The sequence below is a fragment of the Oncorhynchus mykiss genome, chromosome 25 (assembly GCF_013265735.2).
Source record: "Oncorhynchus mykiss isolate Arlee chromosome 25, USDA_OmykA_1.1, whole genome shotgun sequence".
Taxonomy (NCBI): Eukaryota; Metazoa; Chordata; class Actinopteri; order Salmoniformes; family Salmonidae; genus Oncorhynchus; species Oncorhynchus mykiss.
In genome coordinates, this window is record NC_048589.1 from 20424588 (window position 1) to 20565012 (window position 140425).

At 42.9% G+C, this 140425-nt stretch overlaps 9 protein-coding genes and 1 long non-coding RNA gene across 21 annotated transcripts; 7 read left to right on the plus strand and 3 right to left on the minus strand.

Annotated features, from left to right (window-relative positions):
• The first annotated feature begins 1256 nt into the window (after positions 1-1256).
• LOC110505558 (C-type lectin domain family 10 member A) lies at positions 1257-3305 on the plus strand. 2 transcript variants are annotated; one of them, XM_021584855.2, is made up of 6 exons: positions 1257-1422; positions 1749-1865; positions 2055-2318; positions 2404-2567; positions 2786-2925; positions 3045-3305. In XM_021584855.2, exons 1-6 carry the CDS (start codon positions 1266-1268, stop codon positions 3208-3210), a joined length of 1008 nt encoding a protein of 335 aa, XP_021440530.2. In that variant the 5' UTR covers positions 1257-1265; the 3' UTR covers positions 3211-3305. The 2 variants fall into 2 exon arrangements, with proteins under 2 accessions (XP_021440530.2, XP_021440531.2); XM_021584856.2 differs by having other exon boundaries at positions 3056-3305.
• Positions 3306-3402: 97 nt separating this feature from the next.
• Positions 3403-5800, plus strand: LOC110505557 (C-type lectin domain family 4 member K). Its single transcript, XM_021584854.2, has 6 exons — positions 3403-3656; positions 3840-3956; positions 4058-4321; positions 4528-4691; positions 5182-5321; positions 5517-5800. Exons 1-6 carry the CDS (start codon positions 3530-3532, stop codon positions 5683-5685), a joined length of 981 nt encoding a protein of 326 aa, XP_021440529.2. The 5' UTR covers positions 3403-3529; the 3' UTR covers positions 5686-5800.
• Positions 5801-8033: 2233 nt separating this feature from the next.
• LOC118944247 lies at positions 8034-10401 on the plus strand. Of its 2 annotated transcripts, XR_005039539.1 has the most exons (3): positions 8034-8466; positions 9277-9413; positions 9596-10401. It is a non-coding gene; the product is annotated as an uncharacterized LOC118944247 (long non-coding RNA). The 2 variants fall into 2 exon arrangements; XR_005039540.1 differs by lacking the exon at positions 8034-8466 and having other exon boundaries at positions 8970-9413; positions 9548-10401.
• LOC110505556 (tetratricopeptide repeat protein 8) lies at positions 9726-15946 on the minus strand. Of its 2 annotated transcripts, XM_021584853.2 has the most exons (14): positions 15631-15946; positions 15194-15223; positions 14884-15004; positions 14600-14663; positions 14170-14419; positions 13983-14027; positions 13678-13763; positions 13495-13582; positions 12657-12767; positions 12263-12402; positions 11909-12083; positions 11596-11718; positions 11219-11302; positions 9726-11064 (listed from the first exon to the last, which is right to left on the minus strand). In XM_021584853.2, exons 1-14 carry the CDS (start codon positions 15742-15744, stop codon positions 10948-10950), a joined length of 1548 nt encoding a protein of 515 aa, XP_021440528.2. In that variant the 5' UTR covers positions 15745-15946; the 3' UTR covers positions 9726-10947. The 2 variants fall into 2 exon arrangements, with proteins under 2 accessions (XP_021440528.2, XP_036818574.1); XM_036962679.1 differs by lacking the exon at positions 15194-15223 and having other exon boundaries at positions 15631-15942.
• A 685-nt stretch (positions 15947-16631) lies between these two features.
• LOC110505559 (echinoderm microtubule-associated protein-like 5) lies at positions 16632-75852 on the plus strand. The gene is made up of 44 exons (XM_021584857.2): positions 16632-17163; positions 35042-35201; positions 39808-39906; positions 40329-40397; positions 46901-47086; positions 50155-50290; positions 50921-51122; positions 54008-54145; positions 54362-54618; positions 55533-55745; positions 55841-56008; positions 56667-56773; positions 56917-57035; positions 57226-57412; positions 57670-57775; positions 58195-58288; positions 60453-60553; positions 60653-60846; positions 61118-61229; positions 61429-61556; positions 62320-62461; positions 62584-62736; positions 63258-63389; positions 65569-65657; positions 66015-66191; positions 66634-66835; positions 67160-67286; positions 67664-67678; positions 68166-68174; positions 68377-68455; positions 68754-68883; positions 69102-69200; positions 69642-69662; positions 70540-70713; positions 70844-71052; positions 71485-71642; positions 71840-71954; positions 72070-72258; positions 72403-72575; positions 72710-72872; positions 72983-73086; positions 73735-73888; positions 74416-74516; positions 74721-75852. The coding sequence occupies exons 1-44, from the start codon at positions 16967-16969 to the stop codon at positions 74755-74757; spliced, it is 5925 nt and encodes a 1974-aa protein (XP_021440532.2). The 5' UTR covers positions 16632-16966; the 3' UTR covers positions 74758-75852.
• Positions 75853-81637: 5785 nt separating this feature from the next.
• Positions 81638-86385, minus strand: LOC110505560 (iron-sulfur cluster assembly 2 homolog, mitochondrial). Its single transcript, XM_021584858.2, has 4 exons — positions 86255-86385; positions 83600-83774; positions 83272-83387; positions 81638-82238 (listed from the first exon to the last, which is right to left on the minus strand). Exons 1-4 carry the CDS (start codon positions 86356-86358, stop codon positions 82064-82066), a joined length of 570 nt encoding a protein of 189 aa, XP_021440533.2. The 5' UTR covers positions 86359-86385; the 3' UTR covers positions 81638-82063.
• Positions 86386-98477: 12092 nt separating this feature from the next.
• LOC110505561 (autophagy-related protein 2 homolog B) lies at positions 98478-117602 on the plus strand. Of its 5 annotated transcripts, none has more exons than XM_021584862.2 (43): positions 98478-98580; positions 99549-99930; positions 100043-100205; positions 100362-100514; positions 100614-100716; positions 100862-101024; positions 101113-101292; positions 101402-101498; positions 101598-101759; positions 101895-102046; positions 102142-102253; positions 102347-102590; positions 102681-102843; positions 103018-103110; positions 103350-103538; positions 103668-103941; positions 104043-104151; positions 104259-104466; positions 104590-104732; positions 104847-105010; positions 105246-105421; positions 105537-105687; positions 105827-106020; positions 106173-106253; positions 106377-106483; positions 108976-109068; positions 109152-109222; positions 109326-109402; positions 109496-109666; positions 109963-110095; positions 110188-110387; positions 110492-110721; positions 110897-111014; positions 111112-111303; positions 111403-111504; positions 111677-111755; positions 111893-112112; positions 114432-114501; positions 114729-114811; positions 114983-115104; positions 116423-116577; positions 116697-116846; positions 116987-117602. In XM_021584862.2, exons 2-43 carry the CDS (start codon positions 99769-99771, stop codon positions 117215-117217), a joined length of 6240 nt encoding a protein of 2079 aa, XP_021440537.2. In that variant the 5' UTR covers positions 98478-98580; positions 99549-99768; the 3' UTR covers positions 117218-117602. The 5 variants fall into 5 exon arrangements, with proteins under 5 accessions (XP_021440537.2, XP_021440534.2, XP_021440535.2 ...); XM_021584859.2 differs by lacking the exon at positions 98478-98580 and adding an exon at positions 98608-98909; XM_021584860.2 differs by lacking the exon at positions 98478-98580 and adding an exon at positions 98608-98900.
• Positions 117603-122766: 5164 nt separating this feature from the next.
• tmed8 (transmembrane p24 trafficking protein 8) lies at positions 122767-124995 on the plus strand. 2 transcript variants are annotated; one of them, XM_036962765.1, is made up of 5 exons: positions 122767-123153; positions 123374-123452; positions 123536-123632; positions 123852-124163; positions 124331-124995. In XM_036962765.1, exons 2-5 carry the CDS (start codon positions 123426-123428, stop codon positions 124546-124548), a joined length of 654 nt encoding a protein of 217 aa, XP_036818660.1. In that variant the 5' UTR covers positions 122767-123153; positions 123374-123425; the 3' UTR covers positions 124549-124995. The 2 variants fall into 2 exon arrangements, with proteins under 2 accessions (XP_036818660.1, XP_021438782.1); XM_021583107.2 differs by having other exon boundaries at positions 122773-123153; positions 123870-124163.
• An 8439-nt stretch (positions 124996-133434) lies between these two features.
• On the plus strand, positions 133435-137683 carry zgc:163014 (uncharacterized protein LOC100038766 homolog). Of its 3 annotated transcripts, XM_021584864.2 has the most exons (13): positions 133438-133651; positions 133795-133971; positions 134049-134154; positions 134350-134463; positions 134596-134712; positions 134807-134975; positions 135073-135195; positions 135330-135517; positions 135623-135819; positions 135935-136026; positions 136119-136173; positions 136441-136538; positions 136645-137683. In XM_021584864.2, the coding sequence occupies exons 1-13, from the start codon at positions 133590-133592 to the stop codon at positions 136869-136871; spliced, it is 1725 nt and encodes a 574-aa protein (XP_021440539.2). In that variant the 5' UTR covers positions 133438-133589; the 3' UTR covers positions 136872-137683. The 3 variants fall into 3 exon arrangements, with proteins under 3 accessions (XP_021440541.1, XP_021440540.1, XP_021440539.2); XM_021584865.2 differs by lacking the exon at positions 134596-134712 and having other exon boundaries at positions 133436-133651; XM_021584866.2 differs by lacking the exons at positions 134350-134463; positions 134596-134712 and having other exon boundaries at positions 133435-133651.
• Positions 137339-139707, minus strand: LOC110505563 (maleylacetoacetate isomerase). Of its 2 annotated transcripts, none has more exons than XM_036962949.1 (9): positions 139538-139707; positions 139175-139226; positions 138996-139063; positions 138831-138911; positions 138571-138696; positions 138293-138368; positions 138156-138208; positions 138022-138071; positions 137339-137917 (listed from the first exon to the last, which is right to left on the minus strand). In XM_036962949.1, exons 1-9 carry the CDS (start codon positions 139565-139567, stop codon positions 137791-137793), a joined length of 663 nt encoding a protein of 220 aa, XP_036818844.1. In that variant the 5' UTR covers positions 139568-139707; the 3' UTR covers positions 137339-137790. The 2 variants fall into 2 exon arrangements, with proteins under 2 accessions (XP_036818844.1, XP_021440542.2); XM_021584867.2 differs by lacking the exon at positions 139538-139707 and adding an exon at positions 139305-139472.
• Positions 139708-140425: the final 718 nt, after the last annotated feature.

The following is a 140425-nucleotide window of genomic DNA, read 5'->3' on the forward strand; positions in this document are numbered from 1 at the left end:
AAGGCGAGGTCAGTACAGGTGCATCAAAGCTGGGACCGAGAGACTGAAAAACAGCTTCTATCTCAAGGCCATCAGACTGCTAAATAGCAATCACTAACTCAGAGAGGCTGCTGCCTACATTGAGACCCAATCACTGGCCACTTAAATAAATAGATCACTAGTCACTTTATACAATGCCACTCTAAATAATGCCACTTGAATAATGTTTACATATGTGTATCTTGCATTACTCATATAACATGTATATACTATATTTTATACCATCTATTGCACCTTGCCTATGCCGCTCGGCCATCGCTCATCCATATACTTACATGTACATATTTTAATTCACCCCTTTAGATATGTGTGTATTAGGTAGTTGTTGGGGAATTATTAGATTACCTGTTAGATATTATTGCACCGTCGGAACTAGAAGCACAAGCATTTCGCTTCACTCACATTAACATCTGCTAACCATGTGTATGTGACAAATACAATGTGATTTGAATTGATTTCCCATACCGTACCTTTGAAGCGCCCAAAAAACTTTGGAGCACTAGTGGGTGCATGGTATTGTTGTTTCTGGCTCATTGACATATTTTGAGTCATCCCTTGTAAGAGGCTATATTTTTTTGCACCCATTAATGAGAATGCTGTACTTATTTAACTCCTATGTGGTTATAGCGCCCCGTCAATTTAAAATGTATAGGAGACAGATTGGAGAGGCAGCAAGTCTTAAACCTTAAATGGTTGAGCATTTTGCCATGTCCTTTTGGTCTGTTTTTCACTGTAGTCGCTGCCAGTTTGGAAGCCTTTGTTATGGCCTCTAGAAGTGCAAGTGATATAAAACACAAAATATTCATTCATATGCTTTAATGTTTGTAAACATTTTACCTAGCAGCCAACCTGCTTGCAACAATCCCTTGTAATTACAATAAAATACTGTGGAATACAAACCTCTGCCATCAATGGATTTCATTCATTTTGATTACGGTAGCATTTACTTTTTTACAGTATTATAATACAGTACGGTATTGTACTCTGTGTCACTACACAGTACTTGCTTTGATACTGTATTCATATTACAGTAGGTGTGTTTTAATATGAAATATAGAATTTTACTTGCCACCGAGATGCCTGTAAGCTACTGTCAAAATCACGTAACCCCTTTCTACAATCACTGTATCTCTGAAGTCAATCCTGTCATTGCGCAAATAGACATGTCCACACACTCACACACACACACACACAAACAAGCACACACACTATATTGACACAGTCCAATGTTTGAACAAACTCCACAGAGAGATACGACCATCCCCACTGACTGGAACATTTTTAACAGGGCAGACAATTCAATGGAGAATTACGAGAAATATACCGAAAATGGGTTTGACACAGATGAAGCTCCCTTCTATCATAGCCAAGACCAGAAACCAGGTACCATAAACAAATACAATTTTCAAGTATAAAATAATAGGATTTAGATATTAAGTCAATGTGTTAACCTTTTTCTTCAGCGTAATGTGACTGTACATTTTTGTTTTAGTGTGTTTTTGAATTGGCTTTAGAAAAGCTCTTTGAGACAATGTGGACTTTGACACTGCCCATCTCTAAAAGTGTAACCCTGATCCAGTTTGTGCAAATCATACCTTTTAGTAAGCTGTCTAGAATGTTTCACTGAAGTCGTTCAGTGAAAACATGACTATTTTGTGGACCGTTTATAACCTCGACACTCTGATACTGACGGAAATGATCCCTTTCAGTATCTACATTCACAGTACGAGATGGGCCCAGTTTTCCACATTACCGATTGATTACAATATGTTTGGGGCCACTTAGTGCTCTTCTACTGGTTGTTGCCATTGTCCTGGGAGTATTCTGTGAGTATAACCATGTCCAAAGACAAGACTCAACACTAAGTATAGTAATCTCTCACTCTCGATGTACATGTCAATGCAGCATGCATGTCCTGTTGTTTACATAGAAAAAAACTTAAACGTACTACTTTGTTTATGAAAGGCGTTTTTGTCTCTCCCTAGTGATATTGGGTTCCTCTTTGATCCCCACAGGTAATAAAGTCAGTGAGAGTCATCTTCCACTCTATCAGAATTTGACACAGATCAGCAGTGAGCTGGAGCACTTCAGAGCTGTCCAGAACAATGTGATTCACGATAAAGAGGAGACCCAGAGAAAGTTACACAGAGAGCTCACTAGCCTCCACCAACTAGAGATAGCATTACAGCAACAGACGGCCAGCAACGATAACTTTCAGGCGCAGATTGAGAGCCTTCGCAAGGACAAGACGCAGCTGCAGTCCCAAATATCGTCGCTTGGTGAGATAACTTTTTGTGAGGCACCCAATTTAGGATTTGATCTACTGACTAGTCAAAAAACAAAACATCCAATGTGTCTTTACAGAGGTAAGCTGTGGCCTATGTTTGCCAGGATGGGATCTGCTGAACTCAACATGTTACTACTTTGCCATTTCTGATGCCATTGAGTCTAGAAGCTGGGGAGAGGCCAGAAAAGACTGTTTAAGTTATGGAGCTGACCTGGTTGTGTTAGATAGCTGGGAGAAGCAGGTAAGGCATGGACCGGCAGTGCGGATCTTGTTCCTGTAACTGGGAGCGTGATGTTTACTATCATATTTTGTGTGACTCTGAGGGCATTGTATTGGGAAAGTGAGTACTGTTCCAAACTTGGCATTATTGATAATTTAACCAACCTAGTTCAACAGCTTGTTTGTGCATGACTCTCTCTCGTTGTCTGTGTTTGTTTGTGTGTGTGTGTGTTTTCTCAGGACTTTATGAGTAAGGCGATACAAGCATTAAGATACAGTTCAATAGTCAGGTACAACACAGGGTTCTGGATTGGACTGAAGGAAGAAGAGGACACAGAGGGGAGCTGGACATGGCTGGATGGGACTGAACTGACTCAGGGGTAAGCACTGCACAAGTCATTGGAATTGGTTTGTTCAGTAGCTAGTGTTACCATTGTCTATTACTACTGTCTTATTACCTATTACATAGTCTAAAAATGAACCTTGACCTTTGTTCAAGGTACTGGGCAGATGGGGAGCCGAATGATTATAAGAAAGCCGAGGACTGTGCAGCCATTTACTCCAAAACCTATCCCAGGAAGACTTGGAACGATGCCCCATGTACACATGCACTGAAATGGATATGTGAAATGAAAGCAAAGGCAGCCCAGGAATTAAAGTTGTAATAATTTGTCTCATGAGTGTTGTCATATACAAAGACACTACATGTTAAATGAAAATGTATATAACAAAAGTAAATTAAATTAATATTGGGCAATTATAATACATCTCTGATTGTTTGAGGATCTTTCTGTCACACACACACACACACACACACACACACACAAACAAACACTCCTCCCTCCACTCAAACCACCAATGGCTTCACAGTATTCACATGAAGCATTGACATAGGGCAATGACTAAACAAATCATCCACAGGCAGAGAGAATGAGTAGACAGTTGTTTTAGTTCAATATTGGCAGACAGCAGACAGACAAGTCAATGGAGAATTCTGACATATCAAACAATGTGTTGAAAGGATTCAAGGGAACATATAATGAGCTGATATGTCAGGATGATTTCAGCACAGATGGACATCCTCTCCATAACAGACAAGACCAACAACAAGGTACAGTGACCTTTTTCGGAAAATCAAGAGACTAACTGCTCTCCTATAAAATATCAATCCAGGAGCTTGGTGACAGATTGTAGATTTGAGAATGTAATTCTGAATACAGGTATGTCACAAAAATCCTGTGGATTAACCCAAAGCTTATTGCGGTAATACTTGATAAAATTGTCCCTTGTCCAGTGTCCATATTCATGGTGAGAGATGGGCAGAGTTTTCAATTCTATCGATTGGTTGCAGTGAGTCTGGGCATGCTCAGTGCTCTTCTACTGGTCGTTGACATTGGTCTAGGGGTCCAATGTGAGTAGTGTCCTTTATCATTTCACTCTGCTTTAAATAATTAAATGAATAATTCTGTCCTCTTCCTCTAGTGATGTTAGGTCTCTCTTTGGTCCCCACAGACAGCAAAGTCAGTGAGAAGTACGGTCCACTATATCAGAACTTGACACATATCAGCAGTGAGCTGGAGCAACTCAGAGCCACCCACAGTAACATGATCCATGCCAAAGAGGAGGCCTTGACATTGTTGCAGAAAGAGCTCCAAAACGTGTACAAAACCAGCGGGCAGCTAGGGAGTGCCAAACACACTGGCATGGAGTTACAGAGGCAGGTTGAAAGCCTTCAGGGACAGAAGGTGGCGTTGCAGTCCAGCGTCACTGAATTTGGTGAGACTTTTGTATCCTATGCAATATTGTATCTAGAAGAGACATTGAGGAATGTATTATTGGTAGATGTTCATAACAAAATAATTGCTTTGATAATATCCCACTCTGGAGATCTGAAACAGCAGTGCATGCTTATATGGGGGCCTGCATTTGTCACGTTACAACAAAAGTCATGTTTCAATATTTTCCATCTCATTTTATAACAGTGGAAAGCTGTGGCCGTTGTTTGCCAGGATGGAAATTGCTCAACTCGGTGTGTTACTACTTTCCCTTGTCGAACTCCATTCCTCTGAAAACGTGGGACAGAAGCAGAGATAGCTGCATTAAAAAAGGAGCTGACCTGGCAATAATAAATAGTGAAGAGAAGCAGGTAAGTTATTTGGATATATTCCGTATTTCTCCGGATAGGCGCAGCGGTCTAAGACACTGCATCTCAGTGCAAGACGTGTCACTGCAGTACCTGATTCAAATCCAGGCTGCATCACATCCGGCTGTGAGTGGGAGTCCCATAGGGTGGCGTACAATTGGCCCAGCGTCGTCCAGGTTTGGCCGGGGTAGGCCATCATTGTAAATAAGAATTTGTTCTTAACTGACTTGCCTAGTTAAATGAAGGTTAAATATTTTTTTTTTTTAAATATGGTGTAACTTCCACAATGTGTTAAAGAAAATATACAGTACATACCAGGTTAGCATAGATTGAGTAGAACATTCTAGCATTCTCATCAGTTCTATGGAATGTCTCTCTAAGTGAAATTATGTTAATGTCCCACTCCATGGAATAGACCCCTTTACATGGTAAAGGTTTGACACTCTCTCTCTCTCTCTCTCTCTCTCTGTATGTGTGGTGTGTGTCTGCTCAGGAGTTTATCAATAAGGCAATACAAGCATTACGATACAGCTCAGGATCCTGGCACCTAACAGGGTTCTGGATTGGACTGAAGGAGGAAGAGGATAAAGAGGGAACCTGGGCATGGCTTGATGGGACTGAACTGACTCAGGGGTAAGAGCTACACAAGTTATTGGAATTGGTTTGTTTAGTAGCTAGTATTACCATTGACTATTACTACTGTCCTATTACCTATTAATTAATATCAGAGCCATGTAGACTCTGATTAACATAAGTTTAACGTATCTGCTATGGCATGGTATGGAGATAGACAAATTGTATAAAAATGTACCTTGACCTTTGTTCAAGATACTGGGCAGATGGGGAGCCTAACGACGATATGAATAACGAGGACTGTGCAGCCATTTACTCCAAAAACCATCCCAAGGCGACTTGGGATGCCATGAAGACTTGGAACGATGCCCCATGTAGATATGCACTGAAATGGATATGTGAAATGAAAGCAAAGGCAACCTAGGAATTAAAGTTGTAATAATTTGTCTCATGAGTGTTGTCATATGCAAAGACACTACATGTTAAATGAAAATGTTTATAACAAAAGTAAATTCAATTAATATTGGGCAATTATAATACATCACTGGCTGTTTGAGGATATTTCTGTCACACACACACACCTCCCTCCACTCAAACCACCAATGGCTTCACAGTATTCACATGAAGCATTGACATAGGGCAATGACAAAACAAATCATCCACAGGCAGAGAGAATGAGTAGACAGTTGTTTTAGTTCAATATTGGCAGACAGCAGACAGACAAGTCAATGGAGAATTCTGACATATCAGATGATCTGTTTAAGGGAATCTGTTGCTACAAGCAAACCCGGATCCGGGATCCTATTTATAGCCTCAAGCTCATTACCATAACGCAACGTTAACTATTCATGAAAATCGCAAATGAAATGAAATAAATATATTAGCTCTCAAGCTTAGCCTTTTGTTAACAACACTGTCATCTCAGATGTTCAAAATGTGCTTTTGAACCATAGCTAAACAAGCATTTGTGTAAGGGTATTGATAGCTAGCATACCATTAAGCCTGGCATTCAGCATGCAACATTTTCACAAAAACAAGAAAAGCATTCAAATAAAATAATTTACCTTTGAAGAACTTCAGATGTTTTCAATGAGGAGACTCTCAGTTAGAGAGCAAATGTTCAGTTTTTCCAAAAAGATTATTTGTGTAGAAGAAATCGCTCTGCTTTGTTCTTCACGTTTGGCTGAGAAAAAAACCCGAAAATTCAGTCATAACAATGCAAACTTTTTTCCAAATTAACTCCATAATATCGACAGAAACATGGCAAACGTTGTTTAGAATCAATCCTCAATGTGTTTTTCACATATCTATTCGATGATAAGTCACTCCTGACAGTTTGGTTTCTCCTCTGTTCAAAATGGAAAAATGCTCGCACCTGGAGATTGCGCAATAGTTTCGATGGAGGACACCTGGTAAATGTAGTCTCTTATGGTCAATTTTCCAATGATATGCCTACAAATACGTCACAATGCTGCAAACACCTTGGGGAAACGACAGAAAGTGTAGGCTCTCTCCTAGCGCATTCACAGCCATATAAGGAGACATTGGCACACAGCGCCTCAAAAATCTGTCTTACTTCCTGTATGAAATTTCATCTTGGTTTCGCCTGTAGCATTAGTTCTGTGGCACTCACAGACAATATCTTTGCAGTTTTGGAAACGTCAGAGTGTTTTCTTTCCAAAGCTGTCAATTATATGCATAGTCGAGCATCTTTTCGTGACAAAATATCTTGTTTAAAACGGGAACGTTTTTCATCCAAAAATGAAATACTGCCCCCAGAGTTTCATGAGGGATTCAAGGGAACATATAATGAGCTGATGTCAGGATGATTTCAGCACAGATGGACATCCTCTCCATAACAGACAAGACCAACAACAAGGTACCGCAAGGAAAACGTGACCTTTTCGGAAAATCAAGAGACTAACTGCTGTCATTTAAAATATCAATCCAGGAGCTTGGTGACAGATTGTAGATTTGAGAATGTAATTCTGAATACAGGTATGTCACAACAATCCTGTGGATTAACCCAAAGCTTATTGCGGTAATACTTGATAAAAATTGTCCCTTGTCCAGTGTCCATATTCATGGTGAGAGATGAGCAGAGTTCTCGATTCTACTGATTGGTTGCAGTGAGTCTGGGCATGCTCAGTGCTCTTCTACTGGTCATTGATATTGGTCTAGGGGTCCAATGTGAGTAGTGTCCTTCATCATTTCACTCTGCTTTAAATCATTAATTGAAAGATCTTCTGTCATCTTCCTCAAGTGATGTTAGGTCTCTCTTTGGTCCCCACAGACAGCAAAGTCAGTGAGAATTACAGTCCACTATATCAGAACTTGACACAGAGCAGCAGTGAGCTGGAGCAACTCAGAGCCACCCACAGCAATATGATCCATGCCAAAGAGGAGGTCCTGACAGGTTGCAACCTGGTCTAAGAGAGTTTCATACTATTCTGTATGTAAATCTGAGACATCCGATTTAGTTTGATATGTTACATTTCATTTGGTATTGTAATGATCTAACTAGATCATAAAGGAACAATTGTCCAGACAGAGGATTGAGTTTAAGAATTTACGGTTCATTAACCCAAAATCACACAGGCTACTGTTTGGCTGTAGCCCACACCAAATAAACAAAGGATACCCCTATAAAACAACCGTGACCTTCTCTTGTGAAGGCCAGATGTAAGAGAGAGAACAATGGCTAAACCTGGTCTTAACTTCCAATGCTCCATCCAAATTCTAGCTAGGTGGCTAATGGTAGCAACTCGCTAGCGTTAGCTAGGCTAGGGTTTAGGGGCTATGGTTAAAGGGTTAAGGTTAGGGTTAGCTAAAAGGGTTAAGGTTAGGGGAAGGGTTAGCTAACATGCTAAGTAGTAGCAATGTTGCTAATTAGAGATTCAAACAAGCAATTTATGGCTTGCTTGATGTTCGTGTTATCCACCCACCTCGATTAACCATCCTCCTTTCGTTTTTGCCGTAAGTAACCATCTGTTTTATGAAACCATGCCAAATTTAACATATCATTCTAAATGGAGTGCCCCGGTTTTAGGTACAGAATACGAAATGCTCTGAGACCAGGTTGCGAGAGCTCCAAAAGGTGAACAAAACCAGCAGGCAGCGCCAAACACACTGGCATGGAGTTAGAGGCAGGTTGAAAGCCTTCAGGAACAGAAGGTGGCATTGCAGTCCAGCGTCACTGAAGTTGGTGAGACTTTTGGTACTCTTTTGTATGCAGAACAGACATTGATAAATGTAAATTCTTAGGAGTCGATTGACTCGTCTGTTTAAGCTGGAGATATGTTTTTGTATGGGGTGAGTCTGAATCCACCGTATACGCCTAGGTCTGCCTTCCGCACCTGCAATGGAAAATGGCAGATCTACAGCGCTGTTTGCCAGACCAGGAGACATCCCAAAAATCAGTCTTCTCAAAAAATGACTGTAGCGTCCGAACGATACGGTTTGTCCTACAAACTAATATGACCACACTATGGAAAGCGGACTCTCACGAGTCTTCTCCACAAGTGTTGTCTGAAAGTAACCCAGTACTGGTTAAACAAATTCATGAACGTATAGAAGTTTTGTGCCAACAAAAAGAGGGTTTAATATGTGTCCCCCAAAAAATATATACAATATTTCCTGAGCTTTCGTAAATATCTCCTAGATATAGGACAGACACTTCAAAACCTTATTCCTTATGATTTATTCTTTGACTGTTTGTTTTTCCATTTATATATAAAATAACTACAGGGGTCCTAAAATTCAAAATCAAATAGCTAAATGATCCATGACCATGTCAAAACAATTCCATATGTTAGCTTAGTAGAACCCCCTCCCCCAACATTTCCATCAGTTCTATGCAATGTCTCTCTATGTGGAATACTGTAAGTGCTCTTCTCCATGGAGTAGGCCCATTTACATTGTAATGGTTTGAGAGCACTATAAGAGAAAGATTGTCCAAAATTCAGTTACCACTGATTAAATAAGCTTATTTCCTGCCTTGTGTTTGTTTGCTCAGGCATTTATAAGTTGATGCACACAGTGCAGTTTAACTCCGAACCCATGCACATAAAAAGGGTTCTGGATAGGACTGAAGGAGGAAGAGGATACAGAGGGCACCTGGACATGGCTTGATGGGACTGATCTGACTCAGGGGTAAGAGCTGCACAAGTCTTTGGACTGGATACAGGTTTAATCATGATATTCTATGTATTTGTATAGACCAACATGTTAAGCAGTTCTTGGTTAAATGTTTCCACTGCCTGTGACACTGTACCATTATCATTCAGGATAATACCAGAACGTCTAGAAAGTAACCTTTAACTTGGTTTAAAAAGGTACTGGGAAGACAGAGAGCCCAATGACCACTATGGAATGGAGGACTTTGCGGCCATCAAAATAAATCCCATGAAGTTCTGGAATGGTGCTACTTGTACAAGTGAAATGCAATCAAGGAAGGCTTATAAATGACTGTAAAATGTCCATTATTTAATTAAGTAAATACATACATTGAAAATAGGCATTGGAATCAAATGTAAATTGAAGTTGTACATAGCATAAGATTGTATCTGTTGAAATAAATTGTCATACTGTAAAGTTAAACACATAGAAATGAATGAGTTCTGTATCTTTGATTATAACGAGTAATCAAAAACAAACAAGACTACAAATTGTTGTCACATCTGCTCCTGCCACGCCCTCTAGTGCTCATCCGGTGTCTCCTTGACCTGCCAACACTCCCCCAGTGCTCTCTCCCTCTCCGTGTGTGTGCGTGTGTGATTGTGTGGGCGGAGACAGGTGTGCTGGAGTCAGAGCAGATCCCCACCAGCTGCAACCTGTTTCATAATCAAGACCTCTACAAATACTCAGTCCTGCCACTTCCTCACTGCCAGATCGTAATCTCTGCTCATTATGCCTGCTCTGACTCTGGTCCGTCTCCAGTCCAACATCTCGTCATCCTGCTACTCTGTCCTGGATTCCCCACTTTACTAGTCCCTTGGATTCCCCTCCGGACCTGCTCACCCTGTCTCAACCCCTCTCGCTCCAGCCTCAGGCTCCGCATTTGTTTTCCAGCAACCTGCCAGAGCTTCCCCTGACCTGCACTCCATCTCCCCATGTTTCAATAAATACCTTGGTTACTTCATCCCAGTCTCCTCATCTGAGTCTGCTCTAGGGTTCCCCTGTTCCACTCCGCGTAACAATTGTGACAAGAGGAATGGTAGTACAAAAATACACTATAAAAAGATAGCCATATAAATACATTTACTATAAATATTTGTTTCTTCCATGTTCATACTTGACTATGTACATTTACTAATCAGTGCTTAAAAGTACCTTACACTATTCTACAAGCCTGTGAACCAACCATTGAAGAGAAAAACAAGCACATAAAACACTTAAATTACAACTAACAAGACCTACATTGGGCTAGGCAGTTGTAAACTACTGTTTTACAATAATTTATGTGCAGTGAGTTGCCCAAGCCAGATTGCCCTTGGTATCACTTAGCCTGTATAATGTCACCATCAAGTAACAGTTGTGTCCCTGCAGGAAAAATATTTGTCTGTAGATCGTGAAGATGTCTAACCATTACATGAGGAGGCCAGTCACTGTTTAATAGCAACACTCTGACAAGTGAGCTATCGCACAGGTAGACTGGACTTTCAGGTCAGGTGTGTTGGTCAGTAGCTCACAGCACAGCAAAGTGCTGGCGCAGGTGTTTCAAAATCTCTTGGGTATCTACATGCTCAGGGAAGGCATCCTCTGACCTCTGGGCAGCAGTATAGCTACTCTGCAGATCTCCAATCTGGACACAGCAGAAGACAACAGCACATCAATTAATATGATCCCTCATGACTAAAAACGGTCTGTCCTTTTAATTTAAAACAATGCTATGAATGTGCAGGCTGCATGTCAATAGTTAAGTAGATTTAAAAAGTGCTGATGAAGTGTCTCGTTACCTTGTCTGACAGAGTGGAGTAGTTAAAGTGTGGTTCATACATGTGAGGGGCGAGTGATGCAGCGGTCTGGAGGAACGCTTTGGACTGTGAGAAAAAGGAGGAAATCAAAAACAACCATTCTGAATTAGACTATATCAAAACATGATAAACAGTCGACTACTGTAGATGTTCCTAAAGACTTTTTACATAACGTGTTGTACTATATGGAAGACAACCACTGGGTATAATGCCTTAGAAGAGCAAGCCTGGAAGAAGCTTCCACCAGTTGGAAAGAAGGTATGTCATTTATAACAGATTTACTCTCTCAATTATCTTACCAAAACTAACATTTGATAAATATGATATATTTTAGGATCTAGAAATCACAGTTCACTCACCTGCTCAACGTGTCCCTTGCGTAGCTCCAGCACCGCCAGGTTATTATAGGCCTCAGCATGGTCGTTGTTGAAGGCCAAGGCCAGTTTAAAACACTGGTATGCCAGAGTCAGGTCTCCTATTCCCTGTGGGGAGAAACATAAGATGCATGTAACATAAACAGAAATGTGAAGAAGTGATAGCATGCTATATGTTCTAAGCACGCAGCCAGAGTTTGGATCCTGTCCAAGAGAAACCAGTAAGCATACAGAAGAGGGTGCTGTAGAGTAACTTCATGCAGTAACAATAACATCTGTGTGTGCCAAGCTAACGCACCACAGCTACGTGTCCAATGTTGTACCAGACGTCAGCCTGCTCCTCATCGTTGGCCACTAGGGCCAGAGCCCTCTCGAAGGAGGAGAGGGTCATGTCATACTGCTGGGCATAGAAGCAGCACAGTCCAAGGTTGTTATACAGCTGGCAATTATATACTCCCATCTGCAGCAGCCGTCTACAGGAAGGGAGGGTTAGAAGGAAAAACAACTGTAAAGTCAACGCAACCACACAAGGCATGTGTATCCACTGACATGATCAACATTCTTTAATATCGCACTGGCATAGCCATAATAATCAGAGTAAAATGAGGGAATTAAAGGGAGTGGTGTGTGTGTGTGTGTGTGCGTGACTAACCTGTAAAAGCGCAGGGCGACCTCAGGCTGGTCCGTGTAGAAGTGATTGCTGCCTATGCAGGCGATAGCCTCAACGTGAGTGTTGTCCTGCTTCAGGACATCTTTGTAGTACTCTGTGGCTGAGGTGAAGTTATTCATCTCCTGTGAGAGACGCAGATAACAGATACTATTAAAGACAGATTTTGGACCTCCTGATCAACCTGCATCTGTTCTCTCAATTGACAGTAGAATTATTCAATAGCTACTAGAGATGCAAAACAATTAGGCTCCAAATTCCAGGGCAATCAGCTGATAATTTCAGATTACACATCTGACATGCCTATTTCAACTGGTGCTTTCTTTAAGCAAAAGAACGCTTCACAAACAAACAACAGAAAAGGAATCATGTCACGTGCCTCGTGAATGCGAGCAATTCCTGCTAAGAGAGTGACCTCCCCAGGAAAGTGGTCCAGACCTTGCTTGAAGAGGTTCAGTGCAGTTATAGGCTGATCAAGCCGCTGATACACCTGTTTTAGTGGCAAAACAGAACAATAAGTATTTTTATATAATTTGTGACAAATATAGGGTAGTAGATCGCTGTAGCTCGATGTTCTGCCTGTGGCTATGGAACCCTGACCTGTTCAACGGACGTGCTACCTGTCCCAGACCTGCTGTTTTCAACTCTCTAGAGACAGCAGGAGAGGTAGAGATACTCTCAATGATCGGCTATGAAAAGCCAACTGACATTTACTCCTGGGGTGCTGACCTGTTGCACCCTCGACAACCACAACCACGTATTATTATTTGACCCTGCAGGTCATCTATGAACATTTGAACATCTTGGCCATGTTCTGTTATAATCTCCACCCGGCACAGCCAGAAGAGAACTGGCCACCCCTCATAGCCTGGTTCCTCTCTAGGTTTCTTCCTAGGTTTTGGCCTTTCTAGGGAGTTTTTCCTAGCCACCGTGCTTCTACACCTGCATTGCTTGCAGTTTGGAGTTTTAGGCTGGGTTTCTGTACAGCACTTTGATATATCAGCTGATGTAAGAAGGGCTATATGAATACATTTGATAAAAAACAAAAACCTATTTGGACTTATAGAAACAACTCGCCGTTGAGTGACGCACCACGTGCTATCTGCTACAGAGAAGCTTCGTGTCATGGTTAATCCATACTGTACACACAGTGGTTTTACACTTGTAGCTACACAGTATTTACAGTGTTCGGGACATTGTAGGTTGTATGTTGTTACCTTGGCCAGATAGAGGTACGTGTCCACCACCTCCTGATGATTGAGAGCAGATCGGAACTGTTTTTCTGATTCCCGGTGTAAACCAAGTCTGTCAATGAAAGCAGTCACAATGTAGTAGAATTGTAGTGGTAGTATAGTATAATAACAGTTGTATGAGATCTAAGTAATTATCTAAAGCTTTACCTGTAGTAGCATTTCCCCAGCTGGACTTTCCACCACCAGTCTTTAAACTGAGCATTCTCAGTGGCCAGAGCAGCCAGGTCTAAAGCCTGTACACAAACAAAAGGTACAAATGGCTTTAGAGTGAAACTTACAAACAAAAGCAACATGGAAAGCCAAAGACACACGCTAATAGAGTGGGTTTAACAAGTGACATCAATAGGTGATCCTAGCTTTCATCTTGATTCACCTGGTCAGTCTATGTCATGGAAAGAGCAGGTGTTCCTAATGTTTTGTAAACTCAGTGTATATCTGTATTGGTAACTCACATTTTTAACATCATTTTCATGATGGAAGATGTACTCAAATAAGGTCTGGGGGCAGAAAAAAAAAAAAACACAGAAATTGTCATAACATGTATTGAACCCAAATAACCCAAATAAATACAAGTACAATGACAAAAATATTTTTGGAGAGACAATGTTCATTGCCTTACATTCATAAAAATACTCTTACCTTGGATAAATTGGGCTTCTGGGCATATTTAGCTAAGTTGAGTCTAGATAAGTTTATAAATGGTCCCTCAGGATTGGTCAACATGGAGGCTGTTCCCAGCCGGACAAATCTCCCAGACGCACTAGTGACAGGACGGGCAGTGTGTGCCGTGCGAGGGGTCCTGATGGCTTGTTCCATCGTCCCTGGTCTGCCAGACTGAGTACTGGGCCTCACAAACCCTGTGATAGGACGTCCCGATTGGGTCATGGGCCTAGAGTCAGGACAAAAAAAGCTCAGTTCAGAACTAATCTGATGCTTTTCAAGGAACATAAGGCTCCCCATGACTCAATTTCAGAAACATTGTTACAGTAATTACACAATTTCAGTAGGGGAAATGCTTTGGGATACTTAACACATACAAGATAGTTGTGAATTCTCAAATGTCACATACCTGATGGCTGGAGTAGGTCCACCTCCATGGCTTGTTCCTGGAAGCCTCAGTGATGTCCCAGGGCCTGAAAGAAAGCCTCATTACAGTACATTCAAAGAGCTGAGAACATTTTGGACAGATTTTACCAGATCAGAATGGTAATATATTTTTCTGATTGAGACAGACTGAGATTCAGTAGGCTGTACTGTGGGTATGGTCAAGAGTTTTTCCTGACCAATTGGCCTGACCAGAAAAAAAAAAAATAAACTCTTGGCCCTCTGGGACAGTTCAGAGTTCAGACTTACGAGCAACCTGTGCGATGGAGCTCTCATCCAGCAACATCTCAGCGATCCCCTCCTGGTCCACCTCCACCTCATCAATGTACACCATCTCTGTCAGAGCACGGGTCTTCAGACTCCATGCAGCCTGTCAAAGAAGTAACAGGCGTGTTTAGAAGGCATATTTACAGTGATTCAGATTTTATTTTACAATGTGATGTTACAAGGTATGGAACTCCAGTACAGATGTACTACAGATATTTCATTCATTTAGCTATCCATTCTATTTGTATTTCAACATGCCAGGTTAGAATCAGCATGGCAAGGAAGAGGTTACCTCAGAGATATATGATGATGAGTCAGGTTCCTTTTAATACAGCAGTGAGTGAAATTATGAGAGAAGAGGTGAATACAGATTTGATGCATACATTATAGAAATCACATTTCAAGAAAAAGGAAGCTAAGAGTAGCTAGATTAACTAAAAGTGAGATGAAATTGACAGCGGGGCACTAGCTAAGGTCTCTAAATTTGCCGTACATTATAGCAAGGCTAGCTAGCTAGTTAACAAGTAGATTTTTCTTGCAACCAATACTACCTAGCTAGCTAACAATGTGCTAGCAAAACAGCTAGTTAGCCAGCAAGCAAGCAATGGCAGATTTTGCAAGCATGCTATCAACATTAGCTTGCTACTGCTAGTTAAATTGGATTAATGCTTGGAGCTGGCTAGCAGAGCTAAACTAACTAGCTAGCTAGCAAGTTCAGTTTATAATTACCTGGTCGTATGGACTGTCCTCCAATATCTTCGAACAAATATTGGAACATGGTTGGAACTTCCGTCTTCTAAAGTAGCTCCATGCAAGAAACAAGGGATCCATAGGTATCTCCATTTTGTCTTAACTGCTTGTAGTGCTAAAATTAATGAAGAGGTAGCTAGTTAGCTAGCTAGGTAAATTAGAGCTTAGATATCAACACTAAGCTTGTTGCTTGAGCAGCAAGTGTCCTGTCACTCCCAGCAACGGAGGAGAGGGGAGGTCCTCTTGTATGTGCACTTGATTGAGCTCGCTCAGCATGCCGGATGGAGGTGTGCACTGGCACTGCTTTTAAGACCATCCCATCCAGTATAGCACGAACTCTCCCCACCCGGTGCATTGATTTTTTTTAGGTATTTACCGCGAGAACAAATAGTATTCTCTAAAGTGAAGCATGTTCAATGGTTTTCCTCAAAAACCTTTCGAGCGCTTTTTTGTATTCAAGTTTCATTCGCTAAAATGTGACCTTTATTTAAGCACCCACTGAGTAGACAGCGACTTTATTTAAAGTAGAAGCTGTGAGGATAGGAGGCAAAAGTATCATAATGTGAACCTGAATGCGTGTTTTATTTAAAAAAAATCCAGTTAATGTTTTGAATGTCACTTTCAACAGCATTGATATAGTCTCTGAAACATATAAGTATACCTACTTCCCGTGGGATAGAGCCTTTGCATAGATAGAAAAACTACTGCAGAATGTTGAAGAAATGTGCAATGGGGTAAAATATTAAACGGTGACGCCATATACTTGGATTGACAGCTGTCAAAATCTTCCTGTCATTGACCTCACAACATGGTTAGAGCACATTCTTTATGGAAGGAAGTTCATGTCCAATTATAATGATTGCCATTGGTCCGTGAACATCCCTTCAAACGCTAAATAGATATTTGGGAATGTGATTGGACAGATTGTTGATCTATCACCAATGTAGATAACATTTGGGGGAGGTGCTTGTAAGTAAACGCGAAAACTCCATCTTTATAGGATTTGACAAGAGCTTCGACCTGCCTCGACTCTCAAGAGAGGCAGCTAGCCTAAGGCTGAAGTAGAGGTAGATATATGGTTTTCACTATGAAAAGGATGGCATAGTTAACCATTTTAATTAAAGATAAGCATATAATCTCGAAGTAAAACTAGATTCAGTTAGACTATTATGCACATGGCACTCGAATGCCCGCTGTTACCGCTTGTACCGGATACGATGCATTTCCAGTGGAACTAAGGGATACGGGATTGAATGAAATCCGTCTTGGTGAATGAAGAAATATAAAAAACTCTCGACAAAAAAGAAATACGGACATGGCTGACAGGACCGCTCCGAATTGTCACCTGCGACTAGAGTGGGTTTACGGGTATCGTGGACATCAGTGCCGCAACAACCTGTACTACACAGCGGCCAAGGAAATTGTCTACTTCGTCGCCGGTGTCGGAGTAGTGTACAACACACGGGAACACAAGCAAAAATTTTACTTGGGACACAACGATGACATAATCAGGTAATCCCATTTGCAGAAACTCATTCATCCACAGATATACCGAGATTAAAAATAAAACGCGACGACATGGCCAACAAAAAACACACGAAAATGATCAAGTTTATATTTCTGGCGAGGAGATACTTTGCCTAAGTATCTAATGAATCGAGGTTATGAGTAGTAATATGTGACTAACGTTATACACTTTCAAAGAGTGAAAATGTTATAGTTTATGAAAATATCAGAGTCCTAACTTGTGAGCTAACTAACCTCTTTCAGCACCTACTGGATGGACAGCCACTTCATTAAAAGTAGCTTTCGTTTCAGCACCTATTGAGCGACTTTGATCAAAGTAGAGGCTTTGGGGAGGGAGTAATGATTTCAACGTGTTAGTTGTCTTGAAGGATGCAGTTGCTGTATCATATCTCTGATACCGTTGTTTTTTTTAGGAGGAAAAGGTGAGACATTTTATCAAAGGATTCTGAACAGGATTCCAATTCCATGTACAATATGTTACGAATTTGCTAAATATATGATATGTTACGAATTTACAAAACGTATGCTATGTTACGAATTCTAGCTAGGCTAAGGGTTAAGTTTAGGAGTTAGCTAAAAAGCTTAAGGTTCGGGTGAAGGGTTAGCTAACATGCTAAGTAGTTGCACATGTAACAGTATAGCTTCCGTCCCTCTCCTCACCCCAACCTGGGCTCCTCTGCACACATCAACCACAGTCACTCACGAAGCATCGTTACCCATCGCGCCACAAAAGCCGCGGCCCTTGCAGAGCAAGGGGAACAACTACGTCTAGGTCTCAGAGCGAGTGACGTCACCGACTGAAACACTCTTAGCGCGCACCACCGCTAACTAGCTAGCCATTTCACATCAGCCACACAAAGTAGATAAAAAGTAGTAAGTAGTTGAAAAGTTGCTAATTAGCTAAAATTCTAATGTTGTCCGTGATGAGATTCGAACTCACAACCTTTGGGTTGCGAGACATTCACATTATACAACCACCCATCCACCTGTCATAACCATCTGTCTCATGTAACAATACGAAATGTAACATATCATAGGATGATCTCTGCATGTGTGATTCCCACCATGAAGCATGGAGGAGGAGTTGTGATGGTGTGGAGGTGCTTTGCTGGTGACACTATCTGGGATTTATTTAGAACTCTAGGCACACTTAACCAGCATGGCTACCACAGTATTCTGCAGTGATACGCCACCCCATTTGGTTTGCGCTTAGTGGAACAGTCATTCGTTTTTCAACAGGACAATGACCCAAAACACACCTCAAGGCTGTGTAAGGGCTATTTGACCAAGGACAGTGATGGTGCTGCATCAGATAACCTGGCCTCCACAATCACCTGACCTCAACCCAATTGAGATGGTTTGGGATGAGTTGGACCGCAGAGTGAAGGAAAAGCAGCCAACAAGTGCTCAGCATATGTGAGAAGTCCTTCAAGATGGTTTCAAAATCATTCCTCATGAAGCCAAGAGTGCAAAGCAGTCAAGGCGAAGGTTGGCTACTTTGAAGAATCTCAAATCTAAAATATATTTAGATTGAACACTTTTTTGGTTACTACATGATTCCATATGTGTTATTTCCTATTTTGGAGGATTTCACTATTATTCTACGATATAAAAAATAAGACAAAACCCATGAATTAGTAGGTGTGTCCAAACTTTTGACTGGTACTGTATCAGAAGCATATGTGTAGTGGAGGTAGTTCAGTGAATCTCATGCCATGAGTGTTCTTGTCTGAGACCTGAGGACTTGTGTTGGCTCTCCATGCTTAGACTTTAGCTTGGTGAGCTAATACAGTCTTGTGGTGTGCAGATTACTGTTTCGGGTTACCTCAGAGGTAGGGCTCAGGGGAAGCAGTGCGGAGCAGGCACAGAAGACAGAACTGCAGCTGTTTGGCGGGCAGCTCTCGCTCACGCTGCACGAAGTCATGTGAAAAAGATGCAGCCGCCTCAAATAGCAGTAGGAGGTGCAGTCATCTCCCTCCTCACTGTGCTGTGATTACATTTTCTATGACGAAACAGCCACAGAGGAAAGCTCTCTGCAGTGAATGGAGTCTAACTTTCATTTCTTAGAGTCAGTCTGTGTTTTATTCAGTCAGAGTCAGACTTTATTCAGTTCTTCAGTTTGTCTTGTAACTATGTTTAGATTTGTTAGTGTTTTGTGTGCTGGATGAATTCATTCCTATCCTAATATATCACCCTGCTGATGTTATTTTGCCCTGTGGCGTTCTCAGTTTGCCAGTTTTCCAGTCTGACTGTCTGACTGACCGAGGAGAGCTAGTTAATGGCCAGGTTAGGAACATGAATGAAAGACCATTTCATTGGACTGACTAGGACCTGTTCATTCTCATTGAGTCGCGCCCAGCATTGTACTTTGTGGTACTGTCTTGTCTATCCACTCCACTACAGTGTCATGGCTGTCCACGAGAATCCAATTAGGTCAGATCAGGTTTGCAATGAATAACTTCATTCGGGGGGGGGGGGGGGGGGGAGAGAAAGAACTGGTGGGGGTTAACAACTCATGCCCTGTTGTAAATCAAGGAGAGAACATTCAGCTCTCCCTCTCTAAGGTTCACCCTAGGACACAAGGAATGTCCTTTGTTTCATCAGACCTTTTCCCGCTGAAACTCTAACACGTTCAAAAGCGAATACTGGAACAATATTTCTAACGTAGAACGTGGGGAATGGTCAGAGGTGATCTATAGAACACTCATGTCATTTTCTTTGTTATTTTGTGATGTCATACAAAAATGTATAAAGGAAATACTGTAACTTGGAAAGTATACCCATTACATGTATGAAGTGTCCATCCTATGCGTTGTGCATGAAATATGAAACGTTATGAAAGTGTTTTTGTTAAGAGAGGGATGTGATTTCTGAAGCTATAAGAGATAATTGTTTTACATAAGCTTTGCACAGTGACAAGTCACGCCCCTGAGTGAGGTCAGAGAGCGTGTCAGCCTGACGGAACCGCCCCTTTTGAACAAATTGTTTAAAATGATGGGTTAAGAAAAAAACACATCAGACCAGAGAGACGTAGAGCTGCAGGTTACGTTTAAAGTTGTCTGAACTCTGAATCTCAACACGAGGTTGAAACGATGAACTCACCTCCCGGACAATCACTAGTACGGCTGATTAGCTGTCCTAATTTAAGTGGGACCATTCTACTACTCTGTTCAAACCATCTTATTACGCTACTCTTACTGGGAACCATCAACACGGCTGGCTAGCTTATCTTCAAAGAAGCATCTTCCAGAGATAATGGATGGAGAATAAACTCTGTAGTTCTGTTCAGGACTACACGACAAATCACTGGATACCATACGACTGCAGAGGAGAACAACAGTAGAAGACTCCCTTTTGGACAATCAAAGGCTTACAAGCGTGCCGCAAAAAGGCCCAACCCCCTTTCCAAAGCAGCCCGGTTCCGAAAGAGATACACGGCGAACCAAGGCATTTCACATAAATACATTCATGATTTCTTACTCCAAGCAGGCAGCGGTTCATGTGCAATTATAAGATTAATATTTTTATTTTACCTTTATTTAACTAGGCAAGTCAGTTAAGAACAAATTCTTATTTACAATGACAGCCTACCCCAGCCAAACCCAGACAATGCTGGGCCAATTGTACGCCACCCTATGGGACTCCCACTCACAGCCGGATGTGATGCAGCCTGGATTCGAACCAGGTACTGCAGAGATGCCTCTTGCACTGAAATGCAGTGTCTTAGACCACTGCGTCACTTGGGAGACCACTGCGTCACTATAAGTGAGTAGCTTCTAAATGTACCAACGTTAAGTGTCTCTGTCCCTCTTTCTCGCCCTTTCCATGTCTTTTGTAACAAGCAGCCATATTGTATCAGTCCGCTAGGGACCTGTTTCTAATGTATTAAGTGTGTATGTTTATCCTGTGTTCCCATTTAATTAGATAGTAAATAAATAATTAAACCAATTTGTGTAGTACTGACTCACGTTTTTGCAGATGCAAGGAAGTTATGACGGTTCAGAATGATGATACAAGGTTATGATTAAAAAGTTGACTGTTTAAAGGTCTTTAACTATCACATCTGTGTAGTTTAATTCAGGAGATGGTAACTCTTCAAAGAACTGCTCTCGCAGGGCCCCAGATCCTAATGAGTTAATTGTTCCATGATTCATTTAATCGGTAACAATTAAACCTATTTAGGTAACTAGATAAATAAGTCTTCAGATTCATGTTAAAGTCAAGTCATGACAACAGTATGTGTTTTCTGTCCTCTAGTCTGCAGTAACTACAGTATAAGTGTTGTCTGTCCTCTAGTCTGCAGTAACTACAGTATGTGTTTTCTGTCCTCTAGTCTACAGTAACTACAGTATAAGTGTTGTCTGTCCTCTAGTCTACAGTAACTACAGTATGTGTTTTCTGTCCTCTAGTCTGCAGTAACTACAGTATGTGTTTTCTGTCCTCTAGTCTACAGTAACTACAGTATAAGTGTTTTCTGTCCTCTCGTCTACAGTAACTACAGTATGTGTTTTCTGTCCTCTAGTCTGCAGTAACTACAGTATAAGTGTTTTCTGTCCTCTCGTCTACAGTAACTACAGTATGTGTTTTCTGTCCTCTAGTCTGCAGTAACTACAGTATGTGTTTTCTGTCTACAGTAACTACAGTATATGTGTTTTCTGTCCTCTAGTCTACAGTAACTACAGTATAAATGTTGTCTGTCCTCTAGTCTACAGTAACTACAGTATGTGTTTTCTGTCCTCTAGTCTGCAGTAACTACAGTATGTGTTTTCTGTCCTCTAGTCTACAGTAACTACAGTATGTGTTTTCTGTCCTCTCGTCTACAGTAACTACAGTATGTGTTTTCTGTCCTCTAGTCTGCAGTAACTACAGTATGTGTTTTCTGTCCTCTAGTCTGCAGTAACTACAGTATGTTTTCTGTCTACAGTAACTACAGTATGTGTTTTCTGTCCTCTAGTCTACAGTAACTACAGTATGTGTTTTCTGTCCTCTAGTCTACAGTAACTACAGTATGTTTTCTGTCTACAGTAACTACACTATGTGTTTTCTGTCCTCTAGTCTGCAGTAACTACAGTATGTGTTTTCTGTCCTCTAGTCTACAGTAACTACAGTATGTTTTCTGTCTACAGTAACTACAGTATGTGTTTTCTGTCCTCTAGTCTACAGTAACTACAGTATGTTTTCTGTCTACAGTAACTACACTATGTGTTTTCTGTCCTCTAGTCTACAGTAACTACAGTATGTGTTTTCTGTCCTCTAGTCTACAGTAACAACAGTATGTGTTTTCTGTCCTCTAGTCTGCAGTAACTACAGTATGTGTTTTCTGTCCTCTAGTCTACAGTAACTACAGTATGTTTTCTGTCTACAGTAACTACAGTATGTGTTTTCTGTCCTCTAGTCTACAGTAACTACAGTATAAGTATTTTCTGTCCTCTAGTCTACAGTAACTACAGTATGTTTTCTGTCTACAGTAACTACAGTATGTGTTTTCTGTCATCTAGTCTACAGTAACTACAGTATAAGTATTTGCTGTCCTCTAGTCTACAGTAACTACAGTATGTGTTTTCTGTCCTCTAGTCTACAGTAACTACAGTGTAAGTATTTGCTGTCCTCTAGTCTACAGTATGTTTTCTGTCTACAGTAACTACAGTATGTGTTTTCTGTCGGACGATCTGCCCAGACTATCCTCATTGACCCCTCTTTGCGCTAACTCTTTTGACTCATACATATGCTGCTGCTACTGCTTATTATATATCCTGTTGCATAGTCACTTTACCTCTACCCACATGTACATATCTACCTCAATTACCTCATACCCCTGCACATAGACTAGATACAGGTACCCTCTATATAGGAAAGTTGTAGTTATTTTGGAGTTATTCCGCGTGTTATTATATTTATTTTATTATTTTTCACAATTTTACTATGCCTTGTTGGGAAGGGCCAGTAAAAAAGCATTTCACTGTTAGTTTACACCTATTGTTTACGAAGCAGGTGTCAAATAACCTTTGATTTGAAATACATCGTTACAGTTGTTGGTTAGCTCCCTTGCCTTGGATGTTCCTCGGTCAGTAACTAAAATGGTTGATACTAAATTATTTAACTTCATATGGAGGAATAAACCTCATTATTTAAGAAAAGCGGTAATATGCAGCACCCAAGGTGAGGGAGGGCTGAATGCTCTGGATTTAAAACCTCTAATATAATATTTTAGATTAAATGGATACAAAACTACATGAATTTGTGCCTGAGGCAGATGCGGTGCGACTCGAGTTTCGCCATCAGGTGGAAGTCCTCTCTCTGGTCAGTCTCATCGGAGGAAAGAAAGGAGAGAGCAGGGACGATGAGAGGCGGACCCTGTGCTGCTCTGTCCCTCCCACCACTGAGACTAATGCCGTGTTCAGAACAACTGGGAACTCAAAAATCTCCAACTTCAATGCGTTCAAGACAACTGGGAACTCTGAAAAAAACGAGATCAGACTGGGTAAAATTGTTTTGAACGGTCATCCAACTCGGAAACTCGGGCATATTTTTAGAGCTCCGACTTTCCGAACTGAAGTTCACTGACATCATGATTTGATCTCGTTTTTGCCAAGTTCCCAGTTGTCTTGAAAACACCATTACCATCATATGCAGGTACCATCAGTCCAATCAAATAAAACAGCAAATTATTTCAATTTCTGCTCAGCTGTGCCTTGTAAGTGCTACACCAACTGATCTATTTTGTTGTCAAAGCTAATAATGGTCTGAGAAGAACAATATTGGCAGGCCAGTCATATAGCCAATATGCTGTGATTATGTATTAGGCCTACGGCACAAACCTCATTCCTACAGAACCATTTTTATTAGGTTAATGTTTTTACGTCATGATGGCTAACCCTGGAGATGCCTTCAATTTCCACCGAGTTAGGTAAATTTGCTTCTTTTTTTTGTGCCTCTCATGTGGAATGATCTCCAAAACTCTTTCAAGTTGGTGGAGTTGGTTCCTCCAGGGCAATTCAGGTGGATGTTAGAGGGCCTTTTTACTGAAGAATGGGTTTGTTTCTATGAGGGATTTTCCGGTGCATGTGATGTGCATCTCAGAATGGTGAGCACAATCAGTGTGGGCTTGGGGGGAGGCCATTGTGTGTGTGTGTGTGTGACTGGGCCATTGTGGGCTTGAGGGAGGCCTTTGCCTAGTCCTGTGGGTGTCCTTGGGCATACACCTGCATTTTGAATGTCTGTATTTTTTCATGTGTCATTGCTATGGTTACGCCACCAATATCATTAATGCCCTGAAGTATGTGCCAAGAAGGGGAAGAGAAACCAAGTAAAGATGGTCGTAGACAGACGAAGTAATATTAGGAAAAAATAAGTGGCAGAATACCAAAATACGGGGATCATATACATAAAGAGGATGACTATGTATGTTGTGTCAAACTGAAACGGTATATAAAGGGATCTCTTAGTCTGGGACCAACAGTTGTTCCATGGTCCAGCTCGGCTTGTTACTTTGTAATAAAGTCTAGATTGAATTTACAAGCTCCGGTGTCTAAGAGATATTTTTAAGAAGTATTTTCACGACATTTCATATGATTGTGTTTTTCTGTTTTTGTGTTTGCCATTCATGTATTGTGTAATTGATTTATATATATATATATATATACAGTGCCTTGCGAAAGTATTCGGCCCCCTTGAACTTTGTGACCTTTTGCCACATTTCAGGCTTCAAACATAAAGATATAAAACTGTATTTTTTTGTGAAGAATCAACAACAAGTGGGACACAATCATGAAGTGGAACGACATTTATTGGATAATTCAAACTTTTTTAACAAATCAAAAACTGAAAATTTGGACGTGCAAAATTATTCAGCCCCCTTAAGTTAATACTTTGTAGCGCCACCTTTTGCTGCGATTACAGCTGTAAGTCGCTTGGGGTATGTCTCTATCAGTTTTGCACATCGAGAGACTGACATTTTTTCCCATTCCTCCTTGCAAAACAGCTCGAGCTCAGTGAGGTTGGATGGAGAGCATTTGTGAACAGCAGTTTTCAGTTCTTTCCACAGATTCTCGATTGGATTCAGGTCTGGACTTTGACTTGGCCATTCTAACACCTGGATATGTTTATTTTTGAACCATTCCATTGTAGATTTTGCTTTATGTTTTGGATCATTGTCTTGTTGGAAGACAAATCTCCGTCCCAGTCTCAGGTCTTTTGCAGACTCCATCAGGTCTTCTTCCAGAATGGTCCTGTATTTGGCTCCATCCATCTTCCCATCAATTTTAACCATCTTCCCTGTCCCTGCTGAAGAAAAGCAGGCCCAAACCATGATGCTGCCACCACCATGTTTGACAGTGGGGATGGTGTGTTCAGGGTGATGAGCTGTGTTGCTTTTACGCCAAACATAACGTTTTGCATTGTTGCCAAAAAGTTCAATTTTGGTTTCCTCTGACCAGAGCACCTTCTTCCACATGTTTGGTGTGTCTCCCAGGTGGCTGTGGCAAACTTTAAACGACACTTTTTATGGATATCTTTAAGAAATGGCTTTCTTCTTGCCACTCTTCCATAAAGGCCAGATTTGTGCAATATACGACTGATTGTTGTCCTATGGACAGAGTCTCCCACCTCAGCTGTAGATCTCTGCAGTTCATCCAGAGTGATCATGGGCCTCTTGGCTGCATCTCTGATCAGTCTTCTCCTTGTATGAGCTGAAAGTTTAGAGGGACGGCCAGGTCTTGGTAGATTTGCAGTGGTCTGATACTCCTTCCATTTCAATATTATCGCTTGCACAGTGCTCCTTGGGATGTTTTAAAGCTTGGGAAATCTTTTTGTATCCAAATCCGGCTTTAAACTTCTTCACAACAGTATCTCGGACCTGCCTGGTGTGTTCTTTGTTCTTCATGATGCTCTCTGCGCTTTTAACGGACCTCTGAGACTATCACAGTGCAGGTGCATTTATACGGAGACTTGATTACACACAGGTGGATTGTATTTATCATCATTAGTCATTTAGGTCAACATTGGATCATTCAGAGATCCTCACTGAACTTCTGGAGAGAGTTTGCTGCACTGAAAGTAAAGGGGCTGAATAATTTTGCACGCCCAATTTTTCAGTTTTTGATTTGTTAAAAAAGTTTGAAATATCCAATAAATGTCGTTCCACTTCATGATTGTGTCCCACTTTTTGTTGATTCTTCACAAAAAATACAGTTTTATATCTTTATGTTTGAAGCCTGAAATGTGGCAAAAGGTCGCAAAGTTCAAGGGGGCCGAATACTTTCGCAAGGCACTGTATATTAGTGTCATTGTTGATTATTGTCCTCTGAGTTGAACTCTGATGGTAACTTGTATCTGTACAAGGTGAACTTAAATTAAAATATAAAATCAAATTATATTGTCATATGCGCCGAATACAACAGGTGTAGTAGATCTTACCGTGAAAGTCCTTAACCAACAATTCAGTTTTAAGAAAATAGAGTTAAGAAAATATTTACTAAATAAACTAAAGTAAAAAAAGAACACAATAAAAAAACAATAATGAGGCTATATGCAGGGGGTACCGGTACTGAGTCAATGTGCAGGGGGTACCGGTACTGAGTCAATGTGCAGGGGGTACCGGTACTGAGTCAATGTGCAGGGGGTACCGGTACTGAGTCAATGTGCAGGGGGTACTGGTACTGAGTCAATGTGCAGGGGGTACCGGTACTGAGTCAATGTATGGGGGTACCGGTACTGAGTCAATGTGCATGGGTACAGGCTAGTCGAGGCTATTTGTATATGTAGGTAGGGGTAAAGTGACTATGCATAGATAATAAACAGTGAGTAGGGGGGGGGGGGGATTCAATGTAAATAGTCTGGGTAGCCATTTGATTAGTTGTTCAGCAGTCTTATGGCTTGGGGGTAGAAGCTGTTATGGATCCTTTTGGACCTAGACTTGGTGCACCGGTACCGCTTGCCATGTGGTAGCAGAGAGAACAGTCTATGACTTGGGTGACTGGGGTCTTTGACAATTTTTTGGGGCCATCCTCTGACACCACCTAGTATATAGGTCCTGGATGGCAGGAAGCTTGGCCCCAGTGATGCACTGGGCCGTATGCACTACCCTCTGTAGCGCCTTGCGGTCGAATGCCGAGCAGTTGCCATACCAGGCGGTGACGCAACCAGTCAGGATGTTCTTGATGGTGCAGCTGTAGAACTTTTTGAGGATCTGGGGACCCATGCCAAATCCTTTCAGTCTCTGAGGGGAAAAAGGTGTTGTCGTGCCCTCTTCACGACTGTCTTGGTGTGTTTGGACCATGATAGTTTGTTGGTGATGTGGACACCACATCTTATTTACATTGGTCTAATCAAGCACACAGGCCTTTAGATGCTGTGACACCGTGGGGAGATTGGGCGTGGGTGATTAGGTTACTGTAAACTTAGTATCGTTTGATTGGTCAATGGTGGTTGGTTTTACACCTTCAGATATGAAGGGCTGTTGTTCTCTCTTGTATCCTGTCCATGGAGGAAGGTTGTATGATCAATTCTCATTTCCTAGACTTCTAGTTCTCTGGTCTAATAGGCATGTCTTTGTCCATACTTTGTCTTGTAAGTTAACCTTGGGATCTACAGAATATGCCTATAAGTATGCTTTGTTAATGTTAGTATTGCCTTGTAACTTAATCTTCGGGATCGGTGTCCCGTCCAAGGGAGGGTTGAGCTAACGTAGGCTAATGCAATTAGCATGATTAAGTAAGTAACAAGAAAATTTCCCTGGACATAGATCAATCTGATATTGGCAGAAGCTTAAATTCTTGTTAATCTAACGCATTGGTCCAATTTATAGTAGCTATTACAGTGAAAGAATACCATGCTATTGTTTGAGGAGAGTGCACAGTTTTGAACATGAAAAGTTATTAATTTTGAACAGAAATGCAATGGTTCACTGGATCAGTCTAAAACTTTGCACATACACTGCTGCCATCTAGTGGCCAAAATCTAAATTGCAGCTGGGATGGGAATAATACATTATGGCCTTTCTCTTGCATTTCAAAGATGATGGTACATAAAAAGACAAAATAACATTGTTTAAAAAAATAATATTTTACCAGATCTATTGTGTTATATTCTCCTACATTCCTTTCACATTTCCACAAACCTCAGACTGTTTCCTTTCAAATGGTAACAATAATATGCATATCCTTAAAATGGAGTCAGGTATGTGGTGTACACAGTTGAAGTCAGAAGTTTACATACACCTTAGCCAAATACATTTAAACTCAGTTTTTCACAATTCCTGACATTTAATCCTAGTAAAAATTCCCTGTCTTAGGTTAGACAGGATCACCACTTTATTTTAAGAATGTGAAATGTCAGAATAATGTCAGAGAGAATTATTTATTTCAGCTTTTATTTCTTTCATCACATTAGTGGGTCAGAAGTTTACATACACTCAATTAGTATTTGGTAGCATTGCCTTTTAAATTGTTTAAGTTAGGTAAAATGTTTTGGGTAGGCTTCCACAAGCTTCCCACAATAAGTTGGGTGAATTTTGGCCCATTCCTCCTGACAGAGCTGGTGTAACTGAGTCCGGTTTGTAGGCCCCCTACTCGCACAGGCTTTTTCAGTTCTGCCCACAAATTATCTATAGGTTTGAGGGCTTTGTGATGAGCACTCCAATACCTTGACTTTGTTGTCCTTAAGCCATTTTGCCACAACTTTGGAAGTATGCTTGGGGTCATTGTCCATTTAGAAGACCCATTTGCGACCAAGCTTTAACTTCCAGACTGATGTCTTGATGTTGCTTCAATATATCCACATCATTTTCCTACCTGATGATGCAATCTATTTTGTGAAGTGCACCAGTCCCTCCTGCAGCACAGCACCCCCACAACATGATGCTGCCACCCCCGTGCTTCACAGTTGGGATGGTGTTCTTCGGCTGGCAAGCCTCCCCCTTTTCCTCCAAACATATGATGGTCAGTATGGCCAAACAGTTCTATTTTTGTTTCATCAGACCAGAGGACATTTCTCCAAAAAGTACGATCTTTGTCCCCATGTGCAGTTGCAAACTGTAGTCTGGCTTTTTTATGGCGGTTTTGGACCAGTGGCTACTTCCTCGCTGAGTGGCCTTTCAGGTTATGTCAATATAGGACTCGTTTTACTGTGGATATAGATACTTTTGTACCTGTTTCCTCCAGCATCTTCACAAGATCCTTTGCTGTTGTTCTGGGATTGATTTGCACTTTTCGCACCAAAGTACGTTCAACTTTAGGAGAGCGGTCTGACGGCTGCGTGGTCCCATGGTGTTTATACTAGCGTTCTTTTGTTTGTACAGATGAACGTGGTACCTTCAGGCATTTGTAAATTGCTCCCAAGGATGAACCTGACTTGTGGCGGTCCACAATTTATTTTCTGAGGTCTTGGCTGATTTCTTTTGATTTTCCCATGATGTCAAGCAAAGAGGCACTGATTTTGAAGGTACACCTCCAATTGACTCAAATTATGTCAATTAGCCTATCAGAAGCTTCTAAAGCCATGACATAATTTTCTGGAATTTTCCAAGCTGTTTAAAAGCACAGTCAACTTAGTGTATGTAAACCTCTGACCCACTGTAATTGTGATACAGTGAATTATACATGAAATAATGTGTCTGTAAACAATTGTGGTAAAAATGACTTGTGTCATGCACAAAGTAGATGTCCGAACCGACTTGCCAAAACTATAGTTTGTTAACAAGAAATTTGTGGAGTGGTTGAAAAACAAGTTTTAATGACTCCAACCTAAGTGTATGTAAAGTTCCGACATCAACTGTATATAATATGAATATTTGTTGAATATTACCCTATTACATCAGCATGACCCCCAGCTTAAATGAAGTTTCAAAACAAATCACCACTGTTACTTGTTGTCTTTCTGTCTTGTCTTGCTGTAATTCTTCCTCTCTTTCTCTCTACGTTCCTATTCATCCCTACTCTCTGTGCTCTGTGTGGCCATGTCCATATGTAAACCATGTGCACCTGGATTCACTAGTTTCTCATGTAACACCAAATCTGTGTTGATTCGTGATGTTCTTTATTCTAATAGTATCAATGAGAGGGTGCAGCAGGACTGCTTGCGTCTGTCTGAGGATGTGTAGTATTTATAGCCTTTCTAAGCAACCTACTCACTCTCGCTTTGCCTCATTTCTCTGTTTCACCAAACCAGCGATCTATTTCAACTCTTCTGGAATCCCTGATCTTATTAGCAGGACTTTGCGTGAGGCTGTTCCCTCCTTTTGACGCAAGCGTTCGCTTGAAAGCAGGAATGTCTGACACATCTGTCTAACACTTCTCTCTGACTTCAGATGGGTTGTCCCTGTTATTGATATGATGAGATGCAGATTTTAAGTATGCTCACACAGTGACAGTTGATCCAGCCACACTCGATTTCGTGCACTCTGAGACATTTGCTTGCTGTGCTCTTTTAAGATGAGGTCCCTAGTCTTCATTGGTAATGAATGTGCACTGTGTTGTATCTAGGTTATAGAGATGTAGTTGTGCAGTAGAAATGTAATGTGTTATTAGGGTTGGTGTGCTATATATATATATATATATAGATATATTACACACACACACACACAAACCACACATCCAAGAAAACAGGGGACCATGACACATCTCCTGACGTTCCGGGGACGTCTTATTGATACCTTTTGTTTGCAGGGCATAGTGTGTGTGTAACATGTGGTGAACCTATGCTCGGTCAAACACGGCATGAACATGTTGTCAGTGTGAAGTCATGCATGCGGTTTAGCTTATTACTGTGACGATAATAGCTGGGGATAAGCCTTTTGCTCATGGTTTTCCAGCACACACTCATCAGCTTGGCTATTCATTTCTGCATCCTGGTTGGCACACTCCTGTTCAAAATCCCAATGAGTACACTAGTACTACAGTCATCCATTCATTCATTATCCAAAGCTGCTTATCTTGGTTAGTGCTGCTACAAAGCTCAAATATGGTCTTGGTTCCAGATAACAGCATAACAAACTGTGATCTCAATTAATAGGAAAAACTCAATTTTGCCACTTTTGTATTTATAGGTTGGAGCTGCCTCGCCACTGACAGACAGGTGCAGTACATTGGCTGTGTTTACACAGGCAGCCAAAATCTGATATTTGTTCTACTAATTGGTCTGTTGACCAATCACATCCGATCTTTTCACAGCAGATCTTTTTTTGTGCTGATCTAATTGGTCAAAAGACCAATTAGGGGAACAAATATTAGAATTGGGCTGCCTGTGTAAACACAGCCATGGTGTAATATTGGCGGACAGATTAAATAAGCTTTCTAAAAGCCAAGAAAGATAAATACTTTTTAAAAATGTGCTAATCTTATACTTCCTTATAATCCTGAACAAGAGCAGACAAGGTGACTGCTGCATTAGTGTGGATCAAAACTGACTTGGAAGCTAGCCATGTTGTGACAAGTGATGTGTCTGTGAGTGAGTGTGTGTGTGTGTGTGTTTGGCTGTGAAACGTCATCATATCCCTTTTTAATAGACCTTTAATATGCATTTTCTACTCTATCAATCAAGAGACAAATATGTTTGTATTTGATTTTTTTGTTGTTGAGTGAAGTCATTACAAATGTAGGGACTTGGATTCAAGAAAGATAGGCTGATGTAGTTGCCGATTTTTGAAAGCATAATTTGTTCCTTTATTAGCCATGTCAATATAATTGAGTTGCAACAATTCTTGTTTGAGAGGGATCAATTAAGATTTATACAATTATCAGACTTACTGTGAAACGAAATAAACACACACGCATGCAAGCACGCACACCAGGCTTCAGTGAAACGCTTTTTCCTAATGACTCCATTGATCGAACACTTTAGTTAAATGGTTCCATGTCTTTGCCCTGAATGACGTTTCTCCTGCCATGGCTCTGTCACCATGATGATGGGCCATAATCCATGCCAAGTCCCTGAGCCACTGTCCCTGTCCCTGGGCTTTACATTGCTTCATCTGAACATGCCCAATTCACTTCCTCTTCCCAACAGTACAGATGTACGATCTTAATTTGATCAACAGGAAATGTGAATTATTATGTGGATTATAATTAATGGAAATTCTTGTAGGGGTTTAGTTTTTTTTTTTTTTTTGGGGGGGGGGGGGGGTCAAATCAAGTCTGAAATTTCAAAGTGGAAATTACAAACTTTAGAAGCCTTTTTAAAACTTAAATACACTACACTTTTGCATTTCTTGCCTAGCAGGAAAATTCTTAGCAACAAAATGAAGATCCTACATCTGTATAGCAGTGGCATCCAGCACCACCCTCCATGACTGCAGAGTTATCCAGCCCAACACGCCTGCCTGCCAGGACTCCGAGTGCTCTTGGCAGGTGGAAGCCAGCCACATCAAACAGCCGTTTATCAAACCAGAGCACCGCAGCACCCCTCCAGCCCAGAGATTTCCCAATCTCATTAGCTGATAGAAATGTAATAGAAGCAGTGACGTCATTGTGACGGAAGGACTGGGAGGAGTGTTGCTATTTTACTGTCTGTAGTTGTTTGTCACATTATGTCAGTACAGGAAAAGGAAAACTCCAAGAGAGAGGTTTGACTGGACATCGAGTAAAGAAAAAAACTGACTCTACGAGTCGAGAGATGTACTATCTTTATAAACTAGTAGAGCGGCCCTAGTAGAGCGGCTGAGTCTTGATTGATGTGGTGTGCCCCAGCTTAGCCCTGCCTTCACGGGCTTGAGTTGAGAGGAGGAGAGGTTAATGCCCTTGTCTCAACCCTCACTGTCACTGTTAATGAAAAAGTAAACGGGTTCCCCATCTCTCCACACACTCTCCAGCTGCTCTGAGGAGAACACAGACCACTGCTTGGAATTTCCTTAATAAGGATGTTTCTCTACCCTCGGATTTAGAAAGGAAAGTCCCCTGTCCCTGCAGCTGGCATTCTCTGAGTCTGTTGTGTACAAAGACAGTAAAATTCATAGTGCTATTTGGCTAGAGTAATGCAACCTCTCTGCAGGAAATGTAGAGTTTATTCTGAGTCACAGTCAAATGTTTTTTGTCTGTTTCTGACCTGCACAGAGTTTGTACTCAGCAATGCAAAGTGCAATGTTTATACAAAGGTTCATTGATCCGATGTCCTTCTCGTTGTTTCATCTGTGTACTGAATAAAGCTGCTGAATGTATGCTATTGGTATCAGTGTGCTCTTGACCTGATGACTATTACACAGTTTGAAAAGCATTTTCATCTCCTCTATCCCAAGGAGCACCAATCATATTCTCTTCCTCTGACTACTATTTTTAGCTGCTTGGATATGATTATGTAATTCATACAAGAGGTGATGAGAAGTTGGGGAGGGGAGATGACAGGGAGGGCGAGGGGTGAGATAAAGAGTAAACCTCTCGTGAGTGAGTGAAGGCGACGTGGAGATGTGGGGCGATAGCCCTGTTCTTCAAGCCTATTAGCCCATCTCAGACTTACAGATAGATGTATGATCTTAATTTGAACTACACTGAGTGTACAAAACATTAGGAACACCTTCCTAATATTGAGTTTACAACCCTTCAGCCCTCAGAAAAGCCTCAATTCGTCGGGGCATGGACTCTACAAGGTGTCGAAAGTGTTCAACAGGGATGCTAGCCCATATTGACTTCAATGCTACCCACAGTTGTGTCAAGTTGGCTGGATGTCTTTTGGATGGTGGACCATTTTTGATACATACTGGAAACATTTGAGCATGAAAAACCCAGCAGCATTGCAGTTCTTGACACACTCAAACTGGTGCGCCTGACATCTACTATCATACCCCAACGTGCAATACTGTCACTATCACCATGTGTTAGTGTGGGTTTTCAGTGAATTTATGTAAATCACAAAGCTCATCTGTATTTCCTGCGGTGCAGGAAAATTCTCAGCAACAAAAGAGTGATCAGATTAAGATCCTACATCTGTATCGCTAACAAAGCACCACGGCTGAATAGAGGAATTACACCACCAGGCTAAAAAGCCATTTCCGGAGCTGTGACAGAGCGAGCAGAATAATTCTGAAGCGCATTTCAAATGCAAATTGAGTGTCACAATAAAATATGAAAAACTCCTGACCCTGGGAAGGCTGGTTTCCCAGAGAAACCCCCCAGCATGCTGATGAATGTTGATCTCTGGCCTGCTCTCTGAATACACAGACACAGGATTAGAAGTTGTGGAGGGCAGTTGGCAAAACAGGTGCCCTGATTATAATGGTGGGAGCTCCGTCACATTATGAAATATATAACAGGCCAACGCAGGGGAAGAATTGCCCTGTGAATCATTCAGACGTACCTGGAAGTTGACTGGCAGCTGCTGTATGGGGGATGCTACATGCATCAGACTGCAGGCTGTTGCTCAGATGTAGAGCGTTTCCCGGTGGAAGAGGGGGAGAGCAGGGGGAGCAAAGAGTGTCTGCTTTTGATGCCTACAGTATCTGTGCTTGGGAGCCCCAGATGATGTTGTAAAGGGGGCAAAGGGCAGAGCTTAGAGGATGAGAAATCCTGAATTTGGGTAGGCTATTTCCTGCCGTGCCCTGTGTGTGTATAATATCGAAAGGAGGGCTAAAGCTACCATTCTGATTCACCATGTTCCTGCCTTGGCCTATCACAGATCCAACGTGGCAACTCAGGCTAATAGCTTCCACTCTCTGATAATGCAAGGCCTTCCTCTGCTCTGTCTTTTTTTCGTTCTATTTTTACCCAGGCTATCTGAGGGGGATAATCACTGATCATTAGGCCTATAGACTGTGAATCATCTCACTGGTCTCTTTTTGGAGGGTGCAGCTGGGTTCTTTGAGTTCTCTCTTTCTCTTCCCCACTCTCTGTCACTCTGCTTTTTTCTTTCTCTGACTGTATCTCTCTCGCTCTCCTTACAGTTTAGCTCTGCATCCGGAGCGTGTGCTGGTAGCCACGGGACAGGTGGGCAAGGAGCCTTACATCTGTGTGTGGGATTCCTACACCGTACAGACCGTGTCCATCCTCAAGGACACTCACACACACGGCATCGCCTGCCTAGCCTTCGACCTCGATGGACAGGTACAGTTCTGGGAAAGGGAAAGGGGATACCAAGTCAGTTGCACAACTGAATGCATCCAACCGAAATGTGTCTTCCGCATATATGCGTAACCATGCTGTGTGCTCATACAAAAACAGTGACACATATGGCTACTCATGAATCAGTATTGACAGAGTGAATTCTATGTAAAATGTGGATTTTTCAAAGAGAATGTAGGATCCAATATTGAGCTGCAGTGGTCACTGTAAACCTTCCACATCCCACCGATCCCTCCTGTTGTACAAACTATTTTTACTGTGCTTTGCTATATTTCCATGTTATTGTACCACATCAAGTGACAGATAAAGTGAAAACCCTGCAGACAGTTGTAGATGAACAGGAATAGTTCAGTAAGAGATGAATATAACAGCTACATGATTGTTGTCTCTGCTGTGGGATGGCAGTAGCGATCCCACTCGGCTCGCCTGCTGGCTTGTGTTTCTTAATGACACATCTGGGATTAGACCAGCGGTATTAGCAGGACAGCTATACAGAGGGAGAGAGGGAGAGAGTGAGAGCGTGAGAGAGAGGTTTAACTTTAAGAGTCGGCTGGAATCTTTTTCATCCACTGACTCAGAGTTTGACAGGATGTTGTGAAGTTACGGTGAGCCAACCGAACAGTATAGGGCCCTGAGCTTTGACGACTGTACTACAGTAGTTACTGACTTACATCCACTGACTCAGAGTTTGACAGGATGTTGTGAAGTTACGGTGAGCCAACCGAACAGTATAGGGCCCTGAGCTTTGACAACTGTACTACAGTAGTTACTTATGGGGTTGTTTTCTTTGTGCAAACTCTTGCTATAATATTGCAGAGCTTCATTCACATGTTCCCCAATTTATAAATGACTAAAGGTCTTTTGGGGAGTGTTCTGAGACAGTTGAAGACCTTCACAACACCTACATATTGTAATATGAAACTAAAGGGGTGGCAGGTAGGCTAGCGGTTAGAGCATTAGGCCAGTAACCGAAAGGTTTGAATCACCGAGCTGACAAGGTGAAACTCATGTCGATGTGCCCTTGAGCAAGGCACTTAACCCTAATTGCTTCAGGGTCGCCATTGATAATGGCAGACCCTGGCCGTGACCCAACTCTCCGAGGCTGTCTCAGAGAGAGTGTGAAATGAAAAAAAAAAAACATTTCCAATTCTATTTCTGTGTGAAATAGGACAAATATAAGCACCAAATTATTAAATATTACTGTTCATGTCCATTTACTTAGTGTTAAAGTGTAAGTCCGCCCCCCCCCCGCCCCCCCGAGTCCATTGCATTTTAATGAAGGTTACTTATGTAACTGTAATTGTTTCCTCTTTATTACCATTGTGCTGTAAATATGCATTAGGCATTATAACAGTTTCTTGTAACAGTGGGGAGAACAAGTATTTGATATACTGCCAATTTTGCAGGTTTTCCTACTTACAAAGCATGTAGAGGTCTGTAATTTTTATCATAGGTACACTTCAACTGTGAGAGACGGAATCTAAAACAAAAATCCTGAAAATCACATTGTATGATTTTTAAGTAATTCATTCGCATTTTATTGCATGACATAAGTGTTTGATCACCTACCAACCAGTAAGAATTCCAGCTCTCACAGACCTGTTCGTTTTTCTTTAAGAAGCCCTCCTGTTTTTCACTCATTACCTGTATTAACTGCACCTGTTTGAACTCGTTACCTGTATAAAAGACACCTGTCCACACACTCAATCAAGCAGACTCCAACATCTCCACAATGGCCAAGACCAGGGAGCTGTGTAAGGACATCAGGGATAAAATTGTAGACCTGCACAAGGCTGGGATGGGCTACAGGACAATAGGCACGCAGCTTGGTGAGAAGTCAACAACTGTTGGCGTAATTATTAGAAAATGGAAGAAGTTCAAGATGTCAATCACCCTCGGTCTGGGGCTCCATGCAGATCTCACCTCGTGGGGCATCAATGATCATGAGGAAGGTGAGGGATCAGCCCAGAACTACACGGCAGGACCTGGTCAATGACCTGAAGAGAGCTGGGACCACAGTGTCAAAGAAAACCATTAGTAACACACTACACCGTCATGGATTACAATCCTGCAGCGCACGCAAGGTTCCCTTGCTCAAGCCAGCGCATGTCCAGGCCCATCTGAAGTTTGCCAATGACCATCTGGATGATCCAGAGGAGGAATGGGAGAAGGTCATGTGGTCTGATGAGACAAAAATAGAGCTTTTTGGTCTAAACTCCACTCGCTGTGATTGGAGGAAGAAGAAGGATGAGTACAACCCCAAGAACACCATACCAACCGTGAAGCATGGAGGTGGAAACATCATTCTTTGGGGATGATTTTCTGCAAAGGGGACAGGACGACTGCACCGTATTGAGGGGAGGATGGATGGGGCCATGTATCGTGAGATCTTGGCCAACAACCTCCTTCCCTCAGTAAGAGCATTGAAGATGGTTCGTGGCTGGGTCTTCCAGCATGACAACGACCCGAAACACACAGCCAGGGCAACTAAGGAGTGGCTCCGTAAGAAGCATCTCAAGGTCCTGGAGTGGCCTAGCCAGTCTTCAGACCTGAACCCAATAGAAAATCTTTGGAGGGAGCTGAAAGTCCGTATTGCCCAGCGACAGCCCCGAAACCTGAAGAATCTGGAGAAGGTCTGTATGGAGGAGTGTGCCAAAATCCCTGCTGCAGTGTGTGCAAACCTGGTCAAGAACTACAGGAAATGTATGATCTCTGTAATTGCAAACAATGGTTTCTGTACCAAATATTAAGTTCTGCTTTTCTGATGTATCAAATACTTATGTCATGCAATAAAATGCAAATGAATTACTTAAAAATCATACAATGTGATTTTCTGGATTTTTGTTTTAGATTCCGTCTCTCACAGTTGAAGTGTACCTATGATAAAAATTACAGACCTCTACATGCTTTGTAAGTAGGAAAACCTGCAAAATCGACAAGTGTATCAAATACTTGTTCTCCCCACTGTATATCCTTCCACTGAAATGTTAGCTTCTTTGCCAACTCTCCACAGAGTAATACTTAGGGCTTATGGACAATCAGGGTTTATGTACAGTCGTTTGTTGTCTAGTGTTTGCTGGAGTTCTCATATTTCAAAAATCTATATGTCATGGCTCAAGGACTCATTTTTATCTCTGTGAGTTTCCCACAGGGCCCCTCAGTGGTTCTACCGCCGCTGTTTACAGAGCTAGACCATGGAAATGACCTCATACATTTTCCTGGTTGGATAGAGTCATCTAGGGATTGAGATAGGATGTGACAGTTGTAAAACTATAACCGGCTCTGGCTCGGAATGCTTCTGTGTTCACTGGGTCTCCTGATCTCTTTCTGTCGTCTACTGATCTGGTCATGTCTATGTTCAAGTCAACATTGTGTGGATGAATTCTGTGTTATGTTGCCCCTTCCAGAAAAATAAATAAAGCAACCATGTCTAATTGATTTAACGTTTTATCTAAGACATTTGACATATTTATTGGCTAAACAACATTGCTCTAACTCTGTATAGTAGCCTTAATATCCACATAGGGCTCTTAATTGCAACCAGTTGGTCACATACGCCACTAAATATCTTTGCTGTGCGTCCTGGAATGTTGATTTGGTTGCACCAGTGTAGTCTGTTTGCCAGTCTTTTTATGCCACTCCTTGTACTCTGTGTCATGTGCCATAAAAAGAGTGAAATGTTAGCTTCGAAGACTTGCAACCAGACTAGCACCAGTATGCGCAGAAAACAATTTGGCCAGATGATAATAGCAACGTTCCCAATTAAAACTACAGTCTTAGAAAAAAAGGTGCTCTGTAGAACCTAAACGGGTTCTTCAGCTGTCCACATGGAAGAACCCTTTGAAGACCACTTTTTGGTTCCAGGTAGAACCCTATTGGGTCCCATGTGGAACCCTTTCCCCAGAGGGTATTTCATGGAAAAGAGATGTTGTATGTTTCTGAATGATGCATCTTCCTGCCTTGTTGACCAATATTACAGAGCGCCGCAGATTCCGGTTCGATTTGAGCAGGGAGCGCCTCCCACACCGGCTTCGCCCGGTCCCATAGCGAGTCATAGCTCGGTGCAACCCGACCCAGCTTAATCGAATCCCCTCAATGGCAGAAGTTAGAGCCCTATATCCACATGCCTAAACCTTCTGAATCATGTCAGTACATTTCTTCATGTAGACTTTTCGATCCAGGTCATCTCTGCATTCTTTGCTGAATGAATACCCCCAGTTCCACAATGTTTCATCGTGGGGTGGAGCTTTACCCTTCTTTCTTCTCAAACACAGTTAAAGTAGTTATCCTCCCCTCCCATGGATTCTCTCCATGCTCAGACATTAATTCAATGGCAGATGGAAGTGGCCTCTCACCACCACACACAGCAAAGTGCAGCAGAGTAGAGCTGGATTTCCATAAGCATCCCCTCTCCTGGTGTTGCCTACTCACTAGGCTATAGGAGCCCCTTCCAGCAGACTCATACAGATGGGCTCCCAGCCAGAGACAGAGGCATGAAAACTGGTGTTTTTACTGTTGTCAGCCAATGTTCTCTTTTCTTTAATTGTAGTCGTCATTCTGTTTTCATAAAATGCTGTTTCCTTTGCAGTGTTTGGTCTCGGTGGGTCTGGACTCCAAAAACACGATCTGTGTGTGGGACTGGAGGAGGGGCAAGGTGCTTGCAGCGGCTCCTGGCCACACCGACAGGGTAACTATAAAACACCATCCTCCCCTCTCTGTCCCAGGCACCAGGCCTAGATCAATCTCTTCAATTACTGTAGTTAGAAATGCAGCCAGGAAGGAGCGGCAGCCCGAAGGAGACGCACATGAACACGTTAGGCCTGATTGACCGTTAGCATTCCAGACTCTGTCTGAAGAGACGCTAATCTAATGGAGTAGAATTTTAAGAAGATATGTATGCTGCTGTGTTATTTTTTTACTCAACCAACACACAAAGACTCACACAGACAAAGGCATACACACACTGCCACACCTTAAGTTTTTGTGTGAAGCCTTGTACAATGACGTTAATTGAAGATGACATCAAAAGTGTTGTAAACTAATTTGTTGCACGGTATGTTATGCATTTAATTGTACATAGTTAAACTTACCATGTCATCTTTCCCACAGATATTTGACATATCATGGGACTTGTACCAGCCAAGCAAGCTTGTTAGCTGTGGTGTCAAACATATCAAGGTACTGTTTAAATCAAGGTCATACCTTACAAAACTGGCTTACTCAAGGCCCTCAGCTGTCAAGGTGTGTTTGGATCTAGAATTGGTTGGATATTTAGCACACACAGATACACTATATATAGGAAAGTATGTGGACACCCCTTCAAATGGGTGGATTCGGCTATTTCAGCCAAACCCGTTGCTGACAGGTGTATAAAATTGAGCACACCGCCATGCAATCTCCATAGACATACATTGCCTGTAGATTGGCCTTAATGAAGAGCTCAGTAACTTTCAACGTGGCGCTTTCATAGGATGCCACCTTTTCAACAAGTTAGTTAATTACATTTCTGCCCTGTAAGAGCTGCGCTGGTCAACTGTAAGTGCTGTTATTGTGAAGTGGAAATGTAGTAGGCCACACAAGCTAAAGCATCTGTCCTCGTTTGCAACACTCACTACCGAGCTTCCAGAGGCAGTTTGGAACATCTTCAGCACAATAACTGTTTGTCGGGAGCTTCATGAAATGTGTTTCCATGGACAAGCAGCCGCACACAAGCCTAAGATCACCATGCACAATGCCAAGCATCGGCTGGAGAGGTATTGTCGGCTGGAGAGGTAAAGCTCGCCGCCATTGGACTCTGGAGCAGTAGAAACACGTTCTCTCGAGTGATAAATCACGCTTCACCATCTAGCAGTCTGACGGACAAATCTGGGTTTGGCGGATGCCAGGAGAACGCTACCTGCCCCAATGCGTAGTGCCGACTGTAATGTTTGGTGGATGAGGAATAATGGTCTGGGACTGTTTTTCATGGTTCGGGCTATGCCCCTTAGTTCCAGTGAAGGGAAATCTTAACGCTACAGCATACAATGACATTCTAGACGATTCTATGCTTCCTTCTTTGTGGCAACAGTTTGGGGAATGCCCCTATCCTGTTTTAGCATCACAATGCCTCCCTGCACAAAGCGAGGTCCATACAGAAATGGTTTGTCGAGATTGGTGTGGAAGAACTTGACTGGCCTGCACAGAGCCTTGACCTCAACCCCATCGAACACCTTTGGGATGGATTGCAACGCCGACTGTGAGCCAGGCCTATCGCCCAACATCAGTGCCTGACCTCACTAATGCTCTTGGCTGAATGGAAGCAAGTCCCCGCAGGAATGTTCCAACATCTAGTGTAAAGCCTTCCCAGAAGAGTGGAGGCTGTTATAGCAGCAAAGGGGGACCAACTCTATGTTAATGTCCATGATTTTGGAATGAGATGTTTTCGACGAGCGGGTGTCCACATACTTTTGGTCGTGTATGTTGCACATAACTAGTCTGATTTTCAAAAGGTATGATGTCTTACTAGCATAATGTTTTCAAAAAGTTTGGCAAAGAATTTAACGGTAATGCTCTCCTTTTCTCTCTATCTTCTTTGCTGTATCATGATCATATCAAAGCCCTAAGTGATATATGCAAATGACTTTTATTCTGGAGTTTATGACTATTAATCCATAACGTAAGTAGGACAGGCAATGACTCATAGAATTCTCTCTTTTCAAGTTCATCTCTATTAATGTGGACTGCAGAGGAGGAACAATTTCTTATTTTTAAAGGAGAATTCAGCCGTGGCTATATGGACATGTTTCCCTTTCAGTTCTCCACATTCAGCTTTACATTTCTCTATACAAACTACTGTCTTTAATGAAGCACTCATATCTCTGCAAACACCTTGCATTAGATTCACGGTGTTCCCCTTGAATGGTCATTAAACACTATTCCCCAGATGAAATTTAGACCAAATTGTTGTCTTGAGATAGGTATCCTATCACAGGGAACTTCTGCGTTCATAAAATATTTTTCATTTAGTTCAGTGTGCTTCTGTGTTCGATTGTGTGTTCATCATTGGGATAGGAATTGATCTACCTTATCTGTAATATGGAGGTGCTATCCTCTTTGACATATGTTTAGTATTTCTTATGAGACGTGGATCTCAATGATGACTCTCCACCCTCTTTGCCTGGTGTCTCCCCCACCCCATTCCCTCATGATAATACCTCTACTCTCTCACAACCCCATGCACGGACCCCAGTGCAGCAAACCAATCCTCTCTCTCTCTCTCTCTCTCTCTCTCTCTCTCTCTCGCGCGCCCGTGCTCTTTCTCTCCCTTCCCCCTCTCACTCTTTTTCCCTTTCCATGTCTCTCTCTCTCTTTGTCTTTCTCTCCCTCTCTTTCTATCTCATGATGCCAAGGCAATCCAGCAATCGTCCCACATAATTCCCGAGCCTTTACCCTGCGGACCGTGTGACATCTGCTCCCCAGCCCTGTGCTCACTCAGCGATTATAGCACTCAATGCATCCAGCAGATTTAGCCCCAATAATCCCCTCACTATAGTCCCAGAAAAACACAGTCTCTGGGACTGTCTGCTGCCCCCACTTCAACACAAAAGACAAGAGGGAAGCAAGAGGATCCACCATTAGCTAAAATCCTTTTGCGATCAAAAGGTCATTTGATTTGGCTTTGACTGTGACATTTGCTTAGCAGCCCTGTGCCTGGGACTTGCAGACACGCACACGTCTGGCTGTTAGATGATTAGTTGTCCCCCACGATGAAGTCTGGGAGGGGACTGTGTATCTGTCTCCGTCCCTTGGTACATTAGTACATTCGTACGTTAGTCACAGACAACACTGGCCCAATTTTGACAAAACTTGGGTGAATGATGCTTCTTGCTGTAGAGATCTGGCATTTACACAATTATACTGATTGGCCAGAAGGTGGCGCTATAAAGATCACGCTCCCCACCCCATTTGACCTAAAGTAATTTGGTACGTAGGTCCCTCTCCTCACAAGGAACACATTTCCCTCAGGGATCCCTCAGGTCCACCATGATTGACTTTCTGCTATTCAGAATTTTGTGATTGTTTTCTGGCACAAATCTTGATATGTGGCATCTGGACAAAGGTCTCTCAAGGCAATATTTTCCAGACGAGTACCTAAAACGCTATTGACCAATAAACATTCATGTGGGTGTGGTCTGGCACATAAATGCATATAAATCAGTCAAGGATATTTGTATTGTAACATAAATGTGTACACATGTTGCAAACACTGTTTAGACTCAGCATATGCAACAACATTCATATTGACAACACGGTGGTGCTATAACGGACACATGTTTATATCTCTTGATCTGTTTGACTCAGAGTGATGAAATTTGGTACACATGTTCAGGGATATTAATCTAGCTAACCAACACAATATCTCAGACACCGCTGGCCCGATTTTAACAAGATTTGGGTGAATGATGCATCTTGTCATAGAGACATAATTACACTGATTGGCCAAAGGGGGGTGCTGTGGTAATCAACTGTATGTATGCTAGTCACACGCAATATTACAGACACCACTGGCCTGATTTTGACATTTGTGAGGGACGACATGTTTACTGTTGATTTAAGGAGATCCTGCCGTGTCTTTCATCATTTGCACTCTGTTTTCCCATCATGAGGGTGGCATCCAATGTGCACATACACACATTCCTATACACATGAGCACACTAACACACCCATTCTGCGCTGAGCTGTTAAGGAGCTGACCTGTTGCACCCTCTACAACCACTGTGATGATTATTATTTGACCTTGCTGGTCATCTATGAACGTTTGAACATCTTGGCCATGTACTGTTATAATCTCTACCCGGTACAGCCAGAAGAGGACTTGCCACCCCTCCAGAGCCTGGTTCCTCTCTAGGTTTCTTCCTATGTTCCGGCCTTTCTAGGGAGATTTTCCTTGCCACTGTGCTTCTACACCTGCATTGTTTAGGCTGGGTTTCTGTACATCACTTTGACATCGGCTGATGTAAAAAGGGCTTTATAAATACATTTGATTGATTGAAGGAGAACTTGAAATGTTAAAGATCTAGACAGGCAGAAAAGAGAGGCAGTCATGTGAAGAGGGATGTTAAGCAGTAGGGTGGGATGATTTCAGAGCCTCCTCCGGCAGGACCCTGACATAGTGGTGGAAAAAGTACCCAACTGTCATACTTGAGTAAAAGTAAAGATACCTTCATAGAAAATGACTGAAGTAAAAGTCACCCAGTAAAATACTACTTGAGGAAAAGTCTGAAAGTATTTGGTTTAAAATATACTTAAGTATCACGCAAACCAGATGGCACCATTTTTAATTGAATTTATTTTATTTACAGAAAGCCAGGAGAACACTCCAACACTCAGATATCATTTACAAACAAAGCATGTGTGTTTAGTGAGTCCGCCAGATCACAGGCAGTAGAGATGACCAGGGATGTTCTCTTGATAATTGCATGAATTGGACTATTTTTCTAGTTACGTTCAAAATGTAACTAGTACTTTTGGCTGTCCGTGAAATGTATGGAGTTAAAAAGTACAATAATCTTAAGGAATGTAGTGAAGTAAAAGTAGTCAAAAATAGAACAGATACCCCCAACAACTTCTTAAGTAGTACTTACTTTACACCACTGCCCTGACACAACTCAGTCAGCAAGTATCATTACACTGAGTCAGTCATTGCTGTAAAATGAATAATAAGCCAGTCAGTCAATCAGTTCTATAATGCTCAGTCAAGGCCTCAATGCCATGACATTGAGAGTCACTGTGGTGGTTATGAGCGGCAAGCAGAGAGGGGGAATGGTGTGGTGAGGGGGGGGGGGGGTGGAGTTTGGTGCCTGCCTGCCCTGACTGATGGATTACACCCTCTCAACTTTGATAACATTAAAAGGTTTTCCCTGGAGAAGTTGTGCAGGAAGGTTCTGTTGTGCACGTGGCCATGTTACTGATTACTGACATTCTGCAGATCCTGGGCTGGGCACTGTTAGCTAGAGCATCCTCCTCTCTTTTCCCTTCATCTTCTTTATGACTCATTGTGGCCAGCCTAAGTCCTGGCTGGGGAGGATCGTCTGGTCTTGCTGCTATCTCTGCTTTTAAAGAGAGTGGTTTTACTTGTTATTCTTTAGCAGAATTGAAGTGTTTCCGCTGTCACTGCGGCTCTCTCTCACTCATACTCTCTCTCACTAGCTCAGTCTCTCTCTCTCTCTCTCTCTCTCCCCCCCCCCCCCCCCCCCCCCCCCCCCCCCTCCTTTGGTCTCATTATAAACCCTCCAGCCTCTCGTCTCCTCTCAGCAGTAATTTAGAGCAGTGAGGGGATTAGCCGCGGCCTGCGTGTCCCTGTCTTATCAGACCCAGGCAGGCAGGGCCAGCCAGGCGCCCACTCGCGCCGCCTCCATTCCCACTGCCTGCCTCCACAACAGGCTGAGGCTGAGCGGCACCATTATGACCACACAACTCAACACGACCTGCCCTCACGCCAAGCACCCACTCTCTTCCTGGGAACAACTTTCTGGCTTGACTTCCCCAACAGGATTAAGAACATCCTCCCCTGTGGTGTCCCAGGACCTCAGGCTGTGTAGTGGAGCTGATGATGCTGGCCTGTGATAATCAATCCCTCCTATTAACACACTGGCCCTCTCTCCCTCAACAGTGTTAGTGATGCTCTCACCGGCTGGGCTGGTACCAGAGCTCATCCCTGGATCCTATCTTAGCTCTACAGACGTACAGCTCTCTTCTCGTCTGATACGTAGGACACACTACACTGCACTTAGTACCCTCAGTGTTGGGATATTGCTACTATCTACATCAAACTCAAAGGTTGTTTGGAAGTTGGTTTACTTAAAGCCTGCATGTATAATGCATCATGATTACACCTGTAGGCATTTTACAAATGAACAGAGATCCAAGCTCTAGCTAAAGCTAGGGGGATAAACATTGGCATGAGAGACATCCTCCTAAGGCAGGAAATGAAAAAGGCTGTCATGTTCCAGCTGCTCCCTTTGACGAGTGCATCTCTCTGTGCTCTGACACGTGTCACGGTGCCAGTGTCTGGGCATAGGAAACCCAACACACACTCAACTTTTTCCTTTCATCTCCTCGTCAAGCAGACAAAGCGGCTCTCCGCGGTCTGGAATGTGCCCGTGCATCCCAATGACCTTGTTCATGAACTATGGTGGGCCTGGGCTTGATAGTGACCAGTGGTGGTGGAGACTGTGTGTGATGGTGATACCTGCCCTGAGGCAGGGTGTGTCTGCATGCTGATCAGCTGATTACAGCTCTGACCTCCAGCGTGGGTTCGCCACTGTGGACTTGGTGAGGGATTTAGATTTGAGCCTTTGTGTGTAAGGTTAGATTTTAGTTTGTGTATGGAGATGGATCTGTGTGTGTGTGTGTGTCTGGGTGGGTGTGCATGCAAATTGAGATGTTACATGCAGTTACGTGCGCAATGTGATCCCAGTGTTTGTCTTTGTCATTTTGTATAGACCTTGTACTTTACTTTGCAACATTAAACTAATGTTCACAAGTTAAAATGCTGCAGCCTTGTTTCCATGCTAGATAATGTTTTTGTATAATATTATTAATGTATGACTCTCAGGTAAAATGAGTTGGTTGATTTATTTATTAGCCACCCGTTAAACTCAGTCTTCTCTTTTGTCTCCCCTGTTTGTTTCTGCGTTCAGTTTTGGAGCTTATGTGGCAACGCCCTGACCCCTAAGCGAGGAGTTTTTGGCAAAACGGGAGATCTCCAAACCATCCTCTGTCTGGCCTGTGCCAGAGATGAGGTCACATATTCAGGTGCCTTGAACGGTGACATCTACGTCTGGAAGGGCATCAACCTGATCCGGACAGTCCAAGGAGCCCATGGAGTAAGTGTGTGTGGTTGTTGGTTCTAACTTCAAATCAGCTTTAGTTCTGCCTCACTTCCTGGTGGTGTCTCTTGTTTATGTGTCACCCCTGTCAGTAGTGGGATGTAGTTTGGGGAATGCTAAGCAGCAGACTCTTCTCAAATCAAGAGATGTCATGCTATGCAGCTCAGGCTTGCATTCTGCTACAGCCCCCACATGTGTCTGTCTGTCTGTCTGCCTGCCTGCCTACCTGCCTGCCTGCCTGCCTGCCTGCCTGCCTGCCTGCCTGCCTGCCTGCCTGCCTGCCTGCCTACACCCACCTTAGTGCTGACCAGTGGATGATTAAACCGGTCATCATCCATGTCCAACATGCGACTGATCAACTCCTCCGTCTATACAGCATGGTTTATTTAGCCTGATGCCAGCATACAAGAGGACCGGTTTAGCAGGGTGACACCATGTCATGTAGCCTCTTTGGCTCTCTCTTATTTTCCTCAGTGAAATGAATCAGCCGTTTACTTCTCGGGATGAAATGATATCTGTGAGTTCAACAGCTGCATGCAGGTCTGGATCGGTGGGGGAAGGGCCCTCTACGTTGGTCCATGTCTGTCCTCTACACTCCACACAGTCTGCTTCAGTCACTGTGTTGCACAGCAGGTGGCCCCCGGAGCCTGCCAATAAGTTGGGAAAAAAACAATGGTTCTAGCGCTTGATGTAACGCACCGTTGTGTTATCTCTTCACGCAGCGGCTAGTTTCTAACTGTAACGCACCGTTGTGTTATCTCTTCACGCAGCGGCTAGTTTCTAACTGTAACGCACCGTTGTGTTATCTCTTCACGCAGCGGCTAGTTTCTAACTGTAACGCACCGTTGTGATATCTCTTCACGCAGCGGCTAGTTTCTAACTGTAACGCACCGTTGTGTTATCTCTTCACGCAGCGGCTAGTTTCTAACTGTAACGCACCGTTGTGTTATCTCTTCACGCAGCGGCTAGTTTCTAACTGTAACGCACCGTTGTGATATCTCTTCACGCAGCGGCTAGTTTCTAACTGTAACGCACCGTTGTGTTATCTCTTCACGCAGCGGCTAGTTTCTAACTGTAACACACCGTTGTGTTATCTCTTCACGCAGCGGCTAGTTTCTAACTGTAACGCACCGTTGTGTTATCTCTTCGCGCAGCGGCTAGTTTCTAACTGTAACGCACCGTTGTGTTATCTCTTCACGCAGCGGCTAGTTTCTAACTGTGATGCACCGTTGTGTTATCTCTTCACGCAGCGGCTAGTTTCTAACTGTAACGCACCGTTGTGTTATCTCTTCACGCAGCGGCTAGTTTCTAACTGTAACGCACCGTTGTGTTATCTCTTCACGCAGCGGCTAGTTTCTAACTGTAACGCACCGTTGTGTTATCTCTTCGCGCAGCGGCTAGTTTCTAACTGTAACGCACCGTTGTGTTATCTCTTCACGCAGCGGCTAGTTTCTAACTGTGATGCACCGTTGTGTTATCTCTTCACGCAGCGGCTAGTTTCTAACTGTAACGCACCGTTGTGTTATCTCTTCGCGCAGCGGCTAGTTTCTAACTGTAACGCACCGTTGTGTTATCTCTTCACGCAGCGGCTAGTTTCTAACTGTAACGCACCGTTGTGTTATCTCTTCACGCAGCGGCTAGTTTCTAACTGTAACGCACCGTTGTGTTATCTCTTCACGCAGCGGCTAGTTTCTAACTGTAACGCACCGTTGTGTTATCTCTTCACGCAGCGGCTAGTTTCTAACTGTAACGCACCGTTGTGTTATCTCTTCACGCAGCGGCTAGTTTCTAACTGTAACGCACCGTTGTGTTATCTCTTCACGCAGCGGCTAGTTTCTAACTGTAACGCACCGTTGTGTTATCTCTTCGCGCAGCGGCTAGTTTCTAACTGTAACGCACCGTTGTGTTATCTCTTCACGCAGCGGCTAGTTTCTAACTGTGATGCACCGTTGTGTTATCTCTTCACGCAGCGGCTAGTTTCTAACTGTAACGCACCGTTGTGTTATCTCTTCACGCAGCGGCTAGTTTCTAACTGTAATGCACCGTTGTGTTATCTCTTCACGCAGCGGCTAGTTTCTAACTGTAACGCACCGTTGTGTTATCTCTTCACGCAGCGGCTAGTTTCTAACTGTAACGCACCGTTGTGTTATCTCTTCACGCAGCGGCTAGTTTCTAACTGTAACGCACCGTTGTGTTATCTCTTCACGCAGCGGCTAGTTTCTAACTGTAACGCACCGTTGTGTTATCTCTTCACGCAGCGGCTAGTTTCTAACTGTGATGCACCGTTGTGTTATCTCTTCACGCAGCGGCTAGTTTCTAACTGTAACACACCGTTGTGTTATCTCTTCACGCAGCGGCTAGTTTCTAACTGTAACGCACCGTTGTGTTATCTCTTCACGCAGCGGCTAGTTTCTAACTGTAACGCACCGTTGTGTTATCTCTTCACGCAGCGGCTAGTTTCTAACTGTAACGCACCGTTGTGTTATCTCTTCACGCAGCGGCTAGTTTCTAACTGTAACGCACCGTTGTGTTATCTCTTCACGCAGCGGCTAGTTTCTAACTGTAACGCACCGTTGTGTTATCTCTTCACGCAGCGGCTAGTTTCTAACTGTAACGCACCGTTGTGTTATCTCTTCACGCAGCGGCTAGTTTCTAACTGTGATGCACCGTTGTGTTATCTCTTCACGCAGCGGCTAGTTTCTAACTGTAACACACCGTTGTGTTATCTCTTCACGCAGCGGCTAGTTTCTAACTGTAACGCACCGTTGTGTTATCTCTTCACGCAGCGGCTAGTTTCTAACTGTAACGCACCGTTGTGTTATCTCTTCACGCAGCGGCTAGTTTCTAACTGTAACGCACCGTTGTGTTATCTCTTCACGCAGCGGCTAGTTTCTAACTGTAACGCACCGTTGTGTTATCTCTTCACGCAGCGGCTAGTTTCTAATTGTGAAAGCCTTGTCAGACACGTGTCGGCTGCAGCAGGGCTGTCGCTAGCTGCTGTACCGCTGGGCTGTCTTGTTCATTTGTGGTGCACATCCCCACTGACAGACTGTCTTTTCTTCCAGTCTGGGATTTTCAGCATGAATGCCTGTGAGGAGGGCTTTGCCACGGGGGGCCGGGACGGCTGTGTCCGGCTGTGGGATCTCAACTTCAAACCCATCACTGTTATCGATCTCAGGGAAACAGACCAGGGATATAAAGGTGACATACAACTCCCTCATCTACTCTCCTCTTCTCTAACCCCACACAGAGCCAGTCCACAGGATGCCAATGTGCACTGAGTCATTAAATGAACCAGTGTGTTCTTCTCATGCTGTTTGATAGTACAGGCCTTTTTGTATGCCTCTAGAGCCCTTTCCATTACTTCTAGAGGATGTATTCTAGGGACTAATAGTTGTTTCCTTTCTTCCTTCTTTCGCTTGATTTGTGGTCTTGGGCCTAACTGTAGCTAGAGGTGAAAATAGTGGAGGTGGGTAACAGTGAGCAGGGCACTGGACAATCAGAGTACTACCTCTGTTCTTATGTGTTGTGTTTTTCCATTCCCCCTGTTGGTTATTCAGTCCAAAGTCTTATTCTATTACTCGTATACATATTTATGTATGTACAGTATATGAATATGTATGAATATACTGTATATAGCTACCTCAATTCCTTCTTACCCCAGAGACCGCCAACTACACTGTCTCCATAACAACTAATAGACTGTGTAGTCCTCTTGTATTCCTTCTGTCCTGTTCTGTTTCTAACAGCCACTCTGTGTGTAGGTGTCTGTCTGAATGTTTTTATTTATTAACTGTTTGTGCATGTGTGTGTGTGTGTGTGTGTTGGCAGGGTTGTCAGTGCGCAGCGTGTGTTGGCGAGGAGATCACATCTTGGTGGGCACCCAGGACAGTGAGATATTTGAGGTGGTGGTCCACGATCGCACCAAGCCCTTCCTCATCATGCAGGGTCACTGTGAGGGGGAGCTGTGGGCGCTGGCAGTGCACCCCACCAAGCCCCTGGCCATGACCGGCAGCGATGACCGTTCAGTCAGGTGGGTGACCAAGCACAACCACTGTCAAACCCTAGGATTAGTTTATGCTCATTAGAACTACAGTATCCCTCCCACAAATGCAGTTACCCTCAATGATCTGGTGTGTCCAAAGCAATGTATATATACAGGTACACATATTCAGGTACTTAAATGGTTCATTAAGGAATTGGACCCACATGAGTACTTACAAAGCTGTCTCTCCCTCTGTCTCTGTCTCTTCCTCTGTCTCTGTCTCTGCCTCTCCCTCTGTCTCTCTCGCCCACTCTCTCTCCCTCTGTCTCTCCCTCTGTCTGTCTCTCCATCTGTCTCTCCCTCTGTCTCTGTCTGCCTCTCCCTCTGTCTCTGTTTCTCCCTCTGTCTCTGTCTCTCCCTCTGTCTCTCCCTCTGTCTCTGTCTGCCTCTCCCTCTGTCTCTGTCTCTTCCTCTGTCTATGCCTCTGTCTCTCCCTCTGTCTCTCCCTCTGTCTGTCTCTCCATCTGTCTCTGTCTCTGTCTGCCTCTCCCTCTGTCTCTCTCTCCCCCTGTCTCTCCCCCTGTCTCTCCCTCTGTCTCTGTCTCTCCCTTTGTCTTCCCTTTGTCTCTGTCTCTCCCTCTCCCTCTGTCTCTCCCTCTGTCTCTCCCTTTGTCTCTGTCTCTCCCTCTGTCTCTCCCTTTGTCTCTTCCTCTGTCTCTCACTTTGTGTCATCCTCCGTCTCTGTCTCTCCCTCTGTCTCTCCCTCTCCCTCTGTCTCTCTCTCTGTCTCTCCCTCTATCTCTCTCTCTCCCTCTGTCTCTCGCTGTCATTTTCTGTCTCTCCCGTTGTCTCTCTGTCTCTCCCTCTGTCTCACCCTCTCTCTGTCTCTCCCTCTCTCTGTCTCTCTCTGTCTCTCTCTGTCTCTCTCTGTCTCTCCCTCTATCTCTCTCTCTCCCTCTGTCTCTCGCTGTCATTTTCTGTCTCTCCCGTTGTCTCTCTGTCTCTCCCGCTGTCTCTGTCTCTCCATTTATCTCTGTCTCTCCCTCTCTCTGTATCTCCCTATGTCTCTCCCTCTGTCTCTGTCTCTCCCGTTGTCTCTGTCTCTGTCTCTCCCTTTATCTCTGTCTCTCCCTCTCCCTCTGTCTCTCCCTGTCTTTTTCTCTGTCGCTCCCCCTGTCTCTCCCTGTCTTTGTCTCTGTCTCTCCCGTTGTCTCTGTCTCTGTCTCTCCCTGTCTTTTTCTCTGTCGCTCCCTCTGTCTCTCCCTGTCTTTGTCTCTGTCTCTCCCGTTGTCTCTGTCTCTCTCTCCCGTTGTCTCTGTCTCTCCCTCTCGCTGTCTCTCCCTCTGTCTCTCCCTGTCTTTTTCTCTGTCGCTCCCTCTTTATCTCCCTGTCTTTGCCTCTCCCTCTCCCTCTCCCTCTGTCTCTCCCTGTCTTTGTTTCTCCCTCTCTCTGTCTCTCCCTCTGTCTCTCCCTCTCTCTGTCTCTCCCTCTCTCTGTCTCTCCCTCTCTCTGTCTCTCCCTCTCCCTGTCTCTGTCTCTCCCTCTCTCTCCCTCTCCCTCTCTCTGTCTCTCCCTCTCTCTGTCTCTCCCTCTCTCGGTCTCTCCCTCTCTCGGTCTCTCCCTCTCTCGGTCTCTCCCTCTCTCTGTCTCTCCCTCTCTCTGTCTCTCCCTCTCTCTGTCTCTGTCTCTCTCTGTCTCTCCCTCTCTCTGTCTCTCCCTCTGTCTCTCCCATTGTCGCTGTCTCTGTCTCTCCCTCTTTCTGTCTCTCCCTCTGTCTCTCCCTGTCTTTTTCTCTGTCGCTCCCTCTGTCTCTCCCTGTCTTTTTCTCTGTCGCTCCCTCTGTCTCTCCCTTTGTCTCTGTCTCTCCCTCTCTCTGTCTCTCCCTCTATCTCTCCCTATGTCTCTCCCTGTCTTTGTCTCTCCCTCTCTGTCTCTCCCTCTGTCTCTCCCTGTCTTTTTCTCTGTCTCTCCCTCTCTCTGTCTCTCCCTCTGTCTCTTCCTGTATTTTTCTCTGTCTCTCCCTCTCTCTGTCTCTCCCTCTCTCTGTCTCTCCCTCTCTCTGTCTCTGTCTCTCCCTCTCTCTGTCTCTGTCTCTCTCCCTCTCTGTCTCTCCCTCTCTCTGTCTCTCCCTCTCTCTGTCTCTCCCTGTCTTTTTCTCTGTCTCTCCCTCTGTCTCTCCCGTTGTCTCTGTCTCTGTCTCTCCCTCTCTCTGTCTCTCCCGTTGTCTCTGTCTCTGTCGCTCCCTCTGTCTCTCCCTGTCTTTTTCTCTGTCTCTCCCTTTGTCTCTGTCTCTCCCTCTCTCTGTCTCTCCCTCTATCTCTCCCTATGTCTCTCCCTGTCTTTGTCTCTCCCTCTCTCTGTCTCTCCCTCTGTCTCCCCCTGTCTTTTTCTCTGTCTCTCCCTCTCTCTGTCTCTCCCTCTCTCTGTCTCTCCCTCTCTCTGTCTCTCCCTCTCTCTCTCTCTGTCTCTCCCTCTCTCTGTCTCTCCCTGTCTTTTTCTCTGTCTCTCCCTCTGTCTCTCCCGTTGTCTCTGTCTCTGTCTCTCCCTCTCTCTGTCTCTCCCTCTGTCTCTCCCTGTCTTTGTCTCTGTCTCTCCCTTTGTCTCTGTCTCTCCCTCTCTCTGTCTCTCCCTCTATCTCTCCTTCCCTCTATCTCTCCCTATGTCTCTCCCTGTCTTTGTCTCTCCCTCTCTCTGTCTCTCCCTGTCTTTTTCTCTGTCTCTCCCTCTCTCTGTCTCTCCCTCTCTCTGTCTCTCCCTCTGTCTCTCCCTGTCTTTTTCTCTGTCTCTCCCTCTCTCTGTCTCTCCCTCTGTCTCTCCCTCTCTCTGTCTCTCCCTCTGTCTCTCCCTGTCTTTTTCTCTGTCTCTCCCTCTGTCTCTCCCTCTGTCTCTGGCTCTCCCTCTCTCTGTCTCTCCCTCTGTCTCTGTCTCTGTAGAATATGGAGCCTTATAGATCATGCGCTGATAGCTCGCTGTAATATGGAGGAACCTATCCGCTGTGCAGCTGTGAGCACGGACGGCATTCACCTGGCGCTGGGCATGAAGGACGGCTCCTTCACCGTCCTACGGGTCAGGTGAGTACAGGGCAGAGGTCAAAGGGCACATCAGATTTTTTTCTGATTAGCTTGGTATGAACTTCATGTTAACTTCCTTTTTTTGCAATTTCATTACTCATGAACAATATGACAAGTTAGTGGATGCTTGGATACTCAATTTTATTAGAGAATGGTTGTTTCTTATTTAAATAATATAGTGAATGACCTTTCCAGTAACGTCCTCCCACTCCACAGAGATATGACAGAGGTGGTCCACATCAAAGACAGGAAGGAGGCCATCCATGAGCTGAAGTACTCTCCTGACGGAGCTCACCTGGCCGTGGGCTCCAATGATAACTCTGTAGACATCTACGGCGTGGTGCAGAGGTACAAGAAGGTGGGAGAGTGCATCGGCTCCACTAGCTTCATCACACACATGGACTGGTCCACAGACAGCAAGTATCTGCAGACCAATGACGGCAACAGAAAGAGGCTCTTCTACAGGATGCCAAGTAAGTCTGTCGATGAGACGTCTCAGCATGTCGATAAATGACACTGTGAAGAGCCTTGTTCTCTATGGGAAGGAAAATGCACCGGCTAAGACAGGATTTCTCTTGTGTCGTTTCTACACTGTTATTAATGATATTCAACAGCTATACGTGTAATGTATGCCTTGTTGTAGGGCTAGGGTTGTGACGATTGTGGAGTTTTGGGTAACGGTTAATTGTCATTCAATTGGCCATCTTTGACAATGAGCTAGTACATATAACACAGCCTTGGTGACACCCCTGGCTCAAAAACAAATGGTTTTGACTGCTTGGAACTTTTGGAAATGCAGCTTCTCCTCTTGACTGTGCCGCCCTGTTGTAAAATGATGAACAACTTTACCAACTTCATGTAAAAATGTTCAGTTGCTGTTGTGTAAACTACTGTGTTGTGTAAACTACTGTGTTGTGTAAACTACTGAGTTGTGTAAACTACTGTGTTGTGTAAACTACTGTGTTGTGTAAACTACTGTGTTGTGTAAACTACTGAGTTGTGTAAACTACTGTGTTGTGTAAACTACTGTGTTGTGTAAACTACTGAGTTGTGTAAACTACTGAGTTGTGTAAACTACTGTGTTGTGTAAACTACTGAGTTGTGTAAACTACTGTGTTGTGTAAACTACTGTGTTGTGTAAACTACTGTGTATCTACTTGAAAATACATTTGAATCCCCTCCCCCTTCTAATATGAATGTATTGAGACGATTATGATGTTTATTCTTTTTCGTTTGGTCATTGTCCATAATTGACGGTTACACAGTTATACGATAATTGTGCCAGCCCTACATATGGCCATGAGACAACATTGTCATGATGACTAATGTGCTGCTCATTTGATGCTTTAGTTGCACACGATGGAGTTATTACTGTCTTTCTGCACAGGTGGTAAAGAGGTCACCAACAGGGAAGAGCTGAAGCTGGTTCAGTGGTCCTCGTGGACGTGTGTGCTGGGCCCCGAGGTCAACGGAATATGGCCCAAATACTCAGAGATCAATGACATCAACTCTGTTGACGCCAACTTTAATAATCAAGTTTTAGTAACCGCAGATGATTATGGACTAGTGAAACTATTACGGTACCCGTGTGTAAGAAAAGGTGAGGATTTCCATGAGTTCCTCTATTCGTTGATGTGACGTTGTCAGTTCATGCATTCACCAATTAACCTGGAACTACTCTTCTCTCTATCCCAGGTGCAAAGTTTAAAAAGTATTTAGGTCACTCTGCCCATATAACCAATGCCAGGTGGTCACATGACTACCAGTGGGTGATAACCATTGGTGGAGCTGACCACTCAGTTTTCCAGTGGAAGTTTGTCACAGACAGAAAGTCGAAGGAAGCTCTTCACATAGCACCTCAAGGTACGTCGCTGTCCCATTTCTATTACTGCCCCTGTTCTATTCTAGAACATCACTCCGGCTCAATGTGAATATGACTCTGAAGTGCAGCGAAGTCTGTGACCCTTCCCCTTGAATGATGTTCCTTATCCCAGCTAAAAGCTTTCCACATCAGCTCATAGACGAGCACTTTTGTGTTTGTGTACAGCTCCTACAACCTTGTCCTCGTTTGTAAGTCATGTTTCTCAACTAAATGGTCTCAGAGCTGCGCTGCGCTTTGTCAAGTGAAACCACACACTAACTGCCTTTCCATTTAATTTTCCTAATGGACCAGCGGGTACCGGCCTGGCAGTGCCAGGGCTACTCACTGCCTGGTCTTGGCACGGCCAACCGAGTCTCTCTGCATCAGCATTTTTATGTCTCAGTCTGAGTAATAGGGCTGTGGAACAGGGCAAGCAGTCCACCACTTAAGACTTTTCAAAGGCTTGCTTGATGAATATGAGATGTCATCTTCACCCAGCAAACTAATTGCTCTGTGATCCACTTTGGTGTTGGCTAAAATGGTACTCAATACTGGTTGTCTGCTAGTTCTGGATTAGTGTGTTTAACCCTATTGAACAGACTGATGTGGGAGCAGCTGGGTGGTAGAATAGAAATGATGTAGTCTTCTTCTCTCCCGCAGAGACGTTGGGCGACTCCAACAGTGAGGAGTCGGACTCGGACCAGTCAGACGTGCCTGAGATGGACTCCGAGATCGAGCAGGAGACACACCTCACATATCGGCGGCAGGTTAGTGACACAACACCTGCTCTCCTCTCAGATGGCTTTGCCTTTGAAAATGACACATTTATGAACATTGCATATGAAAAACAATTGCTGTTACATTGAGTAAAAACCTTAACAGATTCCTCATGTTGTGTTTCCATGTCCAGATTTACAAAGAAGATCTACCTCAGCTCAAAGAGCTGTCCAAGGAGAAGCACCGTGCGGTGGCCATGAAGAAGAGGGAGAGAGCACCAGGGAGCGGGTTGAAGCTACACTTCATCCACGGGTTAGGACACCTCATTACCATCATCCATGGCAGCACCACATACCATCATCCATGGCAGCACCACGTACCATCATCCATGGCAGCACCACGTACCATCAAACATCACACAAGCAAGAGATAGATTGTGACTGATATGAATCATTCATTATTATCGAGCTCAATAATTGCTCCCTGTGTTGTGGTGCTCCAGCTACAGAGGCTACGACTGCAGGAACAACCTGTTCTACACCCAGACAGGGGAGATGGTGTACCACGTGGCGGCCGTGGGGGTGGTGTACAACCGACAGCAGAACACCCAGCGCTTCTACATGGGCCATGACGACGACATCCTGTGCCTGGCCATCCACCCCCTCAAGGACTATGTAGCAACAGGCCAGGTAGGTAGAACTGCTACCAATGAACTATTCAGAGACAGGGATAGAGTAGCAACCCTTCTCAGGGCCTAAGGGTAGAGAGGCTGACCTCTGAGGGTGCCTTTGGGAGATGGAGGCTTATAGTGCAGAGTAACCAAAGATGATTTCCTACTGCCAAGACTGTGCTAAAAACGATTGAATTGTCATGAATGGGTGTGGAAGTTGCTGTGGATGAGTGGAAGCATTATGTGGAAGCTAATTGTATTCTTCTGTCTGTCCAGGTGGGGCGAGACTCTTCCATCCACGTATGGGACACAGAGGTTATGACACCCCTGTCTGTGTTGAAAGGATTCCACCAACTGGGAGTGTGTGCCTTGGACTTCTCAGGTAATATCCCAGAGTTGTTTACAGCTGCTTTCCATACACTCTCCAGATAATGTAACACATTGAACACAACAACGATCCATTTTTGCTTTAATCTAACCTGACATTCTCAGTCAGCCATGAAGAAAAATAACTCTTCCTTCACACAGGAGGGGCGAGTTAAAATCTGTGCCAATTTAAGAGCATCGCTCTGAACAAACATGTTACAGAGATAGTGTACTCTGGCAGGCTGGCACATCAAGGAAACGGCGCTCATCTCTCTCCCACTAATTGGCCACAGACCGAGGCATAGCTGCCATTACATGCCATGGATCATACCAGGGAGCAGGCTAGTTTACTGTTCCTCACAAAACAAGAGTAAATAAGAAGCCTCCCTGTGAATTTTGCATTGAATGAAGTTGTGTTTTGTTGTTCTTCCTCAGCGGATGGCAAGCGACTGGCCTCGGTGGGGCTGGATGACAACCACACCATTGTCCTTTGGGACTGGAGGAAGGGGGAGAAGCTCTCAGCCATCAGGTTGGTACAGTACAGTGGCTGTTATGGCATCTCAGATGAGCCATTCAGATCTCAACAGCCGTCTCCTTGATAGGCAGAGACTAGAGAGGTCAAAGGTCAAGATAAGTCCTAGGGGGTTGACATGATTTAGGAACACTGCACTCTTACTGATGAAAAACAAGAACAGAGAAGGTTTTCTGTTTTCTCTGTGAGTTAGCTCGTGTTATACATGTTGATCTCATAATACTAGTTTTGGTGCAGATTCAGTTTGGTTGTATTCATGGAAATGTGAGATCTTTGTCCACAGGCTATAACTCGGTCAGTAGTCCCTGCAGGATAAATTAGTCATCCAGCCCCACTGATTCACAGATACGTGTCCAGCCATGCAATGTCGAGCATCTCAACCATCCCCTGGCCATTGTACAGTACAGGCTCCAGAGCTGAGAGAACAACAACAAGTACATCAATGCTCTCTATCTAAACCTTCCCTTTAATTCTCTAGACAACTTGAGCACCGCCACTTTAAATGTGGACATTTATATAGGAGGGTTCACTGGTTGATTGATAAAGAGAGGAGGGAGGGGAACCACCCTGCAGACTTTCTGAATAGAGAACACTTGGCCCTGCCAACTCACAGTTGAATGATTAAAGTGTATGTCTGGAGCAGATCTCCTGCCCATCCATCTTAACCCGGATCCATCTTAACCCGGATCCATCTTAACCTGAATCCATCTTACCTGGGTTCAGACTGCATTCACCGTGGGCGCTAATCTCAAATTAAAAGTGCCCGTTTAGAAATAGACAATTATGTAAAATCAAAATGGCAATTCAAACAAGCAAATATCCAATATCCAGGACCTCAAAATAGTAATCTAGCATCTATATGGACACCCCCATTTCTCCCAGTCTTTGCTGGTCTTGTTCCTCTATGGCTTTGCACTTGATATTCATAGCTTTAATACAGTCTATTGGAATTCCATCAGGCTGGTTAGAGCCTGCGTGCCGTAGCTGTTGTGTACTGTGCTCCCGTGGCAGCTCAGAGACAGCTTGGAGCTGCACTAATCTCCTTTGCAGGCCCTGGTGGGCAGTGCAGTGAGGCGGACAGAGGGAAATGGGGCCTGACAGAGCCTGCCTTGTGCACTGCACTGCCTAGTCCTCAGCTGGGAGAGGAGCATGGTGAGGGGAAGAGATAGAGTAGAGGGAGGAAAAAGAGAGAGAGAGAGGGATGGAAGGAAGTGAGTGAGAAGGCTTGAAAGGGATTGAGAGATGAAGTAGGTGTCAGTTCTGCTCTGGCCTCAGTGAGCTTGAAAGGGATCGAGAGATGAAGTAGGTGTCAGTACAGCTCTGGCCTCAGTGAGCTTGAAAGGGATCGAGAGATGAAGTAGGTGTCAGTACAGCTCTGGCCTCAGTGAGCTTGAAAGGGATCGAGAGATGAAGTAGGTGTCAGTACAGCTCTGGCCTCAGTGAGCTTGAAAGGGATCGAGAGATGAAGTAGGTATCAGTACAGCTCTGGCCTCAGTGAGCTTGAAAGGGACCGAGAGATGAAGTAGGTATCAGTACAACTCTGGCCTCAGTGAGGGCCATGTAGTGATGCAGCAGCACAAATGCCAGTGATTAGGGAGCCATCCCAGAGTGCACTACGCTCCATTGGATCAGACAGGAAAGGCCAGTGATTAGGAAGCCATCCCAGAGTGCACTACGCTCCATTGGACCAGACAGGAAAGGCCAGTGATTAGGGAGCCATCCCAGAGTGCACTACGCTCCATTGGATCAGACAGGAAAGGCCAGTGATTAGGGAGCCATCCCAGAGTGCACTACGCTCCATTGGATCAGACAGGAAAGGCCAGTGATTAGGGAGCCATCCCAGAGTGCACTACGCTCCATTGGATCAGACAGGAAAGGCCAGTGATTAGGAGCCATCCCAGAGTGCACTACGCTCCATTGGATCAGACAGGAAAGGCCAGTGATTAGGAGCCATCCCAGAGTGCACTACGCTCCATTGGATCAGACAGGAAAGGCCACTGATCCTTATTGTTCATATGTGAAGTGATTAAGAGCCCTTAGGGAGGGTGGCAGGAACACTATGCAGATGCACAGTATACTAACTGCCTTCTAAGTGTATTCCTCTTCCATTTCAGATCCACAGTATTTTTGTGTGAATGGAATTAATGCAATCATTTTTCAGGGGAAGCAAGGATAAGATTTTCGTCATCAAAGTGAATCCATACTGTCCTGACAAGCTCATCACAGCAGGAATAAAGCATATGAAGTTCTGGCATAAAACAGGTAAGAGACCCCAAAGTCAGACGAGAGTTGACTCGGCAGTGTCTCGAGGAACGGTGTGATGTGTTGTCATGTGAGTTACTGACACAACCTTTCTTTCAGGTGGTGGTCTGATCGGGCGTAAGGGCAACATGGGGAAGACCGAGACGATGATGTGTGCTGTGTATGGCTGGACAGAGGAGATGGTGTTCTCGGGGACGTGCACAGGAGACATCTGTATCTGGAGAGACATGTTCCTGGTGAAGACAGTCAAAGCCCATGATGGCCCAGTCTTCAGTATGCACGCCCTGGAGAAGGTACTGGAAGGGAAGGGGTTAACACACTGGCCATTTGAAATGTCAAATAGAGACGGCTCTCTCTGTTTCTATCTCTTTCTTCCTCTCTCGCTATATCTGTTTCTCTCTTTGTTTGTGCCATTACAATTCTGATGGTGTAGTATTGTCAATGAAGAGAGTACTAGGATTGTATTATTTCAGTTGTCAGTTTTATACAAAGATGCTATGTGAGTGATTAAAGAAGAGAGATTCTAATCTATCTCCTGTTCTCTCGTGATGTTCCACTCTGTAGGGATTTGTGACCGGAGGGAAGGACGGCATAGTGGCTCTGTGGGACAACACCTTTGAGAGATGCCTCAAGACGTACGCCATCAAGAGAGCAGTCCTCGCTCCAGGCTCCAAAGGTAAAAAGACCACCGTTCTCTCATACCGCCGCCGTGGAGCCAATCACATTACATACTGGGCTCATAGCTCCAACGCCAATGGAATCAGTCAGTGGAAATCCATTTAAACACTCAATCCGTTTAGCTTTAATGAAGATTGCTTCCTCTGCCCCTGGTTAAAGTGAAGGTCTTTGACGTTATCCTATAATTCACGCTATAGGGTTGCTGTTGGAGGACAACCCTTCCATACGTGCCATATCTCTTGGTCATGGTTATATACTGGTGGGGACAAAGAATGGCGAGATTCTGGAGGTGGATAAGAGTGGACCCATCACCTTGCTGGTCCAGGTGAGCGGTTACACAGAGTTACATACAGTGTAATTAAAAAGTCAACTGTCTGCAGTGCTCCAGCTGTAACTCCGGCCAGCAGGGATGTGTCAGCCAGGTTTTTGCCGTTTGGTTTTGTGGGAGCCAGTGAGATGTCAGTAATGAAGGGGTCAGCTGGGGGTACATTATTTTGGGGTTTAAAGCCTGCAAACAGACTGGCAGTGAGGGGAACTGTCCCATCACTTTGGAAACCATTGTAAAACTACTGTACACTACAGTTGAAGGCATTCAGTTGTACAACTGACTAGGTATCCCCACTTCCCTTTACCTGCAATAATGTTGCAGAAAAAGTTAGGCGACTATTTTACAAGACTGATACATTTGCACTGCAGACTTTTAATGTTGTAAATTCAAATTCCCCAGGCCTCCTTTGACCCAGAGGAAACCCAGAACTAATGCTATTGATTTATTTTGTTAAATGCTCTAGAGCAAATGAGCAATTTCTTATGGGTGAAGCCAAGCAACAGAAGCTATGGCTCCTCCATTGATTTTCATGATGCACTTAATAATTCTAACAATAAATCTGTGGATGTGTGCTTGCCAAATACAAGGCTGTGCTAGACATGTATTTATTTAACTAAGTATATAAAATATTTTATGTAGGGGTCAGAAGATGGTTCACCCTATAAAATGTGGTTCCTTACTCCTTTCTCTCTGACCTTGATTAGGTTGAACTGAGCTGCACTGAATTCAATGAATTCAATGATATTTGATGGGTCCACAGGGTCACATGGAGGGTGAGGTGTGGGGCCTGGCCACTCATCCTCATCTCCCTCTCTGTGCCACTGTCAGCGATGACAAAACCCTGCGTATATGGGACCTGTCCCCCAGCCACTGTATGCTGGCTGTACGCAAACTCAAGAAAGGTGAGTCACTCAACCCTCAAAATAGAGAAGTCTATGCTACATTCATTCACCTCCTTCCTTTCTTTCTGTGGTGCATTCTTACAGTTATTAGGTGCATTGGTACTAACTGACGTCCTCCATAGGGGGGCGCTGCTGCTGCTTCTCCCCTGAGGGCAAGGCCCTGGCGGTGGGCCTGAACGACGGCAGCTTCCTCATCGTCAACGCAGACACCCTGGAGGACCTCGTGTCCTTCCACCACCGCAAGGACATAATCTCAGACATACGCTTCTCACCAGGTCAGATGCCCGCCTCCCTCCACCTCTCCCTCTCTTCATCCCTCCCTCCCTCCCTATAAACCCCATCCAGATATTCTTCCCTGAGGAAAGAAAGACAGTTTAAAAGTGAACTTTCTGTAAAAAAAAAATTAAAATAAGCAGAGATGTGGCCAGGTATTCATATTTCCCCCTGCTGTGAGGAGAAGAGGTATTGCTGCAGGCTTGACCCAAATACACTACTGTATGTAACAAGGCCAGGCAGGGAGAGACAAAGTCTGTCTGAGTGGGAAGAGAGTAGTGGGGGAGGATAAAGTGAGAGCTAGAAACTAAACTCTCGATCCAGTTTCCCAACACATCACCGATAGTAACTTAAAAGGGTTCGAAGATAGTTGTTTTTGTTATAAAGAATTGTGACCACATACTGTAGATATGGAGTCAGAGTTTATTTTATTTGTGTTGTTGTCTTGGCTGCTGATCAGAAGGTCAGTCTTGTGAAACACATGAGGAAACCCTTTTGAAACATGGCTGCTGTGTTTATTCAGGTGCAGGGAAGTACCTGGCGGTGGCGTCGGGCGACAGCTTTGTGGACATCTATAATGTGATGAGCAGCAAGAGGGTGGGGGTGTGCAAGGGGTCCCTAATCTACATCACCCATCTGGACTGGGACAAGAGAGGTAAACATGTTGGTTTAACATCTATATCACCCATCTGGACTGGGACAAGAGAGGTAAACATGTTGGTTTAACATCTACATCACCCATCTGGACTGGAACAAGAGAGGTAAACATGTTGGTTTAACACCTACACCACCCATCTGGACTGGAACAAGAGAGGTAAACATGTTGGTTTAACATCTACATCACCCATCTGGACTGGGACAAGAGAGGTAAACATGTTGGTTTAACACCTACACCACCCATCTGGACTGGAACAAGAGAGGTAAACATGTTAGTTTAACACCTACATCACCCATCTGGACTGGGACAAGAGAGGTAAACATGTTGGTTTAACATCTACATCACCCATCTGGACTGGGACAAGAGAGGTAAACATGTTGGTTTAACATCTACATCACCCATCTGGACTGGGACAAGAGAGGTAAACATGTTGGTTTAACACCTATATCACCCATCTGGACTGGGACAAGAGAGGTAAACATGTTGGTTTAACATCTACACCACCCATCTGGACTGGGACAAGAGAGGTAAACATGTTGGTTTAACATCTACATCACCCATCTGGACTGGGACAAGAGAGGTAAACATGTTGGTTTAACATCTACATCACCCATCTGGACTGGGACAAGAGAGGTAAACATGTTGGTTTAACACCTACATCACCCATCTGGACTGGGACAAGAGAGGTAAACATGTTGGTTTAACATCTACATCACCCATCTGGACTGGGACAAGAGAGGTAAACATGTTGGTTTAACACCTACATCACCCATCTGGACTGGGACAAGAGAGGTAAACATGTTGGTTTAACATCTACACCACCCATCTGGACTGGGACAAGAGAGGTAAACATGTTGGTTTAACATCTACATCACCCATCTGGACTGGGACAAGAGAGGTAAACATGTTGGTTTAACACCTACATCACCCATCTGGACTGGGACAAGAGAGGTAAACATGTTGGTTTAACACCTACATCACCCATCTGGACTGGGACAAGAGAGGTAAACATGTTGGTTTAACATCTACATCACCCATCTGGACTGGGACAAGAGAGGTAAACATGTTGGTTTAACATCTACATCACCCATCTGGACTGGGACAAGAGAGGTAAACATGTTGGTTTAACATCTACATCACCCATCTGGACTGGGACAAGAGAGGTAAACATGTTGGTTTAACATCTACATCACCCATCTGGACTGGGACAAGAGAGGTAAACATGTTGGTTTAACACCTACACCACCCATCTGGACTGGAACAAGAGAGGTAAACATGTTGGTTTAACATCTACATCACCCATCTGGACTGGGACAAGAGAGGTAAACATGTTGGTTTAACATCTACATCACCCATCTGGACTGGGACAAGAGAGGTAAACATGTTGGTTTAACATCTACATCACCCATCTGGACTGGGACAAGAGAGTTAAACATGTTGGTTTAACATCTACATCACCCATCTGGACTGGGACAAGAGAGGTAAACATGTTGGTTTAACATCTACATCACCCATCTGGACTGGGACAAGAGAGGTAAACATGTTGGTTTAACACCTACACCACCCATCTGGACTGGAACAAGAGAGGTAAACATGTTGGTTTAACATCTACATCACCCATCTGGACTGGGACAAGAGAGGTAAACATGTTGGTTTAACACCTACACCACCCATCTGGACTGGAACAAGAGAGGTAAACATGTTGGTTTAACATTTACATCACCCATCTGGACTGGGACAAGAGAGGTAAACATGTTGGTTTAACACCTACACCACCCATCTGGACTGGGACAAGAGAGGTAAACATGTTAGTTTAACATCTATATCACCCATCTGGACTGGGACAAGAGAGGTAAACATGTTGGTTTAACATCTATATCACCCATCTGGACTGGGACAAGAGAGGTAAACATGTTGGTTTAACATCTATATCACCCATCTGGACTGGGACAAGAGAGGTAAACATGTTGGTTTAACATCTACACTGACTGTGGACTTGAACCAAAGCCATTGTATTTCAGGCAATTGTTACTGTTGGCTCATTCACAATGTGTTGAAATCCTGGGTAAATAAATAGTTGTTTTGTGTTATTCCAAGTATAAAACTGAATGATAATGCTACAAATGTGTTTAATTTGTAATCTGATTCAATCTTAACTGTGTTCTCTCATTCACAGGAAAACTACTTCAAGTAAACACTGGTGCTAAAGAGCAGTTATTTTTCGAAGCTCCACGGGGGAAGAAGCAGACCATTCCTGCTACCGAGGTAAGCACAGCACAGACACTGCTGCCATGGCACATGGCTTTGTGGTGGGTATAGCGGGGCTGGCCTACTTCCCCCCCTGGGATGTCACAGGACGGCGTGGAAAGGGCATTCAAGCATTAACACGGCCCACTTTTCACCAGCATCGTTCTTATTCTGGCAATTTCAATGGGGGATAGTGTTTGTAGGGCCTTATACTGTGTGACATTCAGACACCTTGTGAGACGCAGAGAGCGGGGGGCACTAAGAAGATAGGGGTTAGAGATGATAGAGTCTGTCAGGCTGGTGCTGTGTCAAATCTCATAGGAACCACTGGTGTCCTCCTTTCTCGCACTTCTCCTCACTCCTCCTCTCCTTCAGGTGGAGAAGATAGACTGGAGCACATGGACCTGTGTGCTCGGGACGTCCTGTGAGGGGATCTGGCCTGTGGTCAGTGAGGTTACCGAGGTGACTGCTGCCTGCCTTAGCAACGACAGAAAGGTGCTAGCAACGGGGGATGATCTGGGATACGTCAAGCTATTCAGGTATCCTGTCAAGGTAAGACACTGTTAAAAATATTTTATTATAATATAATAAATATTATATTTTAATGTCCTCTTGCCCTTACTGGAATGTAAACCCTCTTAAATATCTTAAATAATCACACAGCACCCAAGCCCCCCCCACCATACCCCTCTAAAAAAGCAGAAATATAAACACCCTTGCACAGACTCGCACTTTACTTTTTCCTACTAGCACTGACTTTGTGGATAGTTACTTTATTGAAGAAAAAACGACTTACTGTGACTGAGATGCTTGTATGTGGTTGTCCCACCTAGCTGTTTTAAGATGAATGCACTAACTGTAGGTCGCTCTGGATAAGAGCTAAATGACTATTTAATTTTAATTATAAAATTGTAACATTTACACTAATGTAATGTTAATTCTATGCTAATGTTAAAACAATTTTATTTTAAGTTAATGCTTCTTCTGCCCACAGGGAAAGTATGCAAAGTTCAAGCGCTACGTGGCCCATAGTACCCATGTGACTAACGTGCGTTGGACGCATGATGATGGTCTCCTGGTGACGGTCGGCGGGGGTGACACGTGCCTCATGATCTGGACCCACGAGGCAGAGGGGCACCGGGAGGCCAGACATTGTGACAGTGAAGAGTCGGACATCGAGAGCGAGGATGATGGGGGTGAGAAATACACCCCAAGCTGAACCTGGGGCTTTAGTCTGAAGTCATCACAGAGTCACTATCTACGGATATATTTAGCCTCCCTCTCATATGTCATTCTATGTAGCCTCCCTCTCATATGTCATTCTATGTAGCCTCCCTCTCATATGTCATTCTATGTAGCCTCCCTCTCATATGTCATTCTATGTAGCCTCCCTCTCATATGTCATTCTATGTAGCCTCCCTCTCATATGTCATTCTATGTAGCCTCCCTCTCATATGTCATTCTATGTAGCCTCCCGTAGATGGTAAAAAGGCTGTGTGATATTTTCTGTCATTGGCCAGGTTATGACAGTGATGTGACGAGGGAGAATGAGATCAACTACACCATCAAGGCCTTATCCACCAACATGCGTCCCATGACTGGGGTCAAACCCCACCTGCAGCTGAAGGAGCCGTCTGTGGACGAGAGGTAACAAACCACAGGACTGTGGAGAGACACCCAAGGGATCAAATCTGTTTCTTTTCTTTTTCTTTTGAGCTTTCTTTATTGGACACATGATGGACAAATCTTGAACAGTCAAAATACTTTGAGCCAATCAGTTGAAAGTGAAACGAGATGTAGTGAAAGCACAGCCAATTGGGGACTCATAGTGAATGTATCAAAGTGAGACCAAACGGTCCACCAACTCAATTTGTGTAAATTCAAATTTACTCAATCACGTTTATTTTTTGCCTTTACGTGAATTCATACTGCCCATTTGAGGATAACCTCACCTCTCTCTTCTTCTCTCTTCAATGTCTGTCCATCTGTCTCTGTCTGTCCTGCTCTCCTCTTTCTACTTGAAGGCAGGGGGTAGTCAGGTAAGAGATTTTACACAAGACATAACTATTACTTTAGGGAAAAGTACCTCTTGCTAGGCACAATATACTGTAAACCCTGAGATACAGTATCTCAGTTTCAGCTATCTCAAGTATCGATTGTTAAAGGATGTTAATATATGTATTTCACATAACCTATTGTCCAAATAAGCTGTACATAAGGTCTTTATTTGGGTTTTGGAAATGTTTTTGGTTTCCGGTTATAATAAAAAATCATGTCTGCTTCAGTCTATGGTTGGACAACCCGTGCAGCATCTATGGGTGCTGGTTAGTGGTTGTCATAGAGATTCTGAAGATGCTGGTTGTTATGGATACTCCGTGGCGCTGAATATGGTGTATTTTATGTCCTCAGTGGCTGCAGTGTCAGTGTTGTGTTACGCTGCTGAGTCGGTGGGGCAGCTGTGAACGCTGTGCTGTCAGAACCCCTGTTCTAATGTTCCTTTTCCCTTTGTTATCGCTGCCATGGAAGAGGGTCAAGGTAAGACACATCTCCTCTGGTCCATATTAAGTTCTGATTAAATATTTCAGACCCGAATTTAACTTGTTGAGCACTCACAGCTCAAGAAAGGTCTTCTGGAAATACGTGTTTCATGAATGTCTTGACTTGTATTTTGGGTCTTTGACTTGAGAAAGATTGGTCGATGGGATCATACACAGCAGCTCCTCTTATTCTGTGTCAGACCTCCTGTTAGCAGGGCGCTGCCACAGCCTGAGAAGCTGCAGACCAACAACGTGGGCAAGAAGAAGAGGCCCATCGAGGTGAGACTTGTGTTACCTCAGGACAAATACACACGTCCAAATCATGTTTTATGGATGTTGACTATTGCAACCCACCTATTTCATCAAATGAGATCTTTACATTAGCGTTTGTCATCCAGCAAATGGGTTGGTCATTGTTTTGGTAATGCAATCCTTTAGAATCAAGTGTTCATCTTTGTCCACTCCAGACCTCCTCTTCAGGGACCCTGATTTAATCCTAATTTCATCTTGAGGAAGTACATGCTCCTGCTGTTCTGCCATTACCTCTGACCCTGGCCCTTTCACGACTCTCCCACAGGACCTGGTGCTGGATCTGGTTTTTGGTTACCGTGGCAATGACTGCCGCAACAACGTCCACTACCTGAATGAGGGGGCAGATATCATCTACCACACAGCTTCTGTTGGCATCGTCCTCAACCTAACCACAGGTGGGGGGGGTTAGAGTAAAGAAGGGATGGGCAGAGCTGTGTTCATCTGAACAGAGTTTTACAGTTCTGTTGAATGAGTCTTAATGCTGTTCTTTCAGATCCTAAATATGTTCTTTCATGTTCTTACGATAACTGTCAATTCATGAATATCTTTGTGTGCGTGTGCGTGTGTGTGCGTGTGTGTGCGTGTGCGTGTGTGTGTGTGTGCTTCCTTGCAGCCTGCCAAAGCTTCTATATAGAACATAGTGATGACATTCTGTGCCTGACTATCAATCAACACCCCAAATTCCCCAACGTGGTAGCAACTGGCCAAGTAGGTATGTTTGTGAGAGGTTGACCTCGTGTTTTTCTCCCTATGTGTTGTAACTGTGTGTTCTGCTGGGGGACTACTGTGCTCCCCTCCCCTCTCTTATCTGTGCTCTGAAGCAGCTAACCTGTATAATCGCAATATTCACACGGTTGAATAAAAATAATAATTGTCACGCATGCTCCGTGCCTCGCAATCCACAGAAACCTATCAAACACACTTGGTCTGTAAACAACTGTTATTTGTCTGGAAAGAGAGAATCAAAAGCTGCATGTAGGATCTCCTCGTACATTTCCCATGTGCCTATTGGCTCTTAATGAGGAAGACTACTACAATACAGTATGCTGACAAAAGTCGTATTAACACTTGGACTGTGTAAAATAGTGTCATAGAGTTGTAGTGGTGCCATTGATCTTAGTAGTATTTTTGAAATATAGATTTTTCCTTACAGGTGATACTGGTGATATGTCAGGTAAGAACTAGTTTTGGTTCAATAGTTTTGGTTTGTTCCAGACAGCAGAGAATGTTGTTCTGAGGGAAAATAGGAAGATGTGTTTCTTATGGTAGATTGAGAATATCCTAATCTTCTTCATACAGAGCATGGTTTAATTGATCGACAGCTACCCAGATACCTTCTACTACAGGGATCATCAACTAGATTCAGCCACGGGCATTTTTTGTTTTATTGAGCGGGACGGTCAGGGAGCTGGAACATAATTACAAATCATTTGTAGACTGCAATTTGACCTCACGAATCCCAAACAGATATAATATTTGACAAAAACATGATCATTTCAAACCTTGCTTACATTAGTACACGATCACGTGTCTCTCTATTAAGTGTGGGAATACTTGGGAACAGATTTTTAAAATTCTAATAACTGGTGTTTTTACAGACTTCTATGTCCAACATCAAAAAAAAATTCGAAATTATTTCTCAGAAAACCTGGGGGGGCCAAATCAAACCACCCGTGGGTCAAATTTGGCCCACGGGCCGCCAGTTGGGGAACCCTGTTCTGCTACATCCACAATGTATTATATTGATACACTGCCACCTAGTAGGTTAGATGGGAAGGTCAAATGTGCACCTCACACAAACTTGCTTGCTTTGAAGTCTTTGCAGCTCTTGTTTGACCCCCACTTACATTAGTAGGCTACTTTATTCAAGGCACATTTTTATATGAATGTACCATTGATATTTAATATCCATGATCAACTATTTTTAATCAAAAAGTCACAATCACATAATCATTTCATTTGTGGATTTAGTTTGGGCCAAACGTTTCTGTCCTCTTCTCAGTCAGCATACATGAAGCTTGAATCTACAATTGTCTTGTTCCCTCCTTCAGCCACGTCGCCCTCCATTCACGTGTGGGACGCCATGAACAAGCAGACGCTGTCTGTCCTGCGCTGTTTCCACTCGCGGGGGGTCTGCTCGGTCAGCTTCAGTGCCACTGGGAAGCTGTTGCTCTCTGTGGGTCTGGACCCAGAACACACCATCACCATCTGGAAGTGGCAAGAAGGTAAACACCTGACACTAACTCAGTAGAGGCTATTCACCTCATCACGGTGCACCTGTTAGTGCCCAGCTGGAATTAATACAGGTCAATGTATCACCTACAGAGCTTGTTCTAATAAATCATTCTTCTCAAGGTGCCAACGTGGCCAGTCGGTCGGGCCACATTCAGCGGATCTTTGTGGCGGAGTTCCGTCCAGACTCGGACACCCAGTTTGTGTCTGTGGGTGTCAAGCATGTGAGGTTCTGGACGCTGGCGGGCCGGGCTCTGCTCAGTAAGAAGGGCATGATGAGTAACATAGAGGACGCCCGCATGCAGACCATGCTCTCTGTGGCATTTGGGGCTGTAAGTCCATTCCCCACTCTCTATGGCCATATGATACCTAATCGGACAATACAGTTACCGCATATGCAATTTCCCCTATGGAATATGTATAATCAGCGTTAATATTTTTGACATTTTGCTTATTGTTAAGACATACTATACTTATTTCATTCATTTCCTAATGACTTGAATTCATGTTGAAAACATTTGAATATAACCTACCTTTCATTTCAAAGGCATGACAATGGTGTGTAGTATGATATGATAAATGTAGAAATAATTACATGCATATAAAAGCCTATTGAATATACTTGGCTATGGTTAACAACGATGATACGGATAACAACTGATAACATGCCATGTAATTGGTTCTTGTACTGCTTGATTGTCTGTGAAATGATCCTCTGCTCTTTCAGATCACTAGATAAGTGCAGTTTTTGTTTTTTGTTTCAGAATAACTTGACATTTACAGGTACTATTAGTGGGGATGTGTGTGTGTGGAAGGAGCACATTCTAGTGAGAGTAGTGGCTAAGGCCCACACAGGGCCTGTATTCACCATGTACACCACACTAAGAGATGGCCTCATCGTTACAGGAGGCAAGGAAAGGCCGTGAGTACTGCTCCTCTCCTCACTGTACCAGCTACCACTATTGTTAGCCCTCTGAACTCAATAAACTGCTTTGGATTAATTCATCTAAGTCTGCTATTTAATACGGTTTCTTACTCTCATTCCTAAATATGTTTTTGTAAGAAACCTGAATGGTTTACAGTAGTCACAATGGTGTTGTGTTTTGGTGCCCCCTATAGGTCAAAGGAAGGAGGTGCTCTGAAGCTGTGGGACCAGGAGCTGAAGCGTTGCAGAGCCTTTCGCCTGGAGACCGGACAGATCATAGACTGTGTGCGCTCCGTATGCAGAGGAAAGGTAAGGCTCTCCACCATCCACTGGGAATGAAGAATATGGTAATGGGTCATGCTTTGGTTAAGGATCAAGTCCACATCTGGATTTTTCATCCACATTTCCCTTGTTTCTGTTGAAGGGTAAAATCCTTGTAGGAACGAGGAATGCTGAGATCATTGAGGTGGGGGAGAAGAACGCGGCGTGCAACATCCTGGTGAACGGCCACATGGATGGACCGATCTGGGGTGTGGGCACCCATCCCACTCGGGATGTGTTCCTGTCCGCTGCAGAGGATGGCACTGTGAGGCTGTGGGACATCCCAGAGAAGGTCAGGAGCCTCTGTGTGTCCTGTTAGCTTTTTTGATGGAATCTTTCTTACAGATGTATTGTACAACTCATGTGTTGTGAGTGAGGCACTATAAGAACCTTGTGTGTTGACTTTCTCTGTGTTGAATCTTTTGGGGGGTAACAGAAGATGCTGAACAAGGTGAACCTGGGCCACCCAGCACGTACGGTGGCCTACAGCCCTGAGGGGGACATGGTGGCCATCGGCATGAAGAACGGAGAGTTCATTATCCTGCTGGTCACCTCACTCAAGATCTGGGGCAAGAAAAGGGACCGCCGCTCCCCCATCCAAGATATCAGGTGGGGGGGATCCCTATAAAAAAAATCACAGTGATTATTATGGGGAAACCTGTCCCAAGTGTACTGAGTATTCTTCTCTGTGTTGGAACAAGTGTCAGAGGACACATTTTCAACTGAACATGTTTCTTCCTCAGGTTCAGCCCAGATTCACGCTACTTGGCAGTGGGCTCCAGTGAGAGTGCGGTTGACTTCTACGACCTGACGCTTGGACCACAACTCAACCGTATTAACTGCTGCAGGGACATCCCCAGCTTCGTCATGCAGATGGACTTCTCTGCAGACAGCTGCTATGTTCAGGTAGAGGCACAAGATCTGTGTATCTAGGATTGTGCAAATGTGTACTAACTCTCCAATATGAAACTCTCACAATATTCAGACTGCATTATTATTTGCTATTACCCAAACAGATATCTACTGGTGCTTACAAGCGGCTGGTGTATGAGGTACCATCTGGGAAGCAGGCCACAGAGCAGGCAGTCATAGACAGGATAACCTGGGCCACATGGACAAGGTGAGTGTGTGTTATGTTAAGGCCATAGTAATCACACTACTGACGTGGCCATATGAAGTAATCCATACTGAGGACACAGGGGTTACACCCTGGCCTTTTCTCATTTGGGAAAAAGTCTGTTCTCTCCTCTGTGACCTGGAAACCGATAATTGGTCAAGTGGTCAAAGAGAGTGGCAATTAGTTAGTAGGCGAACGGAAGAGTGTCCTCGCCTCCTCGTTAGCCACCTTTCATCGAGGACAGTCATGTGTATCCTACCTGAGTTCTTCGTGGAAGAGTTGTGATATCTGTCACATCCCGTTTAAAGCAGTTGTTGTTTTCTCAAAGGAGAAAAACATGCAACAGTTAAACGATATGCTACTTATCCTCACTTTGCATTTATTTAGGGATTCCTTCCCTGTAAACATCATTTGCCTGTTGATGTGTGAGTAGAGTCTCATTTAATACAAGCGCATTTTCGTCCATGTTCCTTCTCCTCGCCGCCTTTCCTCGATTACCTTTTGACCTTTTTCATAAGGGGGCGAGAGAGGACTGAGGAAAGAGGACACAGTAGTTGAGCAAATTCAACATTTAGAAAAGGCCCGTCAAAGCACCACATGATCATTGGAGTTACTTCCTGTCTAACGTGTGATGTTTCACTGTCTGGTCAGTGTCCTGGGGGACGAGGTTGTGGGGATCTGGTCCCGTAACACTGACAAAGCAGACGTCACCTGTGCCTGTGTGTCCCACTCTGGCCTGAACATCGTCACAGGCGATGACTTTGGAATGGTAAAGCTGTTTGACTTTCCATGTCCAGAAAAGTTTGTAAGTATAATCTGTGTTCTATGATGCTGATCTGTGTCTCTGTGTAAATATTGAATTCTGGTTGAATTGTACCTTATGAATCCAAGATGGCAGAAATGTATACATTTACAGTTATAGAATAGAATATATTTCTTTATTTACATCACTTACAAAAATGTAATACTGCACATTTTTTACAACTGCTAATACTTGTTGAATGACTACTCATTAATTGTATCATGTTGGACAGTAGTCTACATGATTTACTTTGACTTAAATAAAATAGTAGCTTTCGACATTGATTTGAATGGAGTTATTTATTTTGCTGGTGAACTTCCACTAATGTGTTCCGGGCTTATGTTTGTGGTTTCAATGTGTACCATTCATGTGTCTGTGTGATGTTATTGTGCCTGTGGTTGACCAGGATGACATAATAACAGTGCCACCTAACCTACAGTATGCATCTATTCTAAATTCAGTCTAAATTTAGCTCAGCTACTGGTATTTTGCGGTAGCCATTTTGTTAAAACACTTCTTGTTCCCTGCAGGCCAAACATAAACGCTTTCTGGGCCACTCAGCCCACTTGACTAATATTCGCTTCACAAGTGGGGATCGCTTCGTCATTAGTGCTGGCGGGGACGATAGAAGGTAGAACTCCCATCTCTATTCGTATAATATTCCTCTGAAAGTCTCAATTTACAACATTGTCATTAGTAGTGTTTTTGGTTCATTGCAGCAATTAACAATTAAATAAACATTGTAATGGTGTATGAAATACTGTAGGTTAGACTGCTGTCTAACTGTTACAGTAATAAGTGTGTTTTGCGTCTTCCTTTCCGGTGTCCTCTGCAGCCTGTTTGTCTGGAGGTGCGTCCATGCTCCACACTGAGATGCATAACTGGAGTGACACATCATCCAGTCCAGGGGGCTGCATGGGCTTTTCCCAGCATGGCTATTCAGAGAGAAGAACCCGCTTCGCTGTGGGGCAAGCATGTCAAAACGGACAACGCACCTGGCAGCTAGTAATCATGACTCACTGCCTCAACACTAGGTGCAATCGTCTGCGTGAGCCTCATTTTCAGAAGCCCTGAGGTAGAGGACATTGAGTCACGACCGTTGCAAAATATCCCTCCAAAACATCACATCACAGTTGTAAAACGTCCTTTCATATCACCTGCACATGATTTTGATGGTCATTGTGGAGTGTTTCTGTGTCAACATTCTAAATTGCAGTTTTGCCAGTTAGTACGAGTAAATGTGACTGATGAAAATGCCATTTTTAAAGACGTGTAACAAACTATCTTAGCCTTAATCTACTGGAGTGACTGATGAGGTTTGGAGTGGTTTGATGTTTGTTTTACATAATTTCAGAGTTTTTTTTTTGACTAATTCTAGTTTTATTTTTTTTTACCAATGATTTAAACTCCTGTGGCCTTCCTCCTGAATGTAACATCCACAGTTACGATCTGGATGTCAGCATGCCAAAGCATACTATGCACTGTACACCCGACCTGGTCACTGTGTTACCCTAATGATTTGTGTATGTGACCGTGTTGTCCACTGGTTGAACCTCAAAACCCCAGCAGTGTGTGACCATGTTGTAGCGATCTTTTAGGTTGTGCTGTAACCCTTCATAACATGTTGTGTGTGTGTATACTTGTTTGAGGCTTTGTGTATGTGTGCAATGGGAGTGTATGGCTTATCGAAAGACAATACCGGATTCCATGTCCAACCAAATTCCTCAGATAAGGAAAAAGGCTAAAAATTGATGTTTCAATGCACTGTTGCATATTTCCTTTCATCATTTTTCAGTGTGCTGCTATGATACATTATTAAGAGCATACATATTGATATACAGTGCCTTCAGAAAGTATTCCTACCCCTTGACTTATTCCACATTTTGTTTCATTAATCTGAATTCAAAATGGATTAAATGTTTTTTTCTCACCCATCTACACACAATAGCCCATAATGACGGTGAAAACATGTTTGTTTTGCACTGTATTGAAAATTTAATACAGAAATATCTAATTTACATAAGTATTCACACACATTTGCTATGACACTCCAAATTGAGCTCAGGTGCATCCAATTTCCTTTGATCATTCCTTTCAGCTGTCACTACAACTTGATTGGATTCCACCTGTGGCCAATTCCATTGTTTGGACCTGATTTGTAAAGAAACACATGTCTATGTAAGGTCCCATAGTTGACAGAGAATGTCACAGCAGAAACTACCATGAAGTCCAAGGAACTGCCCGTAGAGCGCCAAGATAGCATTGTGATGAGGCATATATCTGGGGAAGGATATAAAACCATTTCTAGGGTGTTGGACATTTCCAAGAATACAGTGGTGTCCATCATTGGGAAATTTAAAAAAGAAGGAACTACCCCGACTATGCCTAGAGCTTGCTGTCTGACCAAACTGAGCAACCAGGAAAGAAGGACCTTGGTCAGGGGGGTGACTTAAATCAGTTTTTACTTAATTTCTACCAGCATGTCACATGTGCAACCAGAGGAGAAAAAAAACTCTAGACCACCTTTACTCCACACACAGAGACGCATACAAAGCTCTCCCTCGCCCTCCATTGGGAAAATCTGACCATAACTATATCCTCCTGATTCCTGCTTACGAGCAAAACTTAAAGCAGGAAGCACCAATGACTCGGTCTATAAAAAAGTGGTCAGATGAAGCAGATGCTAAGCTACAGGGCTGTTTTGCTAGCACAGACTGGAATATGTTCTCGGATTCTTCCGATGGCATTGAGGAGTACACCACATCAGTCACTGGCTTTATCAATAAGTGCATCGATGATGTTGTCCCTACAGTGACTGTGCGTACATACCCTAACCAGAAGCCATGGATTACAGGCAACATTCACACTGAGCTAAAGGTTAGAGCTGCCGCTTTCAAGTTGTGGGACTCTAACCCGGAAGTTTATAAGAAATCCTGCTATGCCCTCTGACAAACCATCAAACAGGCAAAGTGCCAATACAGGACTAAGATTGAATCGTACTACACCGGCTCCTATGCTCATCGGATGTGGCAGGGCCTGCAAACTATTACAGACTACAAAGGGAAGCACAGCCGCGAGCTGCCCAGTGACACGAGCCTAGCAGACGAGCTAAATCACTTCTATGCTCGCTTCGATGCTAGAAACACTGAGACATGCACAAGAGCATCAGCAGTTCCGGGACGACTGTGTGATCACGCTCTCCGTAGCCGATGTAAGACCTTTAAACAGGTTAACATTCACAAGGCCGCTGGGCCAGATGGATTACCAGGACGTGTGCTCCGGGCATGTGCTTACCAACTGGCAGGTGTCTTCACTGACATTTTCAACATGTTCCTGATTGAGTCTGTAATACCAACATGCTTCAAGCAGACCACCATAGTCCCTGTGCCCAAGAGCACTAAGGTAACCTGCCCAAATGACTACCAACCCATAGCACTCACATCTGTAGCCATGAAGTGCTTTGAAAGGCTGGTAATGGCTCACATTAACACCATTATCCCAGACACCCTAGACCCACCTCAATTTGCATACCGCTCAAACAGATAAACAGATGATGCAATCTCTATTGCACTCCACTGCCCTTTCTCACCTGGACAAAAGGAACACCTACGTGAGAATGTTATTCATTGACTACAGCTCAGCGTTCAACACCATAGTGCCCTCAAAGCTCATCACTAAGCTAAGGATCCTGGGACTAAACACCTCCCTCTGCAACTGGATCCTGGACTTCCTGACGGGCCGCCCCCAGGTGGTGAGGGTAGGTAGCAACACATCTGCCACGCTGATCCTCAACACTGGAGCACCTCAGGGGTGCATGTTCAGTCCCCTCCTGTACTCCCTGTCCACGCACGACTGCATGACCAGGCACGACTACAACACCATTAAGTTTCCAGACGACACAACAGTGGTAGGCCTGATTACCGACAATGACAAGACAGCCTATAGGGAGGAGGTTAGAGACCTGGCCGGGTGGTACCAGAATAACAACCTATCCCTCAATGTAATCAAGACAAAGATGATTGTGGATGACAGGAAAAGGAGGACCGAGCACGCACCCATTCTCATCGACAGGGCTGTAGTGGAGCAGGTTGAGAGCTTCAAGTTCCTTGGTGTCCACATCACCAACAATCTAGAATGGTCCAAACACATCAAGACAGTTGCGAAGAGGGCTCGACAAAATCTATTCCCCCCTCAGAAGACTGAAAAGATTTTATCAGATCCTCAGATCCTCAAAAGTTTCTACAACTGCAACATTGAGAGCATGGTTGCATCACTGCCTGGTACGGCAACTGCTCGGCCTCCGACCGCAAGGCACTACAGAGGGTAGTGCGTACAGCCCAGTACATCACTGGGACTAAGCTGTCTGCCATCCAGGACCTCTATACCAGGCGGTGTCAGAGGAAGGCCCTAAAAATGTTCAAAGACCCCAGCCATAGACTGTTCTCTCTACTACCGCATGGCAAGCGGTACCGGAGTGCCAACTCTAGGACCAAAAGGCTTCTCAAAAGCTTTTACCCCCACGCCATAAGACTGCTGAACAGGTAATCAAATGGCTACCCCCCCCAACCCCTCTTTTACGCTGTTGCTACTCTTTGTTTATCATCTATGCATAGTCACTTTAACTATACATTCATGTACATATTAATTACCTCAATTAGCCCGATTAACCGGTGCCCCCGCACATTGGCTATACGGACTATTTGCATTTTGTGTCCCTCCCCCCCCCCCAACCGCCAACCCCTTCTTTTACTCTGCTGCTACTCTCTGTTGATCATCTATGCATAGTAGCTTTTTAACTATATCCACATGTGCATATTACCTCAATTAGCCCGACTAACTTGTGCCCCCGCACATTGACTCTGTACCGGTACCACCTGTATATAGCCTCACTACTGTTATTTTCACTGTCATTTTACTGTTTTTTTATTTAGTATTTCTTTACTTATCTATTGTTTAACTTAAACCTATTTTTTTGTTTAAAAATTCTACTGTTGGTTAGGGCTTGTACTTACAAATAAGGATTTCACTGTAAGGTCTACTACACCTGTTGTATTCAGCGCACGTGACAAATAAACTTTGATTTGACCAAGAACCCAATGATCAATTTGACAGAACTACAGAGTTCCTTGGCTGAGATGGGAGAACCCATCAAAAGGACAGCAGTCTGTACAGCACTTCACAAATGCACTTCACAAATGGGCTTTATGGGAGTGGCCAGATGGAAGCAAAAAAAGGCACATGACCGAGCGCCTGGAGTTTGCAAAGAGGCATGTGAAAGACTCTGAGAGCATAAGGCAAAATATTATGTGGTCTGATGATATGAAAATGTAACTCTTAGGCCTGAATGCAAAGCACTATGTCTGGAGAAAACCAGGCACAGCTCAACACCCTTCTAGCACCATCCCTACTGTGAAGAACAGTGGTGGCAGCATTATGGTATGGGAATGCTTTTCAGCAGCAGCGACTGGGAGACTGGTAAGGATAGAGGGAACAATGAATGGAGCCAAATGCAGGCAAATCCTTGATGAGAACCTGCTTCAGAGTGCAAACAATCTTAGACTGAGGCAAATATTTATGTTCCAACAGGAAAATGACCTCAAGCATACAGCCAAAGCAATGCTGGAATGGCTTCAGAACAAGAATGTGAAAGTCCTTGAGTGGCATTGTCAAAACCCGCACTTGAATCACATTGAAAATCTGTGGAAAGACTTGAAGATTGCTGTTCACTGCCGCTCCCCATCTAATTTATGAGCTTGAGAAAATCTGCAAAGAAGAATGGGAGAAAATCCACAAATCTAGATGTGCAAAGCTGATACAGGCGTACCAAAGACGACTCAAAAATATAATCGCCACCAAAGGTGCTTCTACAAAGTATTGACTCAGGGGTGTGAATACTTATGTCAATTAGATATTTCTGTATTTCATTTTCAATACATTTAATAACATGTTTTCACTTTGTCAATATGTGTATATGGGTGAGAAAATAATAATATAATACATTTTTAATTCAGGCTGGAACACAACAAAATCTGGAATAAGTCAAGGGGTATGAATACTTCCTGTAGGCACTGTATGTTTAAAAGTGAGTGGCTATTTTTTACAAGGATATAGGTGTATGTTTCTTGTAACCAGATATGATACACCTAACAGAGTAAATTGAAAATATGAAATGTGCAGAATGTTTTCCGTCTTGTTTTAATTATGTTGTTAAATAGATGACATGTTTACTGCATATTTGATTTACATTACATCAATGTAAATATAGTTTGTAAATATTATTTTGTATATTTTTTGTGAAATGTTTCTTAAATCACATTTTAATAAAGAAAATGAAAAGACAACAACACAAGTTCTTTATCAGGCAGAGGGGTACTAACTCAACCAAAAAGGTATATCAATCCAGTAACTATTTCATACAGCAGTGATCTAAGATATGTAAATGTGATGATTTGCTGAACTAATAATAAAATGTTGAGATGATAGTCTGTTCAGAAAAAATAATTCCCTTATCATTCACAAAATGACGTTAATGTTCCGAAACAGAGAAGACTATTTAAAATGGTATTGTCCTAATGGTAGTTGCAGGGGTTAAAGCAACAACAACAAAATCTCATGACTAAAACTGTCAATCTCAGATAACTTGGCCCCTCAAACAATCTAACTTCCCCTTTCATGTAAAAAGTCATGACCATCATGATTTTCGGAAAGATTATCATTTTGTACATTTAAACTGTGAGTTTGACTAATTCCTCCTTTTTAATATTGTTTTATATTTAAAAAATTGAAAACCTTTATAAACAAATCCATATGATGGAAATCCTTCGCAGTGATGGAAAACTTGAACTCCTGTACTGTAGTTACCTAGTGCTGATTGATAGACCTATCTGTGATTGACTGACCACACTTCCTAGCTACTCAATCATCATCATGACAGAATCAGAAAGCTCCTAATTCAATGGGTAATTACACTAAACAAAAACATAAACACAACATGAAACAATTTCAAAGATTTAACTGAGTTCATATAGTTCATAAGGAAATCAGTCAATTCAAATGAATTCATTAGGCCCTAACCTATGGATTTCACATGACAGGGAATACAGATGTGAATCTGTTGGTCACAGATACCTAAAAAAAGGTAGGGTCTGGATCAGAAAATCTGTCAGTATCTGGTGTGAATAACATTTGCATGATGCAAAACTATAAATCTCTGCAAGATCCTGCACGTCATCTCTAGCTGACACTTTTGGTAACAGGTATTGTGTCAATTTAAAACTAGCACAAGATAGTTCACATAATTGTCAATTTAAAGATATTTTGCCAATTTATTCATTATTACATTTAACTAACAGATAGTTAATCCAGAGATTCTTACCTTTGCCTCAATTCGGCAGTCTCGTCCAGATCATCATGGTATTTGTTGTTCTTTATGATAGCCATATTAGCAGCTAATTTGCATTTAATTTTTGCGTGGTTAATCCAGGCAAATATATTGATAAATCACCTTGTCCTAGTGGGATTTGCAGTTATCAAAACATCATGAGAGGGTAAGCCTACATGAAACACAGACTTTATTTTAAGTGTTTCTAAAATCCCCTATGGGAATAATGAATGGTGGAAAAACTATTGGAATCATTTCCCTGTTTGACTGCTAAGTTTTATGGGTATTATGACTCATACTGTGGTATACTCTATGACCAGTTTACATACACCAACATCAATTTGATCCCAAATAAAAAAATCCATGTAACATCCTTTTAACACATTTTATTGTTAGAGATATGACCCATTTTTATATATACAAGCACATCTAGGTACGGGATACACTCTTGCGCATTCAAACCACTCCAAAGCATATTCTTCATTTAGTATAAATGTATAATGAATCAATAAGACAGTGTTTTATATTGTAATGAAATGTAACACTAATCCATCTATTTGTATCCAAGAAAATCTCACATTCTCATCCACTTAGTTTAATGTGTAATCAAGCATACTTTACCTAAAGATACACCAGTCTGTCAATGTTTTTAGTTGCTGAGTTGCTACAAATATCGTCTGTGAATTGTGTAATAATTTATGCAACCATGAGAACGCGGTCTCTGAATATATAATTTTATGACTTAGTGAAGGATGTAGGGGATGAGGGTTTGAGAGCTGAAAGCCTCAGGCCGAGACTCATAACTTGACTGAGAAGGAGGTTCCGCAGGAGCAGCCGTGGTCTGCCTGGGGGTTCTTCAGCATCTGGAAGGAGGAGCGGATCAGCTCATGAGTATAGTCCAGTGTCGAGCCTTTCACAAACTCCAGGCTATCTTGGTCCACAATGATCCCTACCCCTCCCTGCTCAAACACCCTGAGAAAAAAATGGGGTGCAGTAGAAAGAGTTTAGAATGGAATTTAAAAAAAGGAGAATTCGAAGGGATTGAGGACAGAGCGATAGCATGTAACACAGTGTAATGATCAGCTATACAAACCCACAGACTGTGTGGTGAAGAAAGCGCAACAGCGCCTCTTCAACCTCAGGACGCTGAAGAAATTTGGCTTGTCACCTAAAACCCTCACAAACTTTTACAGATGCACAATTGAGAGCATCCTGTCAGGCCTGTCAGGCCTGGTACGGCAACTGCACCGCCCACAACCGCAAGGCTCTCCAGAGGGTAGTGCAGTCCGCACAACGCATCACCGGGGGCAAACTATCTGCCTTCAAGGACACCTACAGCACCCAATGTCACAGGAATGGCAAAAAGATCAAGGACAACAACCACCCAAGCCCCTGCCCGTTCACCACACTAACATCCAGAAGTCAAGGTCAGTACAGGTGCATCAAAGCTGGGACCGAGAGACTGAAAAACAGTTTCTATTTCAAGGCCATCAGACTGTTAAACAGCCATCCCTAACACAGAGAGGCTGCTGCCTACATACAGACTTGAAATCATTGGCCACTTTAATAAATGGATCACTAGCCACTTTAATAATTCTACTTTAATAATGTTTACATACCTTGCATCACTCATATGTATATACTGTATTTTATACCATCTATTGCATCTTGCCTTTCCACTCTGTCATTGCCCATCCATATATGTATATATTCTTATTCCATTCCTTTACTTAGATGTGTGTGTAGTAGGTATTTGTTGTGGAATTGTTAGATTACATGTTAGATATTGCTGCACTGTTGGAACTAGAAGCACAAGCATTTTGCTACACTCGCAATAACATTGCTAACCATGTGTATGTGACCAATAAAATTTGATTTGAGATGATGATTGTGTTAGCACAAATAATTGTGTTACTGCTGCATGCCATTCAATACATTAAATAGTTCATTCATAATGAGGTCTTCTTGAATGATTACAGAGGTACAATCAATCAATGACAATTACCTGTCATCCTCGTTCCTAGTACTGTCAACGATAAACTTGTACTGGAACCCAGAGTAGCCTCCCCCTTCCACCTGTATTCTCAGGTACTCTCCCTTATCCATGATCTCTCCTAACCTCTGAACAACACACAGAGAAAAGGGTAATTATGTCAGTCCTTGACATTGTGGAGTGTCCTTGTATCACTTGATCAGTGTTGATGAAAGTGAAAGTGAGTGCTCGATAAAAACATAGCTTTACAGCCCACACATATGGGAATTATTTCAAATGAGAAGCTACATGGTATACTGTACATGACATGTAAGCAATTTGAGTGAATAATTGCCCTAACCTTAACACATGATGCACTGAGGTATACTTTCTCTTCAACTGGACTGGACTCTGCTGGTTCCTCTTCGGCTGATGTGCTGCTTAATCGAGAGAAATCTGTGTAGAGGGGTTGTGACCTTTGGGAACATCTCAGTAATATTGGTTGGCCCACATTGGTGACAAGGGGAGCAGAGGCCCTAAAATAAATACAATTATTCAGTCAAATCAGAGTACCAAAGATGCTCAAGACATACACATCACTCACTTTGAATATATGACCAAAGGTATGTGGACACCTGCTCGTCAAACATCTCATTCTAAAATCATGGGCATTAATATGGAGTTGGTCCCCCTTTGCTGCTATAACAGCCTCCACTCTTCTGGGAAGGCTTTCCACTAGATGTTGGAACATTGCTGCAGGGACTTGCGTCCATTCAGTCACAAGAGCATTAGTGAGGTCGGGCACTGATGTTGGCTCGCAGTCGGGGTTCCATTTCATCCCAAAGGTGTTTGGCAGGGTTGCGGTCAGGGCTCTGTGCAGGCCAGTCAAGTTCTTCCACACCGATCTCGACAAACCATTTCTGTATGGACCTTGCTTTGTGCACGGGGGCATTGTCATGCTGGAACAGGAAGGCCCTTCCCCAAAGTGTTTCCATAAAGTTGGAAGCACATAATCATCTAGAATGTCACTGTATGCTGTAGTGTTAATATTTCCCTTCACTGGAACTAAGAGTCCTAACTCAAATCATGAAAAACAGCCCGAGACCATTATTCCTCTTCCACCAAACTTTACAGTTGGCACTATCCATTCGGGCAGGGGGCGTAGTCCAATTGCGGTGAGCTTTACACCACTCCAGCCGGCGCTTCCATGGTTGCTCATTTCATGAAGCTCCCGACGAACAGTTCTTGTGCTGACGTTGCTTCCAGGGCAGTTTGTAACTCGTAGTGAGTGTTGCAACAGAGGACAGCACTCGGGGTTCCCATTCTGTGAGCTTGTGTGGCCTACCACTTCGCGGCTCTTAGACATTTCCACTTCAGAATAACAGCACTTACAGTTGACCTGGGCAGATCTAGTAGGGCAACATTTTTACGAACTGACTTGCTGGAAAGGTGGCATCCTATGACGATGCCACGTTGAAAGTCACTGAGCTCTTCAGTAAGGCCATTCTACTGCCAATATCTGTCTATGGAGACTGCATGGCTATGTGCTCAAATCTTATAAACCTGTCAGCAACAGGTGTGGCTGAAATAGCCAAATCCACTCATTTGTAAATATTTCTTCATCCAAATAAAAACGAATCAACTAGTTAATGCTGACCAACTAAGTACAAATTAATGCAACTCTATGCCTATACTACTGACATATAAGGCCTAACGTGACACTGACAGCAGTGCAGTCTACTAGTTACTACTACTTACGCCTCGATCACACCGATAGTGTTATGGCATTTTGGTACACCAGAAGTACATTCATTTCCAATGGAACCCTTATGCGTCAACCTGTATGCTTGACAGAAATGGTAGCAGAAGGTGAATGTTTAACTTTTGTTGCACACATATCCAGATGATGCTGCGTACCATTTTTCACAAAGCCGCTATCGGTGTAATCGAGGCGTTCGCTGCAGGGAAGGGGTGGCAGGTAGCCTAGTGGTTAGAGCGTTGGGCCAGTAACTGGAAGGTTGCTGGATCAAATGCCCGAGCTGACAAGGTAAAAATCTGTCGTTCTGCCCCTGAACAAGGCAGTTAACCCACTGTTCCCTGGTAGGCTGTCATTATAAATAAGAGTATGTTCTTAACTGACTTGTCTAGTTAAATAAAGGTTAAAAAATATATATATTTTAAAAAGGGCGTTTGTGCAAAATTCTATGCTTACAGTTTGACGCATATGTTGATAAATCCAATGTAGGTACCACATAGAACGCAATTCTACAAGGCAAACACAGCATTCTATTGGAAATCAATGTACTTCTGGCGTACCAAAATGTGAAAACACTGTCAGTGTGATCCCTTGATCACACCAATTGAGTTTTCGCGTAAAATAGTAGACAGCATCATCAGAAGTTCAACATTCACCTTCTGCTACCATTTCTGTCAAGCAGTCTACACATACGTTGGATAAATCCAACATAGGCACCAGAGAACACACTGCAACTGCTCTTGCGAGGCAAACGCAGCGTTCCATTGGAAATTCATGTATTTCCGGAGTACCAAAATGCAAATACACTGTTGGTGTGATCGAGGCATTAGCTTTGGAACACAACATCGGGAGTCTGTTGGTTACTATTGTGGTAAGGTTATTTTTTTCCATCGCCACCCATCTGAACGATGCACAACTCTGGGAGTCCAACCTGTGTCCCAAAGCCTATAGGGATGGGTCCAGCCTTGGGGTCATGTATAAAGGCTCAGTGGATCATGAGAGCTGGCTAGACCCATGTGTAGCTAGATCAAGACACACAACGTTGACTAAGTCCAGTATTTGTCTGATTAGATGGTAGGATAATGTTTTATTAACAGCAATCAAACTTTTACGTAGCTAGATGACGAAAGCTTGACTGACACAAAATGATAACCAATGCTGTAATGTTAAGAGAGCGGAATGGACAGAATTAAGTTGTTTATATGCCTTCTTAAACAATTCCCGTATATTTCAATACCCATATAATTGCTTATTGTATACCTAGCAAGGGTCCATGCTCTTGTCTTTGTCGCACTCAACATAGCTCCTCGAAGTAGGAATGACATCTTCCATAACACTGTAGCTAGAAAGCCCACCCCCAACATGGAGAAACTGCGGCGTCAGATCAAGTGACGGAAAACGATTGGTCACTACGTCACAAGAAACGCCTACCGTGCAATATATAAAATATCTGATTCGTTACATTCAACGCCAGTCAGCGGACCTTGTAGATTCGCGACATTTTCCTGTGACAAGGAGTGTCTGTCGGCCTGCACCTGAAGCGAAGCGAAGCGAAGATGTTTTATAAGTAACCCAAGATAGACCAGAGCCTGTCGTTTCTAATGGGAGAAAATTAATCATCGTGGGCAGAACAAGCAAGGAGGTGGACAGAGCAAAGAACGAGCTAGTGAGATCCTATTGTCGCGTTCTAGCATTTATTTGCATATTTCTGTTAGGGAATACCTACTCTGTGAAGTGCGCGTGTGCAGTAACGCAATTCGCCCTTGCACTCCCAAACAACGCACCTTTTAGAAACGTTGACAAAGGGTAGTCTACAAAACACCGATTCCAGTTTTGGCAACAACAAAAAACTGTATGGTGATCAAATGTTTAATCGATGAGAAAATGTGCAGAATTTCGGCCAAAATCCATATTGCTCAATCTTCTCCCACCTCCGGCAACTGGGCTTCCTCTCATCACCATATTTGGTAGTGAGTGGAAACGCCAACCAGATGCTGGCTGGAATGCTTCACATTAATACATCCGGTGAAATATCTGGCTTATTCTAACTGTGCCTGAAGGACCCAAGCGGTGTGTTTTAAAAAGTTGTTTTGTTCGCCTAATATATATTTTTCACAACTTGTTATATCGGTGTATATTCAAACGAAGATAGAAAGTAGTTAACACGTGAACGTTGGATTGATGGATTTGTTACTGTAGTCTAAGGGTTACCAAACTTTTTTTTCGTCCACGACCTCATTTGGATATCTGAAAATTCTCGCGACCCCAACCAGCCAATGTTTACATTTTATTTGGGGCTATGGCAGGCAATTGCAAAACATTCTAACAGTAGAAAATAGTAAAAATAAAGAAAACCCTGGAATGAGTAGGTGTGTCCACACGTTTAAATGGTATTGTGTATATATATTTATATACGTTCAAAAGTTTGGGGTCACATTTTCTGTCCATTAAAATTACATAAAGTTGATCAGAAATACAGTGTAGACGTTGTTAATGTTATAAATGACTGTTGTAGCTGGAAACGGCTGATTTTTTTAAATGGAATATCTACACAGGTGTACAGAGGCCCATTATCAGCAACCATCACTCCTGTGTTCCAATGGCACATTGTTTTAGCTAATCCAAGTTTATCATTTTAAAAGGTTAATTGATCATTAGAAAACCCTTTTGCAATTATGTTAACACAGCTGAAAACTGTTGTACTGATTAAAGAAGCCAAAAAAACTGGCCTTCTTTAGACTAGTTGAGTATCTGGAGCATCAGCATTTGTGGGTTCGATTACAGGCTCAAAATGGCCAGAAACAAAGAACTTTCTTCTGAAACTCGTCAGTCTATTCTTGTTCTGAGAAATGAAGGCTATTCCATGCAAGAAATTGCCAAGAAACTGAATATCTCGTACAACGCTGTGTACTACTCCCTTCACAGAACAGCGCAAACTGGCCCTAACCAGAATAGAAAGAGGAGCGGGAGGCCCCGGTGCACAACTGAGCAGGAGGACAAGTACATTAGAGTGTCTAGTTTATGAAACAGATGCCTTACAAGTCCTCAACTGGCAGCTTCATTAAATAGTACCTGCAAAACACCAGTCTCAACGTCAACATTGAAGATGCGACTCCGGGATGCTGGCTTTATAGGCAGAGTTGCAAAGAAAAAGCCATATCTCAGACTGGCCAATAAAAGATTAAGATGGGCAAAATAACAGAGACTGGACAGAGGAACTCTGCCTAGAAGGCCAGCATCCCAGGAGATATTTCTGTATTCTTATTTTCAATACATTTGTAAAAATGTCTAAAAAAATGTTTTCACTTTGTCATTATGGGGTATTGGGTGTAGATAGGTGTTTTTTATTTATTTAATCCATTTTGAATTCAGACTGTAATACAGATTGAGGATTTTTTTAATTTAATCAATTTTAGAATAAGGCTGTAACGTAACAAAATTAATACTTGTATGTATGTATGTATGTATGAATACTTTCTGAAGTGTTTTCGGAAAGTATTCAGACCACTTGACTTTTTCCGCATTTTGTAACGTTACAGCCTTATTCTAACATTGATAAAATATTTTTTTTTATCATCAATCTACACACAATGCCCAATAATGACAAAGCGAAAACAGGTTTTTAGAAATGTTTACAAATGTATACATTTTTTTAAACAGAAATACCTTATGCAAATAAGTATTCAAACCCTTTGCTATGAGACTCGAAATTGAGCTGAGGTGCATCCTGTTTGCATTGATCATCCTTGAGATGTTTCTACAACTTGATTGGATCCACCAGTGGTAAATTCAATTGATTGGACATTTTTATTTATTTATTTCACCTTTATTTAACCAGGTAGGCAAGTTGAGAACAAGTTCTCATTTACAATTGCGACAAGGCCAAGATAAAGCAAAGCAGTTCGACACATACAACAACACAGAGTTACACATGGAGTAAAACAAACATACAGTCAATAATACAGTAGAAAAATAAGTCTATATACAATGTGAGCAAGTGAGGTGAGATAAGTGAGGTAAAGGCAAAAAATGACCATGGTGGCGAACTAAATACAATATAGCAAGTAAAACACTGGAATGGTTGATTTGCAGTGGAAGAATGTGCAAAGTAGAGATATAAATAATGGAGTGCAAAGGAGCAAAATAAATAAATACAGTAGGGAAAGAGGTAGTTGTTTGGGCTAAATTATAGATGGGCTATGTACAGGTGCAGTAATCTGTGAGCTGCTCTGACAGCTGGTGCTTAAAGCTAGTGAGGGAGAAAATTGTTTCCAGTTTCAGAGATTTGTGTAGTTCGTTCCAGTCATTGGCAGCAGAGAACTGGAAGGAGAGGGGCCAAAGGAAGAATTGGTTTTGGGGGTGACCAGAGAGATATACCTTCTGGAGGGCGTGCTACAGGTGGGTGCTGCTATGGTGACCAGCGAGCTGAGATAAGGGGTGACTTTACCTAGCAGGTTCTTGTAGATGACCTGGAGCCAGTGGGTTTGGCGACAAGTATGAAGCGAGGGCCAGCCAACGAGAGCGTACAGGTCGTAGTGGTGGGTAGTATATGGGGCTTTGGTGACAAAACGGATGGCACTGTGATAGACTGCATCCAATTTATTGAGTAGGGTATTGGAGGCTATTTTGTTAATGACATCGCGACATGATTTGGAAAGGCACACACCTGTCTATATAAGGTCCCACAGTTGGCAGTGCATGTCAGGGCAAAAACCAAGCCATAAGGTCGAAGGAATTGTCCGTAGAGCTCAGAGATAGGATTGTGTCAAGGCGCAGATCTGGAGAATGGTACCAAAAAATGTCTGCAGCATTGAAGGTACCCAAGAACATAGTGGCCTACATCATTATTTTATTTATTTTTTTATTTGAATTTTTACATTTAATATATTTTATTTTAAAGGAATTTCTTTTACAATTGTGTACAAAACAAAAGCACATGAAAAAAATACTAATAAAATAAAAACACAGCTGCTAGTATTGCTTAGGCAAGACATGGGACAAGAATTGAGTAACAATGAGTCACAACACAGTAAGTGATCCTAGTCAGTTTTCACAGTCAGTCTCTGTCCAGAAACAGACCCCAAACTTTGAGGAGTTGGTCCTAAAAAAAACAAATATTTTCCAAGTAAATGGTGTTAATCATTTCTACTAGCCACCTACTAAAGCAGGGTTACTTCCATTCTGTGGGGATCCTTTTTTTAGCAGCCACCATTCCAAACATCAGAGCCTGTTGTTCCTCATAGGACGAGCTTAAAACTGACTCTGAGCAGCCAAAGAGAGCGAGTTCTGCTTCAGGGTCAATGGCCCTCTCATATGCCTTTGAGTACCAATCAAAGATGTTCCTCCAATAATTATTGAGTATGGTATGGGGCAGAGCCAAAAAAGATGAGTTAAGGAACCCTCTGAGGCTTTACACCTGTCACAGTGGGGTGACCTGGGGGTAAATTCTATGTCATTTGGTTTTGGAGTAATGAAGTCTATGCACGACTTTGTATTGTATCAATTGATCAAATCAAATCAAATTTATTTATATAGCCCTTCGTACATCAGCTGATATCTCAAAGTGCTGTACAGAAACCCAGCCTAAAACCCCAAACAGCAAGCAATGCAGGTGTAGAAGCACCTGTAGAATTGATATCTGGCATTGATGGAACAGGAGGGAATTCTTGACAGGGCTTCTCCCCATAGATCATCTGAGATCTCAATATTTAACTCTTTACCCCAGGTCTCCTTGAGATGGCTAGTAGAGGCTTCTGTGTAGTTGGAGAAAAAAGGAGACAATCTGTGAGATGAGGTGTTTTGAATTGGGAGGGCGCTGTAACAAATCATAAAACTAATGTTGTTCAGGGAGGGTGTCAGCATTTTGAATTTCCCCTTTGATATAGTGTCTGACATGTAAGTAACAGAAAAAATGTGAATGGGAGAGATTGAATTTATTCTAATTGGATGAATGATACTAATTGCCTATCTATATAGAAGTCTTCCATTGTGGCCAGTCCCTTCTCTCTCCATTCAAGAAACACTTTATCAGACCGAGATGGAACAAAATAATGATTAAAGCATATCGGGGTGTATACAGAAGTATCAGGCACCTTACAAACATGCTTAATCTGGTTTAAAATTCTTAAAGAATTTCTCAAACCCAAATTGTTGCCTGTCAGTTTGTATGGAATATGGAACTCTGCTTTGGAGAAAAGCAAGACTGGAAGAGAGGAGTTTGTGATAGACTTGAGTTCCATATTTAGCCACAGGGGGCAACAGTGTCCAACTATCAGGGAAACCCAGTGGCCAGTGCGGTAATGCCCTGTCATTTGCAGCCCAGTAATAATGCTTAAAGATGGGTAGGCCTAAATTGCCACTTTCCTTGGGCTTTTCCTAGTGCGCTTTACGAATACGGTGTTTTTTGTATCCTTAGACAAATTACAAGAGATTGTCCAGTCCAAAGTCTTTAAAAAATGATGAGGTAAGAAAAATCGGGAGATTCTGGCCAAGATAAAGGAACCTGGGGGGAGAAACCATTGCTATGGCATTAATGCGCCCCATCATAGAAAGAGGCAGGATTCTCCAGCTCTCCATGTTTTGATTTAGCTTTGCAACCAGTTCACTGTAGTTTAGCTTGAAGAGGAGCTTTGGATTTCTAGGTATTTTTGGTCCCAGGTAAATTAAGTGGTCATGCACCACTTTAAATGGTATCCTCTCTAGCTCCCTTGTTGTCAAATTATCTGCGATACACATGAGATCACTATTCCCCAATGTATTGAATAGACAGATAGTTTGCGAAATTAATTGATTAAGTCTAGTAGTTTAGGGACATTGGCTACTGGGTCGGAGAGGTATAAAAGTACATCGTCTGCATATAACGAAATGCTGCTTTCTATGTTTCCTACTTTAAGACCTGGGATATTAAGATGATCCCTTATTTGTATCACCAGGGGTTCAAGGGCGACAGCGAAGAGCAGAGAACTGAGTGGGTACCCCTGTTGGACGATGTAGTTCAAAGGGACTGGATGTGTCGCTGTTGGTCAGAATAGTGGATGTTGGGCAGGCGTAGAGCATTTTGACCTAGGTGATAAATGAGTCGCCAAATCTAGTGAGTACTTCAAAGATATGACCATTCTATTTGGTCAAACGCGTTTAGAGCATCTAGCGATATAACATCCGCCTTGAAGCCCCTCCCCTGATTTGCACAACGAATGTTCAGCAGCCTGCGCACATTAGAAAAAGAGAACCTGCCGGGGATAAACCCTGCCTGATCCAAGGAATAATGGTTGTTACATGTTTGTTCAACCTATTAGCAAGCACTTGTGATATTTTTTTTAATCGAAATTAAGCAATGCTATCGGTTTATACTTTGCAGGACATGTTGCCTCTGCCTTTTTTTTAACAGAAGGCAAATATTGGCTTCATACAATGATTTCGGCAAAATATTATTTTCTGTTGAATCAGTGATCATCCTGAGTAAGAGGGGAGTGAGAGCTTCACTGAAGGTTTTATAACATTCACAGCCAAAACCATTAGGGCCTGCAGCCTTTCCAGTTGGGAAAGCTTTTATTGCCTCGATTATTTCCGCAGTTGTGAAATTTGAGTTCAATTCTTTTTTGGCGCTATCATCAAGTTTTGGAAGGCTGATGGAATCAAAGAAGGCTGATATATTCTTCCAGATGCTTCTGTTCTAATGTAACAGAGTAAAATTCTTTGAAGCAGTTGTTTATCCTTTTAGGGTATGTCAGCAAAGTGCCTGCATTAGACCGGATGTTATGGATTGCTCTATATGCCTGTGCACCCTTTAGTTGTCTAGCCAGTAACCTTACCGGTTTGTCCCCTAGTTCAAATTGTTTTTGTCTCAGCATTAGGAGGAGGTTAGTGACCTGTGAACCAATAATAGAATTGTATTCATATTTTACATTTCAAAATATTATTGTAGTCAACCTGAGAGTGAAATGATGTGTGTCTCCTCCAAAGCTGTCTCCTCCAACCGACTGCGATTCACTTTTTTTTGGGCAGACTCATATGAAATATGACCTCTCATAACCACTTAAAAAGTTTCCCATAGTGTAGAATCAGATACCACTCCTGTGTCACTAGTCTTGAGGAACTCATTCAACTTGGATGTCATGCTGTCAATGAATGCTTGGTCTGTGAGCAAGGAGGGGTTAAAACTCCAACTGTAATAAAGTATTGGTAAAGAAAGATTGAGGGACAACATCATTGGACTGTGGTCACTTATTAAGATGCTATGGTTTTTCGAATTAAGCACATTGGGTATCAGTTTTGAATCTATTAGAAAGTAGTCGATTCTAGAATAAGGCTTGTGAACATAAGAGTAGAATGAGTCGTCTTTGTCTGTGGGATGTTGCGATCTCCAGATGTTCACTAGATTCCTGGATTTGATTTGATTATTTAGAACCTGGACAGAAGTGATTTTAGAAGGAGTGTGTGTAGACTGTAGACAGTCTGTCAAGATACGAATCCAGGTAACAATTCAAATCTCCTCCAATTATTAGATTAGTAGTACTAAGATCTGGGAGCAAATCAAAAACATTAGGAAAGAAATGTGGGTTGTCAATGTTAGGGCCATAAACGTTCAATTGGGTGACAGGGAAATAATGAATGGTCCCTGGTACAATGATATACCTACCGTGTGGGTCTGTAGACATGGAGGAGAGTTGAAAATTGATGTTTTCACGAAAGAGAATAGTGACACCTCTAGCTTTGGGTGATTGATACACTTGAGAAATCCAGTTGGATCTCAGATGCCGCTGCACAGTGGCTTTTATGTGCATTTCTTGCAGGAAAATTGTCAGCACCAAGTAATTTCAAGCGCTTAAATACCATGCCCCTTTTGCGAGCGAGACCGTTCACGTTCCATGAGACACAGCCTTAACATCTGACTGATTCCCGAGATCGTTTCCTGACATTTATATCCAAGAGCATTTAACATAAAACATCTTAAGCATGTACAAATTAAAATAAAACTTGCCTGGCAGCAGAAAACAAAAACCAAACAGGGTAACAGACCCCAGAGAACCCCCCTCACTCCCACCACGGCTTCCCCAGAGAAACCTGCCCTCCTCACGGCTTCCCCAAATGAAACACTGTTCTCCCCATCTCACGTAATTGAGGACCGCCGGGCATGATGGCTAGAACAGACCCAATACTATGCTAGTAACCTAAACTGCCCTCTCCGCGGTTATTGGAAAACAAATGAATAAGTTACCGCTTATGAATAAACATAGAATCCACTGTTTGCTCAGTCAATATCCCAGAAAGGTGTGGCGAGTGATTTCACCCGTTCAGAGGGTTTGCTGTAGTTTTGATAAGTAGGTTGCAGCCTCTTCGGCTTGGTGAAGACTTTTGTCATGCTGATGTGATGAACATGCAGCTTTGCTGGAAAATGAATCCCTCACCACCTGTAGAGAGCGGTGTTATGGGTGTAAGATGTATTTGGTAGCATTGCCTTTAAACTGTTTAACTTGTGTCAAACGTTTCGGGTAGCCTTCCACAAGGTTCCCAAAATAAGTTGGGTGAATTTCGGCCCATTCCTCCTGACAGAGCTGTTGTAATTGAGTCAGGTTTGTAGGCCTCCTTGCTCACACACGCCTTTTCAGTTCTGCCCACACATTTTCCATAGGATTGAGGTCAGGGCTTTGTGATGGCCACTCTAATACCTTGACTTTGTTGTCCATTTGGAAGACCCATTTGCAACCAAGCTTTAACTTCCTGACTGATGTCTTGAGATGTTGCTTAAATATATCCACATAATTTTCCTATCTCATGATGCCATCTATTTTGTGAAGTGCACCTGTCCCTCCTGCAGCAAAGCACCCCCACAACATGATGCTGCCACCCCCGTGCTTCACGGTTGGGATGGTGTTCTTCAGCTTGCCAGCCTCCCCCTTTTTCCTCCAAACATAACAATGGTCATTATGGCCAAACAGTTCTATTTTTGTTTCATTAGACCAGAGGATATTTCTCCAAAAAGTATGATGAACATGGGTCCATGGGTCCATCCACAAAATGGACCTGGATCCATCCACAAAAACATAAACCCTGGAGTTAGGTGCATTCGGATGTTTGGAACTTTGGACTTGCTTGTACCATCCAGGACCTCTATTACCAGGTGGTGTCAGAGGAAGGCCCTAAAAAAAAACCTTACATCTTAGTTTACAAACTTTCCTATGATGACAAAACACATTTATTATATGGTGAAACACAACTTTTTTCTTTTTTTTTGCACTTAGCTTGCATTTACTACACAATTGTATTACTTATTGCACCTTTAACATCAGTTGTCCAGTGGTTTTGTATGTGTCTGGTGTAGGGGATGGAGATACACTACCAACTAGAGGACTCACCTGTTTCCTTGTTTGACTGACTGTAAACAATATTACATTAGAGCTTTGGCATGGATCCTCAGATCCTCAAAAAGCTTTACAGTTGCACCATCGAGAGCATCCTGACTGGTTGCATCACCGCCTGGTATGGCAACTGCTTGGCCTCCGATCGCAAGGAACTACAGAGGGTAGTGCGTACTAGAGGTCGACCGATTAATCGGAATGGCCGATTAATTAGGGCCGATTTCAAGTTTTCATAACAATCGGAAAGAGGTATTTTTGGACACCGATTTTGCCCCCCAAATGTTTTACACCTATATTTAACTAGGCAAGACAGTTAAAAACACATTCTTATTTTCAATGACGACCTAGGAACGGTGGGTTAACTGCCTCGTTCAGGGTCAGAATGACAGATTTTCACCTTGTCATCTCGGGGGATCCAATCTTGCAACCTTACAGTTAACTAGTCCAACGCAATAACGACCTGTTGCACTCCACAAGGAGACTGCCTGTTACCGAATGCAGTAAGCCAAGGTAAGTTGCTAGCTAGCATTAAACTTATCTTATAAAAAACAATCAATCAAAATCACTAGTTAATTACACATGGTTGATGATATTACTAGATATTATCTAGCGTGTCATGCTAATCTGACTGAGCATACAAGCATACAAGTATCTAAGTATCTGACTGAGCGGTGGTAGGCAGAAGCAGGTAGGCAGAAGCAGGCTCGTAAACATTAGTTCAAACAGCACTTTCCTGCGTTTTGCCAGCAGCTCTTCGTTATTTAAACCAAATTGAACATGTTTCTTTATTTGAGGCTAAATTGATTTTATTGATGTATTATATTAAGTTAAAATAAGTGTTCATTCAGTATTGTTGTAATTGTCATTATTACACACATATATATATTTTTTAATATATGTAAAAATGTTAAAATCGGCCGATTAATCGGTATCGGCTTTTTTGGCCCTCCAATAATCGGTATCGGCGTTGAAAAATCAGAATCGGTCGACCTCTAGTGCGTATGGCCCAGTACATCACTGGGGCCAAGCTTCCTGCCATCCAGGACCTCTATTACCAGGTGGTGTCAGAGGAAGGCCCTAAAAATTGCCAAAGACTCCAGCCACTCTAGTCATAGACTGTTCTCTCTGCAACCACACGGCAAATGGTACCGGAGCGCCACGTCTAGGTCCAAAAGGCTTCTTAACAGCTTCTACCCCCAAGCAATAAGACTCCTGAACAGCTAATCAAATGGCTACACGGACTACCCCCCCACACTTATTTTTCTTAAAAATGCATTGTTGTTTAAGGGCTTGTAAGTAAGCATTTCACTGTTGTCGGCTCATGTGACAAATAACATTTAATTTGATTTAAAGCCTGGTGTGTTGTGATGGTTTGGAATTCATTCATGAATCATGTGATAACTACTGAGACCAGAGTATGACTAGCATCTCATACCATAGTTACTACTGTTCACTAGTGATTTTACGTTTGATATCGGAGCTGAGGCATGAGTTGAAATCACTAAGCAGCTAACGCCTCGATCACACCGACAACCATGTGTTGCAAAACACGAGATCCCACTGATTTCACTGTGGTTCTGGTGCTTTCTTCGATTCCAAACTACTTTCAAACACTGACCTCTACTGGACAATGTACTTACAAATATAGTTAGTATTGCGTAATAAAGGTTTAACCTTTTTTACTACCTCTACATTAGATTGTGCCAATACACCTTATGTAGTCTGCCAATAAACCTCAAAGAAGTAGTTTACACCTCGATCAAACATACAGCGTTATTGTGCAAAATGGTATGCAGCCTCATCTCTGTGTGTGTAACAAAAGTTCAACATTCAACTACTGTACGTACAGTTTGACGCATACACTCGATAAATCCAATGTATGCACCACACAGAACGCATGGCAACTGCCTCTCTAACGCGATGCTTCAAGGCAAACTTCTGGTGTACCAAAACGCAATGATGCTGTCGGTGTGATGGAGACATTGCCCTGACTGGTAGCTTAGCAGGTAGGGAGCAGAGAACATTCAGGGACGTGAGAGTGAGGTTGAAGACACACTATTTCATAAAAAAAAAAAGTGAAACCACACTTTCTGCACTGTTTAAATCATTTGTTTTATTTAGTATAAGCTTTTGTCTTAAGCATCTTAAATAAATGCCATAGATTCATTTTTTTTATTTTTATATACTGAACAAAACCCACACACACACCTGTCAAATGGATGGATTATCTTGTTGCGGTTTATATTTTTGTTCAGTGTAGTAAACTTGGAAGAAAAAAAAAAGGAAGTAATGACGCAGGTATTCCAACTGATTATTGGGTAACAAAGCCAACGATTTATCGCTACGCCACGGAGTTAAAAGAAAATATGTTGTTACTAATGCATTGTGAACATATAATGAAGCTTTGGGTAATTCGCCGTTTTCGGCACAATGTGGTGAAAGCGCCGAAGCCTTCTTCAGAAAGCCTCGGTTTCCCATCACTACCGTACCACTTATCATTCTGTGACAAGACAGTCCCACTGCAGTCCACCACCATCATCACCATGTTAGCTTGCTAGCTAACTTATCGCCAATAGCAGCCAATGTACGTGGCTATGGGTTCTGTTTATATAATTATTTTTATTTCCAATAAACAATCATGATTATAAGTAAACTTCAACAGTTAACCAGGAAATGTAATTTATATTTTTAAACAATTAGAATAATTCTACCTGCCTTACTCACCTCCCTCCGCGGGTTGTTGTTTTTGTTTTACTGTACTTCGGTGCGATCAACAAAGAGTTTTGTTCATGAAGATTTCATATTTCCAGTTCTCAAAATCTTTTGCCCTTAGTGACTTCTGATCAACACCACTGTTATTCATTATTTTTGCTAATTAATTATTTGCAATTATTTCTACACCTTGATTTTGAACATGGCAATATTCTGATCAGAAGTCATAAGAAACAGTTCAAGTGGAATGGCTTGTGGAGGAAAAAGCTTTACTGGGAGCATATGAGCAATAAACAGTTTTAGTAGATTTTCGCAGAAGGGGTGGAGTGCAGTTGTGTACGTCCCCTGTCTTCTTACGTACAGCGGAGCGTGGAAAGCGTCAAGAGGGAGTTATATTAATGCCCGGACATACCCCGGGTGAAGCGGGTTAGCCTTGATTGCATCTGTTTGGAAACCGGTCGTGAGCCAGGTGCCCCGTTCTGGCCGATGGCGAAGACTGCTCAAAACAAAAGTGACGTAGGTTAATCACGTGTAGTAATAGTTTGATTATGTGTTTTTAAATACAAAAGTGATTGATTTTGATCAAAATGATTTATCTCGTTTGAAAATTAGAACATATTTTATGGAAAATAAATGTTGTGTGTTTCTTAACGATGCATCATGCTGCCTTGTTGACAACATGGATGAGCGCGCAGATTACTGTTCGATTTGAGAGGGCGTCCCTCACTCACCGGTTTTGCCCGGTCACATGTCACGGGCCATAGACTGGTTTACGTTATCGAACTCCCTCAATGGTGCAGTGTCATGAAAGTGTTTGTAAACAATTCATGCAGACGGTGAGAAACGTAAGCTATTATGCCATCAAATTTCTATATAGAACTCATTATATGACACGTAACATATTGTCGTGCCATGTCAGTTGAGCTATATTCAAAAGAGCGTGGCAGACAAACTAGTTCTAGTCCAAGATGTTCAAGAGGTTCATGCTAGCTTGGTCGTGCTAACATTAGCTAGCTAACAACCCCAGACGAGAAACAAGTCGATTATGTGGGGATTTAATTTAATAGCTATCGACATACCCTGGTAAGCTTGTCATACTAGCTACATATTTGTAATCAAACTAAAATAACCTAGCAGTATTGTCAAACCATTAAAACCTATCATATTTCGCCGGATCCTTTCAGTTGACGGTATGGACAGGATTATCAAGCGAGTAACGTTAGACACCCGGTTTGCGCAAACAATGATGTGATGCTAGCTAGAAATTGCCACCCATTCTTTATAGATATTAACCCGACGCTTGGAAGTCAGGGTGGTGTCACCCACATGCAGCTACCAACAGTAATGCTGTCTACTTTTCTTCCTAGGAATGACAACAATATTGCTATGGTACTGGTACTGAAGTCTTAAGTCTTAACTTGTTATCTAGTGTGGTGTTCAAATGTGAAGTTGAGTTTCAAACTTATGTTCCTTTTCATTGATAGGTACAGCAAACTGAAGTTGGAATTATCGCCACATATCTCCATAGAAACCATATAATTCTCCCTGTATGTATAGGATGTTTAAGCTGACATTTTCCTGATTGTAAATTGCCAGGATGACAAGACCGATACTACCCATGCTTATGATAAATATATAGTTCTCCAACATCCTTTTTCTCCATATTTGGAGCCATTTGGCAGCCACCACAATTATCAGACCAACATGCCTTGGCCATTTTCTGAGTCTATAAAGAAGCGGGCATGCAGATACCTTTTGCATCGGTATTTGGGCAATTTCCTACAAGAGAAACTGAGTTTAGATCAGCTTAGCTTAGACCTCTATCAAGGCACTGGATCCCTGGCACAAGTGCCGTTGGACAAGTGGGTAAGTTCAACCGTTGTTGTGTAAACAAGTAATAGCAATGGCATAATTGGATTTGTTTTGACATAAATGCTTTGTGTGTACCTTTGCCTGAGTGCTATTTCTTCCCCTTCAGTCTTTGAATGAGATTTTGGAGTCAGTGGATGCCCCCTTCGAGGTAATAGAGGGCTTCATCCAGACCATCTCCCTGACCGTACCATGGGCGTCCCTGCTGCAGGAGAACTGTGCCCTCGAGGTCAAGGGACTGGAGATGGTGTTCAGACCCAGACCACGCATGGGTAAGAAGACACCTCCATTTGTTTGTTTCTTCAGCATCATTGTACTATGGCTGCCTGCTACAAGTGCGCACACAGCTAACTAGCTAACGATTCCACATCGACTACAAATTGAATAAATCATGTTGACCATGACTGTTTCTTCATGTGTGCCCCTAGCATCAGGTTTGGAACCCATGTACTGGTCCAGCTTCATGACGAGCAGCATGCAGCTTGCCAAAGAGTGTCTGAGCCAGAGACTAACGGATGACTTGGGGGAAAGCTTTCAGCCACTAGAGGGATTGGAGAAGTTTGCAGAGACCATAGAAACAGGTGCAGTACAAAGTTACTGTACAATAAGTTAACACTTGATTGGGCCTTTTTCCCAAGGATCAATAGGGTTGATTATGATTTCTACTTTCATTTCTGTAGTTCTGAGAAGAGTCAAGGTGACTTTTTTGGACACGGTTCTCAGAATAGAACATGTTCCAGAAAACTCCAAAACAGGAATCGGTCTTGAGATGCGAATCAACAAGTAAGTTAGGTTATAACAATTACTTGCACATTCGAGTAGTGTCCAATAACTTTCGCTTAGGTATTCCTGATTTTATTGAGCAGTTTACAGAGCTTTCCACTCTTTACGTGAGCTCTTAAATCCTTATCTGTTTTGTGTTGTTCAGGATTGTTTATTGTGATGAGACGGGCGAGGAGAGCTCCAGTGTGAATGTGCACCAGCCCACCACGTTTGCACATAAGAACCTGCAACTGGAGGGAGTCACCGTCTTCTGGGACGAGTTTTCAGAGGCGGCCAGAGCTGGCTTCAAATCCTCACCCATCCCAGCAGTGGGTCTACATCCAAATAATTGCATGTGTAGTTTTAAGCACAGATAACTGATACTCACTCGCTCTTCCCTTTTCTGCACACCCTTAGGAGACAGAGGCCAAGTTATCCCCCAGCTGGAACCCCAGAATAATCTGTGAGCCACACCCCCAGTTCACGGAGCCTGTTTCCTCTGCAACACCCTTTGAACCCATGCAGATTGGTCACCTTAGTGGCAGAATCGATCTGTCGCTTGTCCTGAAACAGAACCAAACCATGCCTGGAGCAAAGGTTGGGTCAGCATTCTCACACGATTGAAATGGCACAGCAGCTGTGAAACTTGGACACACTGAAATGCTCAGAATGTCTTGGTCTTTGAAAGGGTTTTTTTGTTTTTCAGTTGGATGTTGATGGACAGATCAGTACAATGATTGTGCTGCTATCTCCACGGCAAGTTCACCTACTCCTGGACATGTTTGGAGTTTTTTCAGGCTCAGGTGGGTTTAATGATTGCAATTTAATGATGATATCTTAAAAGGAGCTGCCTCAGAGGTTGTTGAGTGAAACACTATAAGCCTCTGCTTTTGTGTCCGAAGGTGGGCCGGAGTGGGGGAAGGACAAGAGGAACCGTCCAATGCAGCAAGAGGATGAGTATCGGCTCCACATGGAGTTAAACCGCCTGAAGAAGGACTCAATGATGGCCGTGGAAGACCCTGACCTTTTCGAGAGCCAGACCACCAGAACTGTGTCCAGCCGAGGTTCAGATGAATTGTTACCTCCAACCACTGTTTAATAACCTGATGACTTGTATTGAGCTTTTTGGTAGTTATTATAGGTTTATATCTAAATATCATGACCAATTGTTTGATCTAGTTTCTTTCTTGTTGGAGCAGAGGATGTCTTCTTCTCCATGGCTGACATGGACATGTCTCACAGCCTGTCATCCCTCCCCCCACTGGGGGAACCGCCCACTGTGGACCTGGACCTGTCACTCAACAGTAACTACTCCCCCTCTCCAGGAGAGTCTCCCTCTGGCAATGCCACGGTACGTCTCACTAGACTTAGTAAAATAATCTTAGCCTGATCTAATGACATGGTTATTGTAACATAGTGTAATTCTTTGTTCCTTTGTCCTCTAAGAACCTCTGGGACGATTACCTTGATGTGCCTAGACAGAGGGAGAAGCAGACCCAAGAAAGCCCTTTCCTGATGCGGGACTCACCACTACAACACAAGCTGCTGAGACAGACCTGTAAGAACCAGGATACACTGTCACTACCATTTAGAATAAACTGAGCAGAGTGTTTACAAGTCAGTAATTCACTCCTTTTGTACTATGTTTCAGCCCACCCAACCAAAGCCCATGGTGATGAGTCCAGGCCGGAGCTGGTCTTCAGGCTGACACTGGGGAGCCTGGCTGTGTGTGTTCTCCACATTGACCCCTTGCCCCCACCAGATGCTGCCCCCAGCCCCCTGGCCCCCATGGCTGCTGACTTCTTCAGGGTTGTCTGCTCCGACCAGCTCCCCCCAGCAGGGTTCATCCAGTTACGCACAGCGTTTGACGATGCCTGCCCCTATGACCACCTCAGGTGAATTTATTGAAATATTTTGCACTCCCCTGCCATCTTAGTAACCTGACTGACTCAATCCCATGTCATATGTGTCCTCTATATCTCCAGGTTTGTGGCTCAGGGGATGAAGGTGACATATGAGCATTGTCAGGGCTCCAGCCTACACAGCTTCAGCACAGACGTGTCCCTGGGCCAGATGGAACTGCTGGAGTGTCTCTTCCCCTCTGAGGCACAAAGGGGTGTGTCCCTAAGAGGGGTCCAGTACACAGAGGTAAAGGCCCTCCCCACCAACAACATCCACAGTGTCCCAGTAATCAGATTACAACACATGCGCATAACAGATATCATAACAACATAACAGATGTTTAATTCTATTTTTGGATCTAGGCATAGATGGCATGTGCTTGTAGAGATGTTGATGTTCTCTCGGTCTGTCCCACCTCAGCTCCTGACATTTGATACCCCTGTCACCACTGAGGCACCATCTGCCACCTGCCTCCACCTGCTCTACAAACTGTCTGAACGTAGAGGGCCGCAGGTAAAAGCAATCTTAGGGAGATTAAAAGCTGCAGTGAATGCACCGTAATTAGATTCCCAGTTCCACAACCCAACTTGCCATACTCTCAAGTAACTCCAACTTAATTCTGCATCAGTCATGCATTAATGTCAAACTGAGATTTGTGTGCGTCTCAAGTTAGTATTCGGCCCACAATGTACAGTATGTAGCAAATCCTGTACAGTGCCTGATAGAGTAGCCCCTTACATGCTTTCTTCCAGGGTGGACAGGTGCGTCTGAGCACCATGCCCAGGAAGGCTGACTTCCAGGTGGAGCTGGGGGCGGTCCGCTCTGAACTGGACATCAGCATCGTGGACCGCCTCAACTCTCTGCTACAGCCACAGAAACTGGTCACCACAGAGATGATGGCCTCTCACATGTACACATCCTATAATAAACACATCAGCTTGGTGAGGACTGTCTTAATACCATCTTTACACAGTCATAGCAGCGATTTTACCATGTGTTTAAGGAAGCTGCCTATTATTGCAATAATTATGAAAAAGTAAATCACCTCAATTTTTCCATCCACCCCATAGCACAAGGCCTTTACAGAGGTCTTCCTTGATGACAGCCGTACTCCAGCCAACACTCACGTGTCGATAAGAGTCAATGCTCCTGTGTTGAGCCTGGTGGTGCGCTTCCCCATCCCAGACTTGCGTTCGGACCAGGAGAGAGGCCCCTGGTTTAAGAAGTCCCTGCAGAAGGAGGTTCTGTACCTGGAGCTGGAGGACCTGGAGGTGAAGACAGAGTTCACAGGCGGCAGCTCCCCAGAGCAGACAAAGATGGAGCTCACCTTCAGAGAGCTAGTCGGTATGTATGTCACCCAGCTGCTAACGGACAGGTTAGCCTCAAAACCAGAACCACTTTTGATATATATCATTTCTGTATTCATTTTTCATCCATTCGCACAGGGAAGTTCCAGGAACAGGAGGACCAGCCTGCAGCCAGGTTCCTCAGGGTCTCCCACACCATGGATGGAGACATGACCACCTCTGACAGTGGGAAGTTTGACTGGCCCAGGTACTGTACATCTGTCCATGTAGTTCTGTACTGCTTCATGTCATACCTACACCTTGTCCCTTAGATGTTGTGAAACTCTCCTTACTAACCCTCCCCTGCCCCTCCAGAGTGGTGCTGAAAGTCAACCCCACCGCTGTCCACTCCATCCTGGAGCGTGTGACTGCGGAGGAGGACGAGGGGGCTGAAGGCCACTCCCCTGAGGAGGAAGAGGAGGAGGAGGGGGGCGGTGCCCACTCACTGAAGGATGTCTGTGATTTTGGGAAGCCTGAACCCTCCCCCTTCTCCTCACGCCGGGTCATGTATGAGAATGAGGAGGTAGGAGCACATTTATTATTGAAACGCTCATTTGAACATAATTAGGACTGATTGATCAACATTTAGGTAGGACTGGTAATTAAGGCAACTTGAATGATTGACATTTCTTCCCCTCTCCTTTAGATGGTCATTCCTGGGGATGTGGCTGAAATGACAGAGTTCCAGGAGAAAACCATGAGCAATTCCCGTTTTATCCTAGAGTTGTGCTTGCCAAATGTGCAATTATCATTACCCAACAAAGCCTTTTATGAGAAACTGCATAACAGGTACTGTGCACAAAAAACTGGGGAAACTAATCAAATGTATTATATTTTTATTATTATTATAATATTATTATGATAATTTTACAATGTCTATAATCAACTCCCCCTCTCTTGCAGGATAAACAATGACCTGCTGTTATGGGAGCCCAACGCTCCCTCGCCTGTGGAGACAGTAGAGAACATGCCGTATGGAGTAGGGCTGTCTGTAGCCAGCCAGCTGATCAATGCTGCACACTACACCAAGGACAGCTTCAGCCCGTTCCGCTCCACTGGCCCTGAGGGTGAGACTCTCCCTACATAGTTCAACCAACATCTGCTGCATCTCAACCTCATTCATGGTTTTCATACGCAGCTGCAAGTCTGTAGTGCACTCTGTTCTGTGCATTAATATTATTGAGATGTACTAATGTACCAGGTAAAAATGTACTGAAACGTAATGGTTAAAATGTTATTCCTTCATATCAAATGAACTGCAACTTTCCCCACCCATATGGCTGTGGTGTCCTGTGCCTGTAGAGGAGGACAGTGGATCGGAGGAGGAGACCATGCACCACTACACCCCTGCCTCTGAGCAGTGCTTCAGATCTCGCAGGAAGAAGAAGCCCAAAGCCCAGAGCAAGACCTCCCAGAGCCTGTTCTCTGTAATCCTCACTGTCAACCACGGCCTGGTGGCTCTGCAGACCAGCGCTAAGGTAACCCTGAGTTACAATGATCTGTCATTTCTCAGTTACATTGCATTTAAACAGCTGGGTATTCTCTGAGACTGTTTGCCTGACTGGTCCCCCAATTTGTATTTTTATTTTCCAGCAGGAGGATAAGACTATATTGAATAACCGACATGGAGAGTTCTGGTTGGAGGTGAAGAATGGGGTCCTGTTCAGTGTGACACAGTACGAAGGCTACAAAGACAGGCACTACATCTGCTTCCACACCAGCAACATCTGTCTCTATCACCAAGGTAAGACTGGAGATGTTAAGCCTGGGCACACATTTGAGGTGGAGCTTCATAGATCCCCTCTGCAAATGAGTCAATATGCCATTGTTCATGGGGATGCCACTGTGTCTGTTACATTGTATGGGTTTATATCTCTACCTAGGTCTGGTGGAAGGAGACACCCCAGTGTCCGACATCAAGCTGCCTTGCAGGACGCGTCCTCATTGGCTGGAGCCGGCCATCTACCCCTCTGAGACTGATAGGGCGTCCCCTTCGGAGGGCATCGGCCTGGAGGACCACAGCATGCTGTCTGTCGCCGTCAAGATCTCCTCCCAGAACACGGAGCGCAATGTCAAGGTAGGTACACCCCATTTACATTTCTACTATTGGTGTGCATTAACTTGTGCCAGTGTTTCAAACACTAGTCTGTTGCTTGAGAAAGAAAAGCCATGTCATTTTTGACAGACGGGGAGATATATGCTCACTGTTAGTATGTGTTTCCTCTGCAGGAGTTTCTGGTTGCAGTGGGAGTGAGAGGGACCACACTCCAGCACCGAGTGGTTCCCCCCAAACTGGGCTGGTATGACCAGGTAAACACAACACATGTCCATCCAAGGTGTTTGTGTACGATCTGAGGCCACAAAATTAAGCATCCCTTGGATGAAATTAACCATACTCTTGTCTGATCAGTGTTTCTTTGTTGTGTGTAACAGATTGTGGACTTCCTGAATGTGTCTGATGAGCCTGTGTTGGGTTACATCCCGCCTGCCTCAGTCACCACCCTTCATCTGCACCTGTGGAGCTGCTCATTGGACTACAGGTGCTGTTGACTAGACCAGTGTTTACCAACTCCAGTCCTCGAGTACCCCCAAAAGCACACGTTTTTGTTGTTTCCCCAGCTTAAAATACCTCATTCAACTCATTTAGGGCTTGATGATTAGTTGGTAAGTTGAATCAGGTGTGCTTGTCCAGGTCTACAATAAAAATGTGTTCTGTTGGGGGTACTGGATGACTGGAGTTGGGGAAATAGTGGACTACACTACAGTGTAGATAGGTTACAAACGTGACTTAACTCGGCTGTGTATCTGGATCAGTGGTTCCCAAACGTTTTAAAGTCCCGTACCCCTTTGAACCTCCAGTTGTGTACAGCTCTAGCACCAGGGTCAGCGCACTCTCAAATGTTATTTTTTGCCATCATTGTAAGCCTGCCACACACACACACGATACGCGATACGGTACATTTATTAAACATAAGAATGAGTGTGAGTTCTTGTCACAGCCCAGCTCGTGGGAAGTGATAAAGAGCTCTTATAGGACCAGGGCACAAATAATAATATAATAATAATCAATAATTTTGCTCTTTATTTAACCATCTTACATATAAAACCTTATTTGTTCATCAAAAATAGTGAATAACTCACCACAGGTTAATGGGAAGGGTGTGTTTGAAAGGATGCACATAACTCTGCAATGTTGGGTTGTATTGGAGAGATCTGTGTCTTAAATAATTTTCCACAGTCTGTACCTGTTTATAGTTTTCATGCTAGTGAGGGCAGAGAATAGGTACGAAATTGCAAAGGGCATCAGTGTCTTAACAGCTTGATTTGCTACGGCAAGAAACTGAGCGCTGCCCAATCCAGAAATCTGGCAGTGGCTTCTGATTAAATAAAATTTTCACAGAACCGCTTGTTGCATTTTCGATGAGGCTCTCTTGTTCAGATATTGGTAAGTGGACTGGAGGCAGGGCATGAAAGGGATAACAAATCCAGTTGTTTGTGTCATCCGTTTCGGGGAAGTACCTGCGTAATGATGCACCCAGCTCACTTAGGTGCTTCGCTATATCACATTTGACATTGTCCATAAGCTTGAGTTCATTTGCACCCAAAAAATCATACACTGATGGAAAGTGTAATTCCTGGATTCAGATCATTCAGATCATCCAGATCGGCCAGTCATGTGAGAAACTCGTCATCATGCAAGCAGTCAGACAAGTGAAAATGATGGTCAGTAAAGAAAACATTAAGCTTGTCTCTCAATTTTAAAAAAAATGGGTCAATACTTTGCCCCTTGATAACCAGCGCACTGTTGTAAAAGTGTTACATGGTCGCTGCCCATATCATTGCATGATGCAGAAAATACACGAGAGTTCAGGGGCCTTGCTTTAACCAAGTTAACCATTTTCACTGTAGTGTCCAAAACATCTTTCAAGCTGTCAGGCATTCCCTTGGCAGCAAGAGCCTCTCGGTGGATGCTGCAGTGTACCCAAGTGGTGTCGGGAGCAACTTCTTGCACGCACGTTACCACTCCACTATGTCTCGCTGTCATGGCTTTTGCGCCATCAGTACAGATACAAACACATCTTGACCACCAAATTCCATTTGATGTCACAAATCTGTCCAGTACTTTAAAAATATCCTCTCCTGTTTTTTAAAGTACTGGACAGATTTGTGACATCAGATGGACTTTGGTGGTCACGATGTGTTTGTATCTGTACTGGTTTGCAGAAGAGGATGTCTTCCTTAATTGACCCCATAAATGTAACAGACATATACCAGGAGCTGTACCAGGCACGCCACGTCTGACTCATCCAGCTGTTCACTGGCTTGGATGCAAAGTAATAATTGTTTCAAAACATCTCCTGCCATTTCACTGATGCGTCATGAAACAGTGTTGTTTGATGAAGACATTGTCTATAGTTTTTTTGGCCTTTTCCCCCAGCATTGTCCCAGCCACATCCGTAGCAGCAGGAAGAATGAAGTCCTCCACAATAGTATGGGGCTTGCCTGTCCTAGCCACTCTGTAGCTCACCATATAAAACGCTTTTAGACCCTTCTTATTAATGGTATCTGTTGCTTTTAAACATGTCTTACTACTTGAATGTTGTCTTTATTATCGCTCAAAAAACTCCTGTGGCTTATTTTTAGAATTGTCATGTTTCGTTTCTAAATGTTTGCGCAAGAGTGAAAGTTTCCTGCGAGAAAGTTAATGTGATTGGATGTTAATTGTTTGACTAGGCTAACTGTATTTGACATTGTTATTTTGCTGAACACAAGATGGTTTAATTTTATTTTTGGCAGTGAAACGAGGCTAGTCAGGTGAGGGGAAAAAAACCTCACCCAACTTTATAGCCCCGTTGGAAAATATAAATGTACTGTTTTAAATGTGTAAAAATATATATTTTTAATAAAAAATAAATAAAAATGGGAATCACATTTTTATTTGGCGTACCCCCGACGGCATTGCGCGTACCCCATTTTGGGAATACCTGATCTGGATGATTGTATTTTAACATGGTGTATATCCTCTCTGCAGACCCCTGTACCTGCCACTCAGGTCTCTGTTGGTCGTGGAAACATTCAGCATCTCCAGCAGTGTCTCCTTAGACCACTCATCCTCCACTCTCAGGTACAGTTGCAGCACTGGACAATGACAGGAATTCAGAAGTTGGACGTTTATGTGTTTCAGTATGTATTTTGTGCTGGTTCTAGGATCATTTTGGATGAAGCAGCGTTGTTCCTCTCTGACAAGAGCAATGCCGTCTCTGTAAATCTAATGCGAGGTGAGACAAACTCTGGTAAAATGTGTTATTCAAAGATGCTTTAACATATTCTCTATTTAAACAGATTTGTTTGGACCAGTAACCCATGTCCTTTATCTCCCAGACTATGTGCAGGTGGTAGACATGGGAACATTAGAGCTGAGGATCACTGCTGTCAAACCTGGAGTGGACGGAGAATTGGTAAGAGCTGACAACCTCTGTTGATCTATGAGAAAAGTCTTTCCAACAGCAAGATGGCACCGTTGATCCAGTCTTCTCACTGTCTTTTGACAGACTGAGCCCAGATTTGAGCTGCGCTGCTCCAGTGACGTCATCCACATCAGAACGTGTTCAGACTCCTGTGCTGCTCTGATGAACCTCATCCAGTATGTGGCCAGCTATGGAGACCTAGTGCCCCCTCCTGGGCCAGAGGCCAAAAGCACCAGTTCCAAGCATAGAGCCAAGGTCAGCATTTATACCCCTCAGATACATGTATGATTTATCATAGCCATTACGCTATATCAAACTGTTGCCTTGAGAGTGAAGAGCAGTGACCGGGCAGTGGAGAATTTGTTGTATCTGTAAATTGTGAGGCTTATTTATGACTCAACATAGCCATTACAGCATATCAAACTATTGCCTAGAGAGAGTAGACCAGTGTGGACTGTGTAGAATTTATACTGGTGTAAATATTGTCGTGAAGCAATGGACTACTGTCTGCTGACTTAAAATGGTGTTCATGTCCTTGTTTGTTTGGTCAGTCGGAGGCTTCAAGCCGGCCCCCTTCCCAGGCCCCTCCGCTCCCCGACGCTGAGCAGCAGATGCTGCAGGACCTGATGAGTGAGGCCATGGAAGAGACAGACAACCAGCACAGCCTGGCTTTGCAACACAACGGTGAGACTACATACAACTAAAACGACTTGACATTTACTACATGCATAGTAGTTGTCTGAGTGATTTTACGTTGTCCTTACTCTCCCCCACAGGCATTCATGAGGAGCAGAATCATGACCTCGACCAGCCTCGCTCTGACCTCTTCCTTTTCCCGGACGAGAGCGGAAATCTGCCACAGGAGCTGAGTCCCACTTACCCTACGCTCCACTCACCCCTCATCACCCCTGCCCCTATCCTGGTCCCAGAGACCGACGACTTCTGTATTCTAGAGACCCCGGGCTCCAGAGCAGACGTAAGAGCATGCATCTCATACACTTACTTACTCAACATGTTGAATAACTTGTACATTTTTAGTGTCACTCCATTGCATTGGTGTGATTGGTGTGTTTGTCTCAGGATCGGGACGAGGAGCCCGTGGTGAACAAGTTAATCCCAGACTCCATTGAGATCAAAGACGACCACTTTGGCCTGCCCCTGGACAGCAGCGACTCCAGCAGGGGAGCCCTGAACTTCCCTGTCCCAGAGCTGCGCTACCTCATAAAGGAGATCTCTGTCATCTGGCACCTGTACGGTGGGAAGGACTTTGGGACCTCCACATTCACCTCCTCTCCAGCTAGAAGTTGGGGGTGAGTGTGTGTGCTTTGGACTGTTCAACTGTTTTTTATTACAACAACAATACTGGGAGATGTGAACTGAGATGGTGTGAAATGTCAGGATGGCTTGAGAAGAAAATGGATGTAATGGTCAAAAGGTGCAACAGATGATCAAGTGTCCTCTGTTAATGTTTGGGTTATGTTGAAGGTGTACCCCACACAGCTCCCCCTCCCAGACCCCAGTCAGACAGGGCAGGGGTGGAGGACGGGCCGGGGGAGGGCGGGGCAGGAACCCTGACGTCCTGATGGAGATCCAGCTCAGCAAGGTAAGAGAACATGACACAACCCCCCTCTCCTGTAACTATACAACATGTTGCCTATGAGTCTGAAGCTAAAGTTTAGGACCTCTTGCTCTTTTCTCAGGTGCGGTTCCAACATGAGGTATACCCCCAGGCCCCGGTGGCCTCTGGGTCGGCGGCGGACCAGCCTGTGTCCCGGCAGGTGCTCATCGTCCAGGACCTGGAGATCAGAGACAGACTGGCCACCTCCCAGATGAACAAGTTCCTGTACCTCTACTCCAGCAAGGAGATGCCCCGCACGGCCCACTCCAACATGGTGAGGGACACTGGGCATCTAGAGTAATGTCCATGTGACTGTGGTCACATCAAAGACATGGTAGTGGATGAGGCTGAATGCGTTTTTGTTTTCTTGCAGCTGACAGTTCGGGCTCTGCACATGTGTCCAGAGACGGGTCAAGCACCCCAGGAGTGCTGTCTGAGAGTCTCACTCATGCCCCTTCGCCTCAACATCGATCAGGTGAGCCAGAGAAAAACATGCTGGTTTTATCTAGTTAATCATACATCCTTCTGAGGTTTGCAAAATATTTCAAAACATGGAAATTGGTAGGCTTTCACATGCTCTCATTTAACACGTTTCAGTTTTAATATTGATCCCTTTGAAATGACACAGGGTTTTTATTTTCATGTAGGATGCATTGTTTTTCTTGAAAGACTTCTTTGCTAGCCTTGCTGCTGAAGTTGAGATGTTCTCTCCACCTGATCAAGAAGGTATAATATCCTTGGCTAGAGGCTACTATTATATGAAATATGTAGCCTATTGAATAGCATTTTCATCACAGCTTTAATTTCATGATTTGTCGCTGAGCAAAATGTTGACCCTCAATGATGCATTTGTTGGTCTGCAGCACTGTGTGTTTCAATGAAGAAGCCGTCTGCCCCAGAGGTCTCGTGCAGCTTCACTAAGAATGGAGGTGGGAGCCAGGACCCTGCCCCCATCATCTCTGTGCCTGCACAGAGCCGCTCCAGCCTCAGTCTCAACGGCCTCACCCTGCCCAGTAACAGCGACTCTGGGGAATCTGAGGTTGCCACTGCATCATCCTTCACTGACCAGCCCATCTTCTTCAGGTAGATGTCCTTACTATGTGTAGAGGTGGACAGGTACACTATACAGTCGTATGAAAAAGTTTGGGCACCCCTCTGAGGCTGCATAATAATTTACTCTGTCGTCACAGAAAATGATCACAGTGGCATGCCATTTATTTTGCACCAATCATGAGAAAAGGTATTTAAGGTGGCCAATTGCAAGTTGTTGTTCTCTTTGACTCTCCTCTGAAGAGTGGCAACATGGGGGCCTCAAAACAACTCTCAAATGACCTGAAAACAAAGATTGTTCAACATTATGGTTAGAGGAAGGCTACAAAAAGCTATCGCAGAGATTTAAGCTGTCAGTGTCCACTGTGAGGAACATAGTGAGGAAATGGAAGACCACAGGCACAGTTCTTGTTAAGGCCAGAAGTGGCAGGCCAAGTAAAATATCGGAGAGGCAAAGGCGAAGGATGGTGAGAACGATCAAAAACAGCCCACAGACCACCTCCAAAGACCTACAACATCATCTTGCTGCAGATGGTGTCACTGTGCATCGTTCAACAATTCAGCGCACTTTGCACAAGGAGAAGCTGTATGGGAGAGTGATGCGGAAGAAGCCTTTTCTGCACACACGCCACAAACAGAGTCGCTTGAGGTATACAAACGCACATTTGGACAAGCCAGATTAATTTTGGAATAAGTTACTGTGGACTGATGAAACAAAGATTGAGTTATTTGGTCATAACAAGGGACGTTATGCATGGTGGCAAAAGAACACAGCGTTCCAAGAAAAACACTTGCTACCCACAGTAAAATTTGGTGGGGGTTCCATCATGCTGTGTGGCCAGTGCCAGTACCGGGAATATTGTTAAAGTTGAGGGTCGCATGGATTCCACTCAATATCAGCAGATTCTTGGGAATAATGTTGAAGAATCAGTCACAAAGTTGAAGTTATGCCAGACAACGACCCAAAACACTGCTCAAAATCTACCCGGGCATTTACGCAGAGGAACAAGTACAATGTTCTGGAATGGCCATCCCAGTCCCCAGACCTGAATATCATTGAGAATCTGTGGGATGATTTGAAGCGGGCTGTTCATGCTCGGCAACCATCAAACCTAACTGAATTGGAGATGTTTTGTAAGGAGGAATGGTCCAAAATACCTTCACCCAGAATCCAGACACTCATTAGAGGCTATGGGAAGCGTCTAGAGGCTGTTATTTTAGCAAAAGGAGGCTCTACTAAATATTGATGTGATTTTTCTATTGGGGTGCCCAAATTTATGCACCCGTCTAATTTTGTTTTGATGCATATTGCACATTTTCTGTTAATCCAATAAACCTAATTTCACTACTGAAATATTACTGAAATATTATTTGATAGATCAAAATGAAATTGCTGATCCAAACGCCCAATTATTTATAAATGGAAATCATGGAAATTGTCAGGGGTGCCCAACTTTTTCATACGACTGTATATACAAAAGTATGTGGACAGCCCTTCAAATTAGTGGATTCAGCTATTTCAGCCACATCCGTTGCTGACGGGTGTATAAAATCGAGCACCCAGCCATGCAATTGCCATAGACAAACATTGGCAGTAGTCTGGCCTTACTGAAGAACTGTGACTTTCAATGTGGCACTGTAATAGGATGCCACCTTTCCAACAAGTTAGTTCATCAAATTTCTGCCCTGCTAGAGCTGCCCCAGTCAACTGTAAGTTCTGTTATTGTGAAGTGGAAACATCTAGGAGCAACACCGGCTCAGCGGCGAAGTGGTAGGCCACACATGCTCCCTGAACGGGACCGCAGAGTGCTGTAGCGCAAATAAATCGTCTGTCTTTGGTTGCAACACTCACTACCGAGTTCCAAACTGCCTCTGGAAGCAACATCAGCACAAGACCTGTACGTCGGGAGCTTCATGAAATGGGTTTCCATGGATGAGCAGCAGCCACGCACAAGTCTAAGATCACCATGTGCAATGCCAAGCGTCGGCTGGAGTGGTGTAAAGCTCGCCGCCATTGGACTTGTGGGAAATCTTAATGCTACAGCACACAATGACATTCTAGATGATTCTGTGCTTCCAACTTTGTGGCAACTGTTTGGGGAAAGCCCTTTCCTGTTTCAGCATGGCAAGGTCCATAAAGAAATGAATAGAAGCAAGTCCCCGCAGCAATGTTCCAACATCTAGTGGAAAGCCTTCCCAGAAGAGTGGAGGCTTTTATAGCAGCAAAGGGGAGACCAATTCCATATTAATGCCCATGATTTTGGAATGAGATGAGCAGGTGTCCACATTGTGTTTATTGATGTTGTTAGCAAATGATTCAATATTTGTTTTCATTTGTTTGGTTTCCCTCAGAGAGTTTCGGTTTACTTCTGAAGTTCCCATTCGTCTGGATTACCATGGGAAGCATGTTTCAATGGAGCAGGTATGTTGTTTTAACAATCTCTTAAAAACACTGCATACACATTCAGTTTTGTGTTTAGTGATTCCAGTGTTGACAGGCTTGACAACTGGTGTTGTCCAGTTTACATATTGTGCAATATTTTGGTTCACAAGCTCTGATGGATAAGCACATTCCTTATAAGTATAACATTTCTTACCCTCACAGTAGCACATTTTGCTCATGTTTCCTACGCTGTTCCTCTGTTACAGGGAACGTTTGCTGGTATTGTGATTGGGTTGACACAGCTGAATTGCTCCGAGTTGAAACTAAGGCGGTTATGCTACAGACAAGGGTAGGTTTAATCAGTACAGTCCCCTCATATTAGTATGATTTGTTATCATTGGACCTACCAACACTTAATTGGGTCATTCTTTATGTTAAATGATGACACACAAGCTATCTATGTATAGTATGAATAATACAGTATGCAGTAACTGTGAGGACATTATTGGTTTTCTTCCAGACTGTTGGGAGTGGATAAGCTCTTTGCCTATGCAATAAATGAGTGGCTGAACGACATCAAGAAGAACCAGCTGCCAGGACTGTTGGGTGGAGTGGGACCTATCCACTCGCTGGTACAGTTGGGTAAGTAGGACATGTGTATGTTGATAAACTGGTTTTGAGGCACTAATGCCTTCACCTATTAATCAGACAGCATGTTGCATGTGGTTTAATTTGCAAGGGCTTCCTTAAATGATTAACTGGATCTTTGTAAGAAGATTCTGTCTCAGCCTCTCAGCACCACACAAGATACAGTGACAAAGGTCATGCTTTTGGCCAATTTAGCCAAACAGGAAATTAGTCTGTAAGCTTTTGGATCAACATAAAAAATACTATTGTTATGCTTACACACAACAAAAATATAAACGCAACATGTAAAGTGTCTATCCCATGTTTCATGAGCTGAAATAAAAGATCCCAGGAACTTTCCGTATGCACAAAAAACGTATTTCTCTCAAATGTTGTGTACAAATTTGTTTATATCCCTGTTAGTGAGCATTTCTCCTTTGCCAAGATAATCCATCCACCTGATAGGTGTGGCATAGAAGGAGAAACTGATTAAACAGCATGATCATTACACAAGTGCACCTTGTGCGGGGGACAATAAAGGGCCACTCTTAAATGTGCAGTTTTGTTGCACAACACAATGCCACAGATGTCTCAAGTTGAGGGAGCATGCAATTGGCATGCTGACTACAGGAATGTCCACCAGAGCTGTTGCCAGAGAATTGAATGTTCATTTCTCTACCATAAACCGCCTCTAACGTCGTTTTAGAAAATTTGACAGTGCGTCCAACTGGCCTCACAACCGCAGACAATGTGTGAACAGAGTACCCCATTGAGGTGGTGGGGTTATAGTATGGGCAGGAATTTACTACGGACAACAAACACAGTTGCATTTTATCAATGGCAATTTGAATGCACAGAGATCCCATAACTAGATCCTAAGGCCCATTGTCATGCCATTCATCCACCACCATCACCTCATGTTTCAGCAGGATAATGCACTGTCCCATGTCTCAAGGATCTGTACACAATTCCAGAGACCACAATAAACAGCCTGATCAACTCTATGCGAAGGAGATGTCGCGCTGCATGATGCAAGATACTAACTGGTTCCACTCCCCTACTTTTTATAGGTATCTGTGACCAAGGGATGCCTATCTGCATTCCCAATCATGTGAAATCCATAGATTAACCCTAATTAATTTATTTCAATTGACTGATTTTCCTTATATGAACTTTAATACTTGAAGTGTAAAATCTTTTACATTTGCGTTTGTATTTTTGTTCAGTATGTATGTTAGAGTACTTTTTTTAATGTATTAATAAACTAAATTAAAGTCAGAAATCCAGATTTTTTTTTGTTGTATTGACCAAATAAAATGTTCCGCCTGTTCAGTTCAGGGATTTAGGGATCTGGTGTGGCTCCCAATAGAGCAGTACCGGAAGGATGGTCGGGTTGTACGGGGATTGCAGCGGGGTACTGCTTCCTTTGGCACTTCCACAGCTATGGCTGCTCTGGAGCTTACCAACCGCATGGTGCGGACTATCCAGGTATAAACACACCTTGGTCCAGATAGAATATGTAGGTTGTGACTGTCCTGCATCTCAACTTCTGTGTTAGCAGTTTGTCAGGCTCCATAATGGAATGCAAAATTATTTGTGCTCTTCAGGCAGCAGCAGAGACTGCCTATGACATGGTATCTCCAGGATCCGATGAGAGGGAAATTAAGAGAATAAAACGGTTCTCTCATTACCGATTTGCTCATCAGCCAGTTGACCTAAGAGAAGGAGTAGCCAACGCTTACAGTGTTGTAAAAGAGGTAAATTGCAAGATGCTAGCAATTTGCATCTCATCTGCTTTTAGTGCTGCTTAAAGTGTAACACACTACAAGATTGAGTACAGAATGAAGTTACTTATCAGGACTGTTATAAATCATGTTCAATGTGTGTATCCCAACAGGGAATCACGGACACTGCTCTGACCATCTATGACACGGCCACACGGGAGCATGAGCAGCGTGGGATGACCGGGGCAGTGGGTGGGGTCCTTAGACAGCTCCCCCCAGCTGTGGTCAAGCCTCTCATCATGGCCACCGAGGCCACCTCCAACGTACTGGGGGGCATGAGGAACCAGATCCACCCAGACGCACGCCAGGAGGAATCCCAGAAATGGCGGCAAGGGGAGGAGTGATTGTCGACTGCTGTCCAATGACTGAAGAGATGATTGTGCAGAATCAGAGGGCGGTGTATTTTGTTTGAGAACACACTCCGTCTCAGCTGTTCAAAGGCCTTTTGAGTCTTACAAGCTGGAAGGATCTGGCTCTGTAGATTTACTTTTTGATGCAAAAATTTGAATCACATTTTATTTGTCACATGCTTCGTAGACAACCGGCGTAGTAGACTAACAGTGAAATGCTTACTTCCGGGTACTTTTCCAACAAGTTAAAGATCAGATAAAAAATAAAATAGAAATAGTGATGCGAGGAATAAATACACAGTAAATAACGAGTAAAAATAACATGCAGTGCCTTCAGAAAGTATTCAGAATCCTCTACTTTTTCCACATTTTTTAAGTTCCAGCCTTATTCTAAAATTGATTAAATTGTTTTTTTCCCCTTCTCAATCTACACACAATACCCCATAATGACAAAGCAGAAACAGGTTTTTAGAAATTTTGGCTAATTTATTAAATGTATAAAAACGGAAATATCACATTTACATAAGTATTCAGACCCTTTACTCAGTACTTTGTTGAAGCACCTTTGACAGTGATTACAGTACTGAGTCTTGAGTATGACGCTACAAGCTTGGCACACCTGTATTTGGGGAGTTCCTCCCATTCTTCTCTGCAGATCCTCTCAAGCTCTGTCAGGTTGGATGGGGGCGCATCGCTGCACAGCTATTTTCAGGTCTCCAGAGAAGTTCGATCGGGTTCAAGTCTGGGCTCTGGCTGGGCCACTCAAGGACATTTAAAGACTTGTCCAGAAGCCGCTCCTACGTTGTCTTGGCTGTGTCTGAGGTCCTGAGTGCTGTGGAGCAGGTTTTTGTAAGGATCTCTCTGTACTTTGCTCCGTTCATCCTTCCTTCGATCCTGCCTAGTCTCCCAGTCTCTGCCGCTGAAAAACATCCCCACAGCATGATGCTGCCACCCCCATGCTTCACCGTAGGGATGGTGCCAGGTTTCCTCCAGACGTGCCGCTTGGCATTCAATCTTGGTTTCATCAGACCAGAGAATCTTGTTTCTTACGGTCTGAGTCCTTTAGGTGCCTTTTGGCAAACTCCAAGCGGGCTGTCATGTGCCTTTTACTGAAGAGGGACTTCCATCTGGCCACTCTACCATAAAGGAAACAGGATGCACCTGAGCTCAACTTTGAGTCTCATAGCAAAGGGTCTGAATACTTATGTAAATAAGATATTTCTGTTTTACATTTTTCTAAATCTGCTCAAATCTCTAGCAACCTGTTTTCGCTTTGTCATTATGGGGTATTGTGTGTAGATTGCTGAAGGAAAAAAAATATTTAATCCATTTTAGAACAAGGCTGTAATGTAATAAAATGTGGAAAAAGTACAGGGGTCTGAATACTTTCCAAAGGCACTGTATAGGGAGTAGAAAATAACATGGCTATATACAGGATGGAGTATATAGCCAAAATGTAGTGGTGCTGAAAAGTCAGCTCTGGTGTAAATAAAACACAATTCATCTCGTAGACTTGTTGCAGTTTGAACTAGTGTGAATCGGCTTGTGTTAACTTCCTAGCACATTTTCCCCTGCAGTGCCTTCATGGTAATATACTGTTGTAATACCATATGTTAGATAGAGGGACTCGTAGGAGCAGTTAATGTAGAGTCATAGAGGTCACTGTCATATGTCCCTCCCTACTGTGGATCATAATTAATTACCTATAGCTTTGAGGATAGGACTGGATAGTTTTGAATGTTGAGAATCTTTCCATAACGGTAACAGTGAGGAAAAGTAATATACCATGTCCTTAAAAGGGACAGAGATGAGGAGTGGTGTCTGGAAGCTCAGCATTTCATTGAATATTTTTTTGTAACAATCGTGATAACAGCAAGTCTGTAGTTTGTCATATTCAAAATGATCTTATCCTACTTGGTGTCAAATAACACTATATCTCGACCAGAGATGATGTAAGCTATTGAAGTGTATGTCCCCTAACATTTTATAAGGTTTAGCATATGTGGGTATGTATGTGTGAGCTTTATAGCATTCTATGTAACATTTCTTGCAGAGAGCATCCGAAAAGACTCTCAGCATTGTGGAATGTGTTGCGGTAAAATGTATAGATCATCTGCACTTTTAATTACAAGTGATGTGAAGGTCACTTGTTACCAGTACAATGGGGGTGTTAGACTTTTTCCTGATTTTATGGCTGTTGTCTTCTAAGTACATTTATAAGAGAATTGCAGGCTGCAGTCGTATGGTATAATTGCCTGTGTAGCAAGTTCTTTAATGTGTGAAGTAGACTGCTTCTCAATTTTACATTTTTCAAATGTCAGTGTGAAACTTTATTTCACTATACATTTACCTAAGTTGGCTTGTGCTGTCTGGTCTTAAATATCGTTCCCATGTTTGAAATATTGGACTAGTTTTTTTTGGCCTATGTGCTTATTTTGGAGATAGCTCATGTGATAATGCAGCCTTTACATTTGCTCTACACCCCTGAGTTGTTTTGGACAGTAGTTCATTACAAAAATGTTTAACTGTAATGGGAATTGTAATGCATGTGATAATAGAGAATATTGTTTATTGTACATAGGTGTACAGTTGATCTTCACAATTTGTATTTAAAGCATGAAATATTCTTAAAAGTGAAATAAACTAATGTCCACTGAAAGATATTGCCTTTTGAGAAGGAAACCAAAGATTGTGGCCAAACGTTATCTCCTTTATAATAATGTTCATCAGTGGAGCATAAAAAATAGGAGACAAGTGCAGAGCCATTTGGTAAATTTGTTGTACTACTCACATACCGTACTTGTGCAGATATTGATACAACGTAACCTTACAATAGTACATTGTCATGCCCAATACTATCACAGCTTATTAAATAGACACATTTGAAATTTGTGACATACGTCTACTGATTTACATTGTTTCTCACCTAACCACCTGCTAATAGTCGGAATTTGGCATCTCCATTATAATGCAAGTCAAAAGTGTAAGTCTGGTTTGGAATGGCGTTTTATTTCACAATGGAAGCACAAAGAGTAAGCTAAAATAGTTACGGTATATTCCTGAATTAGTCAGTCAGTGGAGAGTTAAAGTGACAGTACTTGACCGTAGTTTTATGGACACAATCAATACTTTTTTCCCTTACAGTGCTATATTTGTACCATATAGTGTCGAGGGGCCCCACGCAAACTTTTTCATTCAAACTCATCTGTTTTGAATGCTATAGACTCTCGTGAGTAGATCATTTTGTATGGTGTAATATGTATGTCCAAAATGACAAAAACGATTGGATTTAAGTTGATGGGCTGCTCTATGTAAGGGCCGTCAAAAGGGCAGCCACCCCCCCCCCGAGTGTAACCTCTGTGGATTTGGAAACTAGAAGTGCTCCTGAGGAGAATGGACCCCTTTTTACTGTGACACAACATACAAATAATTTTGTATGGTGCAATATGTGTATGTCCAATATCAAAAACTCTTTAAGGGGTGCAAATTGAGCAGCAACATTCCTTGGGGTGTAAACTCTGTGGATTTGGAAAATAGAAGTGCTCCTGAGGAGAATGGACCAAACGTTTATTGCGACACAACGTACAGATCATTTTGTAAGGGGAAATATGTATATGTCCAATTTGAAAAAAATATTGGATTTATACTGAACAAAAATATAAACACAACATGTGAAGATCCCAGACATTTTCAATATGCACAAAAATCTTATTTCTCAAATTTTGTGAACAAATTTGTTTACGTTTCTGTTAATGAGCATTTCTCCTTTGACAAGATAAGGGGTTGGCATGTGGGAGTGGAGTTGCAGGGTGGGGGATAGAATGACAGTCAAAGATAAAAGTATAAAAAATAAAACATAACATAAAAGTACATTTGAATGACACTGAGGGGCGTGTTTTTACATCTCATACCAGTTTGCCTGAGGCTGATGCCTTGCAGGTGTTTGTACATGTACATATACAGACACAATCAAATGCACATGCACACAGGTAAATAGTGCCATACATACACTCAAACATATTCAGTTGGCCTTGCTGTTATGATTTTTTGTTGATTTTTGTTTGTTTGAAATTTGTGACATAAGTCTACTGATTTACATTTTTTCTCACCTAATCTTCTCACCTGCTAATAATCGGAATTTGGCATCTCCATTATAAGGCAAGCCAAGAGTGATATCTTAGTTTTTTGCATAGTTTTCTGTTTTCCTTATTTTTTGTGTGTTTTTTTCCCCTTTTGTTCAGTTGTTGGTGCATTGGGGGGAGATGAATGGATTTTTTTTTTCTGGGGGTGGGGGCTCGGATGGTTGAGGGGCAGCTCTTGGTGAACTGTGGGTGGGAGATTGGGCCGGTGGCTGATGGATCGCTGGTTCCGGTCCCCGTTTTTGATCTTGTGGGAGATCTGTCGACGTGCCCTTGAGCAGGGCGTTGACCCTGGTTGCTTATGTGTGTTGCTCTGGATGGAGTCTGTTAGATGACTGTGGCTGAGGTCTTAATGAAGAAATGCCTATGTATTGTTATGTTGTAAATGTGAACCTAAATTAATGCCCCCATTTCAGATTACTCTGACGTTCCCAATGATTTATGAAAACTTGCTTGATGGGTCGATGTCCTCATTGTGGTTTTACAGACGTGTTTAATACGTTTTATATGCACACTTTATTAGAATAGTTATGAAATGAACATTGATAGATTTGGTAACGCTTACTTATTTTCCCTCGACTCCAACACCATTCGATGCATTGAACGGATGTGGGTGTCTACGTTAGGGTGCTAATTTAAAACTCACAAAAGTCTTGAGGTCGATACATAAGACGTTTAAAGAGCAGTGTGCGGGTTTCTTCTTATTTCTCATCTTATTCACCTATTACCATGCACCTGCAAAAAAATATAGCTCAGATGTACGAGTGCCTATATCATTATCTCTGGTAGTTTATTTTATTTATAATTTGTTGACGATTTACAAGATTATGTCGAGATGCATCGATTCCAAGAATGGCAGAGGATCTTACGACAAGTTCAACTGGCTAGCTAACGTTAGTAAGCGTACGTCCAGCTCAGAATGGCCAGTGGGTGCAGTGATTGCTCAGCGGGGACATCAGTTTGCTAGTAGCGTCTGTAACAACTTGAGCTGTTACAGTTTATCATCAGGCTGCTGCAATGAAATTGGTTTCAAATCTGTTGCAATTATGTGACCAGGAAGCTATCTAGGAATGTTACTTTGTAACCGCGCGCGCACCAATCGGACTTTGAAGTTCGCTGACTAAATCAAATCAGTTTATTGGTTGCGTACGCAAAATCAATCAAATGTATTTATCAAGCCCTATTTATATCAGCAGGTGTCACGAAGTGCTGTACAGAAACCCAGCCTAAACCCCAAACAGCAAGCAATGCAGATGTAGAAGCACGGTGCAGCGAAATGCTTATGTTTCTAGCTCCAACAATGCAGCACTATCTATCAATTCAACAACAATACACACAGCCCCCCCCCCCCCCCCCCAAAAAAAAAAACTGCGCGTTATGGTGTGTTCAAGAAAATTTGAAACTGTGAACAAATACCAGGTCAAATAATGACGACATTGATCTTCAGGTCGAAGCTCAAGAAAGAGGTCCGAGTTGGAATTTCGAGTTAGATGACCGTTCAAAACTATTTTCCCCAGCTCGTTTTTTTCGGATTTCCAGTTGTCTTGAATACACTGTATTCGGAGATTTCCGAGTTCCAAGTTGTTGTGAACGCGGAATTCGTGCTGGTGCGTGTGTGTAAAGGGGAGGGACTTAATACAGTACGCTATTTAGAGCGGAATTGAGCGGTGTTTATGCATTCATTTCAGAGATAGATAAATTAGAGTCTACTTCGGAGCGTCAATCCAGATTAACAGTGTTATCGGTTTCCTCTTTCCCTTGGATAACGTCGAAGACCAATCCGCTAGACAGGTTACTCACTTGTTCTTGCTAGACCTACTTTGATCTTTTGCTGTATAACTACTGTATTTAATTCCTGCAATATGCTATAACTAAATACAATTTAAATACGGCATAACAATTTTGTATAGTTGTAATACATTGCCTGTTTTATGTATGCCTTACATAGCACAATTGTATTGTATGCTGAATTGTGTTTAGAAGTTAGAATGGTCATACTGTCTGTGTACAGGCTCCAGAGCAGAGGCCTCTCTAACTCCAACCACCCCATAAGTCACCCTGATATGGATGGAACCAACCAGCCAGCTGAGGTAAACATCATGCCAACATCATGCCACATAAAAAAGTACATGGCAATGAAATGAAAATACTGCAAGCACTTGTGTGTTTTCAGGTTAATCAACAGTCTCCTGCCGGGCAGCAGGCCATGGGGGGAGATGTTGAAGAGAGCAACAGCAGTGGGAATAGCCAGAACCCTGGAGAGAGAAAAGGTGAGACAATTTAGTCTAGGGTTTAACACCCACTGCCACTAAAGATAACTCATAGCTTTCATCCATGTTCTGGAGTCTGATGTCTGTATTGCAACATATTAATAAAATAATGAGCATGCTGAAAAATATCTATTTGACAAAGGATCTCAGATTGAGTAATTATATCACACGTTTTTGAACACTGCTCATGTTTGGTTCCCATGTTGTCCTCACATATAGTCTATGGTTGTGCTCTAGCCCAAATGCCACCGCTGAAGCCTCCCTCCACGTGGACCTCCATGGCGATGAAGGAGCTCAAGTCCAAGCTGCGACTGGAGAAGGACCGTGTGGTGACAGTGAAACAAGGAAAGATTTTGACAGTGCATGTGCCCACCGTTCCTGAGGGAAAGCAAGTGTGCTGGGAGTTTGCCACAGATAGCTATGACATAGCCTTTGGAATCTCCTTTGACTGGAACCCTGTCACCAGCCAGGCCATCACGGTCCACATTAGTGAATCCAGCGATGACGAAGAGGAGGAAAATCAGCTAGAAGGTCAGTAGGCACCTCCTCTTTTGGGTTGAAATTTTAGTTCCAAACTAATTTAATATGAAATAATCTCAATTTTATTTGAAAAGATTTGAATATTTTTAATAATAACTTCTCTTTTAATTAGTTGAGGTTGTAATTGTCTTGAAGGCCATATGTGTTGTCTCATGCAGGACTTATCAACCCAGGGGATGTTGAGAAGGGTTCTAAATCATTGGCCAACTCCAACATAGGGGAAATCTTACCTGTGTATCGTCTGGACAGTCACATGGCAGTGCAAGGTGGCAGTCACGAGTATCCAGGCGAAGGCACTTACCTTCTGAAGTTTAATAACTCCTACTCACTATGGCGAAATAAGACTCTGTACTACAGAGTGTATTACAGTGCCTGAGGAACTGTAACTGTCAGCTTTTGCATATGACTGTATGACTTACTAGAATTACTTATTTTTTATTCAATATTTTTGATTCCATAGAACATGTTATGGTTAATTATAAGTGCATAGATTTTTCATCACAATCAGCGGATGTTGCTCACTCCTAGTCTACACTTAAAATCTAAGAGGACCAGAGAAGTATGAAGTGGGACATTTTGCTCATATGTTTTACTGTGTTTATAGAGAAAGATTTGACGTAGCCTTGTGTTTGTGCCATGTTCTGTTTAAAAGTTATGTGCAGTGAGTTAAGGCAAATTGACCATATTTTAAAGATATATATAGTATATGTACAGTACCAGTCAAAAGTTTGGACACACCTACTCATTCAAGGGTTTTTCTTTATTTTTTACAATTTTATACATTGTAGAATGCCTCTACACCTGGAATGCTTTTCCAACAGTCTTGAAGGAGTTCCCACATATGCTGGGCACTTGTTGGCTGCTGTTCCTTCACTCTGTGGTCCAACTCATTCCAAATGATCTCAATTGTTGTTGAGGTCGGGTGATTGTGGAGGCAGCACTCCATCACTCTCCTTCTTGGCCAAATAGCCCTTACACAGCCTGGAGGTGTGTTTTGTCATTGTCCAGTTTAAAAACAAATGATAGTCCCACTAAGCGCAAACCAGATGGGATGTTGTATCGCTGCAGAATGCTGTGGTTGCCATGCTGGTTAAGTGTGCCTTGATTTCTAAATAAATCGTTGAGTGTCACCAGCAAAGCACCCCCACACCACCTTCTCCATGTTTCACGGTGGGAAGCACACATGCGGAGATCATCCATTGACTTACTCTGCATCTCACAGACACGGTGGTTGTAACCAAAAATCTCAAATATGGACAGATCTCCACCGGTCTAATGTCCATTGCTCGTGTTTCTTGGACCAAGCAAGTCTCTTCTTCTTATTGGAGTTCTTTAGTAGTAGTTTTTTTTTGCAGCAATTCGACCATGAAGGATTTACACAGTCTCCTCTGAACAGTTGATGTTTAGATGTTTCTGTTACTTGAACTCTGTGATGCATTTATTTAGACTGCAATTTCTTAGGCTGGTAACTCTAAAGAAATTATCCTCTGCAGCAGAGGTAACTCTGGGTCTTCCTTTCCTGTGGCGGTCTTCCTTTCCTGTGGCGGTCCTCATGAGAGCCAGTTTCATCATAGCCCTTGATTGTTTTTACGACGGCACTTGAAAAAACTTTAAAAGTTCTTGGAATGTTCTGCATTGACTGACCTTCATGTCTTAAAGTAATGATGTACTGTCGTTTCTCTTTGCTTATTTGAGCTGGTCTTGCCATAATATGGACTTGGTCTTTCACCAAATAGGGCTATCTATACTACCCCTACCTTGTCACAACACAACTGATTGGCTCAAACGCATGAAGAAGGAAAGAAATTCTACAAGTTAACTTTTAACAAGGCACACCTGTTAATTGAAATACATTCCAGGAGACCTCATGAAGCTGGTTGAGAGAATGCAGAGTGTGCAAAGCTGTCATCAAGGCAAAGGATGGCTACTATGAAGAATCTCACATTTTTTTTAAACATTTTTTTGGTTACTACATGAGTCCATATATGTTATTTCATAGTTTTGATGTCCTCACTAATTTTCTACAATGTAGGAAATAGTCAAAATAAAGAAAAACCCTGGAATGAGTAGGTGTGTCCAAACCTTTGACTGGTAATGTATATTAATCAAACACAACATTTCTTTGGTGGCAGCAATTAGGGAACACTGATAGAAAGATGATTGCTAGGTGGAAAACTTAATCGGGAGAGGTGCTCCAAAGAACTGTAATTTGTTTTATTTTTTGCTTCATATATGTCACTTTTTTGCCTTTAAAAAAACTATGTTTTACTTGAATTGTATGATAATCCAAATGCAGTTAAACAAATATTCTGCACAACAATTCAATAGTGTTTTTGCATACTGTGATTGGAATGAGTGATTGTCAATTAAAGAATATTGAATTTTGCTCAGAATCCAATGATAAAGCAAATGGTCACCGTCTGTCTTTATGACACAAATAAAAGCCATGCCCTATCACAAAAAACTTTTATGTAATATTGGTTCAATATTTACATTGCCAAGTCCCTATTTAGTTTGCTGGTTGTCAGACGGTTGGTTGGTCTTTGTGGACAATAGCATGAGACTATTATAAATACTAACAGATTCAATCTATTTCTATACCGAACAAAAATATGAACGCAACATGCAACAATTTCAAAGGTTTTACTAAGTTACAGTTCATAGAAGGAAATCAGTCAAATGAAATACATTCATTGGGCCCAAATCTATGGATTTCACATGACTGGGCAGGGCATTGACCCACACACTGGGGAGCCAGGCCCAGCCAATCAGAATGAGTTATTACCCATAAAAGGGGTTTATTACAGACAGAAATACTCCTCAGGATCCCCCCTTCCCTCCTCAGACAATCCCATAGGTGAAGCTGCCTGATGGCGTGGTTACACGTGGTCTGCGATTATGAGGCCGGTTGGACGTACTGCCAAATTCTCTAAAGTGACGTTGGAGACAGGTTATCGTAGAGAAATTCATATTAAATTATCTGGCAACAGCTCTCTTGGACATTCCTGCAGTCAGCATGACAATTGCACGCTCCTTCAACTTGAGACGTTTGTGGCATTGTGTTGAGTGACTGCAAATTTTAGTTGCCTTTTATTGTCCCCAGCACAAGGTGCACCTCTGTAATGATCATGCTGCTTAATAAGTTTCTTTGATATGCCACCCCTGTCAGGTGGATGGATTATCTTGGCAAAGGATAAATGCTCACTAACAGGGATGTAAACCAATTTGTGCACAGCATTTGAGAGAAATAAGCTTTTTGTGAGTATGGAAAATGTCTGGAATCGTTTATTTCAGCTCATGAAACATGGCACCAACACTTTAGATGTTGCGTTTATTTTTTGTTCAGTATAAAAGTATGATTTGGATGTCCCTTTAAAGTACAATTTTATGCACAGATCTCTGTAAAAGAAGATAATTTGTATTGTGTGTCTTTTCTGTGTTGTAGCTCTGTATGTACCTAATCATGTTCTCAATTTATTATAGCCGCCCATACGTGGTTCCAAAAAATAATGTTTGTACCTCATCCATCTGTGTTGTGCATGTTTCCAAAGGTACTGTATCATATGAATTGTGCTGTTAAAATATAAGGAACTGAAAATAAGTATACCATGGTTGCTGTGCTTTGTACTGCATGCACTTCTGTTTCTTATAAGCTTTCCTTTTAAAAATAAATCACAATAAAGAAAAAAGATTCTCATTTGCATTGAATTATGTTTTTTAAAACATTTTCTACATCTCATTTACTTTATGTTCCCATTAAGTTGTAAAGTATAGAGAGCTTGGTCTCGGCCAATGATTATCTTTCAAGATCAATTAAGGATTTTTGGGTCATATATACAGTACTAGTCAAAAGTTTGGGCACACTTACTCATTCAAGGGTTTTTCTTTAACTGCAGAGTGAAGGAAAAGCAGCTAACAAGTGCTCAGTATATGTGGGATCGCTTTCAAGACTGTTGGAAAAGCATTCCAGGTGAAACTGGTTGAGAGAATGTCAAGAGTGTTCAAAGCTGTCAAGGCAAAGGGTGGCTATTTTGAAGAAACTCAAATATAAAATAGATTTAGATTTGTTTAACACTTTTTTGATTACTACACGATTCCATATGTGTTGTTTCATAGTTGTCATGTCTTCACTATTGTTCTACCATGTAGAAAATAGTAAAAAATAAAGAAAAACCCTGGAATGAGTAAGTGTGTCCAAACTTTTGACTGGTACTATATATATTGATTAAACTAATGTCTGGTTCTATGTAAACGCATTGGTGTGTTAATCTGAGTGCTACATAACCCTCAACTGAAAGCATATATTTAGTAGTTTTGGAGAATAGAAGTAATATCCTTGGTCATCCAATGTAATTTTGTCTAATTTAAAATATATATTTTTTTATTTCATCTTTATTTAATAACCAGGTAAGCTAGTTAAGAAAAAACTATCATTTACAACTGCGACCTGGCCAAGATAAAGCAAAGCAGTGCGACACAAACAACAACACAGAGTTACACATGGAATAAACAAGCGTACAGTCAATAGCACAATAGAAAAAAAAGAAAGTCTATATACAGTGTGTACAAATGGCGTGAGGAGGTAAGGCAATAAATAGGCCGTAGTAGCGAAGTAATTACAGTTTAGCAAATTAACACCGGAGTGATAGATGAGCAGATGATGATGTGCAAGTAGAAATACTGGTGTGCAAAAGAGCAGAAAAGTAAATAAAAACAATATGGGGATGAGGTAGGTAGATTGGGTGGGCTACTTACAGATGGGCTATGTACAGATGCAGCAATTGGTTAGCTGCTCAGATAGCTGATGTTTAAAGTTAGCGAGGGAAATATAAGTCTTCAGCTTCAGCAGTTTTTGCAATTCGTTCCAGTCATTGGCAGCAGAGAACTGGAAGGAAAGGCGGCCAAATTAGGTGTTGGCTTTGGGGATGACCAGTGAGATATACCTGCTGGAGCGCGTGCGGGTGGCTGTTGTTATCGTGACCAGTGAGCTGAGATAAGGCGGAGCTTTACCTAGCATAGACGTATAGATGACCTGGAGCCAGTGGGTCTGGCGTTGAATATGTAGTAAGGGCCAGCCGACTGAGCATACAGGCCGCAGTGGGGGGGTATATAAGGGGCTTTGGTGACAAAACAGATGGCACTGTGATAGACTGCATCCAGTTTGCGGAGTAGAGTATTGGAGGCTATTTTGTAAATGACATGGTACCCCTATAGAGACTGCCAGAGGTCTGGACAACAGGCACTCCGATTTGACACACTGAGCTCTGTCTGAGAAGTAGTTGGTGAACCAGGCGAGGCAGTCATTTGAGAAACCAAGGATGTTGAGTCTGCCAATAAGAATGATAACAGTGGCTAAATTCCAGAGGTGATAAGCCATTAAGAGGAGTTGCTGAGTATGATGTAAGGAGGACAAATGTATAAGTAGCTTGTGCTAAGACTGGAAGGGAGTTACTTCATGAATTGACTCGGCTTTGTTATATTGATTAATAAAAGTCTATTTGAACTCACATGCTCCGGTATTTGTGAAATATGATTGACCAAATATTTCCACGACAGGGTAAAGTGACTATGCATAGATAATAAACAGCGAGTAGCAGCAGTGTAAAAAAGGGGGTCAATGCAAATTGTCTTGGTAGCCACTCCCATGCTCTGACTTAGAATTTGTGGACAACTACAAATACCTAGGTGTCGAGCTAGACTGTAAACTCTCCTTCCAGACTCACACTAAGCATCTCCAATCCAAAATTAAATCTAGAATAAGCTTCCTATTTTGCAACAAAGCATCCTTCACTCATGCTGCCAAACATACCCTCGTAAAACTGACCATCCTACCGATCCTTGACTTCGGCGATGTCATCTATAAAATAGCCTCCAACACTCTCTATTCAACAAATTGGATGCAGTCTATCACAGTGCCATCTGTTTTGTTACCAAAGCCCCATATACAGTGCCTTGCGAAAGTATTCGGCCCCCTTGAACTTTGCGACCTTTTGCCACATTTCAGGCTTCAAACATAAAGATATAAAACTGTATTTTTTTGTGAAGAATCAACAACAAGTGGGACACAATCATGAAGTGGAACGACATTTATTGGATATTTCAAACTTTTTTAACAAATCAAAAACTGAAAAATTGGGCGTGCAAAATTATTCAGCCCCTTTACTTTCAGTGCAGCAAACTCTCTCCAGAAGTTCAGTGAGGATCTCTGAATGATCCAATGTTGACCTAAATGACTAATGATGAAAAATACAATCCACCTGTGTGTAATCAAGTCTCCGTATAAATGCACCTGCACTGTGATAGTCTCAGAGGTCCGTTAAAAGCGCAGAGAGCATCATGAAGAACAAGGAACACACCAGGCAGGTCCGAGATACTGTTGTGAAGAAGTTTAAAGCCGGATTTGGATACAAAAATATTTCCCAAGCTTTAAACATCCCAAGGAGCACTGTGCAATCGATAATATTGAAATGGAAGGAGTATCAGACCACTGCAAATCTACCAAGACCTGGCCGTCCCTCTAAACTTTCAGCTCATACAAGGAGAAGACTGTTCAAAGATGCAGCCAAGAGGCCCATGATCACTCTGGATGAACTGCAGAGATCTACAGCTGAGGTGGGAGACTCTGTCCATAGGACAACAATCCTATGTATATTGCACAAATCTGGCCTTTATGGAAGAGTGGCAAGAAGAAAGTCATTTCTTAAAGATATCCATAAAAAGTGTCGTTTAAAGTTTGCCACAAGCCACCTGGGAGACACACCAAACATGTGGACAAGGTGCTCTGGTCAGATGAAACCAAAATGGAACTTTTTGGCAACAATGCAAAACATTATGTTTGGCGTAAAAGCAACACAGCCCATCACCCTGAACACACCATCCCCACTGTCAAACATGGTGGTGGCAGCATCATGGTTTGGGCCTGCTTTTCTTCAGCAGGGACAGGGAAGATGGTTAAAATTGATGGGAAGATGGATGGAGCCAAATACAGGACCATTCTGGAAGAAAACCTGATGGAGTCTGCAAAAGACCTGAGACTGGGACGGAGATTTGTCTTCCAACAAGACAATGATCCAAAACATAAAGCAAAATCTACAATGGAATGGTTCAAAAATAAACATATCCAGGTGTTAGAATGGCCAAGTCAAATTCCAGACCTGAATCCAATCGAGAATCTGTGGAAAGAACTGAAAACTGCTGTTCACAAATGCTCTCCATCCAACCTCACTGAGCTCGAGCTGTTTTGCAAGGAGGAATGGGAAAAAATGTCAGTCTCTCGATGTGCAAAACTGATAGAGACATACCCCAAGCGACTTACAGCTGTAATCACAGCAAAAGGTGGCACTACAAAGTATTAACTTAAGGGGGCTGAATAATTTTGCACGCCCAATTTTTCAGTTTTTGATTTGTTAAAAAAGTTTGAAATAGCCAATAAATGTCGTTCCACTTCATGATTGTGTCCCACTTGTTGTTGATTCTTCACAAAAAAATACAGTTTTATATCTTTATGTTTGAAGCCTGAAATGTGGCGAAAGGTCGCAAAGTTCAAGGGGGCCGAATACTTTCGCAAGGCACTGTATTACCCACCACTGCAACCTGTACTCTCTCGTTCGCTGGCCATCGCTTCATATTCGTCGCAAAATCCACTGGCTCCAGGTCATCTACAAGTCTCTGCTAGGTAACGCCTCACCTTATCTCAGCTCACTGGTAACCATAGCAGCACCCATCCGTAGCACGCGCTCCAGCAGGTATATCTCACTGGTCACCCCCAAAGCCAATTTATCCTTTGGCCGCCTTTCCTTCCAGTCCTCTGCTGGCAATGACTGGAACGAACTGCAAAAAAAGCTGGAGACCCATATCTCCCTGACTAGCTTTAAGCACCAGCTGTCAGAGCAGCTCACAGATCACTGTACCTGTGCATAGCCCATCTGTAAACAGCCCATCCAACTACCTCATCCCCATACTGTATTTATTTATTTATCTTACTCCTTTGCACCCCAGTATCTCTCCTTTCACATTAATCTTCTGCACATCTACCATTCCAGTGTTTAATTGCTATATTGTATTTACTTCACCACCATGGCCTATTTATTGCCTTTACCTCCCTTATCTCACCTAATTTGTACTCACTGTATATAGACTTTATAAAAAAAAAAAATTATACTGTATTATTGACTGTATGTTTGTTTATTCCATGTGTAACTCTGTGTTGTTTTATGTGCCGAACTGCTGTGTTTTATCTTGGCCAGGTCGCAGTTGTAAACGAGAACTTGTTCTCAACTAGCCTACCTGGTTAAATAAAGGTGAAATAATAAAAAATAAAATAATATTGCCTTCATATTAGGACATGCAACCTGTAGAGTCTCACAGAAATAGTTTCATGCATGTAGGACCATAGCAACAGACCTTGGCACGCTACATGTCCTCCGGCTGACTCCTCTGAAAAGGGGACACACCCCTGTTCTGGAAAAAACCCAAGAGGTGTAATCAGGTCTAATGGTGTCTAATGACCCAGAGCACAAAACTAGTGCACTAGATTTGCTGGCTCCTTCTGAAATAAGTAATTGCCACATATGTACTGAAAAATTCACAATAACCCCTACCTACATGTACATTTTACCTCAATTACATCCACTAACCTGTACCCCCACACATTGACTCGGTACCGGTACCCCCTGTACATAGCCTCGTTATTGTTGTTTTATTGTGTTACTTTTTGTCCTACCTAAAAAAAAAGATTAAAAAAATTTTAGCAAATATTTTCTTTCTTTAAAAATGTTTTTGCATTGTTGGTTAAAAGGCCTTGTAAGAAAGCATTTCACTGTAAGGTCTACTACCTGTTTTATTAGATTCATGTGACAAATATAATCTGATTTTATTTTGTTTTGTTATCCTGCAACTGCTCAAATCACAGAATCAGTTGGATAAACTGAATTGTTTAACTCATTCTGAAGATTGAGACCATTGCATAAATGCTATAGGATTTGATCATTAGAGCTGACCTATCTCACACATACAGCTTAAGGCCTATGCTCTTATGGGATTTTGTCCCATGATTCTCCATTAAGAACAATCATGAGGGAGTTGATGTAAGTATAACACAGCTGATGAAACATCCATCAACAGTTTTATTTTGAGCTGTTCCAAAAAGTAATCAGATAGGATAGAGGATAGAACGAGGTCACACGACAGCAGGGTAAAGTCGGCCCGCATGAATGGTGAGGATTTGGACTGGGTTGAGACTAAACTGACCCTAGATCTGTGCACACTGCAACCCAATAGAGCAGATAACAGGTGCGCAGTTTATAAATTGCACGCCACTTTCACTTGCACTGGCGAGCGATTTGTCCTGGTAATATTGGGATAATCTTCGTTAACGCAAAACTGCAATTTTGCTGATTCACTTCAGAGGAAATCAACATGGGACGGTTACATTTTTTCGTCCTCTGGTCGTTAAACGATGCACCCCGTCAGTTTATCAGGTAGTTATCAGGTATTTCGTTGTTAAAATGTTGAACGTGGGCACGCAGCAACTCCCAATTTGAGCCATCGTTATTCATTACAGAACTGCCCAATCTTCATCCTTGTAGTTCACAGCATAAATGTTTGTCCGTAATTATTGCAGCAAATCCAATCGCCAGTGCCACCAAGTCCATGTTCCATTGCCACTGCCCAAACAACTTGTTGTATTCAGTCTTGGGGAATGGCGGTTCTTATCAAGCGAGACAACCATTTCAGTTGATGTTCTGGTTAGCCAGGACGTGAAACCGCAGAGGATTGGTACATTGTCAGACCAAACAAGGTACATTAGGCCTACATGCGTTCTAATTAATAACAATTGCAAAAATGCATACAAGGTCTATATTGCTTGTTTTAAAGGTGCTTGACTTGGGAGGGAGATTGGAATGCTGACCTTGTCCAAGAGGCAACAGAGAAAGGGAGGAGAGGAGTATATGGGAAGGTTTTGCTCACTGTTTGTGGAGAGGTATGGTTTCAAGCGTTTTTATTCTGTACATTTTCAATGTTATTGTGACAGGTGACACTTTGTTGTGACATCTCACATTATAAATTAAATACTGACCAGATACTACATTTGTCTTTGCAAAGGATTCTGGAAAGATTAACAGCCTACATAATGCACCAGTGTCTTAAATTGTTATTTAACTCTTTCCTCGAAAAGAATGAAGCCAGTTTCATCAGCAATACTCCACGTGTGCCAAGAAAACATTCCAGCCCATTCGAGCACAACAGCAATATCTCCCATACTCTGCTCAACACCTCTGGGAGTCAGAGGGTAAATTGCAGGGTTATCCACTAGTTAGTAGACCTGTCACTACAGTCTTGATTTTGAGGCATTTTTCTGGTCTACACTGTCATTAAAATTGTAGTTCAGTGAGACAGAAATCAAATGTGTCACTCTTTGCAGATTTCAACCCCCAACTCATCACATCTAGGAGACAGCATTTTCTATGCCGAACTCAAAGTTAACAAGACAGAAAATGATGATTCCACTTTATCTGATAAACCCTGTATTTCGCTTACGGTAGGGCTCATGCTTGAATAAGAAATTTTCCAAGTAGGGAGTGGTGTGGCGAGAGAAATTGAACCTGACTTTTTAATCTTAATGGTATTTGAAGGATAAGACCCCCAGACGGACGGTGATTGGGAAGAGGGGTCGCATCGCATGGAGCCCTGAAATTATTCCTCAGGAGGATACTGGTCGAGCATCTAGCCCCCAAAAAAGAAAGCTATCTAGAGAGAACAGTGTTGAGAAGACTGGAATGAAGAAGACCAACTGCAGAGCAGGTTACAGAATTCGCCATGAAATTATTTGTTTTGTATTTGTATTTCAAATAGCAACTATTCTGCTGAATGAAAAACATTAAGGATATTTTGTTTTCAGTTTGCCCATCAAAGCGCTGGAGCCACACCATGTGTCTGAGTGATCCTGAGACCGCCATTGTCATTGGAGGAGAAGCTTCTGACCAGACTCACTGCGAGGACTCCCTATGGAAACTGGAAATAGGTGAGATGAGTTGCCCATTTTAATAACGTATAGAACAATTTGGAGCCAAAATGTAAACATCTGTTACCTGGCATCTTGAAATGCCCAGCACACATTTAATTGATCAAATTGATTGTCAACATTATCTTCTCAAGACAACGATTTTTGGTTCCCAATGAATTCCCCCACCTCTGGACCTGTCCCACCGTGTGCCCATGGCCACTCTGCAACCTATGACCCTGATTCCAAGGTTGTCTACGTGTACGGAGGCCTGAGAGAGGGCCAGCGCTACAGCGACCTCTATATCCTCAACACTCTAACCTGGAAGTGGAAGCTTGTCACAGTGAGTGTCCTGTCCAGAGCCACTTGTCACTTTATAGTTTAATTGACCTTAAGGACCTTCAAATGAAAAGTTTGATTTTCTCTCTTGTGGAAATTCTTCCTCTAGGCAAGAGGTGATATCCCCATGTTGGCCTACCACTCTGCAACTATCTATAAGAAAGAGCTCTTTGTTTTTGGGGGGGTTCACCCAAGCCGCTGTCCTGGAGGCAAGGTCTGCAGTAATGCTCTGTACATTTTTAACCCAGAGTTTGAGCTCTGGTACCAACCCATCGTCGAGGGGGACCGACCTCTACCTAGGTTTGGGTCAGTGTTCCTTGATTTATATTTCTGTAGACAAGGCATTGGGCTATTAAAATATTTCACTTACTGTATCTAACCATTACAGGACGACCGTGCTTATTTTGTGTTTACATTACAGGCACACAACCACACTTTTGTCCAACCAGTTGCTCATTTTTGGTGGCAGGAAGACTGCAACCTACCTAAACGACCTCCACATTTTGGATCTTGGTAAGGCACTGACAGTGGTAATGTGGAGTACTCTAAATAAAAAGCTAGTTGCCATGATCTTCAAATGTAATTTTTGTAATTTTTGACAAAAGGCTTCATGGAGTACACAGCTGTGAAATATGAGAACATGCCACCACTGCCTCGAGGGTGAGAACATATACAAATCAAACCTTGTAAAATATGAACACAATGCCCATCTGACATTTTTCGTGTTTCATATATCTAGGAAATCAAGTAATTGCCGTGATGAAAAATGTCTATATTGCCACACAGACCAATATTGCGACCATTTAATTCTATGCCATTTGTTTAATCTGATATTTATTGCTTAGTATCTGTAAACAACAAGGATGTATATTGGTGTAGAAATTCCTTTTTACTAAGTTAACGTTGCCCTATCATCATTGTGGTCAGATATCATGCAGCACTGCCAGTATCCGACAACAGGATGCTGGTCAGTGGCGGTTGCAGTGCTGTTGGAGCCCTGCAGGACGTTCATATCTTTAACACGGGTGAGTACACACTCACCAATGCCTATCATTTTTTTCAAGAAAGTTGATGGTAATCCAGCCTCTTTCATTTGCTCTGAATAAAAATGCCTGTCTTGGTTCTTTTCAGACACCAGTATGTGGCATTCAGTGGTCTCCCCTCTGCTCTGCGCCAGGCCTCGTGCCGGACACAGTGTGATCAATCTGGGAGGCTCTGTCATCTCAGATGCTGATAAACAGAAGAAGGGGGAGTATGCCAACATCCACTGCACCGTCTTGGTGTTTGGGGGCTCTGACTGCGCTGGGACCTTCTACAATAACACAATGAAGTGCACAGTGGAGATCCCTGTAGAATAAGAGACTGGATCTTAGGGGGAGATGATAACGACCTTATTGGGAAATAAGGAAAATAAATGGACTTTTTATCCCTGTATCTGGTTTACACATTCTAAATAATATGATTGTGCCATGGGCAGAACTCTTACAGGGACTTTTGAGTCCTTGGTAAGGCTCTGTTACGTTAGGCTTAGATTTCATCAAGTCTTCAGTTTTATTGTGGCTGCTTAAGGCCCCTTTGTTTGTTCTGTGCTGTAGTCTTATCTGATCAGCTTTTTTCCTGGGGGGGGGGGGGGGGGGGGGGGGTGATTGTTAGTTATGGTGCAAGTGATGCCTTTTTATCCCATTGTGGTGTTTCACATTATGGGTCGTGACCCATTTGTTTTATGTGACATTTTTCCCATTGAGAATATGGTATACACATCAGATCTGACAAGCAATCTCTTCTGTTTTTAAATATTTTCTCATCAATGTGTGTGATCACATGGTAGAGCTGAAATCAATTTTCTGTTTTATTTGAAGTAAGCTGAACTTCAGCTTTTTTACAAAACCAATTATTTAACAAAGTGCAGACAGCCATTTTCACTTTCCATGAACTTCTACAGTAACATGACGGATCAACGGAGGGCTAGTATGGTACTTTGGAATTTGTACAGTAAATGTTTTTTAAATTGATTTAATACATCACTATTTGTTAATGTTTTTACATTTTGTATTGCTTCCCTTAACAAATCCACTTTGGTCAGCATTGGCATAATTTGTGTAGATGGGTGAATGTACTGTTTCTTAGAGGGTAAATATGAGTATTAAAATAACGAAACTTCATCATACAAGTAATATATTGTCTTTGGTTTCAATCTCATTAAATAAGACAAAGGTATTTTATAGAAGCATTCAATGATGGTGGCACTACTGGCTCGCTTAGACATCAGAGGGGTTCTCATGTACATATTTCAGCAGGTGTGTCTAGTTGGCAGGACGGATGACTCTCTTTGAAAGCATCTACCTTCAGTAAGGTTTGGTTTAGCCTTTTGATAGTTGGGAACTGATCAACATCCACTTTGAACCTGTTGGGCAAATATACAAGTCATGTGGGTTGTATGTTCAGTGATGAATCGGTCTCATACTGTGGTGTTCTTTTGTAACAATTCTGAATGACTGGTTGCCTTACCGTTCAGCATTATAGACTTGAGGGACGAGACAGATGTCTGCCATGGAAATCTAAAAGGTAAACATGGTTAGTTCAAGAATTCCTAAACTTGAAGAGAGGTCTACGGTGTTTTGATGTGATGAGTGTCCCCTCACCTCGTCCCCTACACAGTACTTGCCAGCTGTCTCTTTCAGAATGGGCTCCAGGGCTGAAAGACACAGGGACAATAATCAGGACTGGAATGGTTGTCTACAGCGATACTGGTATTGTATGTAAGGCTATTTTTACCCACCTTCAAAACCTCTCTGGATGAAATGATGCGCCCACTGCACCTTCTCTGCTCCCATCTTCTGTAGCACGTACAAATTCTGAAATACAAATGATCAGACGTGACTGAGTAGCTCTACAGTCATCATCATTGTTGCAATGGCAATACAAACACATGATGTCCATACAGTAAACAAAGTTTGTTTTGCAAACTTGGTCAGATCTGCAGTGGACTGTGTGCCTTCAATTGGTTATATACTTTTCTCTTGTTTATCCACTTTCTTTGTGCTGTAATTCACTTACCTGCACAGGCTGGATCCCAGAGGCGATAAAGTCAGAGATCATGCGCACCTGGGCACGTTTCTTTGGGTCTGCAGGGAGAAGCCTGTGTCCTGTTCTGGTCTCCTCAATGTACTGGATCACTGCCAGCTGAGGGTGAGTGGATTAGTCTTGTCAATGTTACATTTGGGGAATTTGGAGTTAGATTTAAGTTGTCGTTGAACTTTTATCAGAAGTACATCACTGTTGAAACACTGACAAACCAATAACATCATTGGACTCACCGACTGTGACAGCATGATGCCATCAATTTGGACAGCAGGCACTTGTTGCATAGGGTTTAACCCCTTGTATTGTTCTGTAAACTGATGTGTGCAGTATGAGAACATATATTTTACACCATTGATGTTCAATACCTCTACCTAAAAACAAAAGCGTGAGGAAGTTACCTGCTGACCCCCATCTTTGATAAGATTGACTGGGACTTGGTCAAATGCAATACCTTTCAGAGCAAACGCTGGAAGAAGCAACGTAGGTTATTTATTTACAGTGTCAAAAGGAATTGTCACTTTTCTTATGCTGTAAAGTACTCCGAGATGTGGACTATACATAGTCAAAAGGTACATACCGATTCGAACCCTCCAAGAGCACGAACTCCTAAAATATCCATGAATAATGGGCTAAAGGAAAGAAAAGTACATCAGTGCACGTGATACGTCATTTTCTCATATCTTACTTAACGTTCCTCATTGATTCACCTTGGTTTGATTTGCCATAGTATTCAGACAGATCAGGCGTTTAACTACTGCAAAGTATGTTACTCCAAAATGATAACGAAAACAACTTTGTTCCTTGCAGCCAATAGAATGTGCTCCCAAATACCCTCCTCCCTGGTTTTTGTCTATGACTAAGCACTTTCCCAGCATCTTCAATTAATTCCACGTTTCAGTGTCTAGTACTGAAACGTTGCAAGCAATAATTGGCACTGTACCTTTGTGAGACAAGAGAGTGAGAGACGCATTGCAGGTTATAAGGGGTAGGTAGGCTAGAAACAGTAGACAAACTATTACTTTGTTGTGCATTTAACAGCGGATGTGGCATTATATGTCACAGAATACTTCGATGACAGCTTATTATGCGGTTTTGCGCAATACTGCAAGATGGAAACGTTAACTATATTATGCAGATTATATAAATGTTTTTCATAAAATTAGCGCCAATTAATTGTACATTTGTAGGTACTTTTCCTATATAGCATAGGCGACCACATCATAGAGATAGGTAGAGGACTCGTTTTTGTAGCTGTGCAACTATAGCGTCTGCGGCGACATGTGTAGCGCCATTGAGGCTATCTCGATTTTAAAGTAGTACATTTTATTCTTCATGATAGGCTAAATCCTCCTAATGACCTGGTTGGACAAGACTCCAACAGGGTCACCAGGAGAGATCAGCCAACAAAAGTAGAAGTCCCACCCAGTTAACTACATTTAAAATGGTGGATGTCCTGAGTGGCGCTGCCCATTCTAAAATAGCCTTTTGGCCACTAGAGACCTCTATCATTATCTTTGGACCATATTCAGCTATTGTCTGTGGTGGACCATAAATAACCCAGTCGAGTTGTCAAAAAGACTGAGCTGCGCTTTATAAATGTTTTCTAAAAAGTTGGTTCGTCTATAATTTTACATAGAGATTGGCTAATACAATTGTAATTTCAATCAATAAGGTTCATATTTTTGTGGGAGGTGTTCTACGTCAATAAGTGATCAGCTATTTCCAGATCCCTCCCTCTTTTCTGTCGATGTAGGTGAGGGAGAACATTTGAAGTGTTTCTGTTGACACTGCTGGCAAGGTACATAGTTTGGGGATAAATCGAGCAATA

What these genes read in the sequence shown, in the direction of transcription:
- LOC110505556 (XM_021584853.2), bottom strand. Translation starts at nt 15,744, where the DNA reads ATGGAGATACCTATGGATCCCTTGTTTCTTGCATGGAGCTACTTTAGA. An exon ending in CTCCATCGCACAGGTTGCTC is followed by an intron (nt 14,664 to 14,883) that starts GTAAGTCTGAAC and finishes GCTTTCTTTCAG; the next exon opens with GCCCTGGGACATCACTGAGG. An exon ending in GGACCTACTCCAGCCATCAG is followed by an intron (nt 14,420 to 14,599) that starts GTATGTGACATT and finishes TCCTGACTCTAG; the next exon opens with GCCCATGACCCAATCGGGAC.
- LOC110505557 (XM_021584854.2), top strand. Translation starts at nt 3,530, where the DNA reads ATGGAGAATTCTGACATATCAAACAATGTGTTGAAAGGATTCAAGGGA. An exon ending in GTCCAGCGTCACTGAATTTG is followed by an intron (nt 4,322 to 4,527) that starts GTGAGACTTTTG and finishes ATTTTATAACAG; the next exon opens with TGGAAAGCTGTGGCCGTTGT. An exon ending in TAAATAGTGAAGAGAAGCAG is followed by an intron (nt 4,692 to 5,181) that starts GTAAGTTATTTG and finishes GTGTCTGCTCAG; the next exon opens with GAGTTTATCAATAAGGCAAT.
- LOC110505559 (XM_021584857.2), top strand. Translation starts at nt 16,967, where the DNA reads ATGGCTGACAGGACCGCTCCGAATTGTCACCTGCGACTAGAGTGGGTT. An exon ending in AGACATACGCTTCTCACCAG is followed by an intron (nt 62,737 to 63,257) that starts GTCAGATGCCCG and finishes GTGTTTATTCAG; the next exon opens with GTGCAGGGAAGTACCTGGCG. An exon ending in CAGACAGCTGCTATGTTCAG is followed by an intron (nt 72,873 to 72,982) that starts GTAGAGGCACAA and finishes TTACCCAAACAG; the next exon opens with ATATCTACTGGTGCTTACAA.
- LOC110505558 (XM_021584855.2), top strand. Translation starts at nt 1,266, where the DNA reads ATGTTTGAACAAACTCCACAGAGAGATACGACCATCCCCACTGACTGG. An exon ending in CATTGTCCTGGGAGTATTCT is followed by an intron (nt 1,866 to 2,054) that starts GTGAGTATAACC and finishes TGATCCCCACAG; the next exon opens with GTAATAAAGTCAGTGAGAGT. An exon ending in TAGATAGCTGGGAGAAGCAG is followed by an intron (nt 2,568 to 2,785) that starts GTAAGGCATGGA and finishes GTGTTTTCTCAG; the next exon opens with GACTTTATGAGTAAGGCGAT.
- LOC110505560 (XM_021584858.2), bottom strand. Translation starts at nt 86,358, where the DNA reads ATGTTGGGGGTGGGCTTTCTAGCTACAGTGTTATGGAAGATGTCATTC. An exon ending in AGAGCATGGACCCTTGCTAG is followed by an intron (nt 83,775 to 86,254) that starts GTATACAATAAG and finishes TATTTATTTTAG; the next exon opens with GGCCTCTGCTCCCCTTGTCA. An exon ending in ACTAGGAACGAGGATGACAG is followed by an intron (nt 82,239 to 83,271) that starts GTAATTGTCATT and finishes TTTTTTTCTCAG; the next exon opens with GGTGTTTGAGCAGGGAGGGG.
- LOC110505561 (XM_021584862.2), top strand. Translation starts at nt 99,769, where the DNA reads ATGCCTTGGCCATTTTCTGAGTCTATAAAGAAGCGGGCATGCAGATAC. An exon ending in CATCTGTCTCTATCACCAAG is followed by an intron (nt 105,688 to 105,826) that starts GTAAGACTGGAG and finishes ATCTCTACCTAG; the next exon opens with GTCTGGTGGAAGGAGACACC. An exon ending in AACTGGGCTGGTATGACCAG is followed by an intron (nt 106,254 to 106,376) that starts GTAAACACAACA and finishes TGTGTGTAACAG; the next exon opens with ATTGTGGACTTCCTGAATGT.
- zgc:163014 (XM_021584864.2), top strand. Translation starts at nt 133,590, where the DNA reads ATGGGACGGTTACATTTTTTCGTCCTCTGGTCGTTAAACGATGCACCC. An exon ending in GCACCCCGTCAGTTTATCAG is followed by an intron (nt 133,652 to 133,794) that starts GTAGTTATCAGG and finishes TAATTATTGCAG; the next exon opens with CAAATCCAATCGCCAGTGCC. An exon ending in CCTCCACATTTTGGATCTTG is followed by an intron (nt 136,027 to 136,118) that starts GTAAGGCACTGA and finishes TTTTGACAAAAG; the next exon opens with GCTTCATGGAGTACACAGCT.
- LOC110505563 (XM_021584867.2), bottom strand. Translation starts at nt 139,472, where the DNA reads ATGCTGGGAAAGTGCTTAGTCATAGACAAAAACCAGGGAGGAGGGTAT. An exon ending in TCAAAGATGGGGGTCAGCAG is followed by an intron (nt 138,912 to 138,995) that starts GTAACTTCCTCA and finishes TGCACACATCAG; the next exon opens with TTTACAGAACAATACAAGGG. An exon ending in CAAGTCTATAATGCTGAACG is followed by an intron (nt 137,918 to 138,021) that starts GTAAGGCAACCA and finishes TTTGCCCAACAG; the next exon opens with GTTCAAAGTGGATGTTGATC.
- tmed8 (XM_036962765.1), top strand. Translation starts at nt 123,426, where the DNA reads ATGGATGGAACCAACCAGCCAGCTGAG. An exon ending in GAACCAACCAGCCAGCTGAG is followed by an intron (nt 123,453 to 123,535) that starts GTAAACATCATG and finishes GTGTGTTTTCAG; the next exon opens with GTTAATCAACAGTCTCCTGC. An exon ending in GAACCCTGGAGAGAGAAAAG is followed by an intron (nt 123,633 to 123,851) that starts GTGAGACAATTT and finishes CCTCACATATAG; the next exon opens with TCTATGGTTGTGCTCTAGCC.